The sequence below is a fragment of the Lissotriton helveticus genome, chromosome 12, assembly GCF_964261635.1.
Source record: "Lissotriton helveticus chromosome 12, aLisHel1.1, whole genome shotgun sequence".
Lineage (NCBI taxonomy): Eukaryota > Metazoa > Chordata > Amphibia > Caudata > Salamandridae > Lissotriton > Lissotriton helveticus.
Window position 1 is genome coordinate 470,879,489 of NC_136073.1, and position 144,179 is coordinate 471,023,667.

Sequence of the window (144,179 nt, forward strand, 5' to 3'; positions counted from 1 at the left end):
TTCCAGTAATGCCATTATTGTACTGGGGAGTTTGTTATGACAAACTCCCAGCACCATATACTCTTAATGGCATTACTGCACTTACAATGTCTATGAATTGGCTTAGACACTGTAGGGGTACAGGGCTTATTCACCTGTACCATCACCCTGGTATAGTGCACCCAGCTAGGCCTGAGGGGTGGCTCACCTATGCCAGGGCAGTGGGTTATAGGCATGGCACACAGGGATGTGTGTCATGCCGACTCTTCACTTTGTTCTGCACCACAAACATGCAGCCTGCAATGGCAGGGTGTGTGTGTAAAAGTACAGGGCCTCCAAGGGTGGCACAATAAGTGCTGCAGCCCACAGAGGTCTTACCTGGCCACAGTGCTCTCGCTACCTATGGTACCATTTATAAGGGACTGACATGTGGCCAAAGAGTGCCAATTGAGTTTTGTTTTTAATGCAGTTTAGGGAAAGAACATAGGCCCTGGGTACCTGTTTGGCAGGAACCCAGGGCACACTCAGTCAAAATACATCTGCAGTTTAGCAAAAAAAGTGGGGGCAACCATGCAAAAAGATGGCACTTTCTTATAGCCAGTGATCGCAGAAGTCAGTAAACTATGCAGGGGCACACAGACATCAGTTACCATGCTGCAAGCATATCCACCTCCTCAATATTGCCAGGCAAGCAACTGCTGCTCTCCAGTCAATCTGTTTTCACCTTGAACCATTTAGTGTTTTTTTTCCAAAATTTATTTCATGGATTTTATAATCATCAATACAAGATGAGTGTACGATAAAGCGTACGATAAAGGACATGTGAATAAAAACAGTTGTAAGCATACAGAAGAGACAATCCACAGCATATCCAATATCAAAGGATGATATACTTTGAACATAAACGATAACAAAAACTGCATCAGACCATTTAGTGTTTGAAAACATCAGCCAGTAATCACAGAAGAATGTATCTTCTGCTTTTCCAAGAAGACAGCATCTACCACTCTACCAGGCAGTATTGGCCTTCTCCTGGTGGCCAGGCACATAATAGTTACTCCTAAATCAGACTCTATTTCCCTTTAAGGCCTATGCCACCTGAAGAAATCCACCAGTGATCGCAGAAGTCAGTAACCTATACAGGGGCAAGAAGAGAGAAGCCACCACGCTTCTAAGCACTATTGGCAAAGCACCAACCTGCTGTCCATTTCGTTTCTTTCTGTCACAGTGGATATGCAACCTCATCACATTAGCTTGTCATCTGTAGAAATATGGAAACAGTATTACAAACACCGTTAGCCACTTGATTTCCTGCAGCCAAGCACTTGCTGTTCAATTATGCTTCTCTTATCAAGACTGGCGATTATCAGTACAGCAACTATTCTTTCTACCATACAGTATCCTATTCAGAGATCTGTATACAGTATCTGCGGCACTGTCAGCCTATTTTGGATTTTATATTTGCTTTGCATCAATTTACCCTCAAGTCAGTCTCAGCATAGGAGGGTGCCCCAATCATCACTAGTACCAGCTGCTGCTCATACCAGCAGACATAATTCTAGATGGGGACATGTGAACTGTTGGCCTATTTCTATCCACCCAGTCAGTGCCTCTTCTTTTCAAGGAAGCTGAGCAGCAGCATTGCTTCTTATCAGTAATGCAGTATCAACATGACAGCCAGTATCTTCGTCCATGTGAGTAAAATCTGACCAAAGTTTCTTAACACTCTCCAAAAATGCTAATGCAGAACAAGCATATTATTGAACACTATTACTGCATCAGTGAAATGCATATTTTCTGTGGAAGGGATTAATGATAGTAAACCTAGATAGGTTCAATGGCGCCACAGGTTTAGAAGTACAAATGTCATGTCATGGAAAGGAAGGTTGTAGGGAGAACTTGACCTGCATTAAATAGCACTGTTATCTACGTTCCAAGCCTGAGATTTAATTACATGGTATTCTTAGTTTCTAAAAAGAAATGATAAAGTAAACTTGCTTTGAACATTATTGGCCCATCAACCTTCCCATTTTATAAGTTGTTTGATATTGATAATAGCTGATTTCAACTTGACTAGCGTATTTTCAATTGTTGTATACTAATTGATAGGTTCTTAATCAATGCTACATTATCTTAATTGTATATCGGAAAATACGACCTGAATCAATGTATGTCGCTGCATTTTCAATAGCATTTGAAATATGTCTGTTTATGGGGTACTTATTTTGCATCTGTAGATATTTTCCAGCCTTTGTGTGTGATGTAAGTAGCCAAAAGTTAGATGCATCACTTCCTGCTTTAGAAGCACACAAAAGGTCTTGAAATATTGCTTTATTTTATTTTATGGGGTGCAAAGTTCCCATGATGTCACTTCCTATGATACCATCGGGTCAAATGCCTTGCGATGTCACTTCCTGTGTCTTCATCTGTGGGGGTTAAAGGGCAGGTGATGTCACTTCCTGTGATGTCACCAGGACAAAGTTCATGAGATGTCACTTCTTATGACATCAGGTGGGGTCACATGGCATGTGATGTAACATCCTCTGACACTAATTGGCAACACAATTAGCTATAAAATAGACGAGTCCCGACGCATACACAGCACTCTCAGCGGAGCCGCGTGTAGGGCAGTCAGGAGCATTTCTCTCCAAGACATCGTGAGTATAGGACCTAAGGACTCTTCGAGAGGTTGGTCGGCCATGATGTAAGTACAGCATACATTGATACTCTGCATATTTCACAGGTAGCGAATCGGCACGAAAGCCCCAACGTTCTCAGGCTCATGAGGCACCAAAGATGACATGAACAAGTATGCCTTTATACTGTGCTAACTTTTAACCCTCCATTTACCATCAGGCCACAAGATGAGCAGTAATTCTAATTTTTAGAGTTTGTGCTTTATGTTGTTTGTATGTATGTCTTTGTCCTCGTCTTTTTCTTATTTCACAAAGGCACGATTTCACGAGTAGAATGACATCCTGTGTCTAGAGATCGCAGCCCACACTATATAAAAACATTTTAAAATATATTTTTCCACAGGTCACTGTGCCTAACATATGATAAGGAGTGGATCACCAGAACATATTTTTTGTCCTCTTCCTTTCCAGGTCTGCAAAATAGCAGAAATCATCAAACATTGTAGGTACATTAAAGCCTGCACCATATCTCACTTTTTGTCTTCGAAAACAGATTTTAAGTAGAGAAACGTGAGTAAGGTGGGGATTTGTGTACCCCGTCCTGAAGAAGGAGTTCCGACTCCGAAACATGTTGACACACACACACACAGGAGGTGATGCACATTGTCCTGCATAAAACACCTCCACTCCCACCTTTTATTAGTACCAGCCCGGGGGCCCATTAAATATTTTTTAATTTACCCCATGAACCAGGTCCTTTTTTAACCATCACTCACCCATAACCTCACCACTCATGCACATAATTTAAAAAACCCTCACACGCACCAGACATAGCCATCTAAGTAAGTGCTCCCACGTAGTCATAGGTCGCAGCACGCTGCATCCCGTAGAGGGGTGCGAAGACCCCAATGATGAAGCATGACACCAAGGGTCCTTTTGGTGTGTGAGGGGAATTTTACCAACACTGGGTGCTCCCCACAACTGTAGGGAAATCCTTCCATTGAAAGGTGGATTCTTATTGTCTAAAAAAACGTAACTTCCGCTACCCCTGGCATTTTGATGAATCGACATCCATGCGAAAAGGGCTGGTGGGCTTTGACTCACTTGTAAGAAAATACTGGTAAGACTGAAACATCAGGCTTGCGATGTGAAAGGTGATGGGGGAATGGTATGAGATACACTAAGTTCTTACAGACAACTATTAATATTTCCCGCAAAAGCGAATGTAATGGGGAAGATAAGGGCAATGGGTTGTATACATGGAGCACAACACTACAGAGAAAAAGACAGGAAATTCACCAGCAACAACAGTACTGTGAGCTAAATTTACACCTTTTCCCTGTAATGGAAAAGAGATTTGAATGAAGTACTGAATGAGTATGTTGCGTCCTGTTTCCCCTTCAATTATAATATTCACACTTTAGATCTAGAGATTGGCCTCACCAGGTATGTACCAATCCCATTGTTACATGCAACTCACACTAAAGTACGTCTGGTAATGTTATACAGTGTGGACTAGAGGCTAGTTCTTAGCCCGGAACTGTTGCCCATATTGATGAAAGTGTGTGTACTAGAATTGAAGAAATCCTTCTTAGGATGAGAACCCTCACTCACCCGAGGGTGACATGCTTCATTATTGGGTTCCCCCCCCCTCAAATGAGGTTAGTGAGGGACAGAGTGCTAGTGAAAATGCAGTGTTGTGTTAAAACTACCTACAGGGAGCCAAAATAACTTTATTCAGTAGGTTCACTGGAGTAGGTATAAAATGAGGACTGGGGTTGTAAGCCAAATAAACCCCTCTTAATGGTCAACATTTTTCTGCCTGCAGGTGGTCCCCAATGGGGTTCCAGGGCATTCATCAGGACCCAAGGTGTTAGTCACTCTGTCAATGTGAAAAATAACCAACAAATATGATATCACCAGGGAGATAACGACAACACAAGGCGCAACATACAAATTAAAAGTACAAAATTTTGCTTTATTGTTAAGTATATATACTCAGGATAAAAACATTTGAATTCAATTATATAGCTAAATAATACACTTGACCTATTCTAATTAAAAAACAACACTAGTTGACATACAAAAATAAAAATATCAATGACACAATTAGTAAATTCATAAGGTAGTGGCAAACAATAATAATCTTCGACGCGCGTTTCGGCGTTTGAGCAAGAACGCCTTCTTCAGGAGCCACAATTAAAATCTGAAAAACATATATAAGGAGGATTAAAATCACCATTGGGGGAGAAGCACTAGCCTCTCTACATAGTTTTATTACATAAACATATGACCATTGGGGGAGAAGCGCTAGCCTCTCTACATAGTTTTAATACGTAAACATGTGACAATATTGTGAACCGCCTTGCATATCACAGAAATTCCCTGCTTAGTAGCCAAGCTGTAGCGCTACATAAGTTACAACTATACATTATAATATTTGAGCAGTGTTGTAGTTGAATCCTAACCAAGTCCTGCGTGATACTCAGACCTGGACCAATTACTATTACCTAATCAACATGTAAGGAAAATCAGGGGAATCTTATTTCAAACCAAGGTTTGCGTGACACTATTTTTTGAGGCAACAAACTGGTAATGACAAAAAGGACAGTCTAATTTATCAATCCTTTAGTAATACACTTGATTCTAGCTACCTTGTCCTTACCAGGAGATCACGAGTTTTGCTTGTTTCCAAATGATGGCTGGAACACAAAGGGACCCTCTTTTCCTAATCTTGGGGGTAGATGATGGACCCCAATTCGTATTGATATATCCTATCAATCCAGCTAAAATATTAAACAACAAATTGGACAAATATTTTCTGCCTTTGTGGTATTAAGTAGGATTTATTTATGCACATGAATGATTATAGTTGTACAGGTCTTACCTAGGATTGGTTAGGAAAATGCATTAGGGTCGACGTGAATAGAGATATCCAATCATTAACAGTGCTGGAAATCGCAAAAGATAAAAAAAGAAAACCGGACTCATTACCTCATCACATATGGACCTGAAGTAACTACCACTATAACATTGCATAATGGGTACAAAATCTTACCTACAGAGTGTAACCAAGGGGTTGCTATTTTCAAGGCAAACGGCTCTTCTTTGATATGGTGCTCGTTGCTTTGGATAATTTCTTTATTTTAAAAAAAACTGTGGGTATAAGATTACAACAAACCTACCGTCAGTCTTCTTCTTAGAAATTTAAATTTCCAGAACAGTGTCAACAGTTTGCACGACCACATTGTCGAATCTAATAACAGCCCGTGAATTTAGCTATATAATTGAATTCAAATGTTTTTATCCTGAGTATATATACTTAACAATAAAGCAAAATTTTGTACTTTTAATTTGTATGTTGCGCCTTGTGTTGTCGTTATCTCCCTGGTGATATCATATTTGTTGGTTATTTTTCACATTGTCTAATTTCCCTGTATAACATATTCAGTTGTATTAACAGGGGGTCCTTGTTACTTTTCGCCTGTTAGTCACTCTGTCCGCAGTGAGCATAAAGTAGAACGTTTTTTAAACTGGCCAGTCAAGGATCAAGATGGCCAGAAAGGTGGTGGCCTGTATGTGTAATGGGTCCACCGTCGTTCTACGAAATAAAAAAAATAAAAAAAAGAAACATATAAATCAACATTTCAAGATTAAACACCACCTTCTAAGTTCAAGGATACGTGACTGAGTATAGTTAAATGATGACTATCATCTATGTCATGTGCTCAAGATCTAACAATACTCAGAAAACACACAGCTGCTTATTAGGATAGTTATCTTTGCAGATATGATGCCTTTTTTATACGAAATGCATCCTATCTTGGGTCCTGATGACTGCCCAGGAACCCCTTTTGGTTCCACCTGCGGGCAGAAACATGTTTACCATTAAGAGGGGTTTATTTGGTTTATAACCATAGTCCTCTTTTTAATACTACTCCAGTGGACCTACTGAATAAAGTTATTTTTGCCCCCTGTAGGTAGTTTTAACCCAACACTGCATTTTCACTAGCACTCTATCCCTCACTTAACTCATTTCCATCGCTCATCAAAACACCTCCACTCCTCCCAACTAAGGGAGTCGTAGACCACACCATAGACCTCACAGTCCAGGTGTGAGGAGGGGACCCAATGATGAAGCATTTCACCCTCGGGTGAGTGAGGATTCTCATCCTAAGAAGGATTTCTCCCCTTCAATTATGCCATGGTGAGAAACCTTGCTTCATCATAGCTCTGTCACTGATTTCTCCTCTACTCTCGCAACTCACAGCCTGACTTTCTCACTCACAGTCTACCCATAGGGGTTGCCCGAGCCGTGTGACTGATGCTGAGTCACAGTGACCCCAGTGAAGCAGGTGGGTCACAGGTCTGTGCTGCAATGGAGCACATGATCTACACTCAGCTGAGAGAAAGATCCCTATTGGGTATTGTCTGCTATTAAACTCAATCCTCTTCTGTGACAGGATTCACCAGATTCCTCTTGGCTACATCACAGTGTGGACATATGGAGAGTACTGCATTTAATAGTGTTTATGGGGTTGGGCTATCCCTTTAATTCCCCTTCATTGTATCCTTATCTGCAGCGGTGATGCTCAGGTGACCCTCTACGAGGTTAATCTGGGTGATAGAGGAGGCATGCTATTTTAGCATCTGCTCTGTTGCTTGTCCTGACCGGTACCTTGCTGCCGCCTACATGTCCTCCAGTCTCATCTCATGTAAATGTCATCACCTCCAGACCACACCACTGTGGGTTCTCTCTACTTAGCTGCTTTCAGCCTCTCCGAGGGCTGGTGTGGTCACACAGCCTTAGTTCATCCCTTGATCTGGAGCCAACATGATTGCACTTACCACCTGTTGGGTGACATCTCAACCTGGGTAGCCCACCTCAGCTGCTCATCGCCCACCACCGGACGTTATGCCACTTCCTGGCATCTCTGCTCCACAGCTCCCATCTCCTCTGGACATCAGGTACTACCGGGTTGCCCCCTGAGCTAAAGTCAACTAGGCCTTGGCACCGCAGCACCACTTCACTCTGGGCAGTGTCTAAGCCCACCTACGACTGCCTCCTCTGATGCATTAGGCCTTGTGTTCTCTCCTAGTTGGCTACCATCTTGTCTACCATCTCAGTCCCTCAGCCCCACTTAAGAAGCTGCCACGCATGTTTCTCTCAAGGACAAGCATCCCTAAGGGGTCATGTGGATGCTCCAACTTCAGTGGCGCCTCTCCAGAATTTTGTCGGGAAGGGGGTTTGGGGGAGCTTGGGTTGTACAGGGGCCTGAAGACTGATGACCAATGTGGAGGAGAGCACTGAGTACTACTCCATGCCAGCCTAGATCTGTCATCTCAATTATGTTGCTAATTGTACACAACTATAGATATCTGCCTGAAAAGTAGGTGGATAGTGGGTATTTAAAAATAATTACATGAATGAAACCATTTGAAATTGTAGACAAGATTAGTAAGGTTTTATGTAATGTTCATAAGTTCCTATTTTTTCCTCTTATATCAGTGTACGGAAATGCTTGTGTATCAGACGGTGATGTGTTCCACATGTTTACCATTTAAAAAAATCTCTTTTCATCCATGTGTTTTTATTTTTAATAATATTTGAAATATTATTTGTTAAGTATTACATGTGAGAAAACAAACTGTTTAATGTTGGTAAGATCGTGTGACAGGGTGGTAGTTAAACATGAAACAGTACCTTAACTAGTGATTTTGCCATCTTTTTAGGTTTTGTGTTATCTTCTTGTTGTCAACCCTAACTTCTCATTATCTGTAGTTTTTACCAGGGAATGTTCTTTATTAGGCTGAGGCCTGCAAGACAGCACAGCTGTCTGTATCCAAAAGACTTATTGGGGAAATGCTGATAGCTGACATAGAAAGCAACTCTACCCCTTAATTTCCATTGGCTTTTTGTTTTGTCACTCATATTTTCTTGCTTTCTCTTCTAAAGTGTTATTTATTTTAGCTTGTCAATCTAGTCTTGTCCCTCCTGTGGAGCATAGCCTGATTACTATTTCTGATTGGCTACTTTTATCCTACATAAGTGCATGTGCTTCCCCCATTTTCTTTGTTTTTGCACTTCTCTCATTACATTTCTTTTCAAATCATTATAAAAATGCATGTTTTCAAAAGCACAGGTTTATCCTCTAAACTTCTCTTGCATGTACTTTACCTTTAATATAGCTTTGCCCGTCGATCTGCTCTCTGATATACTTTAACTCCATGTTGTGATCTCTCTTTTGTGTTCACTTCTACTCCCCTACCCCCTTCGTGGGAAGCTTAAACAAATTATGATTAAAATAAAACTTACCTTGCCGCTGCCTGGTCCCACGTCTTTTCTCTTGCTGCCTTTGTCCAACTCACGGTGGGAACAAGAATCAGGCAGCCAGGCTCCCACCCCTAAAGCCAATCCCAATGGTCCAATGGAGCGTTGAGATTGGTCCGAGCGCCGTGATACAGCGCTCCACCAGGGGCTGTAGGGGTGGGCATGTTCTCTATGCAGACTGTAATGCAGCCTGCATGGGGAACAGGGGAGTGTGCATGACTGTTTTGGCCGGCCCGAGAGAGACGGCCAAACATGTATTGCGCACAGGAGTGTCTACCACTCCTTCCTTGCAGCTCTGCCCTGCCCTCTCTTGCACTGCCGCAGCAGGAGGAAAAAGTCTAATGATAATAGCATTCCATTATTATCATTTTATTTTTTCCTTACTTTGCTGCTCCTGGCAGTGGGGCAGGAATTCAATAAAGGGGTGAGCCCTCAGAACTCTTGGACCTGGGTCACTATGTAGGTACAAAAAGAGGGGTGGTCCGAGTTCAATGAAAGTATTTGTACAATTCTTTTATATTAATGTATATTTTAAGGCACCACATTATATAGTTTATCTTCCAAAACGTTTAACGTAATCAAAAAGTGGGTATGCAGTCATAAGAAATAAATTGTATTTAATCACCATACAGATTAATTCATTGTGCATCTGAACTGCATACACAAACTTCAGAATCAAATATATTTCATCGGTATGAATTGTGAAAAGTTGGGAGAACGCGACGCGTGCGGTCTGCTGCAGCTCATATGCAGAATGAAGGGTGGCGCAAGATGAAGACACATTCATGAAGAATTTTCAGTGAGCTTCGCCACACCATAAGATGAGGTTTTCAAAAATGATTAGGAACACTACCAGGCCCCAGACGTGACGGAAGTTTCGCCGTCCGCCATTCTATATGCTCTCTCTTCTGTCCTGATGAAGACCCCAACATGAGGGATAATTAACCCTTCTCACGCTTCAGGGGTCGAAACGTAGACTACGCCTCAATTGCTACACACCATAGAATAAAAGGAAAGAATGAATCTTACCTATGTGTGATGTACAACGGGAACACTGATATTACCTTAATTGTAAAGGCGTTACGACTTGAATGTGATGTTAACACTGTCACACCACCTTTACCTTGTCCCTCACAAACCTCCACTCCCTTTTTCCATTTGCACTGAGAGCACCAACAATGCAATGTTTTCACAATTCATACCGATGAAGTATATTTGATTCTGAAGTTTGTGTATACAGTTCAGATGCACAATGAATTAATCTGTATGGTGATTAAATACAATTTATTTCTTATTACTGCATACCCACTTTTTGATTACGTTAAACGTTTTGGAAGATAAACTATATAATGTGGTGCCTTAAAATATACATTAATATAAAAGAATTGTACAAATACTTTCATTGTACTCGGACCACCCCTCTTTTTGTACCTGGCAGTGGGGCGGCGCTCCTCTGCCTTAGCGGAGGAGCCGGACCCTGGGTTCACTTTTGGGAGACTAAGGCCTGCTTGGTGAATGAAACGAGAGGAGTTAGAAGAATCCCACCAGAGAGATGTGTATATTGCTGCACTCCTCTAAGCTGGGTGCAACACACACCAGAGAGGGGAGAGTCAGGCTTAGCCCATACACCTCAAAGGGTTCTCTTTGATTCAGTGAGAGATCACAAGGAAGAGGCCTGGGTACATCTCAGGAAGGAAATGGGGCTAAGAGAATTATAACAGGTAGGGTTGGGGTCCTGGGATAACCTATTGATACATATCGCTGTGGCTGATATCCAGGTGTGAACTCTAGTCACACATGTGGCCAGGTTTGCGGGTTTATCAGCAGGGCCGGACTGGGAATGAAAACCGGCCCTGGCAAAGTGCTCGGCCCGGGGGTGGGGCGAGGGATTTGGGGGGGATTGAGGGTGCAACCGAGCTCTTTGCCGGGGCCGGTTTTCGGCCGATTTTGTTACAGGGCCGATTTTGCAAAAACGGTCCAGTAACAAATACGACCCCAGTGGCCCCAAAACCAACCCTCACCCTTTCGGTGCACCGGGGGATTGCCCGGTGCCCGCAACAGCCAGTCCGGCCCTGGTTATCAGCCTTATAGTTGATCCTGCTGTGACAATGGGCTTGAAAAAGGAAAAGAGAGGAGTAGACACTTCAAAAGAAGCAGAACAGCAACATTAACTTCCAAGGCTCAGATCACTAATTACAACTGGTGTCTGAAAATGGACTATAAGAATTAGAGCTTGAGACTCCAAATATTGACACCTGCCAAGCAGTCAGCTGGGCTGTGTGAGGAGGGGGAAGCTCTGCCAGACTTCTGACTGTGACCAGGGCTGGAGGCCAAGGCCTGCTAGTCTCTCTGCTGGGTGAGGGGACATCCCCCAATTAATCCAAAACATCTGCCCCAGAGCCTGTAGCACCAGTGCCTGCCTGCATATCAATTGACAGACTACAGGGGCTTGTCCAAAGACCCTGTACCAGGGACACTCCATAATACCACCTAACAAGCGGTTCTGGTAAGTAATTCTGATTTAGACCATCAGACTTTGGAAAGAAAAAGAATTATACAAAGAAAGAAGAATGAAGGAGCCTATACAGAAAATTAAACAGTTTTACAAAAACACTTATAATTTATTAAGCATATAATTATTAAAAAGGTTCAGAACGGAACCAGAACGCTCAAAGGGGGCAGTTGGCAAAAAAAAAAAAAGAAATTCACATGCCAAACAAGTGGCTAACAAACAAACGTTATATAAACAAAAAGAAACAACAATACAAAATGATGTGTCCTTCACAAATTATGGCCACAAAAAGCGTTGACGGCGTTTCAACCGCTAGATGAATGTGCGGTCATCATCAGGACAGAAGTTCGTTTGAGCGTTTGAATTTCTCTTGGAGTAAAACAAGCCAGTTGTAATTACAATGGCGAGTGAATGAAGATATCAATTTTCAAGTGATCAATCATGGAGGCAGTCCAATGTTTTATTTTGTGTGTATGAATACTGCCTTCCAATGTCCAGAAAACAATTTGGTCCGGTGAATGGTCTCTAAGTCACAGATCACCGTTATGCCCAATAAATCGGCCGATACGGTCTTGAAGTGTGCTCACGGAAGTTGTGTCGGGAGATAACGGTGATGTGTGACTTAGAGACCATTCACCGGACCAAATTGTTTTGGTGACATTGGAAGGCAGTATTCATACGCACGAAATAAAACATTGGACTGCCTCCATGATTGATCACTTGAAAATTGATATCTTCATTCACTCGCCATTGTAATTACAACTAGCTTGTTTTACTCCAAGAGAGATTCAAACGCTCAAATGAACTTCTGTCCTGATGATGACCGCACATTCATCTAGCGGTTGAAACGCCGTCTACGCTTTTTGTGGCCAAAATTTGTGAAGGACACATCATTTTGTATTGTTGTTTCTTTTTGTTTATATAACGTTTGTTTGTTAGCCACTTGTTTGGCATGTGAATTGTTTGTTTTTGTTTTGTCAACTGCCCCCTTTGAGCGTTCTGGTTCTGTTCTGAACCTTTTTAATAATTATATGCTTAATAAATTATAAGTGTTTTTGTAAAACTGTTTAATTTTCTGTATAGGCTCCTTCATTCTTCTTTCTATGCATAATTCTTTTTCTTTCCAAAGTCTGATGGTCTAAATCAGAATTACTTACCTGAACCGCTTGTTAGGTGGTATTATGAATGCATACCAAGGCCAGCGTACCATGTGAGAAAGAAAAAACTGTTGTAGGGAGCGAGGGCCAGTGGGAATTCCTGTTGACTGGACTCTCATCACAAGGTGTGAGGAAACGGCTGTTACACTGGTGAGGTCGTTGCATGTGTGCAGGACATAGTCATGACCCCCGAATGCAAGGGGAGGGCCAGAGTGAAGTGAACCGGGGTGAACGCTGTGCTCTTTGGGCCAGAACCCTGTGCAGCTAAAGATCAGCAACCCTGTACGCCAGGAGGGGCTTCTGGACGTGAACTTTGCTGAATGCTGTGCCGATTGGACAGGAGCCTGTGTGCAGCTAAGGATCGCTAATCCTGTATGCCAGGGGCCACCATGCACATACCTAACATGCCAAGTGAGTGGGTTCCCATGTTCAGTAGAGACAAAGTGACCCCGTATGCCAGAGGGGGTCACTGGATCTAGCCCGAAGTGTACTTACTCATATCGTCAGAGGAGTGCACCTGCCATGGGAAACTCCTCCCCGCGCATCTACCTTCAGATGAGGAATCCGCACCAGTAACGTCTCATCATCTCCCCCCCCCCCCCTCGAGGGAGAGACCACAAAGACCTACCTTCAACAAAGAGCCGCGAGGAACCTCCGGTCACCGCAGGATTGTGACTGCATGTGAGGAGATCAGGGATCAGTGAGTGCAGCTTGTCTGGGCTGCATCCGTTGAATTCACCTAGATCAGCCGTGACACCCTCAGAGAGGGTGTACAACGGATCTCCGGACCCTCCGAGCCTACAGATGCTGATAGGATGGCATTCGGGGAAGTGGGCCCCGGGTAACGTGTTGGCTAGACATTACTTCAGCACTGGAACTCATTTGACTTTATAACAGAGTCAGATTGGTTTCTTGAGACTGACTACTGGTGGGGCATACCATGGATATTGTAAATAGTGAATGGGGTATAACTACAATCACTACAGCAAGAAGAAAGTGGGACTGGGAACTGGCAAGGAAACACTAGAGTCCCGACCTCAGGAAGATTGTGTAGTTGTTTGTGAATGTCGTACTTTTCCTTTGTGTTCATAAGCATTAGAAATAAATATGTCTCTTTTTTCACAAAACTTACTATATGGCTGGGCAATGATTTTTTGCACTGTAGGCAATTTGAGTTGTGAGTCTGTGTTCACTACCCTCAACCTTCACCCCCCTCCCCCACCCCCAACGAGGGAGTGTTGGATTGCTCGACTACATTACCACTGAGAGTCAAGTTTAGAAGGGATACTTGCCCGAGATCCATATTAGGTCAGGCACCTGGACATCAGTATTAATATGCCTCAATCTCCACAGTTGGGCCCAGTAGCCCGTGTGCTCCGTGGCTCTCTAAAATCAGCTTCTGAGAGTTTTCTTTGCTGGTTGCTTCATCTGGTCAGCTCTCCTGTCAGTTTCGCCTACTCTTGTTCCTGTCCTTTTACCTCACTCCAGCTGCCTGCCTTCTGTCCTTTCTCTTCCTGTCTTTCTCACTGTGGGAAGAAAGGGAGTCCTTTTTAGGTTTCGCCTCGCCAAAAGCTGCGCAGCAGACTTTCGCGCAAGGCGAAAACTTTTGAGAAGAGTATGTGGCTTGGTCACCGCCTCTCACTTCCATTGGCTAGCTCCATAAATGGAGACTAGCCATTGGAAGTGAGATATGTCCGTCATGATCCGAGGCGACTCGTGGGCGTTCCTGCGATGTTTTTCTCATCCTGCCCCTTTTATCACATCATGCGGCTGTGGGCGTGTGTTTTTTTTTTTTGTAAAGCTTTGTTTTTGCCATTTCGGAAGTGTCCTTTGCAGGGGTGGGTTGCGCGATGTGTGTGGAGAGGGGTTCACGCTTCTGTGACGCATCTGTACACACGAGCGGAGTACAGTACGGCTCTGCGGTGAGAATGTGTGTACAGAGCGGTGCACACACCCTCTGGCCCCAAAGAACGGTGCAGACACCCTCGGGCACTGTGCTGGAGTGAATGTGTTTACAGAGCGGTTCACACACTCTTGGGCCCTGCGCTGCCCTGCGCTAGAGTGAATGTGTTTATAGAGGGGTGCACACAGCCACTGGCTCTGCCCTAGCATGAATGGGTTTTTTTGAGGGGTGCACACAACCACTGGCTCTGTGCTATAGTGAATGTGTTTTTAAAGGTGCGCACCAAGCCGTGCTTTTTAGAGGGGTGCACACACACTCGGGCTCTGTGCTGGAGTGAAAGTGTTTATAGAGGAGTGCACACAACCAGTGGCTCTGTGCTAGCGTGAATGTGTTTTTAGAGGTGCGCACCAAGCCGTGCTTTTTAGAGGGGTGCACACACACTCGGGCTCTGTGCTGGAGTGAAAGTGTTTATAGAGGGGTGCACACAACCAGTGGCTCTGTGCTAGCGTGAATGTGTTTTCAGAAGGGTACACACAATCACTGGCTTGGCGCTATAGTGAAAGTGTTTTTAGAGGGTTGCACAGAACCACTGGCTCTGCGCTAGAATTAATGTATTTTCAGATGGGAGAACAAAGCCTTGGGCTCTGCCCCAGAGTAAATGTGCTTTTGAGAGGGGTGCACACAACCAGTGGCCATGCGCTAGCCTGAATGTGTTTACAGAGCGGTGTGCACACCCTCGGGCTCTGTGCTGGAGTAAATGTGTTTAGAGGGTTGCACACAACCAGTGGCTATGCGCTAGCCTGAATGTGTTTACAGAGCTGTGCACACCACCAGTGGCCCTGCGCTAGTCTAAATGTGTTTACAGAGCGGTGCACTCACCCTCGGGCCATGCGCTGCAGTGAATGTGTTTACAGAGGGGTGCACACATGGTCTCCGCGCTAGCGTGAATGTTTTTAGAGAGGGGTGCACACTGCAGCCTCTGGGTATGTGCTCGCGTAAATGTGTTTTGGGAGGATCACGCACAGCCTGGGTCTCTGTGCAGCACACCACTTGTCTCGTTGCTTCTTTTGATGTATCTATGTAGATTGCTGTGCACAAACACTGGCTCTAGCTTCTGTGAACGCCCCGCAGAGACGCAGCGAAGCCATTCTCATGACTTAAGGGCTGGAACGGCCGACTCTGAAGCTGGGGATCCGCGTTCGAGTCTTGGCAGCCTCGACATCCTGTGTTTCTGGACAAATCACTTTATAGACCCCTGCCTAAAAATTAATGTGTCCGTCCATAATGCAAATGGTGCTCGCGTACAGCGCACTGATACTTTCGGGTCGAGTTTGCGCTATATAAAACGGCAAAATAATCACAATGTGTACTCGTGTGCATAGTACAACTCTGCTCACCGCTTTTGTGGATGTCCATGATGACATGTCCGGCAGGTTTTCTATGTCTGCATTTTGCTCACACATAGATATGCCTCTTTCGCCTGCACCAGCCTATCAATGATGTGTGGTCATTTCTACATCACCTCGAACACCACCCCTCCCGAGTGTCATCTACCACGACCCCCTAAGCCCCTTTCACCATCCCTTCACTCTTGTCTCGGCTCTATACTTGCCAAACCTTCATTCCAAGACGCCTTCCAGTTACCCCAATCTCTCAGTCCACCTACCCTTCATTTCCTACTCCCTACCTGTCTCTCCTGAGTCCGTCTTCTTCTCTGGTGCCCCTTCTTCCCACCATCAGTTCACAACCCTTCGCCTCACCTACCCCTCCATCACTCCACACAGACCCCCGCTGCATCCCATCTGTTATTCAGCTCCAGCCCCTGCCGAGCCTCAGCCAGGCTCCCTTCCAACCCTCTCATCCTATCCTTCTCACATCTCCTTCACTTCGTCCCTCCTTCTCTCCACTACCCGGTTTCACTCAGCCATTCTTCCTCCTGCAGCCAGCTTGTCCAGCCCCCTTCCTTCAGCTCTCCTGCCGTTTCTTCTCTTCATCTCCTCCCTCGTCTCCCCCTTCCATTCCGGCCCCTTCCCTTCGTACCCACTTCCTACGACCCTCCCTATCCCTACACCCAACAACTCTATCCCTCCCTCGTCCTTGTATACCACGTCCACCATCCGTCCTTGGCGCCCCACCCCCCTCCCTACAACCCCCTCGTCCCTCCTTCACCCCATCTCTTTTTGCCCTCCATCCCCCATTCACAGCATAATCTGAAAAAGTGTGGGCAGAAGGTGAGGTGGGGAGCTAGAAGGGGGAAGGAAGGGAGAGAATCGGGTGCTAGAAAAACTCGAGGAAGATTACTTCATATAATTTTTTACACATCGTTTTATTTTATTTTAATTGTAACGGATAACACTTCTTCCTTCCGGGTTAAGGTTGGTACGTTGGCAAAGGTTCGTCGGTTGTTTGCAAAAAGAGTAGCGTTTGTTGTTGCCCTTGGTTGCCCTTGGTTATCTTCGCAGCGTTCCTTATTCCGCACCGCCTTCTGCGGCGTCTGACGATGCTCATCTCTTTGCTCCTGGGCCGTGTAGGCCCATTTCCTCCGGATCTGGTCCATTTAGGTATCTCCTTAGTTTGTTGGGGTCCTCGAAAATGTTGGTGCCGTTCCAGTCTGTTATTTTCATCTTGGAGGGTCCAGCGAAGCTGAAGGTGATGTTGTTTCTGCGCATTTTGTCTCGTAGGGCTAGGAACCCTTTCCTTATCTCCACCGTGAGCTTGGAGTAGTCTTGTGTGATTGTTATTTCTGCCCTTTAATGAGTAGCGGCTGGCCTTTCCTGGCAACTGCGAAGATTGCATCCGTTTGGTTCACGCGTAGAGGTTTGCAGATTATTGGCCTTGGGCTGTTGCTGTTTGTGGGCTTCCTTGCTGGTATGCGGTACGCTCTCTCAATTTCAAAGGCATCACAATCAAAGACAAGACGGTGAAACTCGCAGCATACGCGGACGACATCCTCATCACCACTTCCACACCAACCACATCAATCACAGCCCTAATGGACACAATAGGGGAGTACGCAGCAGCCTCTGGATACAAGCTCAATAAGGAAAAATCGGAGTGTAAGCCAATGAACGTACACACCACAAAAGAGGTACTGGGGGACTCAGGTCTTGCTTGGCAAACAAAACCGCTGAAATATCTAGGCCTACTCTTCGGCAGAGACCTAAAGTCAACCCTAGAACACAATGAAGAAGCCACCTTGAAAAAGATAAAGGAAAGACTGGACCTTTGGTCACCCAAATACATCAGCTGGTGGGGCAGGTCTGAAACAATCAAAATGATGGTCACACCAGCCATCAACTACACACTCAGCATGCTACCCCTGGCAATGACAGAAAACTTTCATAAGAGACTGGACAAAATAATAAACAATTTCATCTGGAGAGACAAAAGACCAAGAATCAACCTACAAAAGTTGAGACTAACAAAGAACCTGGGAGGTCTCAACCTGATGAACTTCAAGAACTTCCAAACAGCATGCTTAGCAAAGCAAGGTATTTTTTGGCTGACTAACACGCAAGACTATGAACCAGAGTGGATGAAAGTAGAAAAGAATATCCTGGGGGGGCTCAACCCCATAGCACTGCTCACAGCAAACAAACATCCTCAGAGACTCAACCCAATCCTCAGACATACCAAAGAGGAACTACTGAAAATAGACAAACGGATGGGACAGAAAGTGAAAGGAACTGCCTGGGAGTCAATCTGGATAAACACAAGGATAATCTACCAAGGGAAGACACTAAACAACGGAACATGGATAGAAAAAGGGATCACCACACCCAACCAGCTAGACACGAAAAACTCACCAATCACATTCCAGACTCTGAAACATCTGCACGATCTCCCAGAAAGTGAGCTATACACATTCCTGAAAATCAAAACCGCCATAACAAAGGCAAACTTAAGCCAAAATCCACCAACCATCATCAAGTACATGGAAAGTCTCAACACGACAGGCCACCACACAGAAAAAATCTACAAGCTCCTTAACCCCCAGACATCCACGCTAAACAAGAAACTGATGAGTACATGGGAAACACTCCTTGGGAGGCAGCTAAATGAACGCGAAAAGAGCGAACTGTGGCGGTCAGCGACAACAAACAAAGTCACGCCACAACTGGCACAAACAAAATTCTGGCTCCTTCATAGGGCATACTGGACCCCGGCGAGGCTCCACAAGGCAGGCATAAGAGGTACTGAGACATGCTGGAACTGCGAAAAAGAGACCGGTACCCTAGAACACCTCATTTTCAAATGCCACAAAGTTAGGAAATTCTGGGCGAAAGTGTGCAATTTCATTAATGACCACCAGCAAGAACATAACGATCAGCACCGTGAGCCTCGCAACGGGCTTCATGACGGAATGCCTAAAAAACAAAGAGGAGAGAGACCTAGTGGACATCCTACTAACGGCAGCATTAAAAATAATTCTAACGAACTGGAAGAACACAGCCAAAGCGAATTTCAAAACTTGGATAAACTGGGTCACCTTCCTCAGAGGCGCAGACAACATCACCAGCAAGTTCTCGAAGGAACATAATGCCAAAGACGGAATGTGGGAACTTCTCGACACATACTTGGAATCACGCGGGACGTAAGGCCCCCCCCCCTCTCTCTTCTCTCTTCTTTCTCTCTTTGCATTACAATGTACTGTATGTAACTTCTTATGTGAAACTTATTTTTTAATAAAAACATTTGAGATTAATTGTAACGGATCTTTGTGCAGAGTGCAGAGTGAGTGTGTAGAGTGCAGAGTAGTGAGTGCAGAGTGCAGAGTAGTGAGTGTGCAGAGTAGTGAGTGCACAGTAGTGAGTGTGCAGACTAGGGAGTGCAGAGTGTGAGTGCTGAGTGCAAAGTGAGTGTGCAGAGTGAGAGTGCAGAGTAGAGAGTGCAGAGTAGAGAGTGCAGAGTAGTGAGTGCAGAGTAGTGAGTGCAGAGTAGTGAGTGCAGAGTAGTGAGTGCAGAGTGACTAGGGAGTGCAGAGTGACTAGGGAGTGCAGAGTGACCAGGGAGTGCAGAGTGACCAGGGAGTGCAGAGTGACTAGGGAGTGCAGAGTGCTAGGGGGTGCTAGGGAGTGCAGAGTGCTAGGGAGTGCTAGGGAGTGCAGAGTGCTAGGGAGTGCTAGGGAGTGCAGAGTGACTAGGGAGTGCTAGGGAGTGCAGAGTGACTAGGGAGTGCTAGGGAGTGCAGAGTGACTAGGGAGTGCTAGGGAGTGCAGAGTGACTAGGGAGTGCTAGGGTGTGCAGAGTGACTAGGGAGTGCTAGGGAGTGCAGAGTGACTGCAGAGTGCTAGGGAGTGCTAGGGAGTGCAGAGTGACTGCAGAGTGCTAGGGAGTGCAGGGTGACTGCAGAGTGCTAGGGAGTACTAGGGAGTGCAGAGTGACTGCAGAGTGCTAGGGAGTGCTAGGGAGTGCAGGGTGACTGCAGAGTGCTAGGGAGAGCTAGGGAGTGCTAGGGAGTGCAGAGTGACTGCAGAGTGCTAGGAGAGCTAGGGAGTGCTAGTGAGTGCAGAGTGACTGCATAGACTAGGGAGTGCAGAGTGTGAGTGCTGAGTGCAAAGTGAGTGTGCAGAGTGAGAGTGCAGAGTAGAGAGTGCAGAGTAGAGAGTGCAGAGTAGTGAGTGCAGAGTAGTGAGTGCAGAGTAGTGAGTGCAGAGTAGTGAGTGCAGAGTAGTGAGTGCAGAGTGACTAGGGAGTGCAGAGTGACCAGGGAGTGCAGAGTGACCAGGGAGTGCAGAGTGACTAGGGAGTGCAGAGTGCTAGGGGGTGCTAGGGAGTGCAGAGTGCTAGGGAGTGCTAGGGAGTGCAGAGTGCTAGGGAGTGCTAGGGAGTGCAGAGTGACTAGGGAGTGCTAGGGAGTGCAGAGTGACTAGGGAGTGCTAGGGAGTGCAGAGTGACTAGGGAGTGCTAGGGAGTGCAGAGTGACTAGGGAGTGCTAGGGTGTGCAGAGTGACTAGGGAGTGCTAGGGAGTGCAGAGTGACTGGAGAGTGCTAGGGAGTGCTAGGGAGTGCAGAGTGACTGCAGAGTGCTAGGGAGTGCAGGGTGACTGCAGAGTGCTAGGGAGTACTAGGGAGTGCAGAGTGACTGCAGAGTGCTAGGGAGTGCAGAGTGACTGCAGAGTGCTAGGGAGTGCTAGGGAGTGCAGGGTGACTGCAGAGTGCTAGGGAGAGCTAGGGAGTGCTAGGGAGTGCAGAGTGACTGCAGAGTGCTAGGAGAGCTAGGGAGTGCAGAGTGACTGCATAGTGCTAGGGAGAGCTAGGGAGTGCAGAGTGACTGCAGAGTGCTAGAGAGAGCTAGGGAGTGCAGAGTGACTGCAGAGTGCTAGGGAGAGCTAAGGAGTGCTAGGGAGTGCAGAGTGACTAGGGAGTGCTAGGGAGTGCTAGGGAGTGCAGAGTGACTGCAGAGTGCTAGGGAGTGCAGAGTGACTGCAGAGTGCTAGGGAGTGCAGAGTGACTGCAGAGTGCTAGGGAGTGCAGAGTGACTGCAGAGTGCTAGGGAGTGCTAGGGACTGCAGAGTGACTGCAGAGTGACTGCTAGGGAGTGCAGAGTGACTGCAGAATGCTAGGGAGTGCAGAGTGACTAGGGAGTGCTAGGGAGTGCAGAGTGACTGCAGAGTGACTGCAGAGATTAAGCTAATGGCAATGTAAATGACAATGCCATTTATTTATCTGTTTTCAAAACCAACACATAAATACAGATTTTGTCATTTACAATGCCAATAGCTCGAACTTTTCCAAAGGCGAAACCATTGCATTGTAAATGCTTGTTTGCAATGCAATTGTCACACATTTTTAGGTTTCGCCTCGTCGAAAGCTGCGCCGCCTCTGTCCTCCATTGGCTAGCTCCATAAATGAAGGCTAGCCATTGGAAGAGAGAGGCGTCCGTCATTGTGCGAGGCGATTGGTGAGCGTTCCCAGCGATTTTTCTCATCCTGCCCCTTTGACAACGTCATTGCGGTGGTGGGCGGTTCCTATTTTCCTACTTTTTTTTGGGGCGGGAAGGTTTGTTTTGGTCATTGCAGGCCGACCGCCGCCGGAAGAAGTCCATGTGAGTGCTTTTTCTTGCCTTTCTTGCCATTTCCGCCCCCTCCCGCTGTCCGTGCCTTTCCTGCCCCCCCTCCCGCTGTCCGTGCCTTTCCCGCCCCCCTCCCGCTGTCCGTGCCTTTCCTGCCCCCCTCCCGCTGTCCGTGCCTTTCCTGCCCCCCTCCCGCTGTCCGTGCCTTTCCCGTCCTCCCTCCTGCTGTCCGTGCCTTTCCCGTCCCCCCTCCCGCTGTCCGTGCCTTTCCCGTCCCCCCTCCCGCTGTCCGTCCCTTTCCCGTCCCCCCTCCCGCTGTCCGTGCCTTTCCTGCCCCCCTCCCGCTGTCCGTGCCTTTCCTTGTTTTCTTTGAAAGTGCCACATCCGTCGTTCAAGGGTGGCCAGTGGGGAAGGGGGGAGCCTTGTATGAGCCCCACTCCCAGCAGTAAACGCCCCCCTCTGTGAGGAGCATGGGTGCCCTCGCATTAAGATGTATACATGCTCTCAATGTTAGATATACTTGTGCTCTCTAGTGACTAGGTTTAGGTGTGGTGCACAAGAGACGTGTGCTCTCATTATGACGAGCATAAGCATGCTCACTGTCTCATGCCTGGACTGGTACATGTTCTCTCGCCGTAAGGTGTCAGGGGGTGTCCTTATAAGATGCACGTGTGCTCTCAAAGTGTGGGTGCCTTCTCACTTTGAAATGTATATACTCCCTCACTGAGTTGTATAGATGATGTGGCTGTAAGGTGCCTGTGTTCTCTTTATAAAGTATGCATATCTTCGCGCTGTGAGGTGTGTATGTTTGATCATTATGAGTTGTGTAGGCGGTGTCGCTATAAGATCAGTGCATGCTTCCGCAAGGTATGTAAATATACCTTGCCACTGGGCGTGTAAGGTCGAGCTCATGTATGCTGTCTCACTCAAGCGTATAGCATGGTCTGGACAGGAGATACATGTTTGCTCTCGCTATATGGCGTTTGGGTGTAATATTTACAAGTGCTCTCGATATAAGGTGCACTTGCACCCTCACTATAAGGTGAGTATGTGCCCTCACTGCGAGGTGCACTTGTACCCTCAGTGTAAGGTGCATGTGTGCCCATACTGTGAGAGGCCCCTGTGCTCCCAGTGTAAGGTGTAGATTTGCCCTCAATGTGAGATTTCCTCAAGCTCTCACTATAAGTTGTTTATGTGCTCTCACTGTGCTCTCATTTTAGGCTGCGTGTGTGCCCTCACTGTGAGATGTGAGCGTCCGTGAGCACCTCACAGTGCACCCTCTGTCACATCTAAGTGTTGTCACGCTAAGGTGCATAAATATGCCCTTGTTGTGTAAGGCGCACGTTCTCTCAATGTACGGTGTTGGCGTGCCCATACTGTGAGAGGACCCTCTGCTTCCAGTGTAAGGTCCATTCACTGTGAGAGGCACGCGTGCTCTCATTATAAGGGGCACACGTGTCCTCATTGTGAGAATCACATGTTCTCTCACTATAATAAGGTGTACATCTGTGTGATGTGCAGGCCTACATGGACACTTCACAGTGTGCGCTACATCGGGTGTACTTGTGCTGTCATTATACGGTGCATAGCTGCTATCACGGTGAGAGGTGCACGGTACATTATACATTGGGTCAGATGTAGATGCTCTCACTAAAAGCTGCATGCGTGTCACTACTGTGAGATCTCCACATACATGTGCCCTTTGTCAGATGAATGTGTGCTATCACGAAAAGGTGTCCATGAGCCATCAGTGTGAGAGGTTCATGTACCCGGACACTTTACTTTGGATACTTTGTCAGACGCACGTGCTCTCACTGTACACCCGCCTTCATTGGGGCATGTGCGTGTACTCACTATGAGGTGTGTGTGCGTCTACTGTGAGGTGTGTGTGTGTGTATATATAAATATATATCCTCAGTATAAGCATCTTTCTTTCACAGTCAGCACTCTGATAGATGTATGTTCGCACTGCAAGATGACCGTTCTCTCCCTGCACAGTGTAACTGTGTCTTCAGCATAAGATACTTATCCCACTCTATGCATGACACGTGCCTCCGTTGTGAGATGTGCCAACACACACGGCCTCTTCATAGCGAGGACCGCATTGCAAATACTATAGGTCTCGCATTTGCGAGAGATTAAGCTATTGGCATTGTAAATATTTATTTATTTTCAAAACCAACACATAAATAAAAATTGCCATTTACAATGCCAATAGCTCAAACTTTTCAAAAGGCGAAACCATTGCATTGTAAATGCTTGTTCTATCCGTGTGTTTTTCCTGGTTTCCGCATGTGTCCCTTCCCGCTTCAAGGATTCAGCCTTCTCTAATGCTGGAATCACCATTAAATATGCAACTCCTTCCTGTTCGAGCTACCTTCCACGTTTTAGGGTTTTTCTATCTTGCATCGTTTGTTTCCTCTGCCAACATGAAGACTTATCTAGTCTGCTTTTTACCTAACTCCTGTTACAGCAGTTCAGTCAGGAATTATGTGTTACAAAGCATAGTAGCAACCATTTTCTTCCAACAAAGAGGACAAATGCTGTGTTGCCAAGACTAACTGTGCTTGAAAGTATCATGATTACCTTGCAATGACGTCACTTAGGACAAGTAACATTCTACCCAGATTTCCAAGATGGCTGTTGTATCTCCAAACTACGTTAGACTGTCATTCCAGACAGCGCCAACTCTGCAAGGACCGACAGCCTTCACTTCCCTGAGATGGTTGGAAGTATTGCCCCCCCATAACTAGCAGTCTTAGGCAGTAAGCCATACCTTTTACGCTTCCTGACAAGGTTGTATGCAGCTGGGCTTGGATGACTGAGGTTTGGGTGCAGGATCTGAACTCAGGCAAGTTGCAGGTGGTATGTAGCAAATTCCGTGCACATGGCTGTGCGCTTTGATGCCTGGATGCCCACGTGGGCGTTTTTGGCACACAGCCTGGCCGAAGACCAGGTCCTAAGGCTATCCCCTGCAAGTGGATTCCATCACCCCTGTATACCCACACCGACACCTCTCCTCAACCCCTGCTCATCTGCATACAGCCATAAATACTCTGAAAGTCTCAAACCAGACACCCATTCTAAAACATCACAGGCCTGGCAGTAGCAGGACTTCTACTTTGAGGCACACAGACTTGCAGAAGATTCGACTACAGTCATACAAAAGAGAACATTAGGTATAGAAAAATACATGTATTGTGCATTTTGCAGCACCATTCAAAGAGGAAATAGCCTCAAAGGAAAGGTTTTCTGCAGGAAGGTAGTCCTTTCTGCGCAAATACTATCCTCACCACGACGCAGACACCCTTGCACTATGGGGACAGGGTGCCTGTGCTGGGGCTAGGCAGCCAAAAGTGTGCCAGTCCACAGAGGACAGAACTGTGCCATTTCTCCATTTCTTTTAAGATCTGGCACAGTTCTGCTCCCTCCAGCTGACGCATGCAGCGCAGTGAAGCTACTGCGTTTCGCCACTTCTTTGTAAATATGCCCCAGAATATATAGCAACCCTCCTGAGAAGTGTTCATACTTAAAATGTACCAGCCCTGTTAAGCAAATAGCATACAGTCACAATTAAATTATTGTCCTACTACAAAGAGCTAATAGTGCACAATTAAACCTCTATCAGCGTTGTTTTGAAGTGTTAATTTTGTACCTTTCCGTGTAAGTCCATCCTGATTCACTACAAGCACACCAGCCTTGCTAAGAAGTGTTGGTATTATCCAATATAAAGTACAACAGACAAGGGTTGTAACTGCCACATTAATATACAGTCACAGTACACTCCTGACATCAATGACATGCCTGTAGAATTAGTACTCCTCTTTACCCCCTCATCTTTCTATCCCACATTCATCCCTGTCTGCTGATAACTTTGCCACATACTTCTCCACAAAGGACTAATCGTGCAGCAGTACTACCTAATCTCTCTTCTCCCGTCTGTACTTCCCCACACTTCTTACTCATCCCGCCACACTCCCTTCCTTCTCTTACACATCTCCCTGTGAATGAATTCCTGGTCTGAAATCTTCCAGCTTCTACTGTGCTCCATCTGACCTTTTCAGTCCCCAAATTACCACATTAATGGCACTCTTCTCTTATGTACTCCATCTGACACCCCCCTTCAATATTCTTTCCACAAAAGGAACCAACCCTCCATGTTTTAAGGATGCAGTGGTTTCATCCATACTCAAAAAAACAAATGCAGATCCTTTAACTCCATGCAAGTACTCCCTGACCGGTCTGCTCCCTTTTTAGCAGTTCTGGAATGATTAATCTATAACCGTCTCAGTTCTTCTCTATACTCACAATGTACTTGATCAGGTGCGTTTCACTCCACAGAAACTGCTTTCTGATCCTGTTGGAGCGACTCATTGGCAGGATACTGTTGGAGCAACTCTCAAACTGAGCAGAGGAGCATAATATCCTGTCCGACCTGCAATATGGGTTCAGGTCAGGACGGGGCGCTGTTGAGCAAAATTTGACCCACTATTTGCAGATTTGCAAGTATACCAAGGCCAAGAGGGAGGCAATCCATCTGGCCTTCATGCACCTCAGCCCAGCCTTCAATAGAGTTAACCATTCCAAGCTGTGGTCCATGATGGCTCAGATGGACATAGAGCCTGCCCTAATATATTTATTTCCCGATTTGCACCAGGACCTCTCAGCATCTATTAGATATGACCCCAATGGGGAATGCACACCGCACTTTAAATTGAAGGGAGGGGTTCACCAGGGTTGCATACTTGCGCTCTTGCTTTTAAATATATATTAATACATTAGAATTAGCTCTTACAGACCCTCACCTGGAGGTCCCTATGGCTGGTGGCCGCTCACTCCTTGCTCCTCAGACGACACACTATTAAATTGCTCCGATTCCCAGAGGGCTAAAGAAACTTCTAGATTTATTGATTTTATGACAGCCTTGACCTGTCCACAATTTCTTAAAATAACACGTGATAAAGTTTGGCCCGCCTAAGACAAGAACCATGAAATTCATGGTAGATGGTGACCATATTAGCCAAGTTGATTAGTTTTGTTATTTGGGTGTCCAATTAGACTCTGGTTTCAGCTGACATCCTTTTATAAATCATTAGCAGCCCGTCCCGACGTTGTCCGGCTATGAAATAGAATGTGTGCAATGTGTGTAATAGGCAAGGGAAATTTATTTTAGATAGATAACATTTTTAGCATGAAGTGTTACAATAGTTAGGCATATGTGTGCAGATACTGTGTGTACCTCGGAGTAAGAAGTACTAGCAGATGTCTCCAGTGTGTATGTACTCCACTTCCGTAGGTAAGCGTGTGTGAAAGTGCATTCAGTTGTAAATTTCGTGTCCCCCGCAGGCACGCTGAACCGCGTCATCCCCCGCTTGAGGCCCGGCTCCAGTTTTGTTTGATGTTGTGCTTGTGGTGTAAAGTCGTTGATGCAGAGAGTTGAGTGGGTGACAGTGCGCGCTGGAGATGCTGCGCGTGTGGGAAAGTGCAGTCAGTTTAAAGGTTAGTGTCCCAGCAGGCGCGCTTAGTCGCGTCATCCGCCGCCTGAGCCCGACTCCAGCCCTGGTTGATGTTGTGCGCCTGGTGTCAATTCGTTTATGAAGAGAGTTGAGTGTGTGACAGCGCGCAGGAGACGCTGCAGTTAGTGTCCCCGCAGGCATGGTCCTTTATGCAGAGAGTTGATTGGCTGACAGCACGCAGGATACTGTGGCGTTATTGTCCCCGCAGGCACGATCAGTCTCGTCTGCCCCCGCCTAAGCCCCGGAAATTGACGCGCCCATTGGCCACGCACCTTGCTCCCGCGCAATTGCTGCACCGATTGGCCTTGGCCACGCCCCCGGCCCAACGCACACGTTTGTTTTCCACACGCCCTCAAGGCACGCTTTTTTTTCGGATGTGCCGCGCAATAGTTGCCGGTTGTCACGCCCATTGCCACACCCCTTGCTGCCGCGCCCTTTGGCCTTGTTCACGCCCCCAGCACACGCTCCCAGCACAACGCACACGTTTAAGGAACGCTTTTTGTTTGCCGCGGGACTGCTTTGCTGTTAAGGTTCTTTTACCTTTCAAATGTATATGGTGGGCATCTGTATAGCCTATGTCCTTCTGCTGCAACTGCCCTTTCCAATGCTGTATTGGGTGTTGAGATCGGTGCTGTGGTTCCTGAGATTAGCCGCCTCAAAGGTTTGGGCTCTCTCTTTATAATATTAGTATTGATAATGAGGCAGCTTTGCACAGGGCAAGGTTTAATATCTGAGACTTCTCCCGGTGGCTGGGACGCACCCACATAAAAACAGTTTTGGACATATTCAAGGCCAAGTGCATCCCAATAGCTAGCTCTATGGGGATATGGGCCAGATACTCCAATTCAAGCGTCAGGAAACAAATTCCTCAGGGGCCTCTTAGGGGTCCCACAAAGTACATGAAGAGTTGGGGATAGGGCATGTGATTGATTTTATCCGGCTCTGACCCTGTTGCTTTGGCTTTCAGTCTGGTGAAAGGAGAAGCTAGGCCTCAGATTGATCATGCAAGAAGGCTTGAAACTGGATAACTCTTCTCTGATCTCATGGCTGACCTATGTCTCCTTGGACTGTTTTGTCCGGTGTGCCTGCTCTGTGTCCATGGGAGTGTGGGGAGAGGTCGTGTGGGTACGTGCGTGAGGCATATGGCTGTGTGCGTATAATAAACGTGTGTATTTGTAACAGAGCTGGTCTGTGCACGTTTCATTCTTGTCACACGCTGCCTGTGTCGGTGAGCAGCGCACATCATATGCTTACCAACAACAAGTCCATGAACTAGAAGCGAAGGGCTCTGGTGAGAGCGTGGGTCAGAGACATTCGGATTAAGGAGGAGGGGGGGGCTCCCGTGGTTGTTGGAGGGGTGGCTGGAGATGGGGGTGGGAGAGCACCCCATCCACTCCAGCGCAGAGCACAATCACAGACAGAGACCGGTAGTCCGCTGCACTTTGGTAATCTGGTGATAGGAAGGGCGGGTCTGTCGTTATTCACCTGTGTGCAAGGAGGAAAAAGTCAGGCTTTGAAGCCTTGCTCCTCACTCAGCCGTCACCACAATCACACACCACACCTTTCCCTAAATGCTTGTTTAGCAGGCGCTAGCATCTGTGCGTTGTGTACAAACTACTGCGGTGCTATTTTAGGCTGTAGAGCCCACTTACATTTAGAGCTTACTTCTTCCAGTCTGAGATACTTTAACAGTGTGTGGTGCAGATCTGCCGCATAGACATAATGGGGATATAGATATACTCAGGGCTTTAAGTGGGGGGGGCTGTGGGGGGCTGAGCCCCCCCCCCCCGTTTTTTGGGAGGGCCTCGAAAGGGGGCTCTATTTTCGAGCCTCAAAGGTCAAAGGTAGGGTGAGTAGATGTCCCAGATTTTGTTTGGTGTTACTAGTGTGGGTAACATATCTTGATAGTGAAATTCTGCCAATTTCGTTTTTCACTATTGAAAGACTATCTTGCCCATAGGATAACATGGGGAATGCTGTGTGACATGTTTACCTGCATATCTTCCCATAACGGCAAGATAGACATATGGAATCGGGTATCAATCAATCAATCAATCATTTGTAAAGCGCACTACATACCCGGGAGGCTTTTTTAAAGTGTTTGGTATTTTCTGGCTTATACTTAATAAATATTCTTTTTTGCCTATTTTATTATCCTTTGCTGGATGCGACTTCATGATTTTCTTAAGCACACAATGCTAGTTATCTTGATTTAGAACACGCCCCTACTCAGATAGGCCACACCCATTTAAGAAATTTGCCACGCCCCTTTTAGAGCACTCCAGTTTTTTTCCCCACTTAAAGCCCTGGATATACTTATATATGCATGTATATTTGTGGTGATGTCATTTGTGGTAAATGGTTACATGACGAGATTACATCAGACCCTTTGCTTCTGTGTGCGGCGTTGTAACGTTTGTATTAATACCAACTTTGCATAAGTATTCATTTCTTGAAGTTAACGCTGCAGGGATGTAACTCGCAGATTTATAAAAAGAACACCATCTTCACATCTAGTCACATGTTATTACTGTTGTGAAGGGGAATGATCTAAGTTTACAATTTGAACGCTTCTTATTTTCGCCATTACTTGATTAATGCTTCACAAAGGGAAACAAAAAAAACAAGAACATTTTCAATTCCAATAGCTCAAAACAATGTCATTGCGAGACCTATTGCATTGTAAATGCTTGTTTTATCTCGCTATCTTTCTGGAATTTTAAAGTCAATCTAATTGTAAAATATTTGATTTTTATTACATGAATTGTACTGTGCTGGACTTTTATGATGTTTTCTTCTAAAATTGAATAAAGACTATATTGATTGAACTGCTTGCTCACATCTATATCTACATAACCTCTGCCCAGCACAATCGCCAATTCTACTTCCACAGCAGCCCACTAATTCGCCCCAATCGTCCTTAGAACCACAGATGTTGGAGTCAGCTGGTTTTCAACTTTCTGACTGGTCCTTTGCTGCTTCCTTGGGCTTCTTGTTTTCCACGTTCACGCCTCTACCCACAAGGCTCAGTCCTTTGTCTGCACTTCTCCCTTGTTAACATATTGATCTCCTTTAAATCATCATATCATCTCCGTGAAGAATGATACATGAATCTTTCTTTCAATTCCCACCTTGGTTACTGATCTCCAAACAAGACTCTCAAATATAACCTTGAATTTGTAAAGCGCACAGCTACCTCCGAAGTGATTTCCCGGTACTGGGGGCCCTCGGGAAGATTAAGCGAGCTATTGCCCAGAGTCACATGGTGCTGGGCTGACCTGCTGCCGGCGCAGGGGATTGAACTGTGAACCCCGTGGTCCGGAGTCAGGCACCCTGGCCGCTGCGCCACACCTCTGCCTGCCTCATAGCCGCTACTTACTATATGGCAGTGTGTTCACTCATGGTAAATTCCCGCACAATTGAAGTAATCTATTTTCCTGCTGCATCGTCCCCTTCCTCTCTGCTTAGCCTAGCCATCCTTCCCGAGACATAGATCATTACATCTGCAGGCAGAAACCCCGAGGTATCCTGGAATCCCTCATTGAACCTTGAAACTTTCACAGCCAACACAGTCACATCAGCCAGCATAAAAATACTAAACATAGGGAAAACTTCACACGGGCACTGAACTCCCCACTAATACTTTCTAAACTGCAACAGTCTACTAATATGAGGTCTTCCCTTCTATTCATTCACTCCCCTTCACAAGGTTCTACACTTTATGTCACTGACCCTATACAATCTTACGCTACACCCTCCCACCTCTCAAGTGTCGGCTTCAAACCATTTTGCAGTCGCCAAAAAACAGAGCTCTTCACAGACTACTCATCATAGTCTTCATAAATACTAATGGCTGTTCTTCAAGTTACCTACCAGTAACATGAGCAGATACATCCATACTCACAACTGAAGCTGGGCCATGAAAAGCCTCCTAGACACGCCCAAACCTCTATGCAGAATCAAGATTCTGACCTTTTCACTTATCAGTTCCACTGCACTAGTAAGTTCTTCTTCCAGAACTGTTTAATCCCTCAAATTGCATCCTTCAAAACTACTCTCAAAGAAATTCTCTTCTTACAAGGTGCTCACTAAATAACTTGACTCCAAACTATTTCTATATATGTGTATATATTAGATGCCGCCGAAAATTGCCTCACCTTTGACTTCTAAGCCCAGAGCCCCTGAGGAAGTGTTTTTTTTTTTACATGAAACGCGTAGGGCTGGACATTTATTTTGTGTGAGCTGGTGCTTTTTCTTCGAGTTGCTTCCTGCAATAAAGAAACTTTCTGGCGATTCTTACCTGAAGTGTGGCTTCTTCTACAACAGGCATACCTTTCTGTGGATGTTTTGCGGCTTGTGCCTGAGCCGCGGAAGATTGCCCCGGTGCTGTGTAAGCATCCCTGCAAGTCCGTCATACGGCAGACCTACATATGGAACAGGTGCCAGTATTGCAGGAGTAACAAGCAGCGTGAATGACTTTGTACACAGCCACAAATCCACTTGGATAACAAGCGCACATTTTGGAGCAAAGTGTGATGCTGCCCACGAGGGAAACACGACGTGCACTACATTTACCAGGAGGCCATTGTGATGGCCACGCCCACCAAGGCGGGGTAAATGGAGTATATTAGATGCCGCCGAAAATTGCTTCACCTTTGACTTCTAAGCCCAGAGCCCCTGAGGAAGTGTTGTTTTTTTAACATGAAACGCGTAGGGCTGGACATTTATTTTGTGTGAGCTGGTGCTTTTTCTTCGAGTTGCTTCCTGCAATAAAGAAACTTTCTGGCGATTCTTACCCGAAGTGTGGCTTCTTCTACAACAGGCATACCTTTCTGTGGATATATATATATATATATATATATATATATATATATCTTACATGTATGTATTACCATGTTATAGTTTCAAAATTCACCGTAATTTAAATCTGATCACCTTCTCCATGTATCCACGCGCAGCTGGGAATATCATATGTACCAAGATAATTTTTCTATGTAAAGCTTTTCTTGTCAAAGTGTCACGTTTCTGAGATTCTATAAATACTTTCTCTTTACAAGAAGCACCTTTGTGGCATTGCAACCACATGGATATGCTGGAACCAAAAAAATAGAGACATTTATTTGGAAGAAAGATATCCAAAGATATAATTATTTAGAGGACTGCTAGTTGTTGATATAGAATATGCAATTGGGAATTTGTGCTGTGCAAAAGCAAGCTCAGATGTATGCAAAAGTTCAGCTCTCAGATCCTATGCCAGACCTTGCCTTTTATATCTGGAAGTCCAGTTTAGTCGTTTGTTTGCTTGTTAAGTGGAACCCTGCTTCCTGTGTTGGTTCTTGTGGTGCTTTCCAAGGCATTTTGCTGTTTGGGTCATGATGGTTTCTGTTGGCCAAACCTTGATACATCAAAAAGACTGTTAATGGTACAATTTGTTAGTTAATGACAGCTTTGTTGCTTATTTAACTGGTGACAGCCAGTCAGCCTGAACCAATATCCTCAAGTACATTTTAGAGACAAGGTCATTCACTGACTGCACTAAAGCTAACCGAGTTTCTTTGACTTTTCATTCTGGTTAACATAGTACTGCCATGTTTTTAATTGCAGGGTGTTTCCTGAAAGCATCTGAGATGAAAACCCTTTAACACGACCCGTTCAGTCCAAATAATCCATCTTCTGTGGGCCATGGCTCGGCTTGAACAGTGTCCCTTCAACTTTACTGTCCTGGACCTTAGCACCAAGGTAGGAATTTCCTGTTCTGTGTGGATATGGGATGAGTCATGAATGGAGAAGTGAGTGCACCAACTGACTGTAGGACCTCCTGCTGCTGTCATTGAGAACAAGGCCACGATATTGTACTTCACTGAAAAGAGTTTGTGTGTCTTAAATCACGTAAAACTGTTTCTACTAAGGGTGCACCAAGAGAAGCCAACATGCCTGGCCACAGAGCACAGTACCCCACCGATGCAAAAAAAAAGCAGTGGGTTAGCAGAAGTGAGACCATACACCCTTTGAACACTTTCTGATGCCATTACAGTGTTGTCTTTGTTCCTTGGACCCTCAACAACATCTTACTTCCTGCAGAGGGTCTAGGACAAAACAGTAAGTAAACAAAGCTCTTTGAGCAAGATTTACTTCCTTGTCCGGCCCCTCCGTTCATGACTCCGGAGACCAGGAATGGCAAGAGCAGTGCTAGGGTAGAAGGGAGCAAGTCTGAGGTAGCAACTGCTACTCCTGACTGCCCCGATTAATGTACATGGAGCTACTTGGCTTAAACTCCCCAGGTTTCTGGACCATGATTAGCTCAGTGTGTTCTTTGTCCATTGCAACAGCAAATGATGGCCTGTTAGGACAACCATATGACATGGATGACCGGCTAAAGAATGAATATTTCAATTTTTCACCTCACACGTCTACGCTTAGATGGTCTGGGTTTCATCTAACCACATTTGTCGATCCCCCCCTCTGTTACCATCGGCTCTCCCACCTGGTCATACCATTTTCTCCATTCTGTTGGTTCTTTTCCTTTGTCACCTCAAGAAAAAGAAGGAAGTACATATTTTCTCTACGTGCTATCACATATCTCGAAAGTGTTGGCACAAGACGGATGTCATTTTGTAAAATGTAATGCCTTTTAAAAACATGCTTACATGACTTCTCTTGGTTTCTTAGTAAAATCAATGCTCCTCAACCAATCTTTAGTTGCTGCTACTGAATGATGTATTCCATTCAGTTTTTCCCAAAGTAGCTTGCGTAATAGTAGGCTGCTTTGGAACCAGCACATAGGCTAAAAAAATGTATATTAATTTACAGGACACACATTGCTGCAAATTTTCATTTTCCATTTTGCAACTCTACTAAATACTCCAGCTTAATCCTTGAAGATTCCAAGTGTAAAAGCACTGCTCAGCACAAAAAATGTCCAAACCTTTGAATAAATTAAACATATGTTTATTTTAAAAATAGGTATATAAAAGTACACGCAATAAATGTATAAAATAATAAAATACAGTCACTTAGCTTTTGTAGAATTGACAAACGTATATTGTAACATTCAGATTCATAATACAAACTTTATAATCTCTTTTGAGCACAAGTAGTATCAAATTGTAACAATGACTTATTTTACATGCGACTGACTCAGTCGTCTCTAAATAAAAGGTGCCTTGGCATCTCTGTAGTGCATTTTGCAGAATCAATTCTGCAGCAACAGGTACAGCAAGAACTGCAAGTGCAGCCATATCTGACCCTTGAAATGAAATACTCAGCGAGAAGTAAAACTTGGAAAAGCGCTGAGATTTTTGGATCTGCACAAAGGATTATTAATGAGGTTACAAACCAAATAACAAGGAGTAAGTAGACTGGAATCTGAAGATGCTGGGCTTGAATAAAAGTTTCTCATTATTAAAAAAAAGGCACAGTCACTAGTTAGAGCTCTATTTGTGGCCCAAAATGTACCAGTGCGGTAGGTGTTCAGGGGCTAAATGTGTCACGACTACCTGACCCTTCTCTAATCCTAAAATTAAATTCTAGCATGTTTTTTCATACACTATTCAAGTACGATTAGGATATCCAAACACTAGAAGAATGCTAGACATTTTAATGGTGTGCCTGTTATCAATCTAAAGCTTTTCTGGATAAGAAAGCAACCTATATATTACACAAAGGATTCTGCAGCACCCACATTACCCACTGATCTATCTCATCAACTGAGTCCCAGATACCTAATGTTGTTTACAGGGCCTTGAGGCGTGCTTCATTTAACTCCTTCTGAGGTACTGTTGGCAATATGATATTGAGAGCCAATTTCAGGAAGTGCAAGTGGGCCTAACGGGTGGGGGTAGACAAGTGGCAACAGTTTGCAAAACAACTTTACAGTTAAGTGTCCCCTCCCTGGGACTTCAGAACTTTGAAAGAAAGTACCTCGGCAGCCCTGAGGGAGGAGGAAAGGGGGTCAGGCAGAAAGATAGCAATCAGCAACACCTCTTATTTTGGGCTTCTGTTTTGGGTGTGCAGGCTTGACAAAGGATTAACATACCTATGTGGGGTGTAAGAAAAAGCATTGGGAGTGGGGTTTTAACAGCCATTTTAAAGGATAAGCTTTGAACCTGCCTAGTAATAAGTATATTCGCTTAACCATAATACACACTACAGTCACTGAAGGCGATGAGGTTTTTGACTTTAAAAAGAGGGTTAGGCCACAGTGCTGATGCAAAACACGCAATTGTCTGTGTTTTTATGCTCATTATAAGTTTTTTTGTGTAGGCAGAGGACAGTTGTAGAAACACGTTCTTCCGATCATCTAAGGCCCTGAATTCAATAATAATCACTGAAGGGCAGAGACCTGAGCAGTAGCATTGAGGAGTGACAGTTTTCTGCTGGCAGCTAAAACCCTCCGACCCCAAAAGAACAATTGCAATAGTCAGATTCCTTTCACCAAGAAGGGAGATCCCTTAAACAAAAAACCCCCCCAGCATTTTAGCAACAAAAAAAAAAAACCTGTAACTTTAGCAGGACTTATTTTAAAAAGGTAAACTCCAACCAAGCCACACTGCAGAACAAATCAAGCATGCCAATTTTCAGAGGAATGTTTTACATAGGGGTCGGTAAGGAGGCTTTAAATGAAATATACACCTCGCAAAATAATCTAGAAAATGGTTTCAAACATGTTTATCCCACTTAACAGAAATGCTCTACTACTATAAACAAAAATGCACTGTTTCAAGTCTTGCCATTAATGCGTTCTAAAATTACAGTTAAAAACAAAAGGAAAGCAGACCGTTTGCTATCCCACTAGAAACACTCTTTGAGTGTTTGGTTTGAGAGCCATCTAAAGATCATAAAAGGTTCCATCTGTGTGGTAACCTTCCGATTAAGTGTCCTATAGGTTCTAAAATGAAGGTGTCATCCTGCAAGACAGGTTGTAGCTTTCTTTGTTACTTTTTTTTTTTTTTAGAAAAAAGTTTAATGTTTGTGTGGTTCATACAATATTTGCTTGATTCCCTAGTTGCCGAACACATTTTTTTTATGCTCATAAAAAGTTTAGAACAGTCTCATTAGTTTCACTTAAGAATCAACGCTACAGTTCAAACGGTGTCCTTTTCGTCACAATAGTCAAATTTTCTTTGGCTATTGCACTCTTGTTGATGTAAGAGATAGTAGAATGCAGGTAAAGGCATGCCCATCTGGGAACCCTGGTACCCAGAACACACCCTGGGTGGATCACTTTGATGGAGCTTCTCTACCATCTTTTGTGCACTATCAGTCTTTCTACGAATGAAGGCCAGAATTCAAATCTTGAGGATTTAGAAGCCGTCCTACATGGGCTCACTGTAGCAGTGGAAGAGAACTATGGGGATTTTGTAGATGTTATGATCCACTCTAGGAACATAATAGCGCAGGCTAGTATAACTCACTCATCTTCTAGTGATTTACCTGAAAGCGAAGGCTTGGCAAGTCACGTAGGGAAGTCACCTGGTATCTAAATGACTCCTCTGCGGACACCTTGTATGAGAAAATTCAAGGAAACATAGCCATTTATAATGGGATTAGCCTAGGGTGTCTGCCAGCATAAAGTGTCAGCACAGGCAGTATATATAAATATTTTTTTATTCCATCTGGTGCAACCCCTATTGCATTACATGTGTTGCTCTATGATGTGTGTGGGGAATGGGAGAGGGTAGATATGGAAGCAGGGCCCCACAGTTTAACTCATAAATCCACTGTAAACTTTTAGCCACAGAAATCAGCTCCCATAGGCCAAGCACTAGCCTATCAGTAGATGGCTAAGTTATCTGTACTGTACAAATAATTTGCTATACAAGAGCATAGATATCAAAATGAATTTCAGCTCACACATCTAAGGTGTAGAAAAATGTAACCAGCATCTTAAGGTGAAGATTCAATAAAAGTACCAGTCTACTACACAGCAAGAATTTTCATACACGTTCTGGGGATTACTACAGACCCAGTCAGATCCCTGTTGCCCCGAAGAATGAGGTAAGGGCACAGCAGTCATCGTCCCGCCAAAGAGGGGGACTCGGATAGGCACTCGTGTGCGTCTTAATGCTAGGAAAACCCTTGGAATATCCAGCAGTAGCTGTGGAACATTGGAACTGACAACGTTTACTTTGTCATAGAAATAAATTATACATTACAAATATTTTATATTTGAATGTCAAATACAATAAACATATGCAATTTGTCTTACTACATTTTAAAAACATAGCAGTATTTTGACAAAAACTACAATTTTTTTCAAGCATCAATTAGGATCTCTCTTCTCTAAACAGTTTTAGCTTTTTCAGGTTAGTGCAGTAAGTGCAATGTGATAAAGTTTGGGCAAAGTGGAAATGATAAAAAGACAAGGAAGTCTTGGAATAAGATGACTAAAAATCGTAAACCGCATTTGTTGAAAAGTTGTGTCTGTTCTGCCTTTGCCATAAGCTGAGATTTGGCAAGTGAACAACCCTGCCATCTTGTACTTTGCTCTTTTTTTCCATTGCAGTTTTTTAGCCTCGTGTTTTTCCAATTATAGGGCCCCATGATATCAAGATTGGCCGGGTGTGTGACTTCTCACCCTACCACCTAGCTTATATACTTTATCTTCAGCACAGCAATAGACTACCATGAAGGATCATCACTTTCCTGGCAGAATGACACTTCATTATTGCCTGCTGGAGATCATGGCCAAGTGGAGCACATATATATGGTAGCTTGGACATTCCTCTGCGACACGCGTTTCTCCAGATAAAAGACTTTGGACAAATATAACTGAAAGTCATTCAGGTTCAGCACAGTTGATCTTCTCCTCCCATCTACTATGCTTTGAAGTCTACGGATGTTGTATTGCCTCAACTGCAACATATTGGTCTCTACATTTGTTTACTTAGGCCCTCGCCTGCCACCATTCCGCAGACAGCAGATAAGGAGCAGTCAAGTTGTACATACTTTCCATTTATTCTCTAGGAGCCACTTTCATCTCAGATAAAGATGTGCTGATATGTAAAGTCGTATCTTTTCTTGGGGTCAGTTATGAACACCACTGAAGCTCTGGTAAAATAGAAAATCCATAACACACCCAAGCTCAGGAAATTCTTGCATTAATGAAAATGGTTAGCCTAGTCTGTAATATTTTCAATGCCAGCAGTGTTTGGAATGTCAGACATTTGGCAATATGTGGCGGGTATGAGGTCATGACAGCCCTGAGGTAGTCTGGGGTATGACAGCATTTCGGTACCAAAAAGTAAGAACCATTATAAAGCTGTCGGGTACAAAAGGGTCAGAGGGCACTCATGTGCTGTGGGGTAGTACTGCCCTGGAGTACTGCAGGGCATATTAGCTCTTATGTACCATGGAATAGGTGAGGCCTTGTGCAGCAGATTTGAAAGTCTTGGAATACCATCTGCTGTAAGATCAGAACAGTACTTGCATACCCTGAGATCTCGTGGTGCACGAGAGCCTCCAGCAGTAGTGCTGGTGGTGGTTTACGGCTTGGGTGCCTCAGAGCCCTCGGGTAGCGTGAGATACAATAGCCTGGTATATGGCATAGAATTATGCCCCCCGAGAAAGGCAGGGCACTGAACCAATTTCTTGCTTTGTTTCTTACAGAGAATAAATATCACTGGATTGTACATGATCCCCCTTTGTTAAGGTGGTTTCTTGTTCGATTTTCTTAACAAAGAGCTGGCAGCAGCCAGAGCCCCTCCCTGGACAAAACGAACAAAATAATCTCCAGCCAAGGGTCCCACAGCATAAAGTCCTTCTTCCTGAGTGCATTCATATGTGAACTGGTCAATGTCAATAGGGTTTCTTTTGGAGATGGCCGATTTCTCACTGTCCACTGCCAAGTGGACACCATTGTTGGGCAAGAAGGAAAGATTTGGGTTGGATCCAATCAGAACCAGTGCCATGGAAATGTTATAGACCACTTGATGTCCACTTTTGTCCTGAAAGACACACTTCTTGTCATCTTCGAAACGCACGACAAAATGTTCGGGAAGGCTGATATAGCCTTTATACTGCCCAGAGTCCAAGATTGACTGTTCCTTCATCATCTGGTGAACTTTGTGATATTCTGGATACATCATTTGAGGCAGCTGGTTAAATATGAGGCCTGGGTCATTCACCTTTCTGCGGAAGGCATGGACCACAGGAATGTTACAGTGGTGTGCAAAGAGAACAGCATCAGCTGCAGTCAGTCCTGCACCAATTATCAGGACAGGGTCTGAGTTTGGATCAACATTTTGCTTCCTCACAGCTTCTTCCAGGTCAGATATTTGATGTGAGATAAAAGGAAGGTCCTCTCCTTTAACACGGAGCCATGAGGGACTGTCAAACATGCCAGTTGCCAAGACCACATTCTCTGCATGTATGCAGAAGGGTTGCAGTCGGTCACTCTCCATCTTCAGGAACCCATTAACCTGAAAGATTTCCTTGTTCTTGTTGGAAATGGATGTATTGTTCAGTTGTTCCTCCAGATCAAATGTGGAGCCGAGCTCTGTGGGAGCATCTTCGTTCTTGTACATGAAGTTAGTGCCATTGTGGACTTTCCTAACCGACGTCACCACGCTTCCTGAGATGAAGTTTTGCTGCAGGCCTTTCTTCTTAACATAATGCTGATAATACTGAGCAATGTCTCTTGCTGTGGCTCTGTCATTTCTCAGGTGCCTGTTTGGAAAAAAAGAGACAAGATAAAGTACACTGTAAGTACCACACAAGAACACCCTATGATCCAAAAAATTGACAATCAAATAGCACTGAATGATACTGTCCAAAAGAGTAGTTGGCGCTTTGATCACTATTTTGGGTCTCAGAAGACAAAATAGTTTTTAAATGCAAATGAAAGCCAAACATTCAAATCAGTATGGAACTAGAATCCCCGTTTTATTTTACACTTGGGAGCAAAGTTCAACTTTCAAAGCACTAACCTACGGTAACAGCTGAAATCAAGCAGAAAAGGAGGATCAAAAATGCAAGACCCAACAGGCCCAGTTTTTTTTAAGACTGACATATTTCACACCCAAACAGGTCTATTGCAGAAAGGGTTGAATATGAAGTGGTGTTTTGGATGGCCAGAAACAAGTTATGTCCTATTATATTTTTGCATAGAGACCCAGTCATGAATCTTGTCATATATCCAAAATATAGACAGTATAGTTCACAGTTGTGGAAGAGAAGACATCCAGAGAATTGCCAAGAATACATACTATCATCTATTCTGTGATCTACATGCTACTGTATATTAAGAAAACTCCTATACTCTCTGGCATCAATGCATCTTCATAGACCAAGAACACTGGATTCAAACCATACCCAACTCAGGTCAGACATTTTTAGTTGACATTAAACAAATACATAACACATTTTATCTAGTTGACAATGGGGACTTTATTTTTAACATGTGTGTCAATGAACAGGAAGGGCGCAATATACTGCTTTGTGTAAAGTCTCTTAAAGAGACTAAATCTTGGAGAGATGTAGTACATATTGCTGAAATTTGATTCAGCTACTCTGAGCAGTGAAATGGTTGCAGAACTGTACCGTTTCAAATAAATTATGACTTGTAAAAGCCGGCACACACTTCATGTGTGATGGCGTTTTAGAATCTTTCCCACTGGCATGAACATCTTAAGGATGTTGGAGGCCCTGGGCGACACATATTTTGGGGACCCGTGTTGGGAGCAGCTTTGAATTTATGATCCAGTTTGAAGAAATAGGAGAGTGAGGAATAGGTAAAGGGAACGTCCTCTTCCCCAATAGAACAGTAGAAACAACGTGGACGGACCCACAGGTGTTTACACTTGTGATGACTCCATATGATGTATTAGAGTACAGACATCCAATGGATTTATAACAAGACCCCTCACCCACCAACCTAGTTGGTGGCATGCTTCATCATTGGGGTCCCAGCTGGGCAGCCAAATGCAACCCAACTGTGCTTCGGCGCCAGACTACAGTGGAGCGGGTTTTTGTTGTTTAGTGAAGTGTGTGCTCAGAGGGTGGGGAGATTAAAAATGTCTCCAAGGAATACCCAAATGAAAAAACCCTGTCAAGAACACAACAAGTCAGAATGGTGGGAGACCATCCTTGAAGAATGTCTGACTACAGGAGGCTCCCCCTTGCAGGATCCATCTGATCCTTTTTAGCTTGGCTGATATTTCAACCATTAAGTGGGTCCGTAAGTACGGTTCTACCACTACATACACAGCACACCTTAGCGTGTGTGCTGATATTTCACTCACATGGCTACCTCCACTTTTGTAGCCACCTCACTATTTTCCAGGCTACCTTGGTCCTGAATAAAGCCTTACGATTACCGGAAAAGGCTGAAACATGTTTTGACCTACACTTCAGGGATATTGAAGTACCATTTTTTTCTTTGCTATATCCCTGCCTTAGTTTTTATTCTTGTCCAAAAGGCAATAAAAATAAAGTTTTTCCATTTGGGTATTTCTTAAAAACATTTTACATTTATCGCTCGCTGAGCACACACCTCACTAAATAAAAACCCGCTCCGCTGTAGTCAGGCATCGAAGCACAGCTGGGTTGCATTCGGCTGCCCAGCTGGGACCCCAATGATGAAGCATGCCACCAACTAGGTCGGCCAGTTTCATGTCATTCAATGTCTTTTTGGCCAGGCGACTGACCGTGCACAAGCACACACCTCTAAATTCGAAATGTGTTTACATCCAATATGCAGGGATAGTTGCGTGTTTTCTCAATATTGTAACACAGCAGCAGCTAACTAGTATTACAGTATGTAATCTCTGTGACACCCTCTCATTTCACATGTGGGAGATCCGGTTTTGATCTTAAAGTAAACTTTATGGATGTTGCATGAAACACCAACACATTTCTCTGCAAAATGTCAGTAATAGATTCTCACTCATCACTCACATTAAAAATAAATTACAGGAAAGTGGTATTTAAAACAATCTGTTTAAGAGTTATTCATGGTCTTCAGGGTCATCAGAGTAAGACTTCAGAACAGAGCTGGCTCGATCAGGGGGCCACTGAAAGGCTGGGGCCCTGGGCAAGATCCCACTTTGCCCATGCCTTAAAATGTCTCTGCCCACTGGCACCAATGTGAGGTCCAGACATTAAAAAACTCAGGTGCACCGGCTAAGAAAATCCCCACAAGTTTTAGTTATTAACTGAAAATGTATGAATATATGCTCAGTTTCCTCCTAAGTAAGTCGCTCAACTATGCTGCAGTAAAAGGGGGTAAAACCTGCGTAAAGTTTTACCCCCTTTCACTCCCAAATCTCATTTGCCTTAAAGCAGCAGCCTGTATTAGCCTGGGCCCCACCACCACCATACTACAGGAAGTCTCACACAGTAACTTGTACAGAGAGATGTCCCTGCACCTGCTGATGTACAGTCTCAATCCCTTCCTTCCAATGTCTTTCTAGATCCCTCAGCTCAGCTATTGGAGTATCTGGAGCAATAGCATTACCCTATGTTCAATGTACTATGTGGTATCACACCAGCATGAAAAGTGTTTTAAGAGGCAGCATTTCCAGGATGGTAACTTCATGTAGTTTATCATTGTGGATTATTGCGATAGGTCTACCCTGCAGGTTGTCCAGAGATAACTCCGCTTTCTCCATGGCCCAAGCCTCTGGGGCCTGCAAGTGACTGGATACCCTATCAGGTGATTAGCCGGTTTTATGGATCCTGGTTGATTGATATGGACTCCTGCTCATCGTTAGCCTGGTAGATTTTTACTTCTTATGTATCCTATGCTTGAAGTTGCGGCCCATGCTTCCATCTTAGAAATATTTGGCTCTCCGACGCTCCTCCACACTGGAATGTTGTAAGTGCCTCAAAGAAACAATCAATTCTTGTATCTAGAAAGAGTAAATCATGCTATGGCAAACCATGTGCTTTATGTTTTAATCAGATGAAACATTTAAAGTGAGATTTCACCTTCTCTTTCTTCTGACCCAGTCCTTAAAGGGAAGATCGGGTAGGCCCATCCAATCGCCACGGCTGAGTGTGATCATGGATCCTTCAATGGACTAAAATAAAACAGAAATATCACAAATCAGGCTCTCGGCAACAATCACATCAGATCTGTCCTCTGTAGCTTGGACAGTGCTTTTTGGGCTTCTCAAATAACCTCTGTTGCAAGGGTTTTAGTAACATGTTCACAAGGAACGAGCACAGACAATCGAGATTTCATTTTCAAAATGTAAAACTGAGACCTTTTGGAGAAGGAAAATTTACACATACAAATATAGGAATAAGGTGACTAAAGCAAAGCAATGCAATTCTGAAGAACTAGGAGAGGTGTTTGCAAAGACAAACTGGGCCAGGAATGCATAGTGATAAGAAAAATGGAGCAAACGTAAATAATCAACAATTTGAGGATCTTTGGGCGTGGTATTCCGGAAGCCAGCTATACAGAAATGATTAGAGGAGAATCAATTTGGTGAACCTAACAGCGCGCTAAATAAACATGATGTAAACGCGGTCATGTCATTCAAATTATTTGTGACTAATACCAATAAGCATATTGAAGGACAAAACATCAGCAGATGTTCCAACAGAATAGGTAGGGGCTACGACAGCCCCACAGTGTTACTTACATTCCAAGCCCCGCCTGGAGGGCTCTGGCCCAGGACTAGGTGTGGAACTGCCCGTTCCGGCTCATGCCACCAGGTCAGCATGGACTCCGCGCTGCTACCCATATCAGTGTCCGGTCTCAACAGGGTGTCAAAAAGAAGAGCAACCGGGCTGGAAGATCGGCCCTCCAGGCCTTCCGAGAGATACTGCAGATCCTGGAAAACAAACACAAGTCACGGTAAGAAGCTGAGCCTACAAGATTCAGTGCATTGATTCATATGGACATTCTGAATAGGTGGGGCAGAAAGGAAAGAGAATATGAGCCAGAAGCTAAGCCGACACCTGTGCGTAATTCATGCACTGAGTGGCAACGTATACAGCATAAGATACTTACTCTGCACAGCCAAGCTATGTGGGACAGGAAAAACTGAATGTGCCCCAAGAGTCAAGAGACTAGTATAAAATTACATTCATCAAGTGTCAGACGTTTCCTAGTGGTCCTTATACAGGGAACTGTTTTTAACAGCTTGTTCTTCATGCCACTATGTATGATCTTATGTACTGAATTTTGCAGTTTTCATCTGTGTAAAATGTGATCAAATGGGGATTCGAACATATGGATGAAAATGTATGTAAATAAACTGAACTTCGGGCGATTTTTTTGGTTCAGTTATCTGGTTGGAATATTTTTGTAGAAACGGTCTTGAAGATGGTAGATTGCATGTAATATTGCATGGTGTAAAGGATGTGAATTAATTGGCAAATGGTAACGTAGGAGTGCCCGAAAAAAGGATTTGGCGTTCAGCAGTTTCCCCAGAACTTTGTCTGAAGAGGCCTAACTGGATAGACACTTCAAAACAGGCTCAATGAACCAGCGCCACCCCTCTGCGGGATATACTTATAAAGCACATGTGCCATCAGATGAAATTGGTGTTGGAAGTAAAAGTGATGCCAGAGTCTAAAGTGAGAATGTGAGTCCAGGGAAACCCGGGACTGAACCATGCACAGCTGAAAGGCACTAGGGCCTAAATTACATAAATAAACTTTTCACAAACAGTAAATTAAATTTTTTTACTTCAATAGTTTCTTCAGAATCAAAATATAGTGAGTAATGCAGATGAATTTCAAGAGACCAATCTGATAAGTTTCACAATATTAAGGAATTAAACACATATGCATTCTTTGTGAGTTAACATCCCAAAAAAACATACATCAACAACCCAATGCATTTCGGGTTCAATCTGAACCCTTCATCAGGGGTATACATATTGCAAGAAACTTAATATAATTCAGTTTGAAGTCTTCGGAGTCAGTCAGGTTGCGAATCTACAAAGAGAAATTACATTCTCCTAAGTTATAAAAGATGATGATAATGCGATATAAAGCAGAATAATGGTCAGCGATAGTCATGCAACTGTAGGTATTTACACTCTCAAAAACGACACCAAACAGAGAGGAATTAGCAGTGGAACAAATTGCGGAAAGAAAGTCAAAGGTATTGTCCACACAAACCAGTGTTCAAAATAAATAGTGACTGTGTCATCAGTAAAGAATAGATAGAAAGAACCAGAAACAACGATTCAATAAATATACCCCAATCCTGTGACTTATATAGTAAATGATATTGTCCTGTCAATATCATTTACTATATAAGTCACAGGAGTGGGGTATATTTATTGAATCGTTGTTTCTGGTTCTTTCTATCTATTCTTTACTGATGACACAGTCACTATTTATTTTGAACACCTGGTTTGTGTGGACAATACCTTTGACTTTCTTTCCGCAATTTGTTCCACTGCTAATTCCTCTGTGTTTGGTGTCGTTTTTGAGAGTGTAAATACCTATAGTTGCATGACTATCGCTGACCATTATTCTGCTTTATATCGCATTATCATCATCTTTTATAACTTAGGATAATGTAATTTCTCTTTGTAGATTCGCAACCTGACTGACTCCCGAAGACTTCAAACTGAATTATATTACGTTTCTTGCAATATGTATACTCCTGATGAAGGGTTCAGATTGAACCCGAAATGCATTGGGTTGTTGATGTATGTTTTTTTGGGATGTTAACTCACAAAGAATGCATATGTGTTTAATTCCTTAATATTGTGAAACTTATCAGATTAGTCTCTTGAAATTCATTTGCATTACTCACTATATTTTGATTCTGAAGAAACTATTGAAGTAAAAAAACTTTAATTTACTGTTTGTGAAAAGTTTATTTATGTAATTTAGGCCCTAGTGCCTTTCAGCTGTGCATGGTTCAGTCCCGGGTTTCCGTGGACTCACATTCTAACTTTTAATTTAGGAGACAGGTACCCTCTCCTTCAACACTGCACGCAAACAGAGTATAGAATTGTGTTTATAAATCACATAAAGTTAGATTAAGGACGGTGTGCAGACCCACCAATAATTCAGAGTCTAAAGTGAAACAGCATACAACAATGTCTCAACAGGCAGTACTATAGTAATAGTACGTACAAAGTAAACTAATTGCGAAGCCCCACTAAGTCTGTATGAAGAGCTCATGCAAAAATAAAATTAGGCTGAACAAACTTGAACAGACTTTAGAAAATAAAACAGCAAAAGCTGGACTGGACCCTAGCAAAGAATTAGTGGAACCTTTAATAGATCATGGCACAACTTTAAGTTTCCAAAGCCAGAGTTAAACAATTGGCAACAGTTCGGGTAACTCCAAGGCACAAGTACTTTCACAAACTGCTCCAACTGCTCAAAAACAACTTTAACAACTTCTGAATGGTCAAAAAAGAGAAGTAACATGGTCTTTTAAAGTCGTGTCTGCGGAACAGATACTAGCACGAAGTTTTGCTTCACAACTTGGAAACTATAAATATAAGCCGCCTGGTTCTCTCAATTTACTGCTGCTGGGTCTGGCATCCCGAGGTTTCTAGAACTTTGTCATCATATGCAACTTTCATTTGGAAATGTACATACTGGCGGGTGGTCCAACAGAGTCTTAGACTGTTGGCACTACAAGGGGACTGTGAAAGATTGAAGTTGTAGGAGGATATGTTTTCTGGCCATTTGACAACATTCAGTGCACAATTATCTTCCTTTTCAGCGGCAACTTGTCCAGAAAGTTGCATCTTCTTCTCAACATGGCTTGAGCTGCCACCCAATGATATGCACTTCCTGTTTTATATTGGGCTTTGCACAGTCAGCGCGGGAGCAGGATGCATTAGCCTCAGCTGCTCTGCCTACTTCAACTGAAGGAGATTTTTTGTCAAGTCATTCTTACACAAGAGTAACTTTGCCTCGTCATTCTGTCGCCCAAATATTGCATGTGAACTATTGCAAGCTAGAAGAGCCCGTTTCTAAGAATGCTGGCAGGTGGATCACTGATCGTAAATGTCTTCCTTTACCGCAAATGAACCATCCACATTTTTATAATTCCTTCATACACCGGAAGGTTTACTTTAGTCACCTCTCCACACCTCAAGGCACGCACATCAGGGGCACCTTCCCAAAATCTGCATTCATTATGCGTCATTCAAAGGATGAATAATGAAGTATTTACTAAAGTACGTTTTATAGCTAGGTTGTTTAAATTAACTAGTTTTCTGAGAAGATTATAACAAAGAAAAGTGGCTGGCACACTTGCGCAAGTTTATTTCTGACGACTTTGATCAAATTGTAGGTCGTACATATTTTGGTCTGATCAGCAATTTTACCTGATAAAACAGATGCCCACTGGAAATATTGTGATTTATTCTATATGTGAAGGTGAGCTGTACCAGTGTCTTTTGCTGTACACGGTGACTCTTTTCTTAATTCTGCACGTTCTATGAATGTATAGTGTGTTATTTGATTTTCTATTGAGACAAAGCAATGGGTATAGATACTATCCTTGTATTAACTGATGTTGTTTCCAAGAACATATGGATCTTCCTCTCGTTCATAATTCCTATACACCAGGGTGTTTGGTGAAGGAATTCTATAATGTATATAGAGGAGCTTAGACTCTCTGTTTATTTATGTATTTATAGCCCTGATGAAGTCAGTGATGTAAGAACATCGTTTTCTGACGAAACACGTGTTGGCTCATTTTGAAGGCTATAACTGAAGATGAGAGTATTTGAAAACGAAGAATATTTAAGAAATAAATCAAATTTGAATACAACAGGAATTGGATACATCTTTTCTTCACACGTTGGTGCTCGGGAAATTGTGTTGGTAGATTTCTGAGAATGGTATACCTTAGAATGGAGTGAAAGGGGGAGATGGCCTCGAATCATTCCATTTAACAAAAAGGTACACTGGCCATGAACTTCACCCTGGAAAAAGCACCCCTTGGACCTGCTGAAGGAACATGATCACCTCGGAGGTGAATGGGTGCCCACCGCTGCTAAGTGCTATCTAGAATTTACACTTGTACGTCTGCAGGGCTTGTGTTTTGTGTTTTTGGGTCCGTACACTGTCAGAAATTGTTTACTCGTTTGGTGTGTTTTCTTTTTATGGGTGATGTGACGGCATCAAGGAAACATTTTACAAAGTCTAGACACAAACACAACCTTCGCAAAACTTATGTTATGCATGTTTTAGACAGAAGGATACAGAAGTGATAATACTGTAGCCCACTGTAGGGTTACATGTCATGTGGGTAAATAAATGAGGTCAGAAGTGTAAACAAGCATCTCTAAGTGCGTGGGCAGCAGTGCTAGTAATGCACGAATAGGCCTTTCAGTTCTTGAAGTATGAATATTGGGAAGATAACCAATCATGTGAACCATTATAGGAAACAATGGCACATAGGTACTACTAGTAGTTTTTTTTTAAAAACATATAGCAATAACGAGGAGGACCAATTTTTCCCATTGTCTTTCGAAGCAAGACAAATGGTGATTTGGCGTCATTAAAAGACATTATGAGCCTGAATTCAATTTATTGTTTGTAATTTCATGGGCAGGAAGAGAAAACTTTAGGGTAAAACACACCTTTTTCAATATCTGACTGATAGGTCACCACACAAACACTGCATGTTTGGACTTTGCACCTTTTAGGAGAAACTCGAATTTGACCTAATTCCAGTGGGTACATTATTTTTTTCAGGTGATACTTTTTCCTGTAATGGGGAGTTTCCTGGCAGTAGGGTCAGACTCTTATTCTTATCATACTTTTGCTAGAACCGTGTAAAGTCTCAGGAATTCCGTAGTTTATCCCAGATTTTTAAAAATTATTTTAGGAGTGTTTCCCCTGAAACCTCTTCCCCTTTTTTATCATGCCCATCCCCTTGAACCTATGTCACCTGCCCTCATGTTCATTACTAAAAATGGTTACATTATTCCTAACTCTTGATACTTACTGCACCTTTCCCTATTTGTTTTTAAATGTTCGAGTGTATGGACTGAAAATAACAAAGGTCACCCCCTCAGATGAATCATAAACGAGCAATAATAGTTCTAAAACAGAACTCCTGCTATTGTTAGGAGAGGCTGCAATTGCAGGGCATCATTGGCTTATGAGGTTTAATACTGGAGAAGAAAGAAAATACATTCTACAACAATAGCCGCAAGATTTATGGATCACAAACTGATGTGAGTGGAGATATAAGGTCCAAAGCTTGAGGGCATGCGTTTATCAGGTCTTTCAACGCATGGCCTTGAAAGAATGGCTGGAGCTACCGCAGGTCTGCGATCTGTGAAACACGAAGGACAGCCCCACTGATGCTATTAAAGAGATTGCTTCTCACTCTTGGGTCTAAGTGAGAATTGACAAATTAAAGGAACAGTTTGAACATATATTACAATTTAGAAAATTATGTAAGAGATTTTTTACAGTGCCAACGTTGTCACCTCGACCCAAGAGGAACTGAAGGATTTCACTACCATCCATCTACCTTAAGGGCATAGGATTACATTGTACTTTTTGACAACACTCTTAAGAACCGACATAGTGGAAACTCACAGAATCTGTATCGTTTCAAGAGGAGGGTGCTAGCAGTACATAGGAAGACATGTGGCCTAGCAGTAAGAGCTGTCTACTATGGAACTGGTAACCCAGGCTTGAATCTTGGCCTCAGCTCATCATTTTGGGCAAGTTACTTAATCTCCCTCTGCCTAAAAAAGTGTAACTGTCGGATTCTCTAGTAAATCACTCTAATGCCCCAGGGCCAGGTTTGTGCTACATAAAACTACAAAAAAGGGTAAATGTCAACAGCCTCCTGCCTGCTCCAGTTCTCAGTTCTACAAATCCTACACAGTCCAGTTTACAGTAAAGTTTGTTTTAAAAACATGCAGAGCGGCAAGTCAATTGGATCAAAAGGCTGGTGATGCAGCATCGTGTGATTGCAAGGGAATGTGACATCATTTCCACTGCCACTATTGTTTAGGTGCAATGACCTCTCTGCACCAAAATGCCATTGCGTCATGCGGTCAGAATGAAAGCGAACATTAACCTGTTCTATTCCGGCTCCTGGGTGCTGAGTAGCTTGCTGGGAGGTTTGCCAAGTCCTGCTGCGAGTCATCGTTACTAGCTTCTTCACAGAGAACAGCAGCTCACTCCTCAATGTCCATTCTAACCGTTTAACAATGCAATCATTTTAACATAGTTAAGTGCACGATTCTGGCATTGATTACCCTAGATCAACGTTCTAACCACTTTGAACAATGCCCTAACTTTTTTTATACTCTAGCGTAAAAATGGAGTTAAAGTGACACAAAACTACTCTGTGTGCTCTATTCATGGCCGTTTTCCATCATCCCAATTCTGCTTTCCTGCATAAATAAATGTCAGAATAAAACATGGCCAATGTTTGCACAGACAACAGAAACTGGCAGACACCATAAGCTTTTGTCATACCAATCCTTCTATACAAAGCCTTCACTAAACATACAATCCTGAGGGGACTGCAGTGGTACTCAAGGGTGCACTCTGCCGTCTTAAGGCGTGGTTGAAGATGCTTGTGAGAAGCGCCACAGTTTGCGCCAGAATCTGGATTCCAAAGTTGATTTTGCAACTTGAACAGGGAAACAAACGCACAACACAACCAGGGTATCCACCAGGCCAAGGTGCATAACTTGGTACGATGCAGAAACACTGGAGCTGGTGCATACACGCACACACATGGTTTTTCGCATTCCTAGGCGAGATATTCCCACATTAAAAGAGAATGCGGTTTAAAATGAGCCCGTAAATGGCTTTGCTTACAATCTACAGCTACCCAAATGAGGCCTAGAGCTACAGAGCAAAGGTGTTTCAAGTGGGGAAGACACCTCTCATCTTATGACCATTAAACCTCAAAATAAAGTTCCCTCCCCAGTAAGCCACAGACTCTGCCACTAACACCCAGACCTAGGCACACTCAACCCCACATGTAAATCAGACTTTGTTCATTAACAGAAACATATCTTGAGGAGAGAGGCAGAGGAAGAAGTGCTGCTCAATGTCCATTACCCTTCTTTCCACCCACCTGGTCAGTAATTGGGCGCTCCGGAGCCTCTTCCAGTTTCCGCTGTAAGATGGGGTTCGAGTGAGTTGCCTCCTCTTTGATGTAGGGTGTGTAGCCAGACAGAAGGTAGGAAAGGCAAATTCCTGAAGGCCCATTTCCTGCAACACAAAAGAAAACAGATATATTAGTGTTCAATTCGTAAGCATCTTTCTAAATCCTGGATATCCAATTTAGATCCAGGAGGGTCGGGTCTTGTCATAATTCCAGAATATTCTTAAAAGATGAATTACATACAACAAATCTCAGTGCAATTGTTACAGCGTCACTGGTTATCCTGAAAATCCAGAATTGATTCTGCCCTTCAGGACCTAGGTTGGGGACTCTGGTTCCAACTCATCAAGTGGATAACAAGTGGATAACAGGTGGTTGGTTAATATACAAATCCCTTTTAGTAACCCAGTGCCCAATGAAAGAAAGCAGCCTCTTGATGGAATTTACTTTTACCCAGGCAGCTAAAAAGCATACATTCTTTAAGATTTCACTAACAATGAAATATTAAAAGTTGGCGCTACGGGGCATTTATAGTTCACAAAAAAATATTTCCGGTATACTTGTATTCAATCAGTGAATATCGATGCAAGTAGGGCCAAGAGATACTCCACTGTAGAAAAAATGGGAAGTTGGAGGGCAGTGACCGTGGATAATAGCAACAATATTTTCCATGCTCTTAAAGCAAGGAAGTGATGGCACACCAATATATTTTTTTTAATATTCAAAGATCTAGCCCCACAGTGCTTTGCTGCCCTCTGCTGTTCGTCTTTAAGGTTGTATAAGATGTGTCACTGATTAATGGACTGATTCTAGCCATCCAGGAGGTAGTCTTTGGAGAGGAATTGCAGACTGTCGTGAATTCTGTTCGGGAGCTGTCGGTGTGACAAATACTTTGAGGTGACTAAGCTGGGGGGGGGGTACCCTTCATGGTATCCCCCTTTCACCCCGACGCATCTGAGTATGATATCTGTGAGATATGGGAGTCTCGAGGGTCACTAAACATTCTGCAGGGAGGCCGCGCCATTTTGAGCTAATGCCCTGTGCCCCCTTCCATCCTGGTGTCCTAACTCCATCCCTAGTCACAAGTAAGTGTGACTTCCGGATACACACGATAACTGGGAACCCCCTATGGGTTTAGTGTACAAAGTTCTTAATCAGTACTTTTGCAGGATGAGTGACAGAATGATATGATGGGAATCAAAGCAAAATGTGGATTTTGGGTTTTGATAGCAGAATTTCAGTAAAAATGAAGTTAGCCAGAAGCGCCGAATATCAACCGAAATGAAATGGGGGTCAATGTCACTGCCAGACTGGTAGAGTGAAAAAATGATTCATTCAAAAGCAACTGTTAGTTTTTATAGCGGATGGCGCATTCTTGGGACTTGAGAGGCAGGATCTGGACATTGCTTTTTTGGCCTCTCAAAAAGGTTGGGGGTATAATGACGGACAGGCTTATCCGGAAAATGATGGCCGAAGTATGTTGTCAGGCATCTACCTTAACTACATTCCGCTTTTCAGGCATAATTAGGTACCCTGCAGCAAAGAGCAATCTTCAGGCTTATTTATGGTCTGAAGTGAAGTGACCTAACCTGAAGGTGCGACCTAGGCCCGGCGGACAGGTAGAGGCCTCACCTGCAGCTCAGCAAAGGTCACTAGACAGCAGAAAGGTCCCTGTAATTTGCATGCTCGCCACTGACACACGTGATCTGCCGAGTTCGAATCCAGGCAAAGGGTCGAACCAGCCTTCCACGTTTTCGAGGTTGGTAAATCGAGTACCATTGGCTCCAGCAACAGTAACAGCGCGCAGAAAGAGCAGGTCTCATATGAAGCGCTATATATGAAACAAGTTGTTCCAAAAAGACGGCAGGTGAAATAGACATGTGGGCAGGTTCGGGCTGTCTGTAAGTGGCACAAGCCAGAGTTAGAGCAGGTGTTAGGGACCAGGATGTACACTCTGGTTTGCATAGGGAGGCAGCGGGGAGCTCTCCGGGCGGAACAGGCATATTCTCTCCTTTTAATGTAGTTTTTTTGCTAGCCATTCATTCATGCACTTTACGCTTCCAATCAGCTATTGACAGCTGGCACGGGATCGCGGACATCACATTACCCACTGTTACGTAAACTGGCCTCCTGGCCTATTTTATTGCTATTTCTGTTAATCACGTTAGCGAAAAGCAAAGCTGTGATTCACGCTCAGGCTGTGGAGGTGTTGTGTTGGCTGTAAAATATTAAACACGCTGGAAAATCTCCACCAGAAAACTTTCCACACACAGACATCACCGCGAAGAATGCCGCGACTGTTTAAAAACAAACAGAATTGGCGTCTGCGTCGCTTTGCTGGGAAATGGCTACTCCGTATTTAAATTATAACACAACCCACCTCTCCTCCTCCCCCCCTCCAACTCAACATTCGTTTCCCGCCGAAGACTACCAAAATCGCGGTCTTTAGTTTGAAGAGCGAAACATGCCTGATGGAGGGAAACGGAGGACTGTGGATGAGGAGTAAGCATGGGCGTAAAATCCGTTCCGCTCGCGGATTTTGCGGATTTTCGGTAAGTTCGCAATCCGCGAACTCTCGCGAACTTACCGAAAATTCGTAAATCCGTGCGAAGCGGATTTTTTTGCTTGGTCGCACTTGCCAACTAGAATACTATACAATTTCGCGGGAGTAAACACTTGCAAAAACGTAGATGCGGCGGGCAGCGACAATCTCGCAATTGCGAGATTGCAAAATTTGCAATTTCGCACAAGAAATCCACCAACAGGCAGCATAAACCTTGAAAATTATTATTTTTATCAGAATAACTCCTCAGGTTGACATTTGCCTGCACTTTTTTTTTGCAAGGAGTCCATTTTGGGGGTGGGGGGGGGTGGGAGGAAGGAAGTGCCCCACAGTCTCCAACTTCCTGTTCCTGTCCAGCAGGCTCCTCTCAGTGCTTTCTTCATGTGCTGGTCACTTTGATTTGGATCTTGACCTGGAAGCACTCAGCAGGTGCAAAAGTTCAATCTTATCATTAGTAACCATTCCCTGTAGTGCCTGGAAGGATTACGTTTTGTGGATGCTGCTGGATATTTGGATTTTTGCAAAACTGAAAGCACTCAGCAGGTGCAAAAGTTTAATCTTATCATTAGTAACCATTCCCTGTAGTGCTTCCTGAGGGGCCCCTTCAGAGTTCAGTTGCCTACTTGCAACTATTCTATGACCCTGCTCTGACCCTCACAGCAGGCTCAGAGAAAGCAATTACAGATAAGGAAGCAGGTTTCAGCCAGGAAGTTCAAATTCAGTAACACATTAATCAGCCCCTAATTCATTCATGTCAGTTGAGGCAGGGCAAGTGTGCTTTTCCACCCATAATCTAGAGTGATGAACTAGAGGGTGGCATGGGTGAGCCAGAGGGTGGCATGGGTGAGCCAGAGGGTGGCAGTGGTGAAACAGAGGGTGGCAGTGGTGAAACAGAGGGTGCTGTGATGAACCAGATGTAGAAACAACATGTTCGCGACCGTTGCTACCCGAAAAGTAAGTTCGCGTTTGCGAACTGGTACAAAATCCTCGCGAACTGGCAGAAATCCTTGCGAACAAAAAAAAATTTAAAAATCCGCAAATTCGCGAGAGTTCGCGGATTTTGCGGATTGCGAATCCGTAAATACGCAATTTCACGGATTGCCAATTCGCAAAATCCGCCCATGCTTAATGAGGAGTCACGCGGCGAGATAACGAGCGCTCTGTACAGTACAAACAACGCGACAGGGATAGGCGTTAAAAGCTGCCTGGGCAACATTTAAATGCCAGCCCCTTAATGAAAAGGATGCGGGGGGGAATTAAGCGACTTTTCCTATCCAATAGGGTTTGGTATGTGCCGCCCAGCTCTCTCCCCCGACCCCCGAAGTTTAACAAAAAAAACAACAAAAAGGAGAGAATGGGCCATATGATTAATTTCAGATCACAATCAGTGATTGTCACAGCAACCAATTGCAAATTAAGCATTTAGTATGCCTATAGGAACATTGTAATGCTCCCCCCTAGGCTGCTTGCATGGCTGGTTAGCCTGTGGAATCTTCACACCATTCGGTCCTAAAAGAAACACACACGCCCTGAGGAGACACTTTTCTCCGTTGTGCACAATTTGGCCTATCCACCGCCCAAAATAAAAATTGCAATAAACAAGTTGCACACATGGACGCTCGTTGTCGGTTTCACTTACTCTTTCGTAAGAATAGGAACTATTTTTGTGTATAGCTAGTGCTTGAAATGACATGGCTTGGCAGTTCAGGCTGGACTATTCCCATGAGGGACAGGGACAGGGTCAAGACTGATTTGCATATGGCTGGGACTGAACTGGGGTGGCGAAGTGAGCTAAAGAACGATGATGGAGTCAACCCAGATCTGTGACTGGGGGTGAATGTCTGAAAAGTTTCAGCACTCCGTCCATCATCTCTTCGTGGTTGCTTTCAGTGCAAAACACAGCAGTAAGCAATTTAGTTAACGGACAATAATATGTGCGAAAGTTGTCGTCAATTTCCCAGTAGCACATTATGGTTTTCATCTTTGGTGAGCAGTGACAAATTAATCTATGCCCTTCAGTTGATTCGGATTTGTAGTCCTACTTCCATGTTCACGAGATGTCCTGGTTTGTGGTTCTCAAAATCTAGTTAACGTAGCTGTAAATATCAAGTATTACCATTACTCAATTTAAAACTAGAAGATTTATGAACCTCAAAAGTGTGAAAGGCTGAGTCAACTACGGAATTCCAACGGCTGATTATCACCTATGTCAGCGACAAACACTCAACGTAACAAGCCGTTGTGCTGGCTGGTGACCCTGTGTTTGCTCTATAGTTGAGGTTTCCACCTGTCTGCAGATCCTAGGAGTGATATAGAGGCTGTCCCTCCAACTTTAGTCTTTAAACCTGTACATTGCTCTTTGCAACAAGGTAGCTCATTATACCTGTAAAGCGGAATGTGGTTAAGATCGACGGCTGATAACATTCTTTGGTCATGCTTTTTCGGATAAGGATCTCACTTGTACTCTCAATCTAGTTAAGTCGATGTCGAAATCCCGCCTGTCAGGTCCCACGACAGTAACAAACTTGTTCTCACAAATTTCAATTTTTGAACATTAAATACGGGATAAATATGGACTTGTCACTGTGAGAGCAAGGGCATATTATTGTTTTCTTTAAACATGTGCAACAGAGCTAAAGTGAAAATGGATAGACTTGTGCTAGCGGCTGGATGCTGTTAAGTCTGCCTTCTTGGTGCTGTTCGCTAACTAACTTCTCCTTTACATGGTGTGATATGTTATTATCATCTTTATAAACCTAATCTCCTCATGAAGGGTATCTCTCATTTTCTTAATCTTTTGTCATTTTTCGTTTTTGTTTTTTAGGGTCACAATAGCCCTTGCTGTTGTTGGAGGTTGTCGCTTAAGAAATAATGCGGATGTTGGCAATTATTTACGATACTGAGATTTACCACAAGTATCATCTTTTTGCAAAGTTTCTACAAAGGAAAGGTTGGTGTGACATTTGTAAAAATAAGTGACTTCCAGAACTTCAGGTAACTTTTCAGAAAAAGGCTTACCTATTATAACGACAGGAAGTGGCTGGTATTCACTAAATGCTGGGTACTCCTGGACAGATGAACACATGCTGATTCCAGATGAGTTGTCAGCCTATGTACAGTTCTGCAAAGACAAAATGACACAATCACTTATAATGTTCAGCCTGAGAAAGTATTCAGTGCAACAAGTGAATACTACAATAAGTGTTCTATCAAACCAACAATACAACAACACTGATGTAACACACGTTGTTCCTTAATTTATATGACAACCAATATATTTATTGGAGGAACTTCACTTGCATACTTTTCCACGAAGACAACTATACAGCAAAGGGGTCACACCCGTAACAGCATGAGAGTACCTACAAATAGTTTTTATCTATGATGTTTTGACTTTAAGATTGACAGATTGTACCTGACAGATTGTACCACCAGTGAGCTAAAAGACATTGAAAGGATAAAGACCTGCCAACCATAAAATAATTTTCATTTTGTGAGCCTGCAGGAAGATGGGGTCAGGGTATAAAGTCTTAGGCTGTGGACCTCCTACACTGCCTAAAGATCACACCTGCCCTCACCCACAACAACAAAGACATCACCCAGAGCAGCCTCCCATACGCTTGCAAGGGGTTAAATGGAGCCCAGCTCAGCAGACCATTCACGCCCGAGCGAGGCATGGGTTTCCAGCTAATGTGTTAATGGATGGCCAGTGGGTTGCCATGCGATGAGTGGTGTAATCATGGGCAACACGGCTGCGTGATGAGAGTTGGCAGGTCTGACAGTATTTTCAATGGTAGCCAGTGTGGACAGTGTACGAATGAGCATTCCTAAAGTTTCTTAAATCTTTGGGTCAGTCACAATGAGGACAGCATAAGACTGACATGTTCACTTGTTGGTTCCCAATCAATTACAAATCATGAGCAAAAGTAATGTTAAAAATGGAAGTAGTAGGGTAACATTATTAAACTTACACTTCTAAAGGAACAAGAGGCTTTTATTCATTGAAAATCATGGATATGGACCCATTATCGATATTAGTATTAAAAAGCAAACGTGCAGCAAGGGTTACCTGAATGCCACATTTACGGTTCTTTTTATGTGCCAAACTGGCCTCACTAAATCAAGGAAGATAATCTATATTTAACTGATATATAAAGTGATACAATGTTCACCAAGAATCCATCAGAAGAATAAAAACCATAGCAACTGCCCAGAACAAGTAACATCTAATTTAGGCGTGGTGCTTAGGTGGAATAATACGCGCAGCAAGGTTAGTTTCTCGAAGACCACTTCATCAGATACAAATGCTAGTAAACCAAATGTGGTTCACCTAGCCTCGAAGGTGCAGTGAAGCCGTAAGACATCCGACCATGACCGAATAGGGTGAGGCTTATTTAGAGCAGAGCCTCAGTTGTGACCTCCAGTATCTACTTCTATTTTTAACGTGACGGCTCGAGTGCGATCTGTACTGCGATTTTCGATGCAGGTGTGTCAACTTACAAGAAAGGTAAGATGAGTGAACCAGGATCATGTTGCACCATTAACTTAATTCATTCTGTGGTCAGGCTGCTTGGGAGAGTAAATAAGCTTTTCCCTGGTCAGGTGAGACAGGTGTCCCAGTCAAAGACTTTGGAAGTAGCGTGTGAGGCAAGGATAAGACACCTCCCCGGCCATATTGAAAAATAGATTATCCACTGAATTAAAACTAGGTCAAAGCTGTGGAGCTTCCAAAACATTCGACCAGAAGCTTTAGCCACTGCTTGCAGCCTCTACTCAGTGATCAACATCTGAACACTGCTAAAGGCAGTGTGGTGAGAAAAGGATTCAATTTTAGATGAATTTAAGAGTTAAGGGTTGTGCAGGTGCCCCAGCATAGTCCCACCTCTTTCATTGGACGCAATTCCTCAAATCTACCACTATTCAGACCAGTTAACGAGTTATGGAGAAGGCAGGGTTCACAAGCACAAATTAAGAACAATTCAGAAAGCTTCTTAGACCAGCTTTCCAGATTATTGCCAATCCAACAGCCTAGCAGTTGATGGGATCACTTGCAAAATATTGCGTCAAAGAAAGAAATAGCAGAAGATTATTTTGGATCCAACAAGAATGCCATGAAGAAGTGCAGTGCTATGATCATCAATAGAACTGATTTCTGAAAAGTGTTATTTGGCACACACCATTTCAGAAAAAAAAATATCTGTTGCAGCCAATGAGAGCGGATATGCTTTAGTGGTGGATCTGGATTGTTAGTTTTACAGCCAAGCCTTATGTCGTAAAGATGGTGGACGCAGCTTTACAATAACTTACTGATGCGAGGAATAACGGAACAGTGTTTACTGAAACACATGCTTGGTCTGCTCCAAAGTCAATGTTGAACCAGGAGCAAGGGGTAGGGTGCATTTATGACAAGATAGAGCCTACGCCAAGTGACCTCTAAGAGAGGTGCAAAACTGGAAAACTCTAACATTCTTGCCTTAGGTCATTATTAAATATTTATCTCACAAGAGCATCTCACAGTGCGCGCGGAGGACCTTTTTACGACATGTTTGCTCTTCTTTTAACATTATCAAAAGGCCTAGGGTAACGCCAGGCCTAAGATGTATTAAAATAGCCACGCACTTACTGATTACTTCTCTGAGGCCTAGCAGGGATTGCGAATTTCATAGTTTAAAGTTATGGTGTGTTACGATTATTCATATAGTGCACGTCTGTAAATTGTGTGGCTTCTTAACCCTGGAGGGCTGTCTGGAATGTGCATTCATACATGTACCTGGGATATCCGTGTGTATGCAATCATGAGTTGCTCTCGAAGGTGTCAAGAATCAGTCTTGCGGTGGTAAGGTAGCTCGGATTATGGATGCGCCTGAACACACAGGACACACACTATTTGCTCAAATATGCAAGTGATCGTACACAACATGCTTCTTTGAGCCCAGTTGAAGATGCGCTGCAGCTCAGACCAACCAAGAAGTCCTATTTTTAATATGGGTCCTTGGGCCATAGTATGATGCCATGATTTGTGCTGCCCCGATGCAGACGGGGTCTGTATATTTCTTTTCATTGTTTACTGCACATATACCGACTGGAAATTATCCAAGTTAGTGTATGGGCTGCTATCAGCATAACTCGGAAACACAAACAGCAGAGCTTTTTAATGGGCAGTTTCTGTTAGGTACAGAGTATGTGCATTTCTCAGTGCTGCTGCAATACTTTTAATGGGAGCGTAATGGCACTTCTCAGTAGCCAACAGGTACTCTGGGATAGCGAGTACCTGCACTTTTACACTTCAAGTTACAACACTGACAAAGAGGCAATTACTGCCCTCTGAGTTAGTATATGTGCTACTGACAGCAGAGCATAGATACAGAGTCTCAACGTATGTACTGAAGATGGGGAAAAGAAATAAAGACCCCCTTCTGTGTCAGAGCAGTGCAGAGAACAGGTTAAAAATGCAGCCAATGTTATGTGATTTCCTCCTCCTTTGCCCAAGGGTGAGGCGCGCTCTGAATGTGTGAAGTGCTATTAGAGGGGAGATGTTCATAGCAAGACCTTTGCCCCTATCTTGGTTATATTAAAGTGTGATGTTGGCACTATTAGTGGGTTCTGTTTTACTGGTGGTGTTGGAATGCAGGACTGATGTTTAAAGACTATCAAAGCAATATGTATGGTTTTACCAGGTGACAGAAAGTTTGCTTTACTTTATTGTGTGATTTGCTAAAAAAACCTTTGCAACAGTATACAAAGACAGAGGTTCATTGTAAGTGCTTAACTTTAACAATAAAGTTAAAAACATCATTATGTCCATACGTACTGACTTTGACGGTGAAGTTTAGAACATCATTAAGAACTAAACTCTAAAAGTTCATTAAGTTTTGGCTTAAACAGTTGGGAATTAAAAAATACTTAAAGATGAATCATTAGGAGATATGAAGCCTCTGTTGCCTGGTGCACAGACCATGATATTTTGTAGATTATATTCGATTAGAGAAGAGAGTTTAACAACTTCCTAAATTAAAAGTGACAGTGGATGGCCTTAGGCACCGTTTTCAGAGCATGAGAATGTGGGCGTTGGTGCAACTGTGATGTGGGATTGGAGGACTCAAATGCGATAAAGCATTAATGTTTAGCAAGCTCATACACTACATTTATTACACCTAGGTTATACATTACTTTGGAGTAAGATTTACCCTGTTAAGTGAATATTGCATGTGCACACGCCAATGAGCAACCTTACTTGAGTAAATCGTAAATGTTCCTTTTTGAACCTAGTGACCCTAGGAACAGGGCCCAAGTAGCTGCAGTCAGTGCTTTTATTGGGCTTGTGAATACCTGCTCTTCATTTTGAATGGGACAGTAGCAGCACTTGCCGCCACTTGTGCAATACATCTAATAGGAGATTACCAGAAAAGCTGGGTCTGGAGGTTTTGTGGAATCATGCGTCCCCTGTAGGGGCCTGTGATTGGCCTAATTGTCACAGGTTCAAATCCCTGCCTGTTCACTCAGCCTTTTATCCTCCTGAAGTCGATAAAATGAGTACCCTTGAGTTGGGTAACAAACATCTGTTACTCAGTGTCAAGGTGCCCTTCTGGGCGAACGTGCTTTACAAATACACGTTCTGTTCTCAGCAGCGCACAGGTACTCTGGGGTAGTGAGTACCTGCACCTCTGGATTTCCATTGAAACCATCGGTCCCAGCTTTACAAATGGTAATGTAAAAAACAAACAGTAGGCGTTTTTAAAACGGGTAAATAAAGGGGGAGGGGTTGTTGCTTGGGCTGAGGGAAGTCTTTTGAAGAATGATTATTGGTTTCTAGTAAATGCCTAAAAGTGGATTGGCCGACCTCGGACATTAAAATACAGGTGTCGAGCAAACAGCAGAGGGTATGGGGCGTTATAAATGTAAATGCCCGATTTGTTCACTGTAACGTGCTATACTAGAGCCTTGCTGTCAATGCGACAGTGACGAAGACATATAATCGCCGGTCTTTACTTTGCAGTTGTTGGTGGTGACAGACTAGTATATCTACAAACTATGTTTATTCATGTATTTGTTTTTGCCTTGGTTCTCTTGTAAAACGCTCCAGGGTCAAGTTCGCGCTATATAAAAGCTGTTCAAATTAAATAAATGTTTTTTATTTATGACTCGTTTCGGGAACAATAAATAGTTGTGCAAAAAATGAATACAGGTCTCGATCTTCCATTAAAACGTGCTGCGCGGTGACGTTTTTTGTTAAACAGCGTGCAAGGGAGAAAACGTTCTGGACCCCAAAGTGCTAGAATGGTTTTCATTCAGCATGGGTATGGACATTAAAGAGACCAGGCGTGATTTACAACTGGCATGTAAAGAATGGCAAATCACTTCAACCATCAGTTTTCACTGAAACTTTCAATGCAAAACTGGAAAACGTTGCACCCTGGACCGAGAATGAGAAAGTCTTTGAAAAGGGACCTGGCTCTTCCATTGATGCAAATGGTGTCTTAAGACATTCTAATGCGTCTTTACATGGAAACACATTGCAGTTCCACCTATCCGTCCCAGTCGGAAGCAGTGCTGCCCCTGTGAAGCAGGAATGTCTATAGGGCTTGCATCACCCCCCAGAGGATGGGTCGTTGAATGCCTTGCTATTTATGGCAGGGAAGTGTGATTGGCATTAAAAACGGAGGGGGAGAGGGAGGGTGGAGGTGAAAATAGTGTGGTGGTCAAAGATCAACGCCTGAAGAGCAACCTTTTCTACAGGTGAGTTCGCAGTGACTGGTATTTTTGGGAGGTTCTGTGTGCATAAAGGCGAGTGGGGTTTCGGAGTGACCAAAATAAACAAATCACAATGCATTCAGATCTTGTTCGTGCAATATAAAACTGAAAAAAATGTGCTATGGGGAGGGAACTTGTTTCCAGTCCTGGGCTTTTCACTTGCATATGATCAAACATGTTCGTTCAATTAAAGCAAAGCAAGCCTACTACACCCAGAATGCACTGGGCTATCCAGGGTCGACCCATGTCTGGATACGCCCTGGGGCAGAAATACAATTGGCGCCCTCCCTGCTGGTGAATACAATGAGACAGTGGGAGCCCCTTTTGTGTTGAGAGGTCAACCCCTGGCTGATTGAATCAGAGCAGTGAGTGACCTTTAAACACCACTCTGCAGCCACTCATCTAAATTATGCACAGATTCGGATCTCACGCTGGGGCCAAATTGTTTGCTGGGAGGGGGGGTTAGTAGTGTGCGCCATAAGGGGTGAGAGTTGATAGGAGTGCAAATAAGCAGGCTGATGGGGTGTTAGATAAAGCGCCTGCAGCACTGGAGCCAAGTGACAGGGACTCTGCTGTGTGCATGAACTTAATGCAGACAGCTCCTTACGCCCCTCGTAAAAGTGGCGCCCTGGGTCCAGCACGCCCATGCCAACAGCCAGGCCTGGGGCTATCAAAAAAATCCTGGGACTGGAGCTTTGGAGCATGTGGCAACCCTCCGAAACGAAGAGACCATAAAGGGGGCCCCGTTCACACGGCTGTAGCTTCCTCGCGGCGCCTTTAAGATGACTCAGCGCCTCTCCTAACTGACCACGTTACATAGCCTGCGGTCTTCTAGTGACCGGCAACAAGGATGCGTTTGTGACACCGACAGCTGCACAAAGGGAACTTGGGCCAAAGCCAGACATTGCCGGCGCTATCTCAGTTTACGGAATAGTTCAGGCGCTTTGTTATTTCAGGGGTGGCTTGGCTTAGTTATGGATGAGACTGGCACGCAGAATGCGTAACTTCGCGCGTATAACGTTGCGTGCAGTTACCGATGCGTGCAGCGTTAACCATGGAGGAGGCCAAGGTCTCGAGGGGGCGTGGCGCACGCGACACCGGCAGAACTGGATAGGGCATAAGTTATGTAAAACTTTACATGTATGAAATGGAGCCGGCATTACGAGGGATGCCGGCTTGGATTTCAGATGTGGGCGGTGGCAACATGCACACCATACCATGCTGCCCTTCTAGGGTATTGCAGACCCCTGCTCATAATCGGAGCTCGGAATGGGAGCGGCCAAGGGGGGAGGAGCCTCCTTCACTGTCTGTAGTTCAGAGGAGCAGCTGATGGCACGCGCACAGCCAGCTGCCGGACGACAGAAGAAGCGTGCGTCACGCGGGTCCCTCCATCACAATGGCCGCTCTGCTGAACACAATGCAGGGCGTGCGTGAGATTTCCAAGCTCATTCAAAGACACCGATACCTTTCTTTGGTCATGGACTTGGGGTTTACGAATTTCTGTACTTGATGGTTGAGGGCGGCGTAGTGCGCCACAAAATGGTGCCCCTCTAGACAAAATTTACGGAAATACTAAAATTTCACTCACATGGCAGCCTCGTAAATATTTAACAAAGCCAGGTTGACCAGGGGTGGCCCCCTGCATCGCGGAAGCTGCAGGGGTCTGCATTACACCCTTGATGAGGCCACGCCATCCTGAAGGGGCCGGACAGCTGCCGGCTGCTAGGGTTGTAATGAGAGCGACTATGATGACGTGATGACCCAAAGCCATGGTCATCTGGCAGGTGCACTTAGGAGTCAATGGCGTCAGTTATCAGGTTACTTTGTGGTACCAATGACATTTGTGCCACAACAGCTACAGCTTATTTGGAATGGTAGCAGACAGATGAAGGTGCTGGTCCGTGTGGCGATACGTCCTCCCCATCACCTCGCTGGCTTGAGCTTTGCAGGGCCAGGCAGGCAGTGTTGGGGGCTCCTACTGGTCTTTGCATGGCTTAGACCAGCGGCTATGCAGCCAGGAAGGAGTTACAAGACAATGACTCTCTACAAGTGATATCACTCACTTATGCCAGGCTACACAGTTATGGCCATAATCTATTAGATCAACAAGTGAAAAGCAGGATTCATTTTCTCTTGTTATGATATCACCTGGCAGATATACACACACACACACACACACACCCACACCCACGTGTTCTGCCCGACACTCATGTCAGCAAGAGCCTGGTTTGAGGGCATACTCCTATCTATCAATAAACATATGCCACATTATATGAATGCACATCTTTAAAAGTTAAATATCACACCACTGAAAAAACCTGCAGAATATAAAAAAAAAAAAATATATATATATATATAAATGGTTTCTAGCTCAACCTTATCAAACCTTACCAAAAACGTTGCACATGTTTTGTGGCACAGTGGCAGACCCTTTTCAAAGCTTAAATGGTCACCTTTCAGTTGCTGCATTTAGGTGCCTCCTAGTAACGAGGTGAAACCTTTGCCCATACAATGTTAACGTGTAAAAATGTCAAAATAGGGAAGTAATATTTCTACAAGATGTGTCACACTGCACTGCACAATTTGCCTTTTCTTGCTGCAAAATGTAATCAACTCTACTGCATAATCCCAGTGGCCGTTTGCTACATCAACATCTGTACGTCACAGCTGTATGCCTAGAGTAGCTGAAGAAAACAGAGCTATATACAAATAAACAACACAGCAGACATGCCAAATCGTTGGGCTTCAACGTGCTTACAACAGTACTGCACACCAAGACAAAGTACACACCACCTGACAACAGTAACCATTAAGAAGGAACTCTGAACATATACCCGACTCTGCTTGAATATGAAAATAACTGGATATGAAGGTTTCCTACAGAATATTCAACCTTCAACTACTCACTGCACAAAAGCATTTGCCGAGCAACTGGCACCTGTATAAACAGACTGACAGCAATCTGGTTTTACCCACCAAAAAATGTACAACTCATTAAACACACCCTACTGGCAGCACATTGGCACAAAGACGAATCAGATGCCGGGTTCCGGAAAAAAAAGTTGGGAAATCATACCCCAAACCATCGAAAGGTGATGCAATGCTATAGTAATGGCAGGTTGAGTGCCATACAATTGCTAATTAGCAATGACTACTATGTAACAGGAGATCCCCGAGAATTTCCTGGGACAGATATATCCCATCGACAGATATATCCCATCGACAGATATATCCCATCGACGTGACGGTGGATTAGGCATGGCCGATAGCGACTATTACTGGACTGAACAGCTGCCAGACAAAGGATTGGATCTTGGGGTCCAGAGAGAATCTGTTGATTTGTCTAGAATGGAACTCTGAGGGTTTTCCCGGATAGGCTTCTTATATGCTTTGCGGGTCCCCAACTCCATCCCTCAGCCATTAAAGGGGCACTCAGTTGAGAGGAAAAGATGTAGAGCTGGATCGGTTGGCAGGGCCGGCTGACATGCAAGATACCCTTGAGCAGGGTACATGGCTGACATGGGTGACGTCACTGAATGGTTCAGTTAGTGGTACCTCATCAGTACTTACAATTGGAAGATACTTGGGGACCCACAATCTACTCACAGATCTACTGGTCGCTAATAAATGCACTGGTCGGTTTGTGACTGAGGGCTCTATAAAGGAAGGAAGTTAGAAATTTGGCAGACAAGGAGTTGACAAAGGCCAAGATGGCCCCCCACAACTTGCAATTTAGACTTGCCTCCATCTAATTTATGCTGCACATACTATTATGCTCCCAGTCAACTATAGAAGATGGGGGCTGGGGTGGAGGATCACTCGCATGCTTGCCTGAGATGCGGGGAGGATGGGTTTGACTCAAGTTGTCTCGTGATTGGTCGGTATTGACAGTCAACAGAATGGTCCCTGGCACAGTCCTTGAATTCCCTGTGAAGCACAACCCGCAGATCAGCTTCTGGGTGTCATGAGGGATTGGAAGGGTACATGCCATACCCGTACCCTTGTGGGACTAACATGCCTCCTAGCTCCAAGGGGCATTGCATGCTACTGACACTGACACACACACACACCCTCCCTCCCAGAAGGCATGTGCGAACAAACACAGAAGGATGAAGGCGGGAGCACCATGGTCTTGATAGGGAATAATCCTATTGACATGCCTACTGCACTCTGTGCTTTCAGCACTATCCACCAATGGGTGTGTTAACCCGTATCTTATTACTGCTGTACTTTACTGCTTAAAAGTGTAGCCCCTTCTGCCTGTTCCTAAATTGAAAAAACAAAAATTGTTTATTAAAAACAATGACACAAAGATATCCATTGACTTTAACTTTCTTCTATTGCCAGTTCCTGGGGACTCTTCTAGTAGCGATCGATGTCAAGGCGACACATTCTCTACAGCACACTCTGGCTCCAAAGGAGGGAAACAATTCTTTCTTTCAGCAAATGTTATGACTGGATTAAGACTGTATCGGTCCATGCTCATATCTGTAGTACAAACATGATTCCCACAGCTGAGACCTCTCCTGGCGAAGCTTTGATTTTGAGTAATCTAGAGACGCTGTAAAGAGTTTCCTTTAAAAAAAAAAAATATTACAATAATTATTGAGCAGAAAAATTGTTCCCTTGGAGGTAATTGAATAGAGTGAGGCAGCGGTCCATAACACATGAAACGTTCTGTGCCTAGTCACTCCCGGATATACAGTACAAGTAGAAACAGCTGAGTGTAGTAGAGGTTAGCATGTAATGCGAGAGGACTGAAGCGCTGTCTCATTCTCACATCATATCAGTTCCCCACAAGACTCTTGGCGAACCTCTCGGTGGGAGAGTTCTCTTATCTAGCAGGGTGTGGCGAAATGAATGAAAATCACATTTATTTGCCCTAATAAACAGGGCACATTGTACACATAAGCAGTGTGCGTAGCGGAGCGCGCCTTTGGCGCGTGCTTATCGGCAGGACTCAGTCATTAAGATGCACACATTGGACACAGTAAAGTCACTGCTCCAAACTAGTCCCTTGTAGTGAAGCGGACGTGCAGCATACTGGGTCGGGTTATCAGACATTTTAACGGGAGAAGTGGAACTGCAAGTCATGCTGTAGTTTGGGATTTTGCTTGAAAAGACACTTCTGGGCCAAGGTGGCCCTAACGGCAGTGGGCAAGGTTATAGATGTGTATATTTGGGCATGCCCATTCAACTACTCCCACCTACCACAAGCTTGCTACACTGATAAAAACTGAATTGACACTTGTCACTGGTCATACCATCCGCCGGCTTTGAATTTTAGGCCACATACTTGGCATCGGTCTGCATATTCCTGGGTGCAACATACATGGTTGGCTTTAGGGGCCACACAATACACAGGGCCCCTTGGTAGCTGTGTAACTACTTTTCGAAACAGAATGATGGTATTCAGCCCCACCTTTCACAGCTGCTCCCTGTCTTTGATCCTGTGCACTGCTCTGCTGTCTTTTGGGAATATTTGCGTTTTGCAAACACCACACATGTACACACAGTAAAAGTGGCATACAGTAATGAGGACAGCAGTACCTGGTAAGCCTCAGCTCACCAGATCTGGTGTACTCCATTTTAGGGTTGAATTTATAAATAAGGGCAGAGGTCTAAAGATTTTTCAAGAGCCACCCACTGGCACTTACAAATGCCATGTTTGAAAAATAGCAAGGCTGTCTAAACTGGATTCCACCTCACACTTCTTTCTTCCAGCACGCCACACTGCCTCTCACTTCGCAGTTTCATTCCATCCATGCTTTCTCATTTATCACGGTTTTCCTATTTTTTCTCTTCCTCCTTTCTTCTTCTCCTTCCTGTCTCTCCTACTCTAGGTGAAGTCTGAGGATGAAAAACAAGTTTTGATCCTTATAAATGAGTGACAGTGTCCACCACCTGTTTAAAAAAAAAAGCTGCACAAACCCCTTCTTTTTAAGTAGTGGGTGCAACTCGCTCCTGCTTAAAGCCCTGCCGAATGCCTCACAGTGCACGAGACGGCGCTCCACATAATTATTAAATTAATTGTCCAGGACTTTCTATTGTCCTCACCCTGCATCTAAGGTCAGCCAACAAGTGGTAACTGAGTGTCCCAACTTCCAGGCTTACGATCAACTCTGCCAACACATTTGGCCATTATTTACTTTGGCATAAGTTAATCAGGTGAAAGGCAACCCGATTCTCTTATACACTCATTCCTACTGTTAAAATGCAGAAACAAATATACAGGATAGTTCTATACATGATCGACCCTTAGTTCTTTTTTGCATAATGAGTGAAACCTTAAAAAGACTCTTCTGTGTATAGTATATTTAAGAGCATCTGCCCAACTTTCTTCATACAACAGCCTGCTTGGCTTGAATACCTTATTTCGAGATCTGAGAATTTGATAATTTGAAGTTGCTAGGCTTTGCAGCCACCCGCAAACTGGGAAAAGGCATGAGCAACTGGTACAGAAAGCAGGGCACATAGTGTGCCTACTGCCAGATATTTCTGAAAACATGCACTTTAGCTGGGAAATTGGTCGATTTTTAAAAAGAATTATGAAGTTTAGGCGGTAATGAAATTTCCCAGGTGCCCTTAGCGCTGCAACAGAAATATTGTTTCACAGAACCTTGATGTTCCATATTTTGAGCCTCATACACGAAATACTGAAGAACCATGGCTTTGACTCCTAGAAGAAACACACATAGGCATGTCTAGAATAGAATAGAACCAGGGACTCAGGAAATATCAGGAAGCAAAGGAACAAATTATGTGGTAGAGCGTGCAGGAAAAGGCAAAAGATGTGACATTATAGGCCACATTCTGTGTGGTTATTAAGCATTATTTTGACATTTTAACAATGTTGCACTACTTGAGCCAAATTACCACCCAGTTTAATGCCCAATTACAGTAATTCACAGCTATAAAGTGCCCAATTAACTTTTGCAAAGTGTTTGGTGTGGTGTTGCATCCTGTGTGCAGCAATTTTAATAACTTGGGAACCAACTGAGTACCAGCCATTTTTTATTTTCTGCAAATTACGCTTCAGATAGTATGTGGCAACTGTGGTAAATTAATAACTATGCAGGATACCATTCTGTATATGAATGGCATGCAATTGGGAGTGTGAAAATACCACGGCAAAAAAATCAATAACGTGGCAAATAAAATAATGTGGCAATGAACGGGTATACTGTGGTAAAAGCGGACATGCAATGAAAAATAACATGGTGTGGAAAAGGGTGTTTGATAAGGAGTCAAAGAAAGCAATACCATGGCATAACAAGCATTGGCATAGCCAATAGGTCTCGCATTTGGGACCTTATAAGTGTTTAGTTATCCAGCACAATATCCTTGGTGCTACAACATCCACTGTTGCATGGCTGAACACTTATAAGGTCCCAACGGCGCGACCTATTGCATTGCAAATGCTTGTTGCATTTGGGGCCAAGATCAGATAATAGATTATTCAAATATGATTTGGAGCATGATGGCTCATCTTTGAGTAAAATATGGCATCATACATGTTTTCTTATTTTAAATCATGAATTCGCCAAGTCTGCTTTATCTCAGTATTGTGAATGGGGGGGGGGACATGGTTGAATAGTAATACTCTGTACTCAGGACCCTAATGAGGAAAAAGGGTTCAAATGAAGGGGATTGCCTAATCTTTATGTGTTTGTGTGGATTAACTAGGAATGAGTGAATGCACTGCACAGACGTTAGAAACGTGCACTGCACTACATTCACAGAGTCACCCACAGATGTCACTAGTGGTGCTTGCATTCAGAAATGTCTGATATGTGTGGCATTCAGCCATACCCTATGGCGCAAAGGCCTACCAGCGTTGTATAGTGTAAGATTTGTACTTAATCTACATCGTCTAGTAGTCAAATTTCTATGTGAACACAAACACACAGGGGGGAACTCAGTAGGATGTGTGTCTCCTCTTAAATCCCACATTTTCCGTGCAGGAAGGCGTATCAGGCGATTTACTGCTTGTCCGTTTGCCTGCCTCTGGTTTCACCTGTAGTAAGAATGTGGGCCAAAGTCATGGCCTCCTTTAGCTGATCTGGCTTTTACTTTGCCAAAACCTAGCGGTGTTTGAGGTGTTCCGCTCCAGATATGCCCACTTTGCATGAATTACAAGGGAACTGGCACCTCACAATAAAAGGCGGATTTTGAGCTGCAAGAGGGTCAACGAATGGTACACTAAAAAACGGAAAGTTGATTTTCACCAGAGGCGCAACTAGAGTCAAATTTCGGGGTTGGGGGCTGGGTGTAGCTAAGAAAAAAATTGGGGCTAATTCTTCCAGCAATTGGCAGAGTAGAGGGGCAGGGGCTCTGGAAGCGGCGAAAGAACAACAAAGCCTCATTAACATGCAAATGGTCTTTTAAAGACCTCTGAAATACTCGGGTGGGGCTGTGTGCGTGCTCAGGAAGCGTCTCAGCCTGGGCTGCCACACACGAGGGGGGGGGGCTAAAGCCCTTTGAGTCCTATGGGTGTTGCATGCCGGATTGCCACCATAATTTGCACCTTTTAGTGTTGCGTCTGTTTTCAAACTGTCGGTTCATCATGTCTTATGAGTTACGTAAACTCAAAATATCGAGTATTTCCTGAACCCAAGTCTTAGTTTAGTATTAACATACATGCAAAGTTGTACAGCAAGAAAAACAACCAGCAAAATCAGTTCTTGTTTAGAGCTAACAATGTCCCTGAGAGCAGGGTGGTTTATTTTCAAAAGGAGGCGGGTGCATCAGAGCCAGTCAACAGATCAGGGCCCTAAACAGAAGCACAGGGACAGTCAGGTGTGGGCTGTGCACAGTGAAACACTGATGAGGGTTGAGACAAGGGTCCGCCTGGAAGCTGCGGGTAACTAAAGTCCGACTGATAGCAAGACATGACGCATGCCTTGATGCAGGGTGAGCTTCTGTCGTTAGTCACGAGTGTGCACCCTGCGCACAAACTGCTGGTTAAACACCACAAACTGTGTGCAACAGCTGCCCGTGAAACATATCAGAGTTAGAACTTTTTTGCCATATTGCCCCCTCAGCAGAAGACCAGTGATGTCATCTGAGCTGCCCCTGCAGATATATAGTCTTGGCGCGAGAGTAGGAAGTGCCCGTCCAGATGTACACCTGTGTCCACGTGACACAGAGGCTGCTAAAAACGTCCAACAGTACAATTTGGTATTCTTTTTAAAACAAGACAAGCAATGGCCACGTGGCTGTGAACGTGACACGGCCGCGAAAGTGAAAGTAATGGGCATGCGAAGGAAGAGATAAAAAAGGCAGATGGCGGCTGCACGTGTGCACGCAAGCTTGAGGCCAGGAAAAGCTTGTGGGTAGCACTTTAAAAACCCCCTTACTAAAAGTCGAGCAAGCAGCGCATGCACTACTCTAAGCTCGACCTAAAAACGGTGTTGCCATGGCAGAGATAACACAGCTTGCCAAATATTGGATTTAATGTGGAAAAAAAAATTATATGGTATGGTGATATCTAGTACACAGTGGGAAAAGTGGTTTGTACTAAAGCAAAGAGTAGCATTCCATGATGATACAGTGGAGTGAGTTTGTGAAGGGTGCTGTATCACTGCAATAACTGCCCTGCTGTTATGTAAAAACAGTGCACTGCCATGAGGGTTGAGAAGGGGTTTACTGCAACTTGGGATACAATGTTGCAAATGATAGGCACGCTGTGTTAAAGGATGAATTACTGAGGAAAAGAACTGACTATTATGAGAAAAGATGCATTTGTATAGCATAATATGCCACAGAACTCACATACTGTGGGGCCCAGGACAGACTACTCTGGCAATGAAACAAAGGAAATAATAATGTGGCAAAGAATTGGATTCTGTGTAAAGGATGGTAAACGTTAGTAGGAATGGGGTAAATGTGCAAACAAGGTTGTGGAACAACGCGGCAAAGAATGAAACAACGCGGCAAAGAATTAGACCTGTACTGGAATGTTAAATAGTGATAAATAAAATGAGTGCCCTGCAAAGGCTGGAATACTGTGGCAAATGATTCATGTTCTGTGAGAAAGAACAGTAGCAGCAGGAATCTGGGCAAAGAGGAGACGGGGTGGGGGGACAGGGTGGAAAACAAAAAATTAAAATAACTTACCTGCATCCATGCTCCGATTATACTCAGACACTCCAATATGGCTCTGTGCACTGCAGGCACAATCTCTTAGAATTATCTGCAGTCAATCCTGACACTGCCTGAAAGAAGCATCAGGATTGGCCTGTGCGCTGTGGATTTGCACTCCTAGGTAGACTGGGAGCCTCTGTCTGCTCTCTCCAACCAAGCAAGGCAGCTGTGGTTGGAGAGAGCTTCAGTGCGCATGGCGGTTTGGCCGTCCTGAGACAGCCGGCCAAACAGTCATGCGCGCTGATTACAGTGCAAAACACTCCTCCACCATTCTGTCATCTCTGGCCCTACCCCTCAAGCCTCGGCTCCGACAACAAAAACAATAATAAACAAGTGTTTATTATTTATTTTTAATGTTTTGGGGCTGTTGGTGGATGTGGATGTTCCTCCACCACAGCGGAGGAGTCGCCGCTGAAAAAGGATGGTACAGATTGGCAAAGACTAAGGGCTTAATTTAGAACTGCAGGTAGGGTACTCAGTCGAAAACGTGATAGAGTATACTTCTTCAAACAGCCATATGGGCCGTCAGAGGAAGGGCATTACTCAATCCACCCCATGTAGGGTAGACTGTAATTACTTACTTTTCCCCCTGGTGCTACATGGCAGGAAAAAACATGATTATTCTACACAGGAAGTAATTTAATAATGACCCCAACACCCTGGGAAAAAACTGAATATCTCGAAATTTGGCAGGTTAGATGTCATTCAGGGCCAGAGAGTTAAGTACTCCAGGGCCCTGACAGGCATTCATCTATCTGCCAAACTCCAAATCTGGCCCTAGGTCTCCTGTGGAACAGAATGAGAATAAGTGGCAATAAATGGGTCATTTGTGGCAACAAAGACTAATATCATAATGGGGTGGACTCTGGTAGTGGAAGGTATACAGAAATAAAGGATGGAACACAGCGGCAGAGTTAACTATGTTCATGATATTGTGGAAAATGTACTATACTCCTTAGTAAATCCATTATCTTATCTATATATATATATAAAAACTAATGTATGTCTGTCTGTTTGTCCTTTATGCATTACTACACCATTCATCCGATCGCCATGAAACTTTGGGAAGTTGTTGAGTACACTCCCGCGAAGGCTTCTGGCATAATTGTTATTTAAATATCGCCCCCCCAGGGCCCTCATAATCTTTCGAATACCGATAAACGTTTACAGTTTCCGGTGTGACTCGCTTTTGCAATGACCATCAACAAAGCACAAGGACAATCGCTGCAAATGTGTGGACTGGATTTGGAGAATCCGTGCTTCTCACATGGACAACTGTATGTGGCCAGCTCACACGTCGGAAAACCTTCTGATTTATTTGTGTACGCACTAGACGGAAAAACAAACAAGCATTTGCAATACAATAGGTCTCGCATTATGAAAGTTTGAGCTATTGGTCTTGTAAATGACAATTTTTTTATTTATGTGTTGATTTTGAAAATAGCTAAATTAATAGCTTTGTCATTTTCAATGCCAATAGTTATAACTTTCGCACATGTGACGACTATAGCATTTGTAATGCAACATGTTTTGTATTTACGTGACTTAGATGTATTGATATTACAAATAGCAACGGCTTTTAATTTTTTAAAATAATGAATACTTAAATAAAAGTGATTGTAATTTATATTGGCAATAGCTTAAACTTTTGTAAATAACGTTTGTGAAGATTATGTTCAGTGTATTTTATTGTGATGAAAATCCAAGAACAGAAGTGAAATAACATCTTTTTGTGACATTTGTAATAAAGCTTGAAACATTGAGAGAACATAATTGAACCAGTTGTTGTTGAATGGTTGCACAGATTGATGCTGTGATGTCGCGGAGTGATGCTGTGGTGGTGCTGAGTGATGCTGGGATTGCGCTGAGTGGTGCTGTGGTGGTGCTGTGGTGTGCTGAGTGATGCTGTGGTGGTGCTGAGTGATGCTGTGGTGGTGCTGAGTGATGCTGTGGTGCTGCTGAGTGATGCTGTGGTGGTGCTGCTGAGTTCTCTCTGCAACTGCACTCTGCACTCTGAATCTGCACTCTGAATCTGCACTCTGAATCTGCAATCTGAATCTGTACTCTGAATCTGCACTCTGCACTCTGAATCTGCACTCTCAATGTGCACTCTCAATGTGCACTCTGCACTCTGAATCTGCACTCTGCACTCACAATCTACACTCTGCACTCGCACTCTGCACTCTGAATCTGCACTCTGAATCTGCACTCTGAATCTGCACTCTGAATCTGCACTCTGAATCTGCACTCTGAATCTGCACTCTGCACTCACAATCTGCACTCACAATCTGCACTCTGCACTCACAATCTGCACTCACAATCTGCTCTCTGCGCTCACAATCTGCACTCTGCGCTCACAATCTGCACTCTGCACTCTGCACTCTGAATCTGCACTCTGAATCTGCACTCTGAATCTGCACTCTGCACTCACAATCTACACTCTGCACTCACAATCTACACTCTGCACTCGCACTCTGCACTCTGAATCTGCACTCTGAATCTGCACTCTGAATCTGCACTCTGAATCTGCACTCTGAATCTGCACTCTGAATCTGCACTCTGAATCTGCACTCTGAATCTGCACTCTGCACTCACAATCTGCACTCACAATCTGCACTCTGCACTCACAATCTGCTCTCTGCGCTCACAATCTGCACTCTGCACTCTGAATCTGCACTCTGCACTCTGAATCTGCACTCTGAATCTGCACTCTGAACCTGCACTCTGAACCTGCACTCTGAATCTGCACTCTGCACTCTGAATCTGCACTCTGAATCTGCACTCTGAATCTGCACTCTGAATCTGCACTCTGAATCTGCACTCTGAATCTGCACTCTGCACTCACAATCTGCACTCACAATCTGCACTCACAATCTGCACTCTGCACTCACAATCTGCACTCACAATCTGCTCTCTGCGCTCACAATCTGCACTCTGCGCTCACAATCTGCACTCTGCACTCTGAATCTGCACTCTGAATCTGCACTCTGAATCTGCACTCTGAACCTGCACTCTGAACCTGCACTCTGAATCTGCACTCTGCACTCTGAATCTGCACTCTGAATCTGCACTCTGAACCTGCACTCTGAACCTGCACTCTGAACCTGCACTCTGAACCTGCACTCAGCACTCTGAATCTGCACTCTGAATCTGCACTCTGAATCTGCACTCTGAACCTGCACTCTGAACCTGCACTCTGAACCTGCACTCTGAACCTGCACTCTGAACCTGCACTCTGAACCTGCACTCTGAACCTGCACTCTGAACCTGCACTCTGAACCTGCACTCTGAACCTGCACTCTGAACCTGCACTCTGAACCTGCACTCTGAACCTGCACTCTGAACCTGCACTCTGAACCTGCACTCTGAACCTGCACTCTGAATCTGCACTCTGAATCTGCACTCTGAATCTGCACTCTGAATCTGCACTCTGCACTCACAATCTGCACTCTGAATCTGCACTCTGCACTCTGAATCTGCACTCTGCACTCTGAATCTGCACTCTGCACTCTGAATCTGCACTCTGAATCTGCACTCTGAATCTGCACTCTGAATCTGCACTCTGAATCTGCACTCTGCACTCTGAATCTGCACTCTGAACCTGCACTCTGAACCTGCACTCTGAACCTGCACTCTGAACCTGCACTCTGAACCTGCACTCTGAACCTGCACTCTGAATCTGCACTCTGAATCTGCACTCTGAATCTGCACTCTGAACCTGCACTCTGAACCTGCACTCTGAACCTGCACTCTGAACCTGCACTCTGAACCTGCACTCTGAACCTGCACTCTGAACCTGCACTCTGAACCTGCACTCTGAATCTGCACTCTGAATCTGCACTCTGAATCTGCACTCTGAATCTGCACTCTGAATCTGCACTCTGCACTCACAATCTGCACTCTGCACTCTGAATCTGCACTCTGCACTCTGAATCTGCACTCTGAATCTGCACTCTGAATCTGCACTCTGAATCTGCACTCTGAATCTGCACTCTGCACTCTGAATCTGCACTCTGAATCTGCACTCTGAATCTGCACTCTGAATCTCCACTCAGAATCTCCACTCAGAATCTCCACTCAGAATCTCCACTCTGAATCTGCACTCTAAATCTGCACTCTGCACTCTAAATCTGCACTCTGAATCTGCACTCTAAATCTGCACTCTGCACTCTAAATCTGCACTCTGAATCTGCACTCTGAATCTGCACTCTGCACTCACAATCTGCACTCTGAATCTGCACTCTGAATCTGCACTCTGCACTCACAATCTGCACTCTAAATCTGCACTCTGCACTCTGAATCTGCACTCTGAATCTGCACTCTGCACTCACAATCTGCACTCTAAATCTGCACTCTGAATCTGCACTCACAATCTGCACTCTGCACTCACAATCTGCACTCTGCACTCACAATCTGCACTCTAAATCTGCACGCTGCACTCTGAATCTGCACTCTGAATCTGCACTCACAATCTGCACTCTGCACTCACAATCTGCACTCTGCACTCACAATCTGCACTCACAATCTGCACTCTGAATCTGCACTCTGAATCTGCACTCTGAATCTGCACTCTGAATCTGCACTCTGAATCTGCACTCTCAATCTGCACTCTGAATCTGCACTCTCAATCTGCACTCTCAATCTGCACTATCAATCTGCACTCTCAATCTGCACTCTCAATCTGCACTCTCAATCTGCACTCTCAATCTGCACTCTCAATCTGCACTCTCAATCTGCACTCTCAATCTGCACTCTCAATCTGCACTCTCAATCTGCACTCACAATCTGCACTCACAATCTGCACTCACAATCTGCACACTGCACTCTGAATCTGCACTCTGCACTCTACATATGGTATGTTATGCTTACATACGTTCCATATATTATCCATCTATATGCCACATTTAGTTAAGAATATATGTTCTGTTTAGTTACATTACTTTGTTTGTATACCCTTTTATGCTGCTCTAAAGTTATTTCAATGGGTGAAATGCGGAGCCTGGGTAGCAGGAAGGAGAAGATAAGAGAGTGCATCGAGTGCGGACTTGTGAGCAAGCGCCTTAAGCCATCAGGATGCTACTTCAAGGCACATAGACAGGGTCGTAATACCCAATGATACTCGTAAAGGTAGCTACAAAAAATGGCGTTAGGTTGTGCACACACCCTGCAAAGATGCGTGTAGCGCCTGAAGTCACAAGTTGAACCTGTTTTTGTTCGCTACAATAGACGATAGTTATCAGTGAGGTTTGTTCCACCATGAAACGAAAGTTGGCTGCCGAGAGTAACAAGGCAGTGCTGGGAGGGGGGCTGCGCACCAACGGAAGTGCTCTGGTTGCACGGCCTGCGGCCGTGTGAAGTGTTATCAGTGAGGTTTGTTCCACCATGAAACGAAAGTTGGCTGCCGAGAGTAACAAGGCAGTGCTGGGAGGGGGGCTGCGCACCAACTGAAGTGCTCTGGTTGCACGGCCTGCGGCCGTGTGAAGTGATAAGCCTTTGAAGTATGTCACGGCGCCTGAGGGGAGAGCAGAGAGAAGAGAAGGCTCGTGCGGGCAGAAAGGACGGCCGTGGGAGGTGGGAGGAGAATTCGGCATGGCTGGGGAGGGGGAGGAGAAATTAAAGTAAATCTGTGTTTGCGGGGAGAGAGAGGGGAGGTGCTGTTGTGGGAGGAGTGCTGCTACGGCCTGGGGGAAGCTGGCTGGGGAGGGGGAGGAGAAATGAATGTAAGGCTGTGGGGAACAGAGTTTATGGCCCAAAAGCGCGTGCCTGTGGCCACGTGAACTTCAAGAAAACCGCAAGGAACGAAGCCCTTGGTTTGACGAGGATTTCGAGCACTTGAATTCTCGCTCCTCAATGCGCTTGCGCGCATTGTAGGTCACGAGACCTAAAAATATAGTGTATCCACAAGCACTCGAATCAATATATAGAATGAAAACGACACTTTGAAATTGAATGTTATCATAACAAGTTTCCTTGAATTTCCTTTCTTCTGAGATCGCAGCAACGCGCAACAGGTAAGCTAGTTTATTATAAAATGCAACTTGTTTTACTTCTTTAGGCCTCTGCCTAACATATATATCATATGGGGAAATGCAGAGCTAACCAGAACTGCCGGCGTACATACCACACATCTATAGGTGTGCTTTTAACTCTCACATTCCATTCGATCACAATGTCAAGCACACTATCCTTAATAACGCGATAACTGCACTTTGGGACTCATCCTGCACAACATACAACTACTTCCCTCAAAGGCTCAAAACAAGGAACGCACCCTCCCAGCCACATTCCCACGTGGTGTAGCTTACCATCCGTGCCAGTAAGGGCTTCAGCACTCCGCGGAAGGCTAGTAAGTGCTACAGAAATGTTACAGTACAATAGCACTTTTTAATGTAAGCTGCACAAAAACACGACTTGGACGACTAAGGCATGTTGGCCATTTTTTAGTTTTTACACCTTCATCAGGGATGAATGCTCTAGATACACATCAGTCGAAGTATAGGGACAATGTGGCTCCATGGGTCACAATACAAGCACTCACAACTTTTAAGGCGTGAACAGGCCAGGGACATGAACACTGTGGGGTTAGCAATGCCTGGGGCCTCTCTGCCCCAGATATGAAAAACCATGTTATCTCTAAGATCCTGCTTGTCCCAGTGCTCTTTCTGCCAGGGGTTGGCCACTGCAGTGTGGCAACGAGGCCTTAGATAACCTTACATTTAACTCTGGTCCTTTTATCTCCCCGTTTTAAGATGTGCCTCAAAGAAAGACAACGTCATTCCAGACAATGTATTTCACAAAAACAGAACAGTGCTTAGAAGCATTAGGGAGCCAAGTGAAGCATTTGGCTTTTGTGATGTTCAGTAACACAGCATCTCCTCGTTTTTAATCCGATGTGTGCTTGTACTGACCACATTTTGATATAATTAAAATTAGAAGCAAAAATTGAAACTCACTCAATATGTAAAAGATAATAATATATATTACGATATGAACTAATGGTCTTCTATTCGACATGACAGCCAAGGGGCAGTTAATGAGATAGACATCTGAATGATGTACCTTCTGCAGGTGTCTGTAGTCAGTTAGCTGAGCCTTACAACCTTCTCCTGACTACACCACCAGTCCAATTTAATTCTAATGAGTGCTATTTGCAACACTGACAAAACCGGGATGTGCAAGTACTTTAAGCACAACACAAAGAAGAGGTAATTTGCATTCCTTGACCTTAAACACTCCTGTGGCTCTGAGGTAATATTGACACTGAGGATTTTCGCAGACAGAGCTCTGGGCAAGTTGAACCTGTCGGCCTTCGGTTATCTACATCTGTGACTGCAATATTCTTTACAACTGCAACAAAGAGATTATTCCATCCTGCCACCATATGAACCTTTGAGCACAGGACAAACCAAGTAAGCGACCTTCGGGTTAATCAGACCGCAACCATGAAGTTATCCCATTTTGAAATCCTGATGTTATTTAGTTTTATCGCCATGGAGCCTATACCAACTTGTCACAGTGAAGTTATTTGCACCTGCATGAAAACCTGCAACTTTCTAATAATTCAAATCGCACGCCTGAGCTCCCCCACGCTCCCCCCTCCACCCACACCACCAAAATTCCCTAGGTGTTCGCCTCACTCAAAGTCTAGGACTTTTACCTACAAATCATTGCAATCAAGCGCGTTAGTCTCATTCATTTAACGGGAGCTCAACAAGACTACATCACCCGGAACTCTTTCCACACGAAAGCAGATGTCCGTGATGAGAAATAAATATTTTAGCACAGAGATTTAAGAATCACAAACGTGTGGAGGAATTCAAATAACGATCTTTAGGTATTGTAGATTTACTAAAAGATTTCACGATTGTTTTTTGCTACCAGTGTCGTTTGTTTGCCTACACATTTTCATATTTAAATTTTTTGTGAACTTAGCTGGAAATGTTCATACGTCAACTTTCCTACTAAGCACGAGGAAGCGACAACTTGCAAAAAACGGGTTGGCTGTGGAACGTCTCGACGACTGTTGGATAATGTCTGATGGAGACACAAATAAAATAGATATTTACAGTTTTCTATATTAAAATAGGTTTCCCTTTTTTTAAAAGAGTATACTCCCTCAGGCTTGATTTACAAAATGAATAGTATTCTCGCAACTGGCCCCAATAGCTAGATGGAAGAACTGTTTAACCGGCTTCTGCTGTCCTGGATGAATGAAAGTGAGCTACAAACCCCGGACTGGATTCACACAGCAAGCTCTACTTGCATCATCCAGATTCGACGAAGGCTGGATCCGGTGCCCTGCCTCCCTGGGAACTCACAGCTCAACCGGCAAAGGCAAGACACTGCTTCGTTTAGCAGGCCTTAAGACCGAGCCGTGCGAGTACCGCTCACTCACACTCGGATTGCAGTTTTTGTCTTACCTTACAACTGCGAGGGCAGGGAAATCTTCGAGAGAGCGCGTGCGTCCGTCCAAAGCTCGCGCCGCCGGCATCCGGTGCTGAAACACGCTCTCTGAACTCCGCCGCGCGTGGTTAAGTACGGCCGTGACAGGTACTGTAGTTTATAGAGGAGGGGGCGTGGCCCGGCTAGGAAAATTACGCACATAAGCATGACTCAGCAGCAAACGTGTTACCAAGCCGACGAATGAGCTGGGGGACGGATTACTCTGACATAATGCACACACTGAATGAGAAGGCAATCTGAGAGCTGCCAGCCTGTATTAAGAAAAAAACTACAAACAGTGGAACAAAAGCTCAAACTTTCACTGGGTTGGCAGAAATGGTGTCCTCAGACTCTCCCCTTAAAAACAATGCCCTGGATTAGTTGTTGGATCGGCCGTGCCCTGATGCATAAAGTTTTCCACCAGGGCAAGAATGAAATTAAAATCATTTTCTGTACCTGAGTAATGAAGTTTGGAGCAAAACTGCATGCATTTATTTTTTTGTATTGGGAAAAAAAGCTTCGTGGCAGTACAGCACACTGAAGGTATCATAATTATATCCTACGGAGGGAGGGTCTCTCGAGTGTGTACGGATAAATATGAGGTAACTGAATAAATAAACAGTGACGCTGGCTGAGGCAAAATAAACACGGGAAGCAATTAGCAGAAACTCATAAAGGCGATGAGAAGCACGGTATGGTGGGGGAATAACGAGCAGAGCGAATAAGTAACCATCAGCGGTCGTTTCATGGGAGCAAGTGAGGGCTACAACTGGTAACGAAATTAATAAAATAAGTACCAACCAAGAAAACAAAATATGCGCGAGTGCAAACAAGAAACAAGCATTGGCATAGCCAATAGGTCTCGCATTTAGGCCCTTATAAGTGTTTAGCCATGCAACAGTTGGTATTGTTGCTAGGCTGACCAACTGGCATGGGTACAAATTCAGGACGGTCAGTGTAAAAATTCAGGACAAAGGGTCAAAATTCAGGAAAAAAATTCAGGACAGAAGGTCCATATTCCGGACAAAAATTTGGGACAAAACATAAAAACATAAGTTTTAGTGACATATCAGGGGAGGTCACACAATAATATATAAGTAAGTAAATAGATAACCAACATAAATACAAGTCAAAATAAGTTCATATAAAGTTAAGACAATCGTGCACTCCACAGTTTTTCATTTTGTGCGCAGCTTTGCAAAGCGACATCAGGCCCTTTCCGCAATCAAGATTTATTTGTATATTAAAATCTGACTTTTAAATGTACAGTGAAAACGCTGTTAGTTATTTTATTTTTATTTTCTCCAGCATGGCGCCAAGACAAAAGCAAAGTGATTTGCCCTAGTCGGATGTAGGAGAAGGATCACCACATGCTGTCACTGCAATTGGGCCCATTGTCATTCTGTAAGTGCTAATCAGCTGCAGTCTTAGAATGACAATGGGCCAGTCCAAGGGGCTGCTGCAGACAGCCTCTTCAGTTACTTTAAAAGATAAGTGCGAGAGGCCCCGAGTGAAATCTTAAAGTAATGGGGCCTCTCACAGGAAAACAGCATTCCTCTCTGAAATTTCCTATTTCGATTTTAGTATGATGTCTGTAAGGCGTCCGTAATTTTGGGACACCAAATTACGGACGCCTTACAGACATCATATTAAAATGACGGACGGTCCGTGAAATTTACGGACGGTTGGTCACCCTAATTGTTGCACTAAGGATATTCTGCTGCATAATTAAATACTTACAGGGTCCAAAAAGTGAGACCTATTGGCTGTGCCAATGCTTGTTTGTTTTATGTTGCTGTTTTGTTTAAGTTGCCCGATCTATAATAGCTGGACATGTTTTTTTGTTAACAGTTCTTTGGATCAAATGAACTTGCTTTCATTGCTCTGAATTTTGTTTCCATTCTGGTTGTAGGAAGCAGTGATTCCCGAGGGTGTCAGGGCTGCCTAGCTGTGCGCATGCACCAAACTTTGCAAATGAGAAAAAGCCTAGTGCAGGCACAATTTACAAGTGAGGAGTGAGTGACCCCCAGGCAGCATGACTCACTCACACAGGAGTTCATGCACTGCACCTGCATACTCAGCATGGTTTAAGGAAACTCGACCCACTTCCTCCCAGGCATCAAACACATATTTACCAAGCAACTCTGAGAAGAGCCTGCCTGCTGCAATGGCGGCTGGTGGTGTGTGTGCCTGGTGGAAGCGTGCACTGATGGCTGGTGGTGTGTGTGCCCGGTGAAAGCGTGCGCTGACGGCTGGTGGTGTGTGTGCCCTGTGAAAGCGTGCACTGACGTCTGGTGGTGTGTGTGCCTGGTGGAAGCGTGCACTGACGGCTGATGGTGTGTGTGCCTGGTGGAAGCGTGCACTGATGGCTGGTGGTGTGTATGTCTGGTGGAAGCGTGCACTGACGGCTGGTGGTGTGTGTGCCTGGTGGAAACATGCACTGACGGCTAGTGGTGTGTGTGCCTGGTGGAAGCGTGCACTGACGGCTGGTGGTGTGTGTGCCCGGTGGAAGCATGCACTGACGGCTGGTGGTGTGTGTGCCTGGTGAAAGCGTGCACTGACGACTGATGGTGTGTGTGCCTGGTGGAAGCAGGAGCATTCACAGTGATAGAAGACACAAATGAAACTGACAAAGAGGAAGAGGGGGAGAAGGGAAGGGGTGTGTGAGCAGAGGAGCATGATTCATAGCTAGAAGACACAAATGAAGCTGACCAGGAGGAAGGGGGAAAAGCGAGGGGGTAGTGCAAGCAGAGGAGCCTGATTACAGCAATAAAAACACAGATGGCAGCTGTGCACGTACACAAGCTCGTGAACGCAAACTGTAGGCCAGCAAAACCCTCTGGTGGCACTTTTAAAAGCCACTTACTAAATGTCTCGAAGAAACAGCGCATGCGCTGTCTCTGGCGAGACCTAAAAAAGCATAATTCAACAGACACAATGACTGGGGCGGTTAGGCACAGATAACGCAAAGGCAGCATCTTCCAATGCCCCTTAGAGGTGCAAAAAGAAATCTGATTGGAGTAGGGGGACGCCATCTGGAAATTTTTACACAGAGAGTTGGCGGTTAGCAGGAACTGTTCCAGCCATCATTAATGATAGATGTGAGGATGTCAAGCGACGTTTAGAGGGGAAAGAGTTCCAGATTGGAGGTACCCACCGCCCCCACCCCACCTGAGGAAAAAAATGTCAAAGTATGTTGTTGAACCAGGTAGTTTTGAAGACAGGCGGATCGGTTTCTAAAAGGTCGAGGCCGGCCAGATAAGACCAGCTGGTGTGGCGCAGCGGCCAGGGTGCCTCACTGTGGACCAAGGGGTTCACGGTTTGATCCCTGGGGCCAGCGGCAGGTTAGCCCAGCACCATTTGACTTTGGGCAATAGCTGGCTTGATTTTCTCAAGGGCCCCCAGCGCTGGAGTTAGCTGTGCCTCTACAAATGATGGGATTTTATTTCAGGTAGCTGGGATGATCAAAGTATAGTATTGTTTAAACCAAGCAGGTGGTTTCGAGTATGTGCAGAGATATCAAGAAAGACGAATTGTCTTAACAATGTCTTGTCCCAGCTGAATGAAGGGCTGCGAGGCTTCAAGAGGAGCTGTGTATTAGGGTGTACTTTCCCTGTTTCCGCCTGGTGCACCTTAGAACATAGAATGTGCTGCCCCCCAGGGCCTGTAATATGGCACCGGCGCAGAGGCAAAGGGATTCCCTCATTTGCAGGAACGCCCCTTACATATAGTACTGACGCATATGTGTGCCAGCGCTATTGGTATTATGAAGGGGTTGCGGCCCCTTCTGTAATACCGTTAGTGCTGGCGCACATAAGGCACCAGTGCTATCTATAGGGGTGTTCCCTCATTTGCATACCAAAGTACCCCACGGGCACACAAAGCTGGCACTAATGCCTGTTGTGCCTCTGGGGCACTTTATGTAATAGGGCCCCTAGTGTCTTGGTTAGACATCTGCTATAGGTCAGGAGAAACCCACAGCTTGAGCAGCGGTGCAGCTCTTTGTGCCCTTGAAGAGCCTCAGAGGTCACTTTTCGGTGTCTTGTTTACATGGCACTCCAGAAGTAACTTATTATCCCATGAGAACACACTGGACTTCACATTGTCAAAGACATGGGCAGAGTCTATATTTGCAAGGGAAAAATCAAGTTAGGGTGAGATATGTGGGAGACTGAGCAGAAACCAGAAACTGGCCCTATGAGGGTTCAGTTTGAGGTCATGCTGAGCCTGAAGAATGGAGGGGGTTCAGGACTTCGAGCAACTTAAAGGTGTCTACTGCTGAGAAAACTCTTGGAGTCGCTTGTCACTGGCTTATTGACAGTAAGACACTATACAGTCATGCAACAAGTCAATAGGAGGTTCTATAACTAGATGAAACAGATTAAGGGACATGATGGTGCCCCAAGGGACTCCAGGAGACAAAGTGAAAGGGTATCAAAAGGAGCCATCAATCTTTACTTCTTGGGACTGAAAGGAAAAAAAGCAATTAGAGAACCTGCAGAATCCCCTGCAAGAGTATCACCATCTACAACGGCTCGGGAGGGACAGAGAACGGAGTCTTCTCTGTCAAGCAGGTGCCTATTGTTACCTGTGATATCAGCAGTGTTTCAGTGTTTTGGTAAATTCAGAAGCCAGAACGGAAGTCATCTAGATGGTTGCTTTCAGTAATGTTTTCTTTTTCAGATTTAGGGACAGATAAGAACATTGGAATGTTGGTAGCTCCATTGAAAACAATGGAGTGCTCTGGGCTTATAATGGCTGGTATAAGCCTGGAGCACCAACATTCAATGTTTCCTTGTTCACAGCTCTGGCTGTGAACAGAGGCTTCAGGGAGCCTGAGGGGATTCCAATCCCCTCACGCTTCCAAAAGGCTTTGTTTTTTGTGTTAGAACATTCTGTCCTCTAGTGACAGAATGTTCTAATAGCCTTATAGCCCTTCGTAGATGGGCTATACCGCTATTAAAGTCCCTCTCGCTTGTTAAAGGCCCTCGCCTTCAGCTCGGGGCCTTTAACACTGGAGAGGGCCTTTAATAGCCGGTATAGCCCTCTACGGCGGGCTATAAGGCTATATTACTCAATTGTTTTGACAAGGAGAGTGTGTCAGTGATGGGTCTTTTACGTAGGGCATCAGGCTCAGCACTGCTTTTTCCCTTCAAGTGAGGCTCCACCGCAGCAGTTTTAGGCAGCCGTGAAAAGCACCGAGCAAAGGACAGCATCTGCAGGGTAAATCCATAAAGCGGGGGCTGTGAATTGGCTGAATGACTTGTCTACGGGAGCAGGAATTGGATCCACTGATTAACTGGAGACTTGACTAAGGAGAAGGACGCAAGATGTTGTTCTCAGTGACCGATTTGAAGAAGTGCCAACTGGATCTGGCTTCTTCGAAAGAGTGCGACTCCTTGGTAAGGAAGTGGTGTAGGCGGGAGGGGATGGGAGATGCATGCAAGGCATCATAAGAGTTTTATTTTACTCAAAAAGTATTGCAAAATCTTCACATTTCCCAGCAGGGCGGGTGACTGAGGGTAGTTATATTCACATTTTTGATGACATGCCTGACAATGCATACAAGCTGTTTTGAACAAGTGCCTCACTCTTATTCCACAAGTAGTAAAATGGTACACAATGGTTTTGCCCTTCTCGCTTCTTCTTCACAGCTAGTCTCCTCCCCCTATGACATCTACAACTGCACATTCCATTCATTACGCCCACAAATAGAAAATGTTTCAGCAGCGGCTGGTCAAAAGAAGTAGCCCATATGTTCTTCTTTGTTAAATTATACATAGTTCCTTGTCCAAAGGAATACTTTAGTTCACAAACGAGCTATCAGTGGAATGTGATTGTAAGGTACAACTGTTGCACCAAGTACAAAGCCCTTTTAGTTCAAATCTTAATTTTTCCCTTTCTGAATTGACAAATGAAGCCTGCTATCCCTCTTTTACAGTCAGTGGACCACCATAGGTGTCTCCAGATAATATGGTGAGGTCTCATGGCTCGGCCCCAAAAATTAATACCCTCGGTTTAAATATACAGAGAGATCCAAAATAATAATCTGTAGATCTTTAATGGTAGTGGAAATGTGTAAAAACAGCATGTATAAAACTACACAGGATCAATACCATTTGCAACAAGGGGGACTTGAGGATTCCCTTAGAGGGAATTTTAGGCAAAGTAGTGGCAAATGGTATATTTTGGTGGCCTTTTTGTCTAAAAGTGTCCAACACTGGATCAGGTGGAAATATTCAGTGCCTGTTTGTTTCTCTACAGGGTTGCAGGTGTTTTCAGTTTTGCATGTTCAGTAAAGGGTTCATCACTCTTGCTTCCTATCAGTGAGTTAATCAAATGCACTGTTAAACAGTCTCTCTTTATTATATAGTCGGGCCACTGGAATGATGTGGCAAAGGAGCACCAAAATATGCAGCAGTGTTGACTAAATTATGCATCAAGAAATGTCAAATTATACTGCATAATGCGGAATTTTTTTAAATAGTTGTACTTCATTATTTTATAATTGTGGCCATGCTATTAATGGCTGGGCAAAGATTTAATCTCATTGGTAACAGTTTAAAAAACAAATATAGAAATAAGCAACTGGAATATCACCAGTTAACCTTTGCAAAGGGCCTTCCACTGTGATGCAGCAGATGATGAATTATATGGCAAATCCATAATAATGCAAAAAAGAAAAGCTGCAGCTGCAGAATTGCATAATTCCAGTGGCCCTGTTTTTTTTTTGTTTTAGAGTTTTATATAGCCTGAGACATCGGGTATCAGAGTGCTTTACATGAGCACCCGTTTCGGTACAGAGGGACACATTCATTTTGTTAGGCACAGGGAGATTTAGTGATTTGCCCAGAATCACAGGATGTTGTGTGTCCTTGCCCAGGCTCGAACCCGGTTCCCCTCTCTAGCCATAAGGCTACATCCTCTCCTGTTAAAAGTCTTTCACACAGGCAAACATATGTTAACACACACTGCCGCAGACTGTCATTCACTCTTGCCTGCACACATTCTCACTCAAGCTACCACACACCCATTCACACCGTTATACAGATCCAATCACTTCCTCACACTCACTCAACTTCAAACGCACTGACACAAGCTCTGAGATGCTGTCACGACATCAAATACACCACATTTTACACATTTTTGGTTACATTCAACCCATCAGATGCTGTCGCATCTCTATCATGCTTTCACACATGCAATAGCTCATACATATTTGGTGACATTCACTTACACACTCACTGTATCACGTAGTCACATGCACACTGTCATGCAGTAACACACATTCAGCAATCAACACATTGTCGCACGTGTGCACATACACATATAACACACACATGCCCACAAAGGCTCTCCTACTCAGTCATTTCCGACACACTGCATCAGACACCTTCAGTCTCACACAATCACAAGCACACACAGAATTGCAATCTCTCTCTCACACACAACAGGAGGACGTGGGAAGGTGACGCAGATAAGACAGGTGACAAACAATGCCTCTCCCGGGGCTCCTTTGTGTGGAGAGGCAGGGGGTGATTACACCTGACAGCGAAGCAGTCCTTAAAGTGAGATGAAAAGGGCGGGAGCTTGAAGGTCCCAAAAGGCGGCTCGGCCTCAGAAGCACAACTTTAAATTAAAAAGAAATGGATATGACAAATTAAAAAATAGACCTCCCCCTTACAAATAAGAGACGTCGCCACGCAACAGGGTATGTAACTCTTTTTGTTTAGCACCATTTTGTTGGCCGATGTGCAGCATACGAGTTTGTAGTAACGGAGTCACCCGGCCCGTCCCGACACGCACGCACGCATGCACCTCAGGGGCGGGTTTGCCCCTGAGTATAAATAAACGGGCGCGAGTCCGCTCGGGGTCTTCGGCCCTAGCAAGCAGTCAGTGTCTGTGTCAGTTATTGACCGTTTATAGTTAGGCCCTACTTTGAGGCCTAGGCCATTCACTGCCCCAGTGCCCTCGGCACTACACTGGCAACGAGGCGGGTCCTATCCCACGCCTCGCCTCTGAGCAACCGCATCGCCTCACCTGCCTTCTGCCTGGAGGGCTCGCGCCTGCCGCGCTTGAGCCCTCGGCGTGAGGCCGGCGAGGGCGAGCATATACCCACCGCCCCGTCGTTCACTCATCGTGCGAGCGGCAGGGTGACAGCCGGGCGACCCGGGAGATCACGCGCCACAGGCCGCGGCGCCAAGGTGAGCCCCTGCGCCTCTGCCGATGAGGATCACGGCCCCTGCGGAAGGGGCCCCACAACTCCAGAATCGCTGTATCGCGCGGCCGCACCCTGAGTGGGAGGGCAGCTTGCACTGCGCGGGTCCGTGACAGGAGGGTGAACCGGGCGCACCGGGGGGACTAATTCCGCCTCTGCGCCTCCCCCGTGTCGGGCAGACACATCCGAGGCCCTGCGCGCGTCGGGGGGAGTTATCGGCCCCCACGCTCCACAGCTAGACCACTGGAAAGAGGGGGAGGGGTCAGTGCCCACCAACTGCCGGCCTCCCCACCCGGGAGCTCACTTCCTTCAGGCCCCGCCAGGAAAGAGTGGCGGCAACGCGCCAGCAACGCTCACGGCCTAGTGCCCCACCCCCAGAGTGAAGCCTCAGGACTCAATACACAGCAAGGCCCGGAGCCTGTTCTACCACAGGACACACCGCACTGGCCCAGCAGGTGCTCAGCGGCACACACAGTGGGCATTCACTGGCACCACCTGCCCGGCTCCCTACACATGCCATCCTCACGACTGGCATGATACGCCGTGGAGAAGCCCCGCCCATCCTCACTACAGCGATGCGCATCTTGACGCAGCAGACTTCGGCCACGTGCCCCCACGTCTCCCAGCATGAGCGTGCAACCAGCGGGCGATGCAGGCGCTGCAGCCGCGCCAATAGTACAACAGGCCCCACAACAAGCTGGGTTTCAAGGGACTGTACAACCTCAGGTCGGCGCAAAGGTCGCGGACCCTGCGGCGGCCGCCGCACTAGCCCCTCCAGGCCGTGGCCTTGCAGCACCCCTCCCACCGTTCAGCGAGCTCTCGGGCCGTTCACGGCAGCGGCGAGATGGCGCTTATGGATAGGAAGACTCAACCATTACTTCACAGGAGTCAGAGAGACGGATGGGAGAGTGAAACGCTCAATGCTGATGTGCTATGGAGGAGACGAGCTCTACGAGCTGTTCGAAACGATGCCGGACATAGGTGAATCCCATGAGTACGACGCGGCAGTCGCTGCGTTGAATCGATACTTTGACCCGAGAGTGAACCCTTACTACGAGTGGTTTAAGCTACGCTAAGCACGCCAGGGTTATTCGGAATCCATTGACACTTTCTACGCTAGGCTGAGGAAACTTGCGACAGCCTGCGAACTGCCGGACCAAAGACTAGAGCTACGGGCGCAACTCATCCAAGGCTGCAGATCAGTGCAACTCAGACGCCTCATCCTTAGGCAACCAGGGATATCGTTAGATGAAATCCTTGTTCTGGCAAAGTCGCATGAGCTCTCCAACGCCAGGGCCGACGAGATGCAGGCTGCTCTGAACCGCCCTGGGGTGGCGGCAAAAGCCCCGGTCATCAAGGAGGAACAGGTGGACGTGATCCGCCGACGGCCACCGACCCAGAGAGGAAACACCTCGGCGATGCCACGCGTTGCGTGTGGAAATTGCGGCATGGACCACCCAGCAGGAGGGAGATGTTTCGCGAAAGGCAAGATATGCTCGAACCGTGAGAAGCCTAACCATTTTGCGAAAGTATGCCGCAGCGGCGGTCGACGCCCAGGAGCGAATGCGAGGAGCCCTGCACAAGCTGTGCGTCAGTTATCGCTGGAAGACCCGGGACCCTGCAGCGACACTGCACGATCGGCGTTCCGCCTGGATGATGATGACGACGACGTTTTGTTTGTATCGTTTGTAGGAAAAAAAAGGTCAAGGAGGAGACCACCCCCCATGTCTGAAATCACCATAGCCGGCTCCCCGGTACAGGCGCTGATTAACATGGGGGCATCGGTGAATGTAATGGACAGCATCCAATATGAAAAGTTATCTCCACGCACGACGCCATCACCATCAAAGGCCAAAGTTTACACCTACGATAGCGATGATCCACTTCCCCTGAGAGGAGTGATAGAAGTGGTTGCCGCCTGCAATGGCCAGGAGGTGATGACGCGATTCCACGTGACCGGAGGACGACAGGGCACGCTGCTCAGCTGCCACACAGCTGAATACCTCCAGCTGGTATTCTTTGCACGACAGGTACACGAGCTGCACGCGGACGCGATGCTGAAAGACTTCCCCACCCTATTTCAAGGACTCGGACGCCTGAAAGGAAAGAAATTCAAACTCCATGTGGACCACACAGTGAGACCTACTGCGTTGAGGCACAGGCGAGTGCCATTCCATCTGTAAGCGCAAGTAGAGGAGGAGCTGGGGAAGCTCGAGGAACTAGGAGTTATAGAAAAGATGTCGGGCCCGACACCATGGGTCTCGCCCCTCGTGGTCGCACCGAAACCCAAACAGCCTGGTGCCATACGCCTATGCGTGGACATGCGCCTACCCAATAAGGCGGTGAAAAGGGAGAGGCACCTGACGCCCACAATGGATGATATAGTTGCAGACCTGAACGGAGCCCGGTGGTTTTCGAAATTGGATCAGAATGCCGGGTACCACCAGCTCGAGCTACACCCGGACAACCGCAACATAACCAAGTTCTCCACGCACGTCGGCCTTCGAAGATACAAGCGGTTAAGTTTCGGTGTATTATCGGCCGCGGAGGTCTTTCAGAACGTGATTAGAGAGACTCTGTCAGGACTGTCAGGAGTAATAAACCTGAGCGATGACATCCTAGTCTTCTCTAAGACGCTCGAAGCACATCACACACACCTCCGCGCCACCCTACAGCGCCTGGCAGACCACGGCCTTACCCTACACCGAGTCAAGTGCTCCTTCTACAAAGAGTCGGTGGAATTCTTTGGGTACATATTCTCGAGAGGTGGACTCTAGGTGGACCCGAAAAAGGCTGAGGCAATCAGGTCTGCGCCGAAACCAACGGCGGCAACGGAAGTCAGAAGTTTCTTAGGGATGGCCACTTATTGTGGCCGTTTCATCCCCGGTTTAGCATCCCTCTCGGAACCCCTACACATGCTGACCAAGACGGGACAACCGTGGACGTGGTCTGCGAAAGAAGATGAATAATTCACTGCTGTCAAGGACGCGCTGATCGACGACAAAGTCACAGCTTACTTCAGGCCACAACGACGCACGGAGCTGGTCGTGGACGCAAGCCCGGTCGGTCTTGGGGCTGTCCTCATGCAGGAGACGGAAGCGCATGAATGGGTGCCCACAGCATACGCCAGCCGGGCGCTGACTGCAACCCAGATGAGGTACGCACAGATCGAACGGGAGACTTTGGCGATCAAGTGGGCGTGCCAACACTTCCACCAATACCTATATGGACATGAGTTCAAAGTTGTCACGGATCACAAGCCCTTGGTGCTGCTGTTTGCAGGGACGGCCAGACTTGCTCCTCCCCGCATCGAGAGGTGGGCCGTGCAACTACAGACCTATCGGTTTGAGGTTATCTACCGTCCTGGGGCGGACAACCCAGCGGACTTCTTGTCGAGACATCCAGGCTCAGCTGCCACCGACCATGGGGTAGAAGACACCGAAAGAACCGAAGAGTTCGTGAAGATGCTGTCACAGGAGGCATGCCCCACGGCCCTCACGCTGGAAACCATCGGAAAGGCCACAGATAAAGATGAGTGCCTCCTCCGAGTGAAGGCCACGTTAACCAACCGCAACTGGAAACACTTTCTAGACGGGGTCAGTGCCCCCACAACCGCAGAACAACAGTCAAGGCAACAGATGTGGAGGGCCCAGAGTGAACTCAGCGTGGGGCCACACGGAATAGTCCTCCATGGCACAGCCATTGTGATCCCTTACAGTCTCCAAAAAGACGTAGTACGTCTGGCTCACCAAGGCCACCAAGGGGTGTCAAAGACAAAAGCGCGGCTGTGCAGTAAAGTATGGTTTCCAGGTATGGACTCGGCAATGGAAGAAGAAATAAGTAATTGCCACTCGTGCACCATCATGGGTCAGGACCCAGCCCCTCATCCGGTGATCACCAAGGACCCCTGTAAAGTGCCATGGTCGAAACTCAGCGCAGACTTCGGATCATTCCCAGATGGCCGCCACACGCTAGTGGTGATGGATTCCTACTCACGATTTCCAGTGGTGGAGATAGTGCCGTCCACCGCGTTCGTACATGTGAAAAAGAGATGGAAAGGATCTTCGCAATGATGGGCCTCCCCGAGGAAATTAAGTCAGACAACCGTCTGCCCTTTCAAGGAAAAGACTTCCAAACATATCTGACCGCGAGAGGAATACATCACAGGAAAATCACCCCGCAGTGGCCTCAGGCGAATGGCGAGGTCGAGAGGTTCATGAGGACCTTGAACCGCGCCCTCCAAATTGGAGTTGAAAAGGGGGAAGACGCGGAAGAATGTTTGTCACAGTTCCTGAGCGCATACCGGCAAACTCCTCACTCCACCACTCGGTGTGCCCCGGAACATCTGCTGTTTAAGAAAGTGCCAAGAGACTGTGTGCCGACTGTACCGGCATGCTGCCCACCAGAACTGGACCAAAATGCCACGCAAGATAGGAGAAGACAAAACAATGAGAAAGCCAGTTGGGCTCGAAGAGCACAACCCAGGTCCCTGGTGGTCGGTGACAAGGTTGTCCTTAAAAACAGACACCCTAACTGGAAATACGACACCGCCTATGAACCCGAGGTGTGGGAGGTCGTAAACGTTCAAGGCACCATGGTATCCGCAACTCGCCGCATGAGAGCCGTGACACGGAACGTATCATGGTTCAAGCGCGTCCCCCGAGAACGCGAAGAAGCCAGCCAAACATCTGAGGAAGCGGAGCATGCGAGCAACGACCAGATAGACACCGAAGTGACGACAAGCCAGCGGGAAGCGGAGATGGCCCCACCGAGACCTGAACCCGAGAGGAGTACCGTCACGAAGGGCAGCCCGGGGGAGACCCAGGGCCTAGCTGAGCAGTCTCGGGGTGATGGAGTGACGGAGAGTCAACGGAACAAGAGATACCACCTCAGGCCAAACCCGGCTCCCAGCCAGAGACTGAGAGACTATGCCTGCGGACTGAATGCCCTCAAGAAAGTCCCATGACCAGGACTATAGATCTGTGAGTTTGAAGGGATGTAGTAACGGAGCCACCCGGCCGGTCCTGACACGCACGCATGCACCTCAGGGGCGGGTTTGCCCCTGGGTATAAATAAACGGTCGCGAGACCGCTCGGGGTCTTCAGCCCTAGCAAGCAGTCAGTGTCTGTGTCGGTTATTGACCGTTTATAGTTAGGCCCCACTTTGAGGCCTAGGCCATTCACTGCCCCAGTGCCCTCGGCACTACAGAGTTAACACACTCTAACTTTCTAGGTCCATGACGGAATATCTGATTCGTTCGAAGATTTTTCGTTGCATTCTGGTGTTTGCAGTCCCTTTATCCCATTACATATCCGGGACCCCAAATATCTAAGTGCAACGCAAAAAAACTGCAAAGCGTACTAGCGCGTGAAACTGTAAATGGCAGTCACGTGCACAATAAAGCAACGAAAGATGTGATGTTCATGACTCGGCGATGTGTGAAATGCAGCCTATAAACCAGTGCTTTAAATGGGCAGGCACCGTCCGGGGCTGAGTACCTACACTTCTTTAATTTGGTAGGCAGAGTGCCTGCACTTTTTAGGACTGCTCCAATGTTTTTTATTGGTAGAGTACTGACTCTCCTCTAGGAGCAATCTGGTGCTGTAGATAGTGAGTACCAGCACTTCTATATTTTCATTAAAAGCACTGATATAAAGGTGGCCTATTATGTACCAATTGTAATGAATTAGCTGTTAAAACAGAAAAGTCGAAATCAGTGGGCATCATGCATTTAAAAAGAACTAGCTTTGGGCAAGCAGCTCCTCCTGACGCTAGAACAGTACTGCTAGGGGTGTCGTGAACACCCACTTTAGCAGCTACAGTGGGGTGGAATTCTTGAAGGGCCTCTTCTGTCTGCAGCTGGCAGACACAGGCTCATACGAAATGTGAAGGGTAGGACGGGAATGTCCGTGGTTGGGTAAATTAGTGAAGGAATGGATGTGTGAAAGGGTGGATGGCTGGATGAGTGAAAGGGTAAATGGAGAGATGGATGAATGTGTGAAGGTATGGATGAGTAAAATAATTGAAAGGATATGTGAAAGGTAGGGTGGATGGATAGGAGGATGAAAGAATGGAAAGATGAGTGAAAGAAAGAATGGGCGAGTGAAAGAGAGGATGGATGGATAAAAGGGTGGGTGTATGGATGATTGAGTGAAAGGGTGCATGGATGATGAGTGAAAGGGTGAATGTATGAGTGAATAAAAGGATGGATGGCTGAGTGAATAGGTGGATGGATTAGTGAAAGGGAGAATGGACGAATGTTTGCAAGAGTGGACCGCGTGAAAGGGTGGATGGATGGACGGATGAGTGAAGAGACGAATGGAGTGGCATTGTGAACCCCCAGTTCACAATGCCACTCACTCCAACCCCACTAGCAGCTACAGTGCGGTTGGTGTTCTTGATGGGCAACTCAGCAGACAAAGGTTCATAAAGCATGTGAAAATGAGTGAGTGAAAGGATGAATGTGTGAGAGAACAGGTGGATGAATGGCTGAGTGAAGGGGTGGATGGGTAAATGGTTGGATAAACGAGTGAAAAGATTAATGTAAGGATGGATGAGTGAAATGGTTGCTGGATGAAGAAGTGAAAGAATGGATGGATGAATGAAAGGGAGGATGGACCTATGGGTGAATGGTGTAAAAGGGTGGTTGGATGGATGAGTGAAAGAATGTGAGTGAAAAGATGGATGGGTACGTGAAAGGATGGATGCAAGTATGGATGAAGGAAATACTGGATAGATGGGTGAAAGGATGGATGCATGAAAGCTAAAGGGAGGTGGATGGATAAAAGGGTGGATGGATGAGTGGATGTATGGATGGGCGGCAGGGGCATTGCTGCAGCAGTGGTGGAGGTGGAGTTCTTCATGTGCCTCTTCTGTGTTCAACTTGGCAGACCAAACTTAACAACCAATTAGAAAAGGAAGGTGAGTGGAAGAATGAGTGAAAGGATGGATGGAGGGATGTGTGAGTGAAAGGGTGACTGAATGGGTGAGTGAAAGGGTAGATGGGTAGAGGATGGAGGAGTGAAAGGGAGGGTGGATGGATGGATCAGTGAAAAGGTGGATGAATGAGTAAAAGCGAGGATGGATGAGTGGAAGGGTGGATGGAGGGGCAGAGTAAAAGGGTGGATTAGTTAAAGGATGTATGTAAGGATTGATGAGTGAAAGGGAGGGCAAATGGATGGACAGATGTGTGAAAGCGTGGATGGATGAGTGAAAGTGTAAATGGATATATGGATAGATGGGTGGGTGTAAGGGTTGATGATGAGTCAAAGGATGGACGGCTGACTGAAGGGGCGGATGAATGGATGGAGTGAAAGGGTGTATGGATGGAGTGAAAAGATGGATGGATGAGTGAAGGGATAGAAGAGTGAAAGGGTGGATGTATGGATAGATGTATTTGTTCGATGAACAGATTTGGAGATTGGGTGAAAGAGACAAAAGAACACCTCTGGTAAGGGCCACAATAACTAGCCACTCTTGCCTGGTGCCATAAGAGCTTTGGTTCGAAGTGTGTGTGGGGGGGTTATTTAAATTCTTTTGCTAATCCCTTGTGTACTTTCGTATTTCCCAGGTCTATGTATGATTAGCTGCTCCAATATAGGTGGGATTTTTTCCATTCTGGGACTAGTAGTGTTATTTAGCTCATTATTATAGCACAAATGAAATTGCAGAATTAAATGAAAAAAGTTGGCTTGGAGAAGGTGGTCATAAATGGACAAGAAAATATGTGTCCGCCAATATTGGTTCTGAAAAAAAAGGATCCAGTGTAACACGTTTCTTTTTTTCTTTTTTGCATTTTCTTGAGTCTCCTCCATATATTGTCTCCGGAATTACGTGTGAAGAATGCAATCCCCAGAGTTCAAAGCGAAAAGCTGGACTTGAGTAGCAAATCACACATGGTCCTAAGACACTTCGAACTGCTGCCACTACATACCTTTACACAGGACTATACGTGGGAGGAAAAAACTGGGGAGTCTCTCAAAGGGGTTTGGCCAATGTAATTAAGGGCGTGGCTTGCAGACACTTAAGCTAAAAATCTGTGCTTAGCTTGCTGCTTCTGTCATTGCATCCAGATATATAACCCACGTAACATTACACATACAACAAGTCAGGACTATTGGCTTTGTTAATGGATGTTAATAAATAAGCAACATCTATGGCGTTGTTGTATACAATATTGAAAATACTTCAGTTCTGAAATGATGAGACTGCGAAAGAACTATACCCAGTCTCTTTGAAGTTACATCAACTGCAGTGAAGGGTGGTACTGCTGCAGAGTTAACATGTATTTCTTTTCATTCTGAGGAAGAAGACAAAACTGGAGAGTCTGATAGGATCCTGTCTCAGCGCCTGCTTTTAAAACTGCTGGTGCTGATTACTGGCAGGACCCGGTCCACTTAAAGCCCTTCCTATACACCTAAAAGGGTTTGTGAAACTGTTGACTCTTAGACTGGGCTAAGGGTAACAGCAGAGCAGCCTTCATGAACCAATAAGACACATTATTTCAGGGGTGAGTGTTCAGAAATGCAGAAATGGTACTAGTTGTGTGAGTGCTTTGTTGTCACCTCTGGGATAACCCTAGGCAAAGCACTACGCTACACTTGCGTAGTTTGCGCTACTTCGCACTACGCAAACTGCACGTAGCACAGTGCAAACACACATAGTGTAGCTCAGCGGTCATTTTTTGCTTGCTCGCGGTCCTCAACGTCAAGTTGGTGACCGGCAGAAAACTACAGCTCACACTGTGCAAGATGCCGATTTCAATGAATGCACAGTGCCGGAGGCTTGTCTGCTCTGTGCAATCATTGAAAAGGGCATCTTGCACAGTGGGAACAAGGTACTACGCAGTTCGTGTAGTGCTACGCGTAGCTCGCATAGTGCGAAGTGCACTTTGCGTAGCTACGCGTAGCGCTACTTCGCAAACTACACCCAGTCCTACTGGGACCGTGACCAAAGCAGAAGTGAGCAGCGGAGTGCCACATTGCAAGTCTGTGGTAATCACTATGATGGGCTAACCACTGTGCAGTGTTAAAGTGCAGGGCAGCAGTAACTAGTATTACACGGTACTGAAAGGCTGGCAAGCAGTGGCATAACTCAAAATGATGGGGCCCTCCTTCAGATTATGATGATGGGCTACATACTCTCCCATATATCACAGACGTTTATTGGCTGTGAGCTAAGTGGGCCCCCTGAAGGACCGTGAGTCCCCCAGTACTGCAGGGATCTTCGTTATGCACCTGCCACATAAGATGACCACCTGCAGCAGTTAAGTACAGTCCATGTTTACAGTGTAAGGATTTGCTCAATGCATTTCTGGACTTAAGCTGAAAATGAATATGCTACCTGTTAATAATGGTGACAAGAAAAATAATTATGGTTATTAGGACCCTGGGTCTGTCAGGAAGGGGCCACAGTTTCCTTGTGCCACTTCCCACAGTTCATATTTAGTTTAAACTAAGAATACTGCAGCCGCCACAGCTTTTTACTTTACACCTATTTTTGTTTCGCTGCGGGTTTGAGGTGAGAAAAAGAGCGATCAGTAGGGGGCAATTTCAATATCCTTTTTAGGCCTCGCCTACCAGACAGCTTTTAGTTCTGTGTAGGCGAAACTCTTGTGAATGTGGGAAAAGAAACTGAAATCCCATCTCCATATTAATGTAAAAATGCAAAACCTTACATCAGTGTCAATTGCAACACAGTAACTCTGGGTTATCGTGACTAGGGTACCTCCCATAGTCACACATTTGTCAAGAGTGTAGCAGAATTTCAGTTTCCCGTCCCACAAATGCATGTATAAGAAAGAGAAAATACAAGAGATAGGGATCCTTGAAGCCCTGATGAATCCACCTGACCAGTTTTGGCACAAGTGAGGGCAGAAACATGTTGGCCCTAACAGGATGAGCTGGTCATTAAACCAAGTTACTATCCATCTATGTTTTTAAAGAATCCTAAGGTACCTATTGATAAAGGAAATTCCTTAGACTTATCTTGAGGTACCTTTAGCCATTCCTTTCTGGATCCCTCCTGTATACAGCATCTTTATAAAGAACTCCCCCACACTGATGTTGAGTCTGCCATGGTAGTACATCTTACCATGGTGGGGTGAGAAAGCCGACAATGACGCATCTAAAAAAACCTGGGTGAGGCATCCTCACGCGGATACTGATGCACTTACTTATCACTTGAAAAGGTTAGTCCCCTTTGTGTGCTGGGAGCTGACCCCAATCACTACCACCTTTATGTGTGATTACCTAGCAATGGTTGTACCTCTGTGTCTCTTTGTGTGTTAGACTTCAACAACATGTGCCTGCTCCCTACTGAACTGTTCTTTCAGCATTTAAAGCACATGGTGGCTTTCCGCTCAACTAATGCCAAACCAAGGGTCCAGGACATGAGGGGCATCCTTTGGGGATCAGGAAGTCACTCCAACAGAGGCCAGCTGTGCTCAGGCAGTTCCAGTTGCAGGTCCAGGCAGGAGGTCAGCCAGGCAGTTGCAGGGAGGCCACTGGAGCTTGGTATGCCCCTGTAGCCCAGAACAGGAGCTGATTCAGCTGACTTTTGGGGTCACATTAGCCTGGGATGAAGGGTGCAGGGCTCGTCTTCCTTCTCAGCAAGTAGGGCAGGGCTTAAGTCACAGGGCAGCAGGCCTTATTTTTTCTGTAGTATCCACAGGTCTAGGAGTGTACTAAAAAGTTAGTTTTGAGGGTCCAATATATATACTTAAAGCCAGCTTTGAAGTTTGAGAATTTCTTAGAGGTCACTCCCCCCCCTAAGGTATTTGGAATTTCCTTCCTTTCTGCCCTGGCCCCAGCTTCTCTAGGGGCACAAACGACTAATGTGAAACCCTTTGTGAGTGTGTCCCTGTAGCCCTGAACAGGAGGTGATTCAGCTGGCTCTTCGAGTCACTTTAGCCTGGGATGAAGGGTGCAGGGCCAGTCTTCATTCTCAGCAAGCAGGGCAGGTCTTAAGCAGTAGGGTGTGACCAGGAGGACCCGACATCAGTACCTGGTTCCCCTACTTAAGAATGGTGGCTCGTGAAAACACCATTTTCCTCCTCTGTGCATTCCATGCAGGATGAATGGAGTAGTGAAGCGGACCGGCTGTGGAACTCACGAGAAGAGGAAGTCGAGGAAGGGGCCTTTAACTGGAGGTTCGAACATCAAGAGGACCCGCCCCCTTTTGACGTCCATCTGGCTACATTGGATAAAAATGAGGAAGCGGAGATGAGGTCATGCTTCGTCACCGGAGAGGACCCGGCAGTGAGAGGAGTGAGACCGGCGATTCGCGAGGAGCGAGAGAAGAAATCGACTCATGACCGCGCAGCCGAGGAGACCCCGGCAGAGGAAACCACAGCTGAGCCTGGAGGCAAACGACACCGCGCTCTGCCGAGCCACGTTCCAGGAAGAGCGTGGCTTCTTCAGGTACGGCAATGAGTGTCAGGCTGGATAGGGAGGCGGGGAAACACAACTGTTTAGCAAGTGTGTGACCGTACCACCTCCTCTCCTCCGTATACTTCCGCCACCCAGATTACCTTCCCCTACGCTCGCTCCTCACTTGTGCACCTCCCTCACGTCCAGAGTGAATCTGGTTAAGTGTGTGGCACAAAGATAGCGGTGGTCCCTGCACTCCCCGGTCCCTTGGGCAATTCTAATAGTAGTGGACGTCAAGTCTGACAGTCTGTCTCCTTTCCTCCCCACAATCACCTTGGCGGGAGTTCATAGAAGTTGACCCTACAAGCCAGACGGAGAACGAAAAGCACGAAGTCTCCAACGTAGGAAAGGAAGTTTTACATGACGGATCCAGCCTGGTTTTCAAGGGACAGACTCCCCACATGCAGTAAAAGAACATTTTAAAAAATAAAACCTTATCTCTCCAGACCTTGTCTCCGGTCCCTTACTTCTCCCACGCCACATAGGGCTACAGGTATTCCTTTTTCTGTAGTATCTACAGGTCCAAGAGTGTAATAAAAAGTTAGCTCTGAGGGTCCAATAGCTATACTTGGAGTCAGCTTTGAAGTACGAGAATTTCTAGGGGGCTCCCTATCTGAAGGTATTTGAAATTTCCTTCCTTTCTTTCTGCCCTGGCCCCAGCTTCTCTAGGGGCACACAAGACTAATGTGAAACGCTTTGTGAGTGTGATGGGGCAGAGACTTTGTGATATGCCAGTGTGGTAGGTTACAGCTCTGCCCTGCCATCAGGTCAGTTATCATTTAAGCATGAAAAGATTCAACACAAATCATCTGCTTTTCTTGTTGACAACGTGCCCATGTCAAAAGCACAAAACTTTCACTTTCTCTAAGTGATATAATTTTTAGCATTTATAGGGTCAAATATATTTTATAATTTGGAAAATATGCATCAGATTTACTGTATGTAAAATAAACTTTCCTTGTGTGTTAATATCTTGTTTATTGTTATTTTGCACGGTCCTCAGAAGATCACGAGGCTTTTTCAGGGCACTAAGGAAAACATAAGATCACAAATGCCTGGTTTCTCTGGATGTAGCTGACAAACCAGAATAAAGATTGTATAAAATGTGTTATATCCATATATAATACTTTGAGACTTGGCCCTCTCTTCAGGGTTATCCTCAAACTTTTTCCTTTTACCATATTGATTTCTGAACTCGTTTTGCTGGCTTTTAGGACTCTGCACACTTTACCAGTGCTTATCAGCGCATTTAATTCAAAACCTTATGCATCGCTTTCAAGGTTTTGAAGCTGGCCACGCCTCCCATTCTGGCTGATTTCCTGCTACCTTATGCCCCTATACGGCCTCTCCGCTTACAGGGTCAGCACTTGGTAGTGGTTCTCTGGTCCTGCAGAGTCCGGGCTGGTGGCCGCTCTTTCTGCTACAGAGCCACCACCCTCTGGAATTCACTCCCTGTGCAGATCCTTGGCCTTGACAATTATCTTGCTTCTAGAAAGGCCATCAAGACCTATCTTTTCCCTGCTTCTTAGTCTCCTGTTTGCCTTTTGCTGTGTTTGTCTTTCCTGCATCAGCGCCGGGACGTCCCTTTGCTGGGGCAGCTGTTGCGCTCTATAAGTCAAGATAACATAACATAACATAAAGTGCTTGTGCTCTCTCCTTTAAACATGGTGACATTGGCTTACACCCAATTGGTACATTTTATATACTTGTAAGTCTCTAGTAAAGAGACATGTACCTGGGGCCTGTAGATAAAATGCTATTAGTGGACTTGCAGCACTAATTGTGCCCCCACTTCGGTAGCCCTGTCAAACATGTCTCAGGCCTGCCACTGTAGCCTGTGGGTGCAGTTGTAAACTGCTATTTTGACCTGGTCAGGCTAAAACCTCCCTTTTAAATATGTATAATTCACTCATAGGGTAGGCCCTACACAGTCCATAAACCAGGTTGCAATGTATTTTAAAACGTTGAACATTAACTTTTAAGTTTTACATGTCCTGGAAGTGAAAAACACTAACATTTGTTTTTTCACTATTGAGAGACTACTGCTCCCACAGGATAACATTGGGGATACCTTATTACATTTAATAGGTAATAACTTACAATTGGGAGCAGATAGGGAGATCGAGTGGGGTATCTAAAGAATCGTCATTTAAAGCTGTCTTTAAAGGTAATGTTGGGTTTTAAGTCAAACTTCTGCAAAAGCCACTTTTGATAAAGTTAGTATTTTCTTGTACCAACTGTTTGGTGCCTGCAACCTGTATCCTGCATCCAGTGGTTGAAGTAGGCAGGATCAGCAGGCACAAACTGCTCCTACTTTTTACATTTATTAGAATCTGTTACCCTACTTTTTTATTTAATAAATGCACCCCAGGACGCCAGAAATAGACAAGGCCTACAGTTAAGGCTTGTCTGTTTATGGCCAATCAGAGACGGGCCGGGTTGGCAGAGAAGGAATGGACTTTGTCTGTTCCTTCTTGCCCAGAGAAGACAAGGACTGTGTCAACTTCTCCTGCTCTGCCCCTGTCAGCTGCCTCCCCTCTCTCTTTCTTCCTCATCGTCTTTCTCTTTCTGTCTTTGTATCGCGGCTCCTCACTTGCTGAACGAAAACCATGACTTCAAGAAACAACTCTTCCCTCTCATTCCTCTTCTTTCCTTCATATAAATGAATATATAAATAAAGCAAGACAGAGTGGTTGTAAAGTGGCCTGATTGGTTTTATTCACACCCAAACAAATTAGCACTATTTTACAGAGTTTGCCAGAGAAGCACTACTTTCGTTTTCTCGTCTTTCTTTGAACAACATTGTTTTACCCAGGACGGGAAGTGCACTATTCCTGGAGGTACTGCAAAACCTGGTTGATGCGTGGAGTGGCAAACATTTAATGTGATCCTTATCAGCTGTTTTCCTTATTTTAGTTATAAAATGTGTACAGCGGCTTTCTCTTCAGGGATGTAGTCTTTTTAAACCACACTGCTTACGTTTTGTAAGGACATAAGCAATGGATATTGAAACAGGTCCCTTCTGGGCCCTGTAGTCATGTACTTAACTTTTCGGGCAAAAACACTCATTGATTTCTGAATAATGAGAGTAAAAGCATTAAGGTAATAATGTTGCTGCTTACATTACCCATGCTTTACTTAATCTTGCATTCCCCAAGAGTGTTTGCTTTAACCAGGATGTTATTACTTTTTTTTCCGGCAGCATATTACTCTTTTCTAGTGCATAATTTGAATTAAGTTCATTCGAGGTGTTTCCAGCGGGGCACAACTGAGTTGTAGCTGAAAGCAGTGCGAGTTTCTCTCAGTGGGGCAGTAGGTGTTCAGTGGGGGGGAGGATGTGACATTATGGACAGAGATGCCAAATTTGGAACTAGGAAACCAGGATCAGCCATCATGACCAGTCCTGAGGGAGCACATTCCCATGCTAGACCTTAGAAGGCCCAGCTAGACCTTAGAATCTAGATTAGATTCCTGAGGCGGAAGCCAGGAACCAGGGACCGCGTTAATATTTTGTTGCAAGAAAAGCGCTTGACTACTTGTGGAGATCGAATTTTAAAAGTGTATATATTTTACTGCATTTATTATTTGTGGAGATCTAACTATAAATAACTAATAATTTTACTGTGTTGCTCTCACCTGGTGCATTACTCCCCCCGGGGGTCTTACAGCGCAGACGGCCCATTTAGGGCTGACACTGACGCGGGACTCTCTGACGCGGGCGCCATCTTGGGGAAGGCCAGGTTGGCGGGCTAGTCTTGCGTGCTGCTCGGGCCTGAGGGCTACATATAGAGCCCTTGAAGCGGCAGCATTTTTAGATTAGATTCCTGAGGCGGAAGCCGGGAATCAGGGACCGCATTAATATTTTGTTGCAAGAACAGCGCTTGACTAATTGTGGAGATCGAATTTTAAAAGTGTATATGTTTTACTGCATTTGTTATTTGTGGAGATCTAACTATAAATAGCTAATAATTTTACTGTGTTGCTCCCACCTGGTGCATTACTCCCCCCGGGGGTCTTACAGCGCAGACGGCCGATTTAGGGCTGACACTGACGCGGGACTCTCTCACGCGGGCGCCATCTTGGGGAAGGCCAGGTTGGCGGGCTAGTCTTGCGGTCTGCTCGGGCCTGAGGGCTACAAAATGAACTCTAGAACGCGCTCGCGCAGCGGGCGCGCCAATGGCGCGCCAGAGGCGCGCCCGAGGCAAGCCCGTCTGTGCCCGTCCGCGGCTGGACGGGGCTAGGGGCTATAACCCCTGATCAACAAAATGGTCTTCTTCAATATTCACGTAAGGCTCTCTTGTCTCTCCGTTATAATACCTGTACTTCTACCACCTGCCTTAATTGTGATTCCGAGTCATTCTTCTGCCATATGTGTGGTTTCCCCGTTATACCCTGCAAGCCTAATGCTAGTAACCTGGACATTACCAGCGCAAACACATTTTGCAAGATCCCTAATACTAAAAAACCCTCAGAACTCACTTTCTTCAGTCTTAATTGTCGATCACTCCCAAAGCATAAGAGCGACATCTATGACCTGCTTTCGGGCTCCCAACCCAATGCCATCTTTCTTACAGAAACATGGCTGCATGACAGCTCAGGTCTAGACATCGCTAGTGCTCTTCCCCCTAGTTACACCTTTTTGGGAGAAAATCGAGTGAATAAAGAAGGGGGCGGGATTGCGATTGTATACAATACCAAATACAAATGTAAATGGAGCAATCTCGATATTCCTGATTGTGATGCTGGCCTATTTAAACTTTGCATTTCACCTGACTTTATTCTCTCTGGGGTATTGATTTATCGCCCTCCAGGGCCAGCTAGTTTATGGGCAGTTTCCCTTCCTGATTATATTGCCCCGCTCGTGCTTCAAGCTTCCTACTTTATATTGGTGGGTGATTTAAACCTGCATCTAAATGACATTTCGCAACCGACCACTGCCAATTTCATTGCGGATTTGGCAGCTTTAAATGTCACTCTTCATAATTCAGGTCCCACCCATAGGGCAGGGAATCTGCTTGATCCAATCTTCTCCAATATAGACAATGTTCTATGTAAACCGGCTACTCCTGTCCTTTGGTCAGACCACTTTATGGTCGAATTTCAAATCAAATATCAGCAGCATATGAAAAAATTATCATCTGGGTCAATTAAAGGTAGAAATTGGAAAAACTTGGACACAAAGAATTTTAATCAGCTCCTTGAGAACACGAGACCGATAGATTCTATTACCACCCTGGATGAAGAAGTGGTCATTCATTCCTGGCTCAGATCATCCATTGACTCATGTCTCCCCTTCACAAACATGAAATGTAATAATCACTACCTCCCCGCTCGTTGGTTTTCTGAGACCCTAAAAAGGAAAAAACGAAATGTAAACATTTAGAGAGGAAGTGGCGCCAATATTATGATCCCAAAACTAAATCATTGTATAAATTAGCTTTGAAGAACTACCATCTACTTTGTCGCAATGCCCGGGAAGAACATGCAAATCGCACGATCCAAGAAGCTCAAATTTGTCCAAAAACACTTTTTAAAGTTGTTAAAGAGCTTTCTGGGGCTTTATGTCAGCCGAAGCCCCCCTGCTTGGATACCAAACATTGCGATGATTTAGCAAATTTTTTTGTTACAAAAATTAACACTATCTATGCTGACTTTGAAATGCAGGGAGTAACTTCTCCCCTCCCTAACCAATCCCCCACCCCAAAAATGGCTGTCTCCAATAATAGCGCTACTTTGGATCATTGGGCCCAATTGGATAGCAGCTCCTTTTGTATAATTTTGAACAGTATTAAATCTGGCTCCCCAAATGATTTGTTTCCCCCCTTGGTCCTCCAAACTTTAAGTGTCCCAACGCTGAATTTGATCATGGAACTATTAAACACTTCCCTACGGGAGGCCAGAGTTCCAGAAACCTGGAAAATGCCATGATTATGCCTCTATTGAAGAAAGAGAATCTGGACCCGGACGTACCGTCCAACTTCCGTCCCTTCTCCCTTCTCCCAATTTTTTTGAAAATTTTGGAGAAGCACATTAATGTCCAGCTCACTGAATTCATAGAGACTCATACTCTGTTGCATAAATCTAAGTCAGGCTTTCGCGCAGGCTTCTCTACGGAGACCACTTTATTGGGCGTCACCGATAACATCCGCCGTCAAGTGGATAGAGGTGAAAGTGTGGCACTTATTCTTTCTGATTTAAGTGCCGCATTCGACACTGTTTTCCACCCTATCCTCATGAAAACCCTTGAATCCTGTGGCATTACGGGCTCGTCCCTGGAGTGGTTATCTAGCTTTTTGACAAACAGGACCTTTCAAGTTTTTTCTGCTTCCTCTAAATCTAAAGTTCAGGTGTTCCAACATGAAGATCCGCAGGGCTCTATACTGAGCCCTCTGTTCTTTAATATTTATGTCAGCCCTCTAGCTGCTATCGCGGAACAAGCTGGGCTCACGGTGTACTCTTACGCCGATGATACCCAGCTTGTTTACTCGCTTTCGACCAAATCAAATAACAACATCTCCTTGTTGAAATCTGGGTTGTTAAGCATTGCAGACTGGATGCATAACAATAAATTAAAATTAAATGGTGACAAAACCGAGCTCCTTCTTTTCTGCAAAAATAAAACCCTTTGGGGCCCTCAACATTGGCCTGCTCAGATGGGACCACTCCCGATTCCTGTACAATCTGTCCGGAATCTTGGTTTCATGGTTGATGACCAACTAACCATGAGGCAACAAGCTGGTAAGGTAGCCTCTGTATGTTTTGTCATCCTAAAATGGCTGAAAAAAATCCTATGGATGCTTCCCTTGCCCACTCAAAGAACGGTAGTCCAAGCTCTTATAACATCTAGACTGGACTACGGCAACGTTCTATATTTAGGAGTGGGCAAGGAGGTGATACACAGGCTACAAGTAGTACAAAATGCTGCAGCCAGAATGCTTTGTAATCTTCCAGCAAGAACATTTGCCTCAGCCGCATTACGGGATCTCCATTGGTTGAAGATTGAGAATCGGGTTAAGTTTAAAACTTTATGCTATATGCACAGGATCAATGCTGGAGCAGCACCACACTATCTTCAGGCCCTAGTGCATCAATATCATCCTATGCGCTCCCTTCGATCCGCAAATCAGCATAATTTTCAAATTCCAAGGATAAAAAAAAACAGAATGGGGGACGCTCTTTTTCCCATCTGGCTCCAGTACTCTGGAACTCTATGCCATTTTTGCTGCGTATTGAGCCATAATATCAGAAGTTCCGTAGAGACTTGAAAACCTGGCTTTTTAATCAATAGATTCTCCACTGGTAGTGAGTTTAGCTGTTCCCTTTCGTTTCATCTCATCTTGCGTTCCCAGCGCCGGGAAACCTTCTGGTAGCTGTTGCGCTCTATAAAATTAATTAATATGAATAATTAATAATAGAAGTCCTGGTGTCTTAGCATGAGCAGGTGGACCCTATCAGTGGCAAGTGTGGGTTAACCTTAAATGCCTGTCCACCACAATCCATACTGAAGTTCTGTAGGAGGGTGGATGCCTGACTATGGTTACCCCAGATTTTTTTGCCTAGTGTTTAGCTGGTTTTTGACTTAGTTGGCCTGGGATCCTGCTAATCAGGGCCCCAGGCGGCTATCTACTCTCTGTATACAACACAAAGTAACTGTAGGTCGAAGAATGTGTCAAATAAATGAATGAAGTGTGTCAAGATGAGTCAGAGTGTGCTTAAGGTGGTTAAGAAAGCACACAACCAGACATCACACTATGTGGAAAAGAAATCCATCAGTTATTCGTCCTTTGCCGCCCTTTCATCCTTTGAACCACTTCCCACAGTGGAGAGTCCAGGTTGTTGCCACTTTATCAGTAAGGGCTTAGTGTTATGCAATGAGGCGCAAAAGGAAATGCTGTATAGTAACTGAGGAGCAGTGCAAGAATAAATTGTGAAAACCAAAAGAGAAAAGGATGTGCTCTTAGATAAAATTGAATAATGAACGCAAAACAACTTTATTCTGATGCCGTTCATTTCCAAAGTTAAAAGCCAATTCAGTGCAAAATAGCCAGTGATTAACCCTAATAGTCACTGACCCAGGGTGGTGGTCGACATGTTTCTGCGGTAATTTAAAGATCACTAAGTATCTCCCGCTTCTTCAGGACCTATACTATTTGCTACTGCTCAAAAGTGCGATATAGAAAGGATTTCTGATGCAGATATCACCTGTTCAAACCTGGTAGTCCTCTTAATTGTGCGGGGGATGTCCCAGGAGAAGACGTCGTCAAGACACAACAACATAAATAAAAGACACATACAAAGACAAAAACGACATTACCAAGATTAGTGTAAGTCATTTCATGTTGGCCACTACTCATATGGAAAACCTAAACAACCGATAACTAGTCGCTAGGTAACTCAGGTCCCCTCACTCACCTCTAGGGTAAGAGGAACGTGCCACTCCTCACCTGGCTACAGCTCAGGAAGTCAGTGCACCGCTCTAGGATATAGAGAAAGTGATGTATGCAAGTCAAAATCAAGAGCAATGTGAATGCCAGTAAATACAGCGCTTTCAAGTATGTAATTATCCATACTTCATATTGTCTCATGGATATTGTATAATTATTCATATTTCTATATTCCTGCTCAAAAGGTTCTCCAAAATGAGTCCAAAATATCTTGAAATCACAGCCTCTCCGTATATTAATAAGAGACTGTTCGTATCTTAAAGAGACTGAAAAATGCCCAATATGATTCTAATCTCCGTATTATAGTTCAGATCCGGTGCACTATTAACTCATGGTTTAAATACAGTAATCAGCGCCTTATGACAGCAGTACGTTATTGTAGCAAATGTTTTACCCTCTGAGAATACATATTCAGCCAGGTATTCATTCATGTGCTCCAAATGCAATACATAGTAGCTGCAGTCATAACTAAGGTACATATAATACCGCGTGCATTAGTCCAGTGGACAATTTTGCATGCCTCCTTTTCGTGCGTTCACATCTCTTTGTACACACACACCAACACGCGAGAAAGTATGGGCTTACCTGCCCGTCGGTACACTCAGCAGCCATCTGGGCTGTTTGGGGAGGTGCATGGGCTCGGTACGTTAGCGTTATTAGTACATCTCGCGTCGTAGCGCAATGATGTCAATCATGCGCGACAGGGTATGCCGGGAATTGTGGTCCGGTACAAGTTTGTGTTCGTAGCGCACTCATAGTGCTCATGCGCGACGAAGTATGACGGCAATTGTAGTCCAGTTCTTGTGCGTGTACCGGTAATGTAGTTGTGGATCATAAGTTATAAGCTAAATATGAGTAAGTACTGTTTTCTCATTATGGAATTAGAATATTCACAATATCGGAATGAAGCATAAATGCAAGCCTAGGAAGTGCTGCATATGCTTCAATATCTTATGAATGTTAATTAAAGAAAAGAAGCAAAAGGCAGTACCAATCGGGATACTATGTTTTATATGGAAGATGAGTAGTTGAGGCTCATAATAATGATGGACAAAAGCTCATTCAGATGTTGATGTATGAGCTTATCACGTTTTTATCAGAGATAGGTCCAAATGCCTGGAAGTGAAAGCATTCCTGTCGAGCTAATCATTATCAGGGTCCCAATCTATAACCCCATCCATGGATACAACTCTATCATGAGGGATACAGAACTTCTATAGTGACATCCACGGGATATCCTCATTCAGCCCAGCTTTATCTGTGTTAAGTTTATACACCCATTTTTGTTCTATTTTGAACAGGTATTTAGACACATCAGTGATGTGAGTTGGAATGAGTGGTTGTTCAAGCACTGTCCATTCGAAGTCTGTGGGTCTGTGGTTGACTTCCAAAAAATGGTTAGTGAGACGGGTCGCTTGTTTTTTGCAGCGGATGGTACTTTTATGCTCTGAGATCCTCGTCCTCACTTTCCTCGTCGTCATACCGACATATCTCAAGGAACAAGGGCAAGTGATTAAATATATTAAATTACTGCTATTACAATTAGTAAAGCGTTGTTGTTCCCAGGCTCTACTTGTCCCAATGTCATTGCTTGTGTATTTTTTTGTTTGTGGGCATGCTGCGCAATTTCCACAAGGATGGTGTCCGGTCATCACTGGCATGTCCCATAATGTCCCAACTTGGTGAGTCGTGGCTGGACGCGGTCTTGTGTGTATTATTTGGTCTTTAATGCTAGTGCCTCTCTTGAAGGCAAATAGAGGTTGTTCCAGCTCATCAGCACCAGTATTGCGGGGGGCGTGGCTTGGATGCCGACCGAGGAAGCGGTGTGAGCGATCGGCTCCACGCCGGATCCCACCATTAATCCTGATATCAACCCGATTGAGAACCCCTGAGTAGCGTTTTTTCCGCCCAGGGCGTAGTGGGAACGAGGGTGCTCGGCGGAGGACCTGCTGGTGCCTGGGCGCTACACTGTCGACGGCTCCCGAACCTCGGCGGAGCTGAGCACTAACAAAAGAAAGATGGCGGCGCCGAGACGCTGAGGAGACGAAGCTCGCTCAGGGAGAGGAGCCGGGCAGAGCTGGAGTGCCGCGATTAACTGACCACGACGAGTGGAGCGGGGACCCTCCGATGAAATATACGCTGGGCGGGACAGGCGTGCAGCTCTAGCCGTCCGGGAGGCCGACGGGCGCAGCGCCTATCCCCCCGCCTCCCTGCACTGGTGAACGGGTGCGGAACTGTTTGCCCGCGAGCCGATGTGCCTGTCGGGGGCTGCGGCGACTGCGGCTGGGTGCTGAATCAGGGGCACTGCGGCGGTCCTCCCTGGTTTGCGATGATTGCCTGCCGCCCATCCCCCCAGAACAATGGCGGATGCCGAGGATGTGGAGGGGCGATGACGGCCCGGCGCATGGTGCTGGCGGTGGCCCTGGTTGGGGACAGGTGGTGCTCCTTGAAGCGCTAGTGGGCTGCCTACGGGGTGATGGCGCAGAGCGCTCTTAAAGGGCGCAGTGTTATTGTGTGGGCAGAGACCCTGCCTGGGGCGGACTGTCGCCTCCATCATTGAGTCCTTATCCTGATAGCACATGTCTGCCCTGCACGTTCCTTGGATATTGAAGTGGAGCTGTCACGCTCCAGTACTGTGAGAAGCGCCCTGGGTTTGGGTGTGCTGGAGGCGCACGAGGAAGCAGCACCCTAAAGATGATCTTTGGCCACGGAGGTTGGACCCTGGCGCTGCACTAGGCTGGGCCCTGCTGGGTGACGCTGGAGGCCGGTTTATCCACGGCGGGTGAGCGAGGTCGCTCGTCGGGGTGACCCCGAGGAGGTGCTGAAGGAACCTGAGATGGCCGCTACTGGTGGCGCGCACGGTGTGGAGCGAGGCCAGATCGACGTGATTTCCATGGCCCAAGATGGCGGGGCCCCTGCCCCCTTGGAAGCGACGACACAGGAACAACGGCTGAATCGGCGGCTGGACAGCATATTGGAAGCGATAACTGCGACAAAAGACTCGCTGCACCAGGACATTGCGCAGGTCGCTACAGGGCTGGGGCTCCTAAAGGCGGATCATGCAAAGCTTTCTGACAGGGTGAAGAACAACGAACAACTATTGCAGGAACTGAAACCGGCGGTGGTCACTGCGGAACATAAACTGAGCGATATCCTGAGCCGGTTGGCGACCCTGGAGAGACGTGCGGAAGATGCCGAAAGCCGCAACCGGAGGAACAACGTGAGGGTCGTGGGCCTTCCAGAAAAAAGTGAGGGAGATGACGCTGTGGCCTACATGGAGGACTGGTTTAAAACGGTTGTGGCACCGGAGGGCCTCTCTCCCTTCCTCTCCCTTGAGCGAGCGCACAGAGTTCCGGCTCGGCCGCCTCAGTTGGCCGACCACCTAGACCGATGGTGATTAAACTATTACACTATAAAGACCGGGACCTCCTGATACAGCGGGCGCGCTCGCAAGGCCCGTTTCAAGTGGACAATAGCAAGGTGACGGTCTTTCCGGATTATACTCAGGAAGTCCAGAGAAATAGGGCGTCCTTCCTGCCCGTGAAAAAAGAATTAAGGGAAGAGGGGATTCAGTACTCACTGCTTTTCCCAGCAAAGTTGGGAGTGGTCCTAGATGGGAAGACACAATTCTTTCAGACCCCGGATGAGGCCTGGTCGTGGCTTGAACTTTATTGTGCTGGGACGGACCGCACTGGCAAAAGTGGTAGGGACACGCAACAACCGCTCCGGGTCAGAAAATCTCAACGCATACGTAAACGGAATAAACTTAAAAAAGCGTTGCAGGAGGCCCAAATGGCAGCGGACAGGAAGGGCGCGCTAGCAGTGACGGCAATCATCACGGGATCACAGCAAGAGAGGATATCTGAGGGGTCGGACTCTGACGAAGAAGGAACGAAAACGGGAGGGGATGAGTCAGAAGCGGAGAGTTCGAAGGGCCCAGCGGTCACCCCACAGACTTCGGATGGACTTTTTAATGAGTGATGTATTTGGACTGTACCCGGCTCTGCCTTTTGTACAGGGCGGTTTATCTGAATGCTGCACGAATACTCAGGTATGGGGCTGAGACTGCAATATGGGATTGAGGGCGTGGGGTGGGAGCTCGGCTGGCTTTGGGTTGGCGCTGATACACCCCCTAGTGGCCCTTAAGGCCTTCTGCGGTAGTAACCGCGGAGTAGTGTAATGTGTGTTGTGTTACAAGTTTGGAACGGGGCTGAAGCTGGGTTAGTACGTCCTGTCCTGGGGAGAGGGGGTTGGGGAGTTTTTGGGGGAGTTCGGGTTGGGGGATGCAACTACTGCGATGTGTGGGGTGATGGGTTGGTGCTGATTCTCTACGGGGATGACTACTATGGGGACGTTACCTAATTTGAAATGCCTTTCATGGAATGTCCGTGGACTTCGAACGATGGTAAGGCGTCACAGGGTGCATGCCCACTTGGTGAGACGTGGCGTTCAGATTGCAATGCTACAAGAAACTCATTTGACTGAAAAAGAATGCACTGCATTACAGAGGAGGTGGCGTGGGCAGGTGTTTGGGACCACGTACTCAGCGTTTGCCAGAGGAGTGTTGATATGGGTAAGAGCGGGGATACCGTTTCAGGTCATGACCCAGCGGATAGACCCGGAGGGTAGATATGTGGTGATAGAAGGGAGGCTGTACGGTAGGGAGGTAACACTCTGTAGTGTGTACGCCCCCAATGCTGATCAGGCCCTATTTTTTGATAAACTAACGAGCTCGCTGGCCCATTTCCTGGCGGGCCCCATCATTCTGGGAGGAGATTTTAATTCGATAACTAATGTGGACCTTGATAGATCGCATCCACCATTAGCCGAATCGACGGTGCGCAGGTTAGCCACTCAGAGGAAGGAATGGCAGGAGAGATGGGGATTAATAGATGTGTGGAGAGAACAGCATCCTGAAACGAGAGACTATTCGTTTTTCTCAGCACTACACGCATTGCATGTGAGGATAGACTCGATCCTCTGTAGTGGTCCCCTGGCTGCCATGGTTAGTCACACGGAATATTTAACTAGGACACTCTCAGATCATAATCCTTTACTGGCATCAGTGCAATGGCAACAGGTGAGATCAGCGATCCCCACTTGGAGGTTGCAGCCCTGCACACTAGAAGATCCGGTGTTTAGCGAGGCAGTCCAACAGGGCATTGAACACTATTTTAGGGAAAATGAGGGCTCGGCGGCCACGAGATCGGTGGAATGGGATGCGATGAAAGTGGTGGTGAGAGGCGTGTGCATGGGCAGGTTCTCGACTGTGAGGGCGTCACTTCTGAATGATCTGGTGAAGGCTGAGGATGTGCTGAGGGGACTAGAGCAGCGTAGACCTGAACGACCAGAACTGCAGGAGCGGTTGCTTGAGGCTAAGGAGATTGTGGTGAAGGAAACTGAGCGGCTGCGGTGCTATGACTATAAGCTATACACTGTCAAGGTGCATGCAGAAAGGGATAAGGTGGGTACGCTCCTTGCCAGGCTTGCCAACCCAGAACCTAGAGGGTGCCCGATAATGAGCATAAGAACGGAGACAGGCAACATAGTTTACTCGCAGTCAGCGGTATTGGAGCGCTTCAAGTCATACTACACGGCTCTCTATGAATGTCAGCTGGAGGTGGAGGCTGCCGAGATAGATAGCTATTTGGAATCTGTCCCTTTAACGGTACTTGCAGTCGAGGATGCGGAGGATATAGGGGGACCCATAACGCTGTCGGAGATCAAACTAGCCATTAAAAAGATGGCCAGAAACAAGACGCCGGGGGTGGATGGACTGCCTATTGAATTTTACGTAAAATGTATCGATATATTAGCACCAAGGCTATTGATAGTGTATTCGGAATCGAGACAGAAGGGATATTTGCCCGAAACGATGAGGGAAGCACTGGTGGTTCCGTTACTGAAACCGGGCAGAGAGGCATTGGACATGACGTCCTATCGACCCTTATCCATGCTGACGGTGGATTATAAGATCTTAAGCCGTATACTGGCCACCAGACTATTACCGTTTATGACTAGATTAGTTCATGGGGATCAAGCAGGGTTTATCCCTACCAGGAACACATCCATGAATATACGCCGCCTGATCCAGATACTGGATAATGCCAGGCACTCGCCACATAATCCAGTGGTGTTGTCAGTCGACATCGAGAAGGCTTTCGATAGCCTTGAGTGGCAATACCTGGATGTGGTGTTGGCGAAATTCGGCATAGGCGAGGGTTTTAGGGGATGGACGAGGGTTCTGTACTCCTCCGCAACGGCGAGGGTGCGACTGGGACCGATAATATCTTCGGCTTACCCTGTGCATAGGGGGACGAGACAGGGATGCTCGTTCTCTCCTTTGCTGTTCGCACTGTCCGTGGAACCTTTGGCAGCACTGGCGAGATCGGGCGCGGTATTTCAGGGGGTGACGCAGGGAGCGAAGTCGCATTTCATTTCACTGTATGCGGACGACCTGTTACTATACCTAGCCGATCCCGAACGAGCTCTGGAGGGAGCTGTGGGAATGTTATCCAGATTTGGTAAGATGTCGGGCCTTAAGGTGCACTGGACTAAGACCTGTGTTTTCCCGTTAAGGGAGGGCACATTATGCCCCCCCCTTGGGCTGGACGTGGTTTGGGAACCTTCCATCTTTACATACCTGGGCGTTCGCATATATCACGAGATTGCGAACCTATTGGAAGGTAATGTGGGGCGATGCTTGCGCGCGCTGAGGGGTTGCATGACCTTTTGGGCATCCCTCCCCTTGTCTGTGCTGGGCCGAGTGGCGCTATTGAAGATGGTAGCACTTCCGAGGCTACTTTATTATTTCAGGACTTTACCGGTATGGATCCTGCAGAGCGTGTTCAAAGACATACAGATGTTGGTGACTGGCTTCCTGTGGGGTCATGGACGTCGCAGGGTGGCGTTGAGGACCCTGACTAGGCCCAAGCTCGAGGGGGGGATGGCGGTCCCCGATTTTGAACTATATTATCTGGCAGCTCAATTGCAGATATTGACCCAGCATGTGGCCAGGGAATTCAGGGGACCAGACGTCGACCGGGGTCTCGGTATTCAGCGGCATGTCTTATCCTACATAATTATGCAACAGAAACTGGATATGAGGGACCTTACGATGGAGGAACGGACACTCAGACTCTGCTGGGCCAGGAGTCTGAAGAGAGCGAACAGCACCCGATCATATGCACCAGAGATCCCGCTAGGGATGCTGACTGCGCTGCCGCATGGGGGCGATTGGTCCCCGTTATCTGACTGGGAGGAACTGGGACTGCCAATGGTGGGAGACTTATACCTTGAGGGGACACTGGCCCCCTTCCGGGCGTTGCAGGAACAGTTTGGTCTACCGGATGGGAATTTTCTGCTGCATGCAGCAGTGGTTGCAGCGATACAAAAGCACTGGAAGGGTGGGCTAGCTGAACCGGAGACGACCATGGCGTGCCAGTACGTGGTTATGGCTGCGGGCACTACCAAGGCGGTGACCTGCCTCCATGTTAGAATGCAACGCGAGGGATTAGGACCGCTGGTGGCGCTGAAGACGAGATGGGAGGATAGTATAGGCAAGCCCATACCAGACACGGTCTGGGGTCATGTTCTGGGGCGTACATGGAAGGGTACGAGGAATGCCCGATTCCAGCAGGTACACTTCTTCATTATACATACAGCTTACCTGACCCCGGAGAGGATTATGCGATACTTCGGGGCCCAGGACGCCGTGTGCCCGAGGTGCTTGGCGCCTGAGGTGGATCTGGATCATTTGCTGTGGTGGTGCCCAAAGCTGGGATCGTACTGGCCTGAGGTAGGGGATCTCCTGAACATGGTCACGGACAGGGAGGTAGACTTTGACATGGCGGCATGTTTGCTGCTATGGTTCCCCCACACAAAGAGGACGAAAATCACAAGCAAATTTATCGATCTGGGACTTATGCTGGCTCAGAGAGAGATTACCTGGCACTGGAAGTCTAGAGAAGGCCCATCAGTGAAAAGGTGGATGCATGAGCTGTTGAAATGGGCCGGCTGTGAAAGTACTCTTAGGATGCGACAGGCTGCCAAGACTGATAATGACAAAAGTTTGGAAATGGCGAGGGCATGGGAAATGATAGTTCAAGCTCTGCGTGATTGCATGGTGGAGGGTGAGGATGAGGGTGAGGGGCAATAACTGTCCAGGGCTCCATGAGGCGCAAATGAGCAGTAGTTACCCCCGATTAGTGGCGTGGTCCGATTCTACTACATCATATGTACACCCGCATCAGCAGCAGTTTGGGATGGAGGAGGGGGTAGGGAAGGTCGCATAGGGGTAGTTAAGCACACTGACGCAATTGCGGAGAGGGCTGGGCGATAGAAATAATGGGAGACAGCAGTGCAAGGGCCCCGGAGGTTTTGGGCGGGCACCGGGAGGCGAGAATAGTATATCTCCAAGTGATCCGCTACTAGCAGATATGATAGGATCATACAGCAATAGGGACTACACACTGATACTGACTCCGTAAGTTGTGTCTTCGTGATTGGTGTTGCAAGGGAAGTTGGAAGTTAGGGGAGTTAAAAGCGGAAACTGGATAATACTGGTAACCGACGACCCGTGATGGGTGGGCACTGTGGCATCTTATTATATGTATGACCTGACACGCCGCCCGACCCCCGGGTTGTGGGCTGAATGGCTGTGTACGATATACCTACCAACTGTATGCTTGATGATGTCGTAAGTGTACTGGTTGACCTGATTTGAAGTCTTGTTTCTCATTCCGCAATAAAAAATGTTTTTAAAAAAAAATCAGCACCAGTATTGAGAATCTTCCAATGTCTGCGAATGATTTGCTGGATTGCATTGGATCTGGTGCTGAACGTGTTAACACACGTTATTCTCTCATTTTGTTCTTTGGCTGGAGCCGGTTCCAACAGAGCCTCCCGATTATTATTTGAAGCCCTCTTTCGGGATGTGCGAATCAGTTTCTTTGGATATTTTCTTTCAAGGAGTTTCTCTTCCAGATCATGGGCATGTTTTTTGAAAGACTCTGTTGTAGAACAATTCCGTTGGACACGTAAAAATTGTCCAAATGGAAGATTATCCCAAAGGGATTTAGGATGGCAGCTCCCATATTCCAGGAGTGAGTTACGGGCCATCGGCTTCTAATACAGCTCAGATCTAAGTCCATCTGGGGATACAGTGATCAGTAGATCCAAAAAAGCAAGAGATTGATGATTATACTCTATGGTGAACTTGAGAAAGTTGTTACAGTTGTTCAGCCATGAGTGAAAATTCATAAGATCAGACACATCACCCCGCCAGACCACCATAATGTCATCTATATACCTCTTCCAAACCCGTATAGATGACAAATACGGGTTTGTGATGTTTAATGCATAATCCTGTTCGAATTTGTGCATGTAGAGGTTCGCCAGGCTTGGCGCGAAAAGGTTCTCCAAAAGCCTGGCGAACCTCTACATGCACAAATTCGAACAGGATTATGCATTGGAAGAGGTATATAGATGACATTATGGTGGTCTGGCGGGGTGATGTGTCTGATCTTATGAATTTTCACTCATGGCTGAACAACTGTAACAACTTTCTCAAGTTCACCATAGAGTATAATCATCAATCTCTTGCTTTTTTGGATCTACTGATCACTGTATCCCCAGATGGACTTAGATCTGAGCTGTATTAGAAGCCGATGGCCCGTAACTCACTCCTGGAATATGGGAGCTGCCATCCTAAATCCCTTCGGGATAATCTTCCATTTGGACAATTTTTACGTGTCCAACGGAATTGTTCTACAACAGAGTCTTTCAAAAAACATGCCCATGATCTGGAAGAGAAACTCCTTGAAAGACAATATCCAAAGAAACTGATTCGCACATCCCAAAAGAGGGCTTCAAATAATAATCGGGAGGCTCTGTTGGAACCGGCTCCAGCCAAAGAACAAAATGAGAGAATAACGTGTGTTAACACGTTCAGCACCAGATCCAATGCAATCCAGCAAATCATTCGCAGACATTGGAAGATTCTCAATACTGGTGCTGATGAGCTAGAACAACCTCTATTTGCCTTCAAGAGAGGCACTAGCATTAAAGACCAAATAAAACACACAAGACCACGTCCAGCCACGACTCACCAAGTTGGGACATTATGGGACATGCCAGCGGTGACCGGACACCATCCTTGTGGAAATTGCGCAGCATGCCCACAAACAAAAAAATCCACAAGCATTGACATTGGGACAAGTAGAGCCTAGGAACAACGATGCTTTACTAATTGTAATAGCAGTAATTTAATATATTTAATCACTTGCCCTTGTTCCTTGAGATATGTCGGTATGACGACGAGGAAAGTGAGGACGAGGATCTCAGAGCATAAAAGTACCATCCGCTGCAAAAAACAAGCGACCCGTCTCACTAACCATTTTTTGGAAGTCAACCACAAACCCACAGACTTCGAATGGACAGTGCTTGAACAACCACTCATTCCAACTCACATCACTGATGTGTCTAAATACCTGTTCAAAATAGAACAGAAATGGGTGTATAAACTTAACACAGATAAAGCTGGGCTGAATGAGGATATCCCGTGGATGTCACTATAGAAGTTCTGTATCCCTCATGATAGAGTTGTATCCATGGATGGGGTTATAGATTGGGACCCTGTTAATGATTAGCTCGACAGGAATGCTTTCACTTCCAGGCATTTGGACCTATCTCTGATAAAAACGTGATAAGCTCATACATCAACATCTGAATGAGCTTTTGTCCATCATTATTATGAGCCTCAACTACTCATCTTCCATATAAAACATAGTATCCCGATTGGTACTGCCTTTTGCTTCTTTTCTTTAATTAACATTCATAAGATATTGAAGCATATGCAGCACTTCCTAGGCTTGCATTTATGCTTCATTCCGATATTGTGAATATTCTAATTCCATAATGAGAAAACAGTACTTACTCATATTTAGCTTATAACTTATGATCCACAACTACATTACCGGTACACGCACAAGAACTGGACTACAATTGCCGTCATACTTCGTCGCGCATGAGCACTATGAGTGCGCTACGAACACAAACTTGTACCGGACCACAATTCCCGGCATACCCTGTCGCGCATGATTGACATCATTGCGCTACGACGAGAGATGTACTAATAACGTTAACGTACCGAGCCCAGGCACCTCCCCAAACAGCCCAGACGGCTGCTGAGTGTACCGACGGGCAGGTAAGCCCATACTTTCTCGCGTGTTGGTGTGTGTGTACAAAGAGATGTGAACGCACGAAAAGGAGGCATGCAAAATTGTCCACTGGACTAATGCACGCGGTATTATATGTACCTTAGTTATGACTGCAGCTACTATGTATTGCATTTGGAGCACATGAATGAATACCTGGCTGAATATGTATTATCAGAGGCTAAAACATTTGCTACAATAATGTACTGCTGTCATAAGGCGCTGATTAATGTATTTAAACCATGAGTTAATAGTGCACCGGATCTGAACTATAATACGGAGATTAGAATCATATAGGGCATTTTTCAGTCTCTTTAAGATACGAACAGTCTCTTATTAATATACGGAGAGGCTGTGATTTCAAGATATTTTTGACTCATTTTGGAGAACCTTTTGAGCAGGAATATAGAAATATGAATAATTATACAATATCCATGAGACAATATGAAGTATGGATAATTACATACTTGAAAGCGCTGTATTTACTGGCATTCACATTGCTCTTGATTTTGACTTGCATACATCACTTTCTCTATATCCTAGAGCGGTGCACTGACTTCCTGAGCTGTAGCCAGGTGAGGAGTGGCACGTTCCTCTTACCCTAGAGGTGAGTGAGGGGACCTGAGTTACCTAGCGACTAGTTATCGGTTGTTTAGGTTTTCCATATGAGTAGTGGACAACATGAAATGACTTACACTAATCTTGGTAATGTCGTTTTTGTCTTTGTATGTGTCTTTTATTTATGTTGTTGTGTCTTGACGACGTCTTCTCCTGGGACATCCCCCGCACAATTAAGAGGACTACCAGGTTTGAACAGGTGATATCTGTATCAGAAATCCTTTCTATATCGCACTTTTGGGCAGTAGCAAATAGTATAGGTCCTGAAGAAGCGGGAGATACGTAGTGATCTTTAAATTACCGCAGAAACATGTCGACCACCACCCTGGGTCAGTGACTATTAGGGTTAATCACTGGCTATTTTGCACTGAATTGGCTTTTAACTTTGGAAATGAACGGCATCAGAATAAAGTTGTTTTGCGTTCATTATTCAATTTTATCTCAGAGCACATCCTTTTCTCTTTTGGTTTTCACAATTTATTCTTGTACTGCTCCTCAGTTACTATACAGCATTTCCTTTTGCGCCTCATTGCATAACACTAAGCCCTTACTGATAAAGTGGCAACAACCTGGACTCTCCACTGTGGGAAGTGGTTCAAAGGATGAAAGGGCGGCAAAGGACGAATAACTGATGGATTTCTTTTCCACATAGTGTGATGTCTGGTTGTGTGCTTTCTTAACCACCTTAAGCACACTCTGACTCATCTTGACACACTTCATTCATTTATTTGACACATTCTTTGACCTACAGTTACTTTGTGTTGTATACATTGATCTGATTAGGGGGTTGTAACTGTGTGGTCGCTAAATATTCCCTTGGACCCTCCATTATTTCCGTTTTTTACTGTTCTAGAGCAGCTTTGGCTGCGGGTCCTGTTTAAAGTGAGTTCCATTGCGAACCCCACCTTCACAATTTGAACTTTTGTGAAGGAAAAGAGATGTATGTATAGCCAGGAGAGACTTCGCTTGGGTGCCTTTGTTGACAGCGTTTTTTGAGATATATAACCTTTCACTGTTCTATAGAGTGAGAAAATAGACATTATGGCAACCAATTTGGGCTTAGCCTATGATGAGGCTGAAATACAATCAATCCTGGATGACAATCCAAGCATGTTGGACCTCATGCCCAGACCACAAAACTCTGGGGATGATAGATGGTCCAAAATCCTGATACTAAAAAAGAGTCACTCCCGTACCTGCATCCATGGAATTACCATGGCTGAGTATTTAAGAGATAATGGTGCCCCTATGGGCTTAATAGTCAATAATGCTCCTAGATTATTTCTAGATGACAAGGACTTTATCAGAGATTGGTACCTTATTGCATGGAAGTGCACGTGTGATTGGTTAGTTTTAATTATTAAAACTGCCAAAAAAGCCGCAGACAAAATCATGATAGAGATCCAGACTCTAGAGGGCCAAATAAAAACAACACTTTCATCTAAAGTATTTACCAAACAACAGGATGAGAGCAACAAGACTAATAAAGAATTCAAAGACTCAGTTCTGTTCTCTAAACTGGAGAAGTGTAAAAAAGATCTAGATAAATTTTCAAAGGAGATAGTCTATCCCTATACCAGTGCCACATACACACCAACACCATACAATAGAAATGGGAGGCGAGGTGGTTCAACCTATGGTACCTCAACATCAGAGGACCTCTCTAGTGACTCTGACTCATCAAACCAGGGCTCCAATATGAATTACAGCAGTGGGAGAGGTAATAGAAAACAAAGAAGAGGGAATACCTTTAACCAAGGGCAATTTAATTAATGGTGGACTCCTAACCCATGGACTCCAGGCCAATTCCCCTTTATGCACCAAGCAGGACCTTTCGGTCCAGCACCTTTTCCACCAGGTCAAAATCTGCCTCCTTTTTTAGGGTTTAGCCAAGGGAGACCGCGTGGCAAGAGACGAGGACAGCAGAGTCAAGTACAGTGGAATCTGCCCCCACAGTCGATGGACTTGAGGAGCGGGAAGAGAATACCCCAAGACCAAGCGAGCACGAGTACGAACACGGAGAAGGGCTCATAGTTAATCTCAGCTCACGGACATTGACACCAGTAGAGGAGAAAGTCCTAAATCGAGGTCTGGGTTTTGTAGCTACGAACCAAGGAGATGCCTTTCAAACTCAGATAGAGATCTCCAAATTCTTCCGTAAAATAAGGTTACATTTCTTTTTTGAAAAAAACATCCAGAAAACCATCGAACAGACTATGACTGAACAAAACACGGGTTTAAGAAACCCTTCAACGTTTACGCCTCTCAATACCGCTGTTCCAGCTAAGGTCACAGCCTTCGAAGAAGCTGTTAAACATGATGTGCAAAACCTGTTTACTGAAAGACATAAACCTTTTGTTAACATCACAAAAGTTGAACAACAGGCAATTCAAAAACTATCCAAAGATCCTCTTATCACGATAAAGCCGGCAGATAAGTGTGGAGCCACAGTCCTGCTGGACACTACTACCTATAGGGCAGAGTGCCTTAAACATTTGAGTGACAGTCATGCGTATCGACGCCTTCCGGAAGATCCCACACCCAGATTGAAGAGACAGATTGGTCATCTGGTTGAAGAAGCCCTCTCGGAAGGTTGGATAACCACCAAGGAAAGCAGTTATCTCTGCAGAACACATCCTACCATGCCATATTTTTATGTCTTACCAAAGATTCATAAAGCACAGCGGCCACCCCCAGGACGCCCGATAATTTCGGGCATTGGCTCATTAATGGAACCTCTTTCTTCCTTTGTGGATGTTTTTTTGAGACCGCTGGTACGAGTTATGCCGTCTTACTTACAAGATACTAAAGACGTACTAAGGTTATTACCAGAGATTGAATTCGACTCCACATCAGACATACTTGTGTCTTTTGATGTGGAGTCGCTCTACACCTCCATCCCACAAAATGAGACACTGGAGGTTATTGAACAACTTTTGAATGCTAGCAATTTAGATTCCATCACGCCAGTCTCATTGATCATGGATCTTGCATCCTTAGCAATGAAAGAAAATTTCTTTCAATATGAGGATAATTTTTATCTACAGACGTCAGGTACCAGCATGGGCAGCGTTTTCGTGCCAAGCCTGGCGAACCTCTACATGCACAAATTCGAACAGGATTATGCATTAAACATCACAAACCCGTATTTGTCATCTATACAGGTTTGGAAGAGGTATATAGATGACATTCTGGTGGTCTGGCGGGGTGATGTGTCTGATCTTATGATTTTTCACTCATGGCTGAACAACTGTAACAATTTTCTCAAGTTCACCATAGAGTATAATCATCAATCTCTTGCTTTTTTGGATCTACTGATCACTGTATCCCCAGATGGACTTAGAACTGAGCTGTATAAGAAGCCGATGGCCCGTAACTCACTCCTCGAATATGGGAGCTGCCATCCTAAATCCCTTCGGGATAATCTTCCATTTGGACAATTTTTACGTGTCCAACGGAATTGTTCTACAACAGAGTCTTTCAAAAAACATGCCCATGATCTGGAAGAGAAACTCCTTGAAAGAAAATATCCAAAGAAACTGATTCGCACATCCCAAAAGAGGGCTTCAAATAATAATCGGGAGGCTCTGTTGGAACCGGCTCCAGCCAAAGAACAAAATGAGAGAATAACGTTTGTTAACACGTTCAGCACCAGATCCAATGCAATCCAGCAAATCATTCGCAGACATTGGAAGATTCTCAATACTGGTGCTGATGAGCTAGAACAACCTCTATTTGCCTTCAAGAGAGGCACTAGCATTAAAGACCAAATAATACACACAAGACCGCGTCCAGCCACGACTCACCAAGTTGGGACATTATGGGACATGCCAGCGGTGACCGGACACCATCCTTGTGGAAATTGCGCAGCATGCCCACAAACAAAAAAATCCACAAGCATTGACATTGGGACAAGTAGAGCCTGGGAACAATGACGCTTTACTAATTGTAATAGCAGAAATTTAATATATTTAATCACTTGCCCTTGTTCCTTGAGATATGTCGGTATGACGACGAGGAAAGTGAGGACGAGGATCTCAGAGCATAAAAGTACCATCCGCTGCAAAAAACAAGCGACCCGTCTCACTAACCATTTTTTGGAAGTCAACCACAAACCCACAGACTTCGAATGGACAGTGCTTGAACAACCACTCATTCCAACTCACATCACTGATGTGTCTAAATACCTGTTCAAAATAGAACAGAAATGGGTGTATAAACTTAACACAGATAAAGCTGGGCTGAATGAGGATATCCCGTGGATGTCACTATAGAAGTTCTGTATCCCTCATGATAGAGTTGTATCCATGGATGGGGTTATAGATTGGGACCCTGTTAATGATTAGCTCGACAGGAATGCTTTCACTTCCAGGCATTTGGACCTATCTCTGATAAAAACGTGATAAGCTCATACATCAACATCTGAATGAGCTTTTGTCCATCATTATTATGAGCCTCAACTACTCATCTTCCATATAAAACATAGTATCCCGATTGGTACTGCCTTTTGCTTCTTTTCTTTAATTAACATTCATAAGATATTGAAGCATATGCAGCACTTCCTAGGCTTGCATTTATGCTTCATTCCGATATTGTGAATATTCTAATTCCATAATGAGAAAACAGTACTTACTCATATTTAGCTTATAACTTATGATCCACAACTACATTACCGGTACACGCACAAGAACTGGACTACAATTGCCGTCATACTTCGTCGCGCATGAGCACTATGAGTGCGCTACGAACACAAACTTGTACCGGACCACAATTCCCGGCATACCCTGTCGCGCATGATTGACATCATTGCGCTACGACGAGAGATGTACTAATAACGTTAACGTACCGAGCCCAGGCACCTCCCCAAACAGCCCAGACGGCTGCTGAGTGTACCGACGGGCAGGTAAGCCCATACTTTCTCGCGTGTTGGTGTGTGTGTACAAAGAGATGTGAACGCACGAAAAGGAGGCATGCAAAATTGTCCACTGGACTAATGCACGCGGTATTATATGTACCTTAGTTATGACTGCAGCTACTATGTATTGCATTTGGAGCACATGAATGAATACCTGGCTGAATATGTATTATCAGAGGCTAAAACATTTGCTACAATAATGTACTGCTGTCATAAGGCGCTGATTAATGTATTTAAACCATGAGTTAATAGTGCACCGGATCTGAACTATAATACGGAGATTAGAATCATATAGGGCATTTTTCAGTCTCTTTAAGATACGAACAGTCTCTTATTAATATACGGAGAGGCTGTGATTTCAAGATATTTTTGACTCATTTTGGAGAACCTTTTGAGCAGGAATATAGAAATATGAATAATTATACAATATCCATGAGACAATATGAAGTATGGATAATTACATACTTGAAAGCGCTGTATTTACTGGCATTCACATTGCTCTTGATTTTGACTTGCATACATCACTTTCTCTATATCCTAGAGCGGTGCACTGACTTCCTGAGCTGTAGCCAGGTGAGGAGTGGCACGTTCCTCTTACCCTAGAGGTGAGTGAGGGGACCTGAGTTACCTAGCGACTAGTTATCGGTTGTTTAGGTTTTCCATATGAGTAGTGGACAACATGAAATGACTTACACTAATCTTGGTAATGTCGTTTTTGTCTTTGTATGTGTCTTTTATTTATGTTGTTGTGTCTTGACGACGTCTTCTCCTGGGACATCCCCCGCACAATTAAGAGGACTACCAGGTTTGAACAGGTGATATCTGTATCAGAAATCCTTTCTATATCGCACTTTTGGGCAGTAGCAAATAGTATAGGTCCTGAAGAAGCGGGAGATACGTAGTGATCTTTAAATTACCGCAGAAACATGTCGACCACCACCCTGGGTCAGTGACTATTAGGGTTAATCACTGGCTATTTTGCACTGAATTGGCTTTTAACTTTGGAAATGAACGGCATCAGAATAAAGTTGTTTTGCGTTCATTATTCAATTTTATCTCAGAGCACATCCTTTTCTCTTTTGGTTTTCACAATTTATTCTTGTACTGCTCCTCAGTTACTATACAGCATTTCCTTTTGCGCCTCATTGCATAACACTAAGCCCTTACTGATAAAGTGGCAACAACCTGGACTCTCCACTGTGGGAAGTGGTTCAAAGGATGAAAGGGCGGCAAAGGACGAATAACTGATGGATTTCTTTTCCACATAGTGTGATGTCTGGTTGTGTGCTTTCTTAACCACCTTAAGCACACTCTGACTCATCTTGACACACTTCATTCATTTATTTGACACATTCTTTGACCTACAGTTACTTTGTGTTGTATACATTGATCTGATTAGGGGGTTGTAACTGTGTGGTCGCTAAATATTCCCTTGGACCCTCCATTATTTCCGTTTTTTACTGTTCTAGAGCAGCTTTGGCTGCGGGTCCTGTTTAAAGTGAGTTCCATTGCGAACCCCACCTTCACAATTTGAACTTTTGTGAAGGAAAAGAGATGTATGTATAGCCAGGAGAGACTTCGCTTGGGTGCCTTTGTTGACAGCGTTTTTTGAGATATATAACCTTTCACTGTTCTATAGAGTGAGAAAATAGACATTATGGCAACCAATTTGGGCTTAGCCTATGATGAGGCTGAAATACAATCAATCCTGGATGACAATCCAAGCATGTTGGACCTCATGCCCAGACCACAAAACTCTGGGGATGATAGATGGTCCAAAATCCTGATACTAAAAAAGAGTCACTCCCGTACCTGCATCCATGGAATTACCATGGCTGAGTATTTAAGAGATAATGGTGCCCCTATGGGCTTAATAGTCAATAATGCTCCTAGATTATTTCTAGATGACAAGGACTTTATCAGAGATTGGTACCTTATTGCATGGAAGTGCACGTGTGATTGGTTAGTTTTAATTATTAAAACTGCCAAAAAAGCCGCAGACAAAATCATGATAGAGATCCAGACTCTAGAGGGCCAAATAAAAACAACACTTTCATCTAAAGTATTTACCAAACAACAGGATGAGAGCAACAAGACTAATAAAGAATTCAAAGACTCAGTTCTGTTCTCTAAACTGGAGAAATGTAAAAAAGATCTAGATAAATTTTCAAAGGAGATAGTCTATCCCTATACCAGTGCCACATACACACCAACACCATACAATAGAAATGGGAGGCGAGGTGGTTCAACCTATGGTACCTCAACATCAGAGGACCTCTCTAGTGACTCTGACTCATCAAACCAGGGCTCCAATATGAATTACAGCAGTGGGAGAGGTAATAGAAAACAAAGAAGAGGGAATACCTTTAACCAAGGGCAATTTAATTAATGGTGGACTCCTAACCCATGGACTCCAGGCCAATTCCCCTTTATGCACCAAGCAGGACCTTTCGGTCCAGCACCTTTTCCACCAGGTCAAAATCTGCCTCCTTTTTTAGGGTTTAGCCAAGGGAGACCGCGTGGCAAGAGACGAGGACAGCAGAGTCAAGTACAGTGGAATCTGCCCCCACAGTCGATGGACTTGAGGAGCGGGAAGAGAATACCCCAAGACCAAGCGAGCACGAGTACGAACACGGAGAAGGGCTCATAGTTAATCTCAGCTCACGGACATTGACACCAGTAGAGGAGAAAGTCCTAAATCGAGGTCTGGGTTTTGTAGCTACGAACCAAGGAGATGCCTTTCAAACTCAGATAGAGATCTCCAAATTCTTCCGTAAAATAAGGTTACATTTCTTTTTTGAAAAAAACATCCAGAAAACCATCGAACAGACTATGACTGAACAAAACACGGGTTTAAGAAACCCTTCAACGTTTACGCCTCTCAATACCGCTGTTCCAGCTAAGGTCACAGCCTTCGAAGAAGCTGTTAAACATGATGTGCAAAACCTGTTTACTGAAAGACATAAACCTTTTGTTAACATCACAAAAGTTGAACAACAGGCAATTCAAAAACTATCCAAAGATCCTCTTATCACGATAAAGCCGGCAGATAAGTGTGGAGCCACAGTCCTGCTGGACACTACTACCTATAGGGCAGAGTGCCTTAAACATTTGAGTGACAGTCATGCGTATCGACGCCTTCCGGAAGATCCCACACCCAGATTGAAGAGACAGATTGGTCATCTGGTTGAAGAAGCCCTCTCGGAAGGTTGGATAACCACCAAGGAAAGCAGTTATCTCTGCAGAACACATCCTACCATGCCATATTTTTATGTCTTACCAAAGATTCATAAAGCACAGCGGCCACCCCCAGGACGCCCGATAATTTCGGGCATTGGCTCATTAATGGAACCTCTTTCTTCCTTTGTGGATGTTTTTTTGAGACCGCTGGTACGAGTTATGCCGTCTTACTTACAAGATACTAAAGACGTACTAAGGTTATTACCAGAGATTGAATTCGACTCCACATCAGACATACTTGTGTCTTTTGATGTGGAGTCGCTCTACACCTCCATCCCACAAAATGAGACACTGGAGGTTATTGAACAACTTTTGAATGCTAGCAATTTAGATTCCATCACGCCAGTCTCATTGATCATGGATCTTGCATCCTTAGCAATGAAAGAAAATTTCTTTCAATATGAGGATAATTTTTATCTACAGACGTCAGGTACCAGCATGGGCAGCGTTTTCGTGCCAAGCCTGGCGAACCTCTACATGCACAAATTCGAACAGGATTATGCATTAAACATCACAAACCCGTATTTGTCATCTATACAGGTTTGGAAGAGGTATATAGATGACATTCTGGTGGTCTGGCGGGGTGATGTGTCTGATCTTATGATTTTTCACTCATGGCTGAACAACTGTAACAATTTTCTCAAGTTCACCATAGAGTATAATCATCAATCTCTTGCTTTTTTGGATCTACTGATCACTGTATCCCCAGATGGACTTAGAACTGAGCTGTATAAGAAGCCGATGGCCCGTAACTCACTCCTCGAATATGGGAGCTGCCATCCTAAATCCCTTCGGGATAATCTTCCATTTGGACAATTTTTACGTGTCCAACGGAATTGTTCTACAACAGAGTCTTTCAAAAAACATGCCCATGATCTGGAAGAGAAACTCCTTGAAAGAAAATATCCAAAGAAACTGATTCGCACATCCCAAAAGAGGGCTTCAAATAATAATCGGGAGGCTCTGTTGGAACCGGCTCCAGCCAAAGAACAAAATGAGAGAATAACGTTTGTTAACACGTTCAGCACCAGATCCAATGCAATCCAGCAAATCATTCGCAGACATTGGAAGATTCTCAATACTGGTGCTGATGAGCTAGAACAACCTCTATTTGCCTTCAAGAGAGGCACTAGCATTAAAGACCAAATAATACACACAAGACCGCGTCCAGCCACGACTCACCAAGTTGGGACATTATGGGACATGCCAGCGGTGACCGGACACCATCCTTGTGGAAATTGCGCAGCATGCCCACAAACAAAAAAATCCACAAGCATTGACATTGGGACAAGTAGAGCCTGGGAACAATGACGCTTTACTAATTGTAATAGCAGAAATTTAATATATTTAATCACTTGCCCTTGTTCCTTGAGATATGTCGGTATGACGACGAGGAAAGTGAGGACGAGGATCTCAGAGCATAAAAGTACCATCCGCTGCAAAAAACAAGCGACCCGTCTCACTAACCATTTTTTGGAAGTCAACCACAAACCCACAGACTTCGAATGGACAGTGCTTGAACAACCACTCATTCCAACTCACATCACTGATGTGTCTAAATACCTGTTCAAAATAGAACAGAAATGGGTGTATAAACTTAACACAGATAAAGCTGGGCTGAATGAGGATATCCCGTGGATGTCACTATAGAAGTTCTGTATCCCTCATGATAGAGTTGTATCCAAGGATGGGGTTATAGATTGGGACCCTGTTAATGATTAGCTCGACAGGAATGCTTTCACTTCCAGGCATTTGGACCTATCTCTGATAAAAACGTGATAAGCTCATACATCAACATCTGAATGAGCTTTTGTCCATCATTATTATGAGCCTCAACTACTCATCTTCCATATAAAACATAGTATCCCGATTGGTACTGCCTTTTGCTTCTTTTCTTTAATTAACATTCATAAGATATTGAAGCATATGCAGCACTTCCTAGGCTTGCATTTATGCTTCATTCCGATATTGTGAATATTCTAACTCCATAATGAGAAAACAATACTTACTCATATTTAGCTTATAACTTATGATCCACAACTATATTACCGGTACACGCACAAGAACTGGACTACAATTCCCGTCATACTTCGTCGCGCATGAGCACTATGAGTGCACTACGAACACAAACTTGTACCGGACGACAATTCCCGGCATACCCTGTCGCGCATGATTGACATCATTGCGCTACGACGAGAGATGTACTAATAACGCTAACGTACCGAGCCCAGGCACCTCCCCAAACAGCCCAGACGGCTGCTGAGTGTACCGACGGGCAGGTAAGCCCATACTTTCTCGCGTGTTGGTGTGTGTGTACAAAGAGATGTGAACGCACGAAAAGGAGGCATGCAAAATTGTCCACTGGACTAATGCACGCGGTATTATATGTACCTTAGTTATCACTGCAGCTACTATGTATTGCATTTGGAGCACATGAATGAATACCTGGCTGAATATGTATTCTCAGAGGCTAAAACATTTGCTACAATAACGTACTGCTGTCATAAGGCGCTGATTAATGTATTTAAACCATGAGTTAATAGTGCACCGGATCTGAACTATAATACGGAGATTAGAATCATATTGGGCATTTTTCAGTCTCTTTAAGATACAAACAGTCTCTTATTAATATACGGAGAGGCTGTGATTTCAAGATATTTTGGACTCATTTTGGAGAACCTTTTGAGAAGGAATATAGAAATATGAATAATTATACAATATCCATGAGGCAATATGAAGTATGGATAATTACATACTTGAAAGCGCTGTATTTACTCGCATTCGCGTTGCTCTTAATTTTGACTTGCATACATCACTTTCTCTATATCCTAGAGCGGTGCACTGACTTCCTGAGCTGTAGCCAGGTGAGGAGTGGCACGTTCCTCTTACCCTAGAGGTGAGTGAGGGGACCTGAGTTACCTAGCGACTAGTTATCGGTTGTTTAGGTTTTCCATATGAGTAGTGGACAACATGAAATGACTTACACTAATCTTGGTAATGTCGTTTTTATCTTTGTATGTGTCTTTTATTTATGTTGTTGTGTCTTGACGACGTCTTCTCCTGGGACATCCCCCGCACAATTAAGAGGACTACCAGGTTTGAACAGGTGATATCTGTATCAGAAATCCTTTCTATATCGCACTTTTGAGCAGTAGCAAATAGTATAGGACCTGAAGAAGCGGGAGATACTTAGTGATCTTTAAATTACAGCAGAAACATGTCAACCACCACCCTGGGTCAGTGACTATTAGGGTTAATCACTGGCTATTTTGCACTGAATTGGCTTTTAACTTTGGAAATGAACGGCATCAGAATAAAGTTGTTTTGCGTTCATTATTCAATTTTATCTTAGAGCACATCCTTTTCTCTTTTGGTTTTCACAATTTATTCTTGCACTGCTCCTCAGTTACTATACAGCATTTCCTTTTGCGCCTCATTGCATAACACTAAGCCCTTACTGATAAAGTGGCAACAACCTGGACTCTCCACTGTGGGAAGTGGTTCAAAGGATGAAAGGGCGGCAAAGGACGAATAACTGATGGATTTCTTTTCCACATAGTGTGATGTCTGGTTGTGTGCTTTCTTAACCACCTTAAGCACACTCTGACTCATCTTGACACACTTCATTCATTTATTTGACACATTCTTCGACCTACAGTTACTTTGTGTTGTATACATTGATCTGATTAGGGGGTTGTAACTGTGTGGTCGCTAAATATTCCCTTGGACCCTCCATTATTTCCGTTTTTTACCCGGCTATCTACTCTCTCCTTAAAATGGACTCCATGTACCCTAGATAGATACCTAATTGGATTGGGTCACCTTATCAGCCCCTGTACAGTGTACTATAGTTACCCAGGGCATAGGTGCATCCAAGGCCTACCAGGGGCTGCAGCATATCTTTTGCCACCCCTGGCTGGCCACCCAAACTGACACAACTGGCTGATCACTCAGCTGGGGCAAGGTCGTGTAATCACCCCTTGCTTGGATATAGTATACCTATATCTAAACCTACATCTGGACACATATATGCCTATAAGTCACTCCTATGGCATGCCTTAACAATCCTGGAGGCAGAGTGCTTGGTTTTATGTGAGATGGTGCTCTAGCATGAACTGAGCCTGTCTGCAGCTTTCGGAACCATTTCCTTCTAGCTGTTCCAGGGTATTGCCATACCATATACTCTTAAGTGCATTATAACCCTCGCGGTTATTGCTAACTTTGGGTTGGCTTTATCAAAACATGTTGTGTAAGGTGTCATACACTTTGGAATACTACCCCCTCGCCAGTTCTGGCGACGGGGGTAGCATTCCACCCTTCTAGAGGAAGAAGACATGTAACTTTACTTAAACGTGGTTAAAACTAACCAGAGCCTCAGCATCACAAAATGGATGCTGCTGCCACAGACACAAGTCTGGCCTCCTGCTGCTGACCGAAACTTGGCAGGGGAGGCTTGGACAAAAGGTTTCCTGTCACAGGGAGGTGTTACACCACCCCAGAGTGGAGATAGTGGATTGGGGCAGGGAGGGCTGAATGAAACTAGACACTGCCTGGGGCACACAAGGTGTCCCATGCAAGATCCAGTCAAACCGGTTCTGGGGCACTCCAGCCCCTGCTCTGGTGCGAAACTGGACAAAGGGAAAGGGGTGTAACCACCCCCTTCCCTGGTCCTACCCATTGGAGGGACCTAGCAGGAGATTCAGCCCCTTGATTTGGAATAAAGTTAGGAGCTGTGCCAAGGCACCTCAGATCATCCTGACTGAAACTTTGAAATGAAAGTCTGGACCCTTCGACATCCCACTCAACGTGGAAGACTGAAGAATCTCCCTTGTGGTCAAGGAGTGACCACCCTGTGCAAAGAGGCACCATCCAGCGCCCAACAGTTTGCTTTGTTGCAGTTCCCGCCAGAACTCGAGCAACAGAGATCAACAAGACCCAGCTTCTCTAACTTCTAACAGCTCGATTCACAATCCCAGCAAATCTGAGACCCGTGGAGGTGACGTGAAGCGTGGGGCCGGCCATCTTGAAAAGACTGCAAAGTGCTGACCGTGCAGCTCCTGAGGTATCTTTGAAGCTGTGCATTGGCAATTGAGAACCCCTAGCCCCGAGCAGCTTGTGCACCGAAGCTCACCCATCCACACTCAGCGAGTGCTGCGTGGGGCCCTTTTGCATTTTCCTGCTTGATGCGTTGGTCCGGTCACTTGCCTGTTGGCTAGTGGCCCCAGTACCGCCGAACCTTTAAATTTACACTACTGGTCTCGTTGCTCCAGACTGGCCCTTGCTTCCCTAAAAAGGAGCCACCGCTCTGACCTTGCTGGTCCGAGTAAGAAGCGATATTTGAATCCTGCGTGGGGTGCATTTGCCAAGGCTTGTTAACTCCGATCCGGAAGCCGACACCGCCGACAGTGAGACCCTTCGTTGGACAGCTAGTGATCCACTCCTGGACATCCTCGATGCCCCAGAGTCTACGTGGCAGCGGAGACAAGCTTCACGATAACCACCTGATTGCGCCCGACATTGCCTGGTTCCTTCCTGGTTCCATCCTGGTCACTGCCAAGTGACCCAGACTCTGTCCCCTCTGCTTTCAGGTACTCTACATCTTCGATCCACCCTTGGATCCAACCGGACTCTTCCCTCCTGGCCGCCTGCAGCATCTTCATCTCCAGGCTCCATAGATCTCCACGACGAAACCCGACACACTTTGGCACTGATCTAGCGCTCCTATTGGAAAACTGTCTCAATAACACTACCTATCACCTCAATACTCACCATTAATCATACAACACATATAAAGGTCCATAACACCAATGAAACAATTTTTGAGCGACTGAATCTGGTGACCTAATGAATAAAATCTATTCACATAATATCTACAAAATATTTACAACTGCAGTTTTAACTGTAATCACCATGGTTTTAAACACTTATCATTTATTAATTAAGCCACTAAGGCGATTGAATCAACTGATGGTAACTGGATCATGAATAAACAAGACCAGCTTGTCATTTCAAATCTATTTTTATTAGCTTTATTATTCATGAGGAAAAGTTTTTAAACGTTTAGAATCTTTATTTCATAAACAATTAGGAAAGCAGCTTTTATTAAAGAAAAATATTAATGAACTGACATTGTTACAGCAAGTTCAGAATCACAATTTATTAGCAAAATAAGAGTTTCCATTCCCTAAAACTATTTCCCTGTCTATTCTCACTTTACCTAGAAAGGGAAAATCATTAAAGTCTGCTGTCCTTACGTGCGCCAAGAGTCCGACAGCATGTCACGTCAATCAGGAATCGGAAAGAAGAGAGTTTTTCTCCGTTCCAAGTGTCAGTTTTTATACCTTTCTTACTAGCTAAACTTTCTAAATTCACATTCTTGAAAAGAAATCCAGGCTTCCCATTGGCTGAGTAAAGTAAGTCCACGATAAAATTGGTTAAGTCATGTCCGTTACTTGACCAGGCTTGGGCTTTTACATAAGCCCTATTGTCTCTTGCTTCCACGACTTTCTGTTTCCTCAAAAAGGATACTTTCCACGGGTTTTACAAATTAGCTTCCTAGCCTTGGCAGATACTACAAGTTTTTGTCCTTGAACCTTTTCTCAAAGAGAGCACATGCAGCACAACCAAAGAACCTTTTAGAATATTATTGTCGATGTGGTATAAAAGTCTCCACTGCTGCGCATGTGCAAGGCTCCACTCTGGACAAGCTTTCGGAACTGCAGCACTGTCAGCCATTTTCTTAAACTATCTTTAGGCCTCACTTTGGAAACTATTATTAAACAAACACAAGACATCAATTAATAAAAGAATTGAAACCCATTCTGTTACCCACCACCTTTACTAATTAAACCCGTTAATTATGTTACCTAGCTGAAGCACAAATAAGCAGCATTATATCTACCTTTCTTTTTAGGAATTTCAGGAACTCTTTTATGCATTTTGTCACAAAGAGACATAACATAAGCCCACAAAATAAGCACATGCTATTAGTTAAACAGCCGCATTTAATACTGACAAAGACAATAGACATGATTAATTTATTATTTCTTCTTTGCGTTTGCAACATGAAAGCACATTAGTTATCCCGCGTGTAGTGATGCAAACATTCTTAAACTATGTTGATTAGTAATTTCACCACAAGCATATTAACTCAGTTATAATTTCGGAAGATTAACTTTGCAAGTTTGAACAAAATCTTGCTAATTTCCTTGCTCCATCAACTCCCTCATCTGGTGATTTAAAAATCACCAAACAATACCCAAAATTTATAAAATTTCAACCCTCTGAAAATGTTTTGGACTTTCCTAATATTAGTATCTCTAAACTTTAGATTCATCTGTTTTTCTGCAACTTTCATATTGAATTATTCGAAACTCTTCTAATTCAATTTCTTTTTCTTTCTCCTTTCTTAGTTTGTAAATTCTTTTCTTTTCTTTCTCATGTTTTCTTCTCTTGTGTATCATGCAACTAATTTTCAACAAAGGTATTACTATAGCTATAATTATTAAAGGAAAAACTATTTTACCTATTATTGTACTACCAATCTCTTGAAACCAGTGTTTAATAGCTGCAAATCTTTTACTTAAGCGTTCTGAAAAATGATCATCTTCTAAAGATTCAACATCATTATGTAATTCTGTTATATTTCTAATATACATTTCTATACTCTGACTCTTGTCTGGGATATATGTACAACAATGCTGGACATGCAAAATTTCACAGTCTCCACCCTCTTTTGCTAGCAAAATGTCTAGAGCAAGACGATTTTGTATTACCATAGTCCTCATGGCAATAAGTTCTGTATTCACTAATTGAAATCCACTTGCAGTATCAGTTGACAACCTATCAGCAATTGTAGACATTTTCTAATTTTAACTGCATTCAAGGTTGTTCCTACCATGGGTATAATTGCACCAAATATGTCTCCCATAATTTCTGTAAAGCTCTCCCTTCTAAATCTATTCAGGTGTTTGCCAATCTCAAATGAACCTTCTGCATTTCTATCTACATGAAAAATTTTGGGAAAAACGAAACCTATATAACATGTCCCATACCAGTGGTCTGGCAGATTGTAATAAGCTTTGTTCCCACATACAAAATAAATCCCAGGGAAAAAAGGATCTTTACCTCCTTTAAATCCCCAACCACCCATAATTCGATAAGTGTCTTCACAATGACTTGCACCAACAAAATAATTATCAAACAAAGTATTATCTCTCCTAATACAGAATTTTCCACTAACAGGTGTATCTATGTTAATTGCAACATTCTCAATTTTACCATTTAGTTTTCATCTTCCATTTGCCAACATTTTGACTTTGAATGTTTCATATTCTCATTTCGCTTGTAAATTGCCCTTCTCTCTTCCATCAAATTTAAGAATGTCTTTTCTTCTGATCTCAATTTACATGTTAAATTATTTCTAAAAGTATACTCATAAGTAAGTTCACTAGTCACCAGGAAAAATTCTCTCATCTGTTTAGCATGTTTCACTTTATTCAAGCTATCTACAACTTTTAAATTTGCAAAAATGTCATCATAGTCTGAGTAGTAATATTCCAAACGACCAGTTTGATAAAACAAGCTAGCTATTACACTACAGGTAATGTCATAAGTAAGAGGAAGCATATTGTAAGTTATGCCTTCAGAAACAGAAGCAGGTAATTTCACACAAATATAACAACCCTTAACATCCATCACTTTAACATATTCAGATAAAAGTCTTGAATAGGTATTACTAGAAAAATCTCCTACAGATCTATCTTGGTGAATTTCTGGTTTGTGTACAATGATTCTATTAGTCTTATCAATGTTATCATGATCAACCACAACTTTACTAGTCATATTAATTTTATACAATTCTTTATCAATTCCAAAAGGAAAAATGACAGCTAAGATTAACCAAACTAAAATTATCAAAATTACACATATTGAAGAGAATTTGCAACATCTCTTAGGAATAGAACATCTCGAATTATTATTATATGAAGGCATCTTACTCTCAAACAAGAGGAGCCCTAAAAAGAAAAATTAAAATTAAAAATTTTAAATTACTGAATATACTCCTCTCTTTTTTTTAACAAATAATTTTGTTTTCTAACAGCTTTTCTTCGACCTTATGTCATACAACAATGTGTTTCCCAGCTAACACAATTTCTTCGACCTTGTGTCACCTAACACATTTTCTTCAACCTTGTGTCACCTAATGAATAAAATCAATCATTGTCACTTGCATCATCAAAATTTATTTGACTACTATTTACTTCTACCATCGGTGAATTTTTTTTTTTTTTTCCTCATATTTCGCCCTTGGTGACCAAATAGTAGCACGTGGAGATGAACTTACTGTCACAGGTAGACTGGAAGGGGCTCTAAGTGGAGCAGCACAAGTTGCCCCTCAGTTAGTAATGCCAAACTCCAACTACACCACATTGGAACAACCGTCAGGGTCATATGCTGTGTTAGTATACCCATTTCTATACCGATGTCAACTTTATTGGGTATAAACAAACGTGGAAAAGGTGCCAAGCAGCGTAATCATTGGACCTTGGGGGGAAAAAAAAAACCATGGTCAATTAAAGAACCGTTACCAATTTAATAACAGCCAGAAATTTCTCTTGCGTGAATTGCCTGATCTTAAGAGGTCCAACTTCGATGTTTGTAGCACAGAAGTGCGCCAGTCCAGCAAGGAAGGAGGTAGCGAATCCTTTCATCTCCTACATATCTCCCTCCTGGCCAACAATATACCATAAAAAAGTACATTTTTAGCCAGCCCCTGAAACTCTGGAGAAACACCAAAGATAACAAGAGCAGGACATAATATAACTTGGGATCCCAAGGAAGTGGAGAGTGATAGGCAAACTGCATTCCAAAAGGGTGATAAAAGTGGGCAATCTAGAACATGTGCAAATCGGAGGCTGCTATCAAACCGCATTTAGGGCATGAGACAGGTGAATTATCCGAAAACTTTGCCAGGCGTTGTGGCGAATAGTAGGCCCTATGCAGTGTGAACAGGTGGTTACGACGTAGCCAAGATGGTTTCACAATATTCCACATGATCATAAAAGACTCAAACCACAAGTTCTCCACGCTGGTGTTAGTAATATGTGCGGTCCACAACAAATCAGGCAACTGGAACTCACCATCGATTTCATCCAGTAAAAGATTGTACCAAAGTGAGACCTCTTTCTTAGTTGGTGGCTTATCTGTTAAGAGGGACACTATTTTACTATCACCCCCTAACTGAAATCTACCTTTAACAGAAATCTGTGAGTGTGCCCAGCTTTGTATTTGTAGGTATTTAAACCTGGAAAACCCATCCCCTATTTTTGAACTCAATACCTCCCACGGGAGTAGGCTACCGTCAACAAAAAGATCCCCCCATACCACCAATCCTGCCTCTTGCAGCGGTACTGCAAGACTATCCAGAAGCCAGCTCGGGGATCCAGGTGAATTCCATAATGGAGCCTTACAAGAATAATAATCAATTTTAATGGAACGCCTGAGTTTGGCCTATATTTTAGATATATCTCTCAACACCTTCAGTTTTACTTTTTTTTTAAACTTGGGATCCCCAAACTTATACAAAAATTTGTGATCAGCAACCTTTTCCCCTCTAAGCAATGCCGCAAACATATGCCCACATCCCGAGTTTATCGGAGATTTTAGCAGCATCCTGGCATGGGACAACTGAAAGGCCCACCCATAGAGCTGTAGGTCAGGCGCCGCCAGACCACCCTTCTCCCTTCGGCGCCTGATCTTCTTCCAAGCAATTCTAGGACTGCGATTATTCCAAATAAAAGAGCATATATGACTTTGGAGTTTAGCTATCATTGTAGGTTAAAAAAAAAAGGGGGATGTATTAAATAGAAATGTAACCTTCGGAAGAATGGTCATTTTAACTAGGTTGGATCTGCCCAATAAAGATAACGGAAGTGAAGACCATGATTACATTAGCCTACGACACTCCTTGGCAATAAGCGAGAAATTTGATGGAACTATCTCGTTTATATCCTTATATATATTTAGGCCCAAGTAACACAGGACTGAACTTAGCTGTACCCCTGCCACAGGCACAGGGTCATTCCAGACCATTATATCCGTCTTGGCAGCATTGACTTCATAGTCAGGCACGGATCCAACCTCCTCAGCCAACGCAATTACAGCCGGAAATGCCGAACGTAGTTCCGATGAAAAAATGAGAACGTCGTCCGCATACAAGGCTACCTTCCTCTCCCATCCTTCAAACATAAAAGGCTTGATGTTACAATTGTCCCGAATCCGTTGAGCAAAAGGCTCTATATACAGATCGAGCAGAAGGGGGGAGAGGGGGCAACCTTGACGGGTACCCAGAGTGATGTTAAATGGGTCTGATAGTTCTCCGTTGACAAGTATAGAAGCTGACGGATTCCTATACAGGAGTTTGACTACGCGCCTACATTTTTCGCCGATGTTACATTTTCCCAAGACCTCCGATAGGTAAACCCAGTTAACCCTATCGAAGGCCTTGGTGGCATCCAAAGTCAGGACTGCAAGAGGAAGTGACGCCGCTGTCGCCATGTCGATGGCACCTATAAGATCAGAGGTCAACTCGTATAGCTGACGCCCCCTTACAAAGCCCTTTTGATCTACATGCAAGATGTTTGTTGCAACTGCCCCCAACCTATTTGCCAACACAGATGTGAAGATTTTATAATCTGTATTTAAGATAGAAATTGGTCTATAAGTTCCACAATTAGTTGCTGATTTTCCTGGTTTTAAAATCAGTGTTATCGAGGCGCTATCCCTCGAGGTAGCAGGGGGCATCCCTTCCTGGAGGATCTTATTAAACAACTCAGTTAAGAAAGGGAGGATTGTTGGAATCAGGGCTTTATAAATTTCAGACGGCAGACCACCTGGACCTAATGCCCTACCTTTTTTACTACTAGCAACTGCCAGCCTAACTTCCTCTTGAGAGATAGGATCTTCTAGTATGGTACTTTGTTCTGATGACAGTGCCGGAAGAGAGACCCCCGCCAGCCAATCTTCAACCTGCTTTGACACAACGTTCTTATCTTCACAGTATATTTCACTAAAGAAATCTCGAAGCGTTCTCCTAATGTCAACATCAGTGGAGAATGTTACACCACCGGATGTAATTGAATTAATGTTATTGCGAACTTGCTCGGTCTTCGTCTTCCAGGCCAACAACTTACCGGCCCCCTCGCCATACTCAAAATGTGCCAACTTGCTGGCTTCCATCTCTCTAGGACCCTAGCATTTAAAACTGAGCTTAGCTCTCCTTTTAGGGTGGTCACTTTATTCTGCCACTCATGTACTGTGGTCCAGAGGGTGTCCGGATGCCTAGCAATTTCTGTTTGAATTCTTGTCATCTCCAGTTCTAAGGAGGCCACTGCTTCCCTATAGATCTTGTTCTTATGTGAAGCTTTATTAGTTATGTAACCCCTTAAGAATGCTTTAAGTGCATCCCATATAACACCTGGAGAGGCAGAACCCAAATTTGCTTCCATAAAGAACTGCACCTCCACATTGAGAGCATCGATGAAATTTGGCGAGGAGAGCAATGAACGATCAAAGGACCAATTTCTTGATCGACTCTTAGGAAACCCTTCCAAATCTAAAAGAATCGCCGCATGGTCTGATAAATGAAATTGTAGATGGGAGACCGATTTATCCACGTTAACTAATGATTGGCTAATCAAAATAAAATCAATTCGAGACTGATGATGATATCTGTAGTTTCGAAATGTGACTCCTCTTTGCAGCCCATGCAATGATCTCCAGATGTCATTATACCCTAGCTGCTTCATGCTATCTTGCAGGTAATACCTAGTTTTAGATAAGATTTTAGCTCTGTTAGAGGGTGATTTATCTACTAGGGGATCCAGAACTATGTTGAAATCCCCTGCTAAGATAACCGGTTCGGGGAATAGATACAGGTGTGAAAAGAGAGTCTTCAGAACCGATGGGTCATCCTGATTAGGACCATAGTATCCCGCTATATTAATTGGAGACCCCAATATTATAACTGATGCTATTACCCACCGGCCACCAGAGTCTACCAGCTTAGAAACCAATCTCGCTTTAATGGATTTTTAAAAAAAGATTGCCACTCCTCTAGTGTGCATCGATTGCGAAGTTGTTATGCAAATATCGATCCACCTATTCTTTTTAACCAGGGAAAGCATTTCAGACTCAGCCAGGTGTGTCTCCTGGAGTACTATAATCTGTGCAATTGTATCACGGAGATATTGCATAATGTTATTTTTCCTTGGACTAGTTTGCAAACCATTAGTATTCCAGGAGAGAATAGCCAGTTTACTCCTTATACTGATATTCCCACATCCCTACTTTAGCAATACCCCCAAATTTATAAAAGCTGATCCGCAATTGGCCCCTAACCAGAATAAAAAATTGGACAGTCACATGCCCTTTTGACAACAACAATAACAACATCAAGCATAAAGCAAAATTAAAGCGAAAATGAGGACTTTTTTTATTTTTTCCCCTGCAACCCCCCCCCCCCGTGCCCTTGCCTAACCCCCCACCCCCGTGGGAAACCCTTGCTCTATCTATCTGGAAAAACCAGAAGATAGCACTTTATCATGGACTCCCGCCTTAACCATGACCGGGGAAAAAACAGGGAGAAAAGAAAAATGTCAGAGGAGAGAATGAAGAGAAAGAAATCCATCCTATATACCCTGTACTATCCCTACGAGATCCATGTTATATAATATATATTGTGTGTTATGTGTTATTGTGTTATGTGTTTCACTAATTTTGTTTCAAACATGATTACACACTTTTTTTCCGCACTCTCCCTCCATCCTTATATACATATATTTCCCTTTATCTCTTTCTTTATGTTTATAGTTTTCCAAAAATTGTTAGATAACCACTCAGGGAAGCTTAGCCTAGCTGGACGCTCCTTTTTCTTTGCCCATGGTCTGCAGTAACTCGTCCGCTGCCTGCACTGATCTAATATTATGCATGCTATTATTATACATAACTCTCAATGCTCCTGGAAAAACTAGTTGAGCCACTGCACCGTAGCTTCTAAAAGCCTCGAGCCTTTTCCCGAACTCCCATTGCTTATCCAGAGTAGCCCTGGACAAGTCAGATCGAATTTGAAAGTTGAATCCCTTTGCACTGACAGATTTCTGTTTTAAGGCCAAATTTAAAATAGTTTCCTTAAGGGAGTATGTATGAAAGTTAACCAAGACTTTTCTGGGCTTGGATCTTTGGGGATTCTTTCTAAAAGGCTCTCTATGAATGCGTTGGATATCTAAGGCTAATTCTTCCTCTGACTGGTCTAATCGCAACGCCTCTTTCAACAGTGAGATGACGAACTGCTTAATGTCCGAACCTTCTTTATCCTCAGGGATATTCAAAATACGAAGGTTATTCCTTCGGGCATTATTCTCCAGTGTCTCCATCCTTTCTGCTAATATTTGATCGTCTTTCCTAAGCGTGGTGATGTTCGCTTTTACTTCATCAAGATGTAAGGACATACCTGTTACCCTGTCCTCAAGTACCTCTGTTCTCAGTGTAAGATCACTTAATTTTTTATCCAGAGATTTACAAAAACACCTGATGTCCGCCTGATTTGCTGCCGAAGTCTCAAACCCTTTTTTAATATCAGCCGACAGAGATGTAAACATTCCCTGAAAAGAAGCCTGCAAAGTGGCAACCAGGTCTGCATTAGTGCCTTTGGACGTCATAACACTGGACAGGGGAACTGATGTAACTGATGTGGCTGATGTAGCTCCTTGCATAGTATCGTGTAAGCTCGAACCGGATGTTACAGATGAGGGGGCCAGCAAGAAAGGTGGAGTCAATGGGGGAGCCAGGACCAAAGCAAGAGGTGGGGGCGACCCGATGTACAAACAATAGTATCGCCAACCTCACTCTCTGTATCCCCATCTCGATCTATTTCAACCTCCACACTAGCTCCCAAATGCACTGAGCTTTCTACGCCACCTGTAGCCATATCCATTAGGGTATTGTTATTATTAGGCAAGACCACAATACTCATTGCCCCCTCCAGACCTATAACCCCTGCTGGTGACTTTTCTAAGTTATCAGAGGGAGGACTTTTATCTGGTAATAGAACCACTTGTG

At 44.9% G+C, this 144,179-nt stretch overlaps 1 protein-coding gene across 2 annotated transcripts; it reads right to left on the minus strand.

Moving 5' to 3' along the window:
* Positions 1–35,986: 35,986 nt before the first annotated feature.
* OSGIN1 (oxidative stress induced growth inhibitor 1) lies at positions 35,987–81,221 on the minus strand. 2 transcript variants are annotated; one of them, XM_078670795.1, is made up of 6 exons: positions 80,958–81,221; positions 56,659–56,761; positions 51,048–51,184; positions 43,639–43,830; positions 42,977–43,068; positions 35,987–39,715 (listed from the first exon to the last, which is right to left on the minus strand). In XM_078670795.1, the coding sequence occupies exons 2-6, from the start codon at positions 56,723–56,725 to the stop codon at positions 38,695–38,697; spliced, it is 1,509 nt and encodes a 502-aa protein (XP_078526921.1). In that variant the 5' UTR covers positions 56,726–56,761; positions 80,958–81,221; the 3' UTR covers positions 35,987–38,694. The 2 variants fall into 2 exon arrangements, with proteins under 2 accessions (XP_078526921.1, XP_078526920.1); XM_078670794.1 differs by lacking the exon at positions 80,958–81,221 and having other exon boundaries at positions 56,659–57,183.
* Between the last annotated feature and the right edge of the window lie 62,958 nt (positions 81,222–144,179).

What these genes read in the sequence shown, in the direction of transcription:
- OSGIN1 (XM_078670795.1), bottom strand. Translation starts at nt 56,725, where the DNA reads ATGTGTTCATCTGTCCAGGAGTACCCAGCATTTAGTGAATACCAGCCA. An exon ending in ACTTCCTGTCGTTATAATAG is followed by an intron (nt 51,185 to 56,658) that starts GTAAGCCTTTTT and finishes TTTGTGTTGCAG; the next exon opens with GAAATGGGCCTTCAGGAATT. An exon ending in TGGGTCAGAAGAAAGAGAAG is followed by an intron (nt 39,716 to 42,976) that starts GTGAAATCTCAC and finishes TTTTCCAAACAG; the next exon opens with GCACCTGAGAAATGACAGAG.